Source organism: Xiphias gladius, chromosome 11 (assembly GCF_016859285.1).
Source record: "Xiphias gladius isolate SHS-SW01 ecotype Sanya breed wild chromosome 11, ASM1685928v1, whole genome shotgun sequence".
Lineage (NCBI taxonomy): Eukaryota > Metazoa > Chordata > Actinopteri > Istiophoriformes > Xiphiidae > Xiphias > Xiphias gladius.
The window spans coordinates 15,571,534-15,699,602 of record NC_053410.1 but is presented as its reverse complement, the minus strand read 5'-3'; the positions used below and the strand labels follow the sequence as shown (position 1 = coordinate 15,699,602).

The window sequence follows — 128,069 nt, the reverse complement described above, 5'->3', positions numbered from 1 at the left end:
TTGAATAAGACAAGGATCATTACTCGCTTTCATCTAATCCCACATGTGGCTGAAATTTTAGGGTGGATGTATCCAATCTGTGGGGGACACAGCTGTTCTTGTGTCTGTGGGAAGCACTTCTGATTTCCCTATAAATGCAGGAAAGACTCAATAAAATCGGGGATTTCATTCGTTTTGTTCCATTTCCTTTCACTTATTATGGCAAATCTTGCTTACAGGAGGGTCTAAAAGAAACACATGTGCATTCACAAACTCATGTTGGTGACATTTGGCATTCTTCGACCTGTCTGGTCAGCTCTCAGTAAGTCTCTTGAGAAACTGGCTCATTATGTAATATCTGTATTCCTAAGGCAAAAAGCTGCAGTTGACAAAGTCACTTTACCAGAACTAAACAAGGGTTACGTTGAAGACTAAAGGCACAAAGGGGATCAGTGTGACCTTGTTCAATGGCTTTTACATTGTTACATACAAAAACATTTTGTTTAATACACAAATAATAAATGCTCAGAACATGTTTGTTGCATTTACCAATGTTTATTTTGCATTTATTGTACAAAAAATTGTCCAGTGAGAACGAAGGAAGTCTGTTTCATGATGTCACATTCACAGTGTTCACTGTGTGTTCATTGTACTGAAAGGTATTTCTTATATTTTGTCAACCCTAATTCATATAAACGGGATGGACAAAATATTAGGAATACCTCTCAGTATAACAGTACAGTAAAGTTCAACAGCACCACAAATTACAGACTCCAAAATGACTGTTAAAATAAATCAACGCCTCTTTGAAATAAATTCAGTAAAAACTGAACATTATAATCATCATGAAGGGAGGATTTATTGCAGACCTGTTCTATTATACTGCATTAGTTTTATCTAGGTGTACCTAATAAACTGGTGATTGAGTGTATGTGTCCAGCAGTCCTGAATTTTTGGTCCAGTATTTTCTGATCTGACAAATAGGGTCTATTATTATTATTATTAATAATGTCATAACACAGCAGCGCAATATTGGACTATTAAAGATATAAAAAGCACGTTTTGTTTTGGGCACTGCCCTAGTCTTATCAATGGACCATGGCTTTTATTGAACAAATCAACCTGCAATGAGACTGACCGCATAGCATCTCTGAGAGGCTGCATGCATAAATTTAGTTATTTTGTTGAACATCATTAAGATATCAGGGATTTTTCTATGAAAAAATATTTTGATTTCATTTTTTTACTTTATGTTTTTCTTTGATCAAATTTACTTTTGATCAATTTTTTGTTTTACTTTGATCAAAGTAGTTCAGGTTGAAAAACTAATTGAAAAACTAATTTCTACAATTAGAATGATTAAAATATGGAATTCAGAACAGCACATATGTGATAAATTGCTCCAGCAAGGGATTATTACAGGATGTGGGTTTTCTATAAGCCGTGTGTTTTTATTGATTCAATTCAACTCTCAAAATCAAATGTTCACATGCTGCTTCAGAAGTGTTAATCAGACAACAACACCCCCGTAAGGCGGCAGTGTGAGGGCAGGCATGTTTAAACCTTACAGCAGTGGAGAAACCTTAGAGTTTGGAATATCCTCCATCCTCAGTGAATCTCCGCAATCAGCGCCAAAGCATTTCTCAGGTCAGTCCAGGTCGGCATGTCAGCTGAAAATAACAATCTGCTAAATGAACCTGTCCTCCTACTGGCTGTAGCGTACACACACATACACACACACAAACACACACACACACACTGACCTCACCGTTAAATGCCCGGACATGCAAATACACACAACACAGGTGGTTAAGTTTAAACCATAAAGTCTATGGTTTAAACTTAAACTTTTCTATTCTGCAGCTGTAGGTTTGAAGAAGCAGTTTAATGATTAGGAATACTGAAAAGAATAGTTTGACATTTTGGGAAATATGCGTATTGACTTTGCTGAAAGTAACAAGATCAATACCACTAGTGTCTGTACACTAAATATGTTGCCATAACCAGCAGCTGGTTAGCTTAGTTTCTCACAAAGACAGGAGACAGAGGAAAACTGTTTACAGACTTTACGCTAAGCCATGCTAGCTGGTAGCTTTATATTTGCCATCTGTAAGAGTGGTATCGATCCTCTCGTCTAAGTTCCTGCAAAAAAGCCAATACGCATATTTCAAAAAATGTCAAACTATTTAACTATGCTATTCCTTTAAGCCTGCAAGAGAATAAAATCATTCTAATAAGAGGCTGTCGGGCTACGCTTTGATTATGTTTATCTTCCCAGTGCGCTTAAATAGAGAAGACATTGATTAGACTGAGGAGATGAGAGAAATAGGTTTTTCAAACAGCCTGGCTGACAGAGTCACTGAACTGTGTCAATCACACATTTTTTAAAAGATAGATTATCAGTTCACTTGAATCTGTTTCTTCTTTGCAGGTCTGTTTTTCTTCTTTTTATCAGCAGTTAAATCGGTCCTCAGCAAGTCAACTTAATTTAATGACTGTCAGCAATATATAAAGGTCATATTTTTCTTTTCCTGTCCATTATTTTGAATCGTATGTGTATAACTAACATAAAGTCAGACACCCCCATTGTCAAAATAAATTGAGATTTGTTAAATAAGATTAGCGCAAAAGTAGGTAGCTGTCAAATGACTCATTTATTGACAAGAATTCACAGGAAGGTCTAGTCATGATATTTTCTCATACAGTGCGTGATATATAATGTGGATATGTAGAGACTCTGTTCCTTTACTGAGACTGAAACATCTCTGGTAATTCCACAGTACTTAATCTAAAAGGAGCCACGAAGAACAAGATATCTGCACCTTTGTTTAGCTGTGTCTTGAATCTGGGTGTGTGTGGATTAAGTAACGTGTGCACTAAGTCACAGGGAGTTTCTTTTCCTGCAGCGGTCTCCCTGTGAGTCACCTTTTGTGACACCCAATCCCTGCTCCGTGCGGGCGTCATGATCAGTTACGCAGGGTGTTCTTGGCTCCTGCCCGCAAGTCTGAGCAAGTGACATGTTGCTGTGTCGTCTGTTCAGCTAGATGCGGCACTGACAATTTTGATAAACATCTGCATGAGACAGATCATTGAGTAAACTGAAAATATAAAGGGGGGTGGAGCTGTCTCAAAGGCATTTAATAATCTTTTATCATGCCAACATAGCTTTGCATTCAAGGTTCTTTTGTGTTTGACTGTTTGAACAAATATTTTGGATAGTATTATTTTGCAAAATATCCCACAGAGACTGAGCACCAGACTGAGTAGCCACGGGATTATAATTTAAATTTCACAGCCTATTCATCATTACCCATACCTTTATCTTGCATCATTCAAATCAACTCCCTAGATGATGATACTGATGTTTAAAATCTGAGCGAAATAATAGCCCGTTCACATAAAAGGAGACATCAAAGGTGCCAGCTGCTGTAAATTACAGGTTTAACAGTAAAAGCTGGATCTCCGCTCAGGCACACATTTAAACACAAGAAGGAGAGCTGTTTAAACAGTTCATTACAGATGGCTGATAACACCTTGTTTGGTGGTTTGCATGTGGAGGATTGTGATCTGTACAACTAGGAAGTAATAAATGTGGGGAGGCCACAACAATTCAATATTATTGCTATATACTGTATGAGCATAGCTACACTTGTCAGTACCCAAAATAAATTTACAAAATAAATAGGTCGGAGCAAACAGAGATCAGATGAGCAGGTATGACTCTCACGGCGACTCTGTGTCATCACTAACGTGGAGAAATATTCTTTCAGGTGACCCAGATATCCCAGTTACTTGAAACATGTACTCTGTGTCCTCACCTCAGTTCACACCACCCCTAGGGAAGTGTGTGTTGTTGTTTGTTTTATTTTGTATACAATCACACCATGCCTTAAGTTCAAATGGCATTCTGTCTGAACACAGTTCAAGGGTTTACAATCTGAAATTTAGTAATTGCATTACCTATTTCCTCACTAATCCCAGTGGCACTCTCTTACTACAACTTATTTGGGTCATCACTAAATAATTCGACAAGCACTTTGTTTGAAGCATACTGGGGCTTCTACTCCCCCCAAATCCCAACTGTTTCCATTCAGGTGCCTTGGCCAGGACATGAACCCTCACTGGCTTCCCAAACGCTAACACTGACCATTGTGCTCTATAAAACGCACGACAAAGTTTGGTTGCCAGAGTTCCCTGATATCTTCCCCCAAAAGAAATGCACCCACAGACATGCTTTTATTCACCCATTGCCTGGTCTTGTTCAGTTAGCACATTAGCATAAGAGTAGGATTTAAAAAAAATAAAAAGACATTAGTCTTAAAATGTGTTGTGTAGCTCTGAAGTGCAGGGTACTGGGCATGGATAATGGATTTAGGAAACTTTGGGTGCCTAATGATGAAGGATGCTAAACATCCATCTATCATTATAAGGTACCAAACTAATAATAAGTAGCCTTGGTTTTAAATATACCCCATAAATACACTAACAGCTCCTCAAGCTAGAACTTGACAAAAAAGTAGACGCAAGCTTACATTACATTAGAGGATGTTTGCCTTCGAGTTTCAGTCATGGTCAAAAGATTTAACTGAGTAAAACAAGTAGCTTTTAGCTTTAAGTATTTAAGACTATCAATCAATGCCCTTTTTCAGCCTTGAGCTATAATCACTTTCCCTTTATTTTAAATGGAGGGGTGGAGGGAGGGAAAATATAAATGAACATTACACACATAATGGACAAGAACTGAAGAAGTGTAAAATAATACTTAAAAAATACTTTAATTTAGTTATACAGATGTATTCGTTCCAGATATGCAGTTCTGTTGATGAAAAGGAATAGTGCATGTTGAAGGGCCCATTAGTGGGAGGGGTAAGACCTAAAAAAAAAAAGGGCTGAGTAAGAACCAGCCTTTGAATTTATTATTGTTATTATTATTAATTATTATCGTTAACTACAGTTATTCAGTCCAATGCTCTTATGACCTTGAAAGCCTTATGACGATGATGATGAAGGTGCATAGTTTCAGAAACACTTAGCCATCAATTTGCAGCCAATTTGCAGCCAGCCAAGCCAAGTTTTACTACTTCCTATTAATTCCAAACTCAGAACTTGGCAAAAAGGCATCTGAATCGAAACTGAACATAAAAAGAAACTATTTGTAGAATCACTAGGAGAAACCACAGTCAGACATTTACAAAAAGGGGAAAACATTTTTTTAAATTACTGGATTGATCTCATCCTAAAAGTAATATCTCCTTTTACTAAGACTATAATGAGATGCAAATTACTGCCAAGCTTCTGCATTTGGACCACATACTGTGCATTTATTTAATATTTATGATTACATTTAAATTTATCATCCTGCTGAAGATGCATATTGCTTAGTAATATCTGACAGCCCGGCTCTTTTTCATCATCCACTTCAAATGTCACAATCCAAATCACTTTAAACATTTAAAAAAAAAAAAAAGATGTTGACCTTGACACATACCAAAGGCCTCATAAACAAATTCAGTTAATAACTTTACTGTACGGAAACGTGTTTTAAAAAATGATAATTAATATTAATTATTAAACCATCTTATGCATTACTGTCCCAAAATTATGAGTATGTATCATGTAATTATGAGAAATTATCTTATAATTATGATATCTAATTTATTTTCTTTGATGAAGGCATGGTGCTTTTGTATTTAAGTGACTATTAGTGTTAAATTAAATAGTAAGTAAGTGATGTGTTCACAGTAATATGCTAAAGATTCTCTGTATTTGGGTCCCCATGGATTTACATCAAAGAAGGTTACTGATTCATATAAACCTATTAGAGAAGAGGAGAACTATGAAAAGGCTGAATGTCAACATATGTAGGGCTCCATCATCTTTGAATGTTTATTAATGAAGACAGAGTCTCATTAGTCGACATGAATGACACCTTACAAATGGTTTTCCAGTGTCCTCTTTTGACTGTGCTGAAATGATCTGAGAGGTATTACTGCCAATTTAACTGAACAAATTACATACGAATACACAGACTACTGCAACAACATCTACCAACGAAGTGCATCATACAGTTCCGCTTTAGCTTCATGTAAAGCCTGTGAAATAGAGCCGAAGTGTGAAAGAGATCACATAATCGAGGTGGTTTACAAACAGTCCTGCCCTTAAAGGTGGCAACAGCAGTTTCTAATGCATGTGTATAGGACACCAAATGTCCTCATTTCGTCTTTGAGTGCTATTTATGCAGATTTGTTGTTTGACCTTTCATTGTTGTATCTTTGAACGTGGTGGTCAGTGACTAACGTAAAGTTGGAAGTGGGACCACAGAGCTGAAAAAATCAGAGTGAATTTACACCGAACTGTCTAATCATGTGACGTGACTTGTATCCGACACATAAAAAAGTGCAATGCACTGTATTTTAAATACTGCACGGGATAAAGGTCTGTGGGACATTTGTGTGGAATGACCAAATTTCACAATACCATAACATGTATGGTATACGCCTACTGCTCAAGGCTCACCACCTCCTCCTTATGAAGGTCCATGATACATCGAACATATTACAGTTCAGATTAAATTAATCATTCAAATTGATATCAAATGTCATATCTCTATGTGCATATAATAATGAAGAACAATACCATTTAATAATATGTTACCCACAGAGAGCTTTGTGTCCATATCTTTAGACTTGCATATAAAGTGCAACAAAAAGTAAAAGAAAAGAAAAGACAACTGTACCAATAGATTCTAGCACAAATTATAGATTATTTAATGCTCTGTTAAAAGTCAATTATAAAATCATTTGTTATCTTGAATGTCAAGTCCTTCTGATTTTGCATGCATGCATCACAATTAAAAATAAAATTAAAATGGTTTTTCAATCATTCTTTATCTCCCTTTCAGTTCCAAATGCAAAAACACATCACTGATCCATGGGGGAGAAGTTCCACTCACCACTTCATACTTATGCTACATTAAGTGACACTGTGAGACTTATGATGAGATGTGAATGCCTTGCTACCTGCTTTTCTAAGTTCTGCATTTATTTAGCACTGATTATGTCCAGACCTCTAATGCAAACTAATCTTCATGCCCGGGGACTGCAGATGTAAATTAGCTACAGAGCTACAGTAACTCCGGCCCAACAGTTGTGTTGTGCATGGTCGCCGTTAAATAAACTAATAAATGACTCTAAACTGAATGAAACTAAACTAAACTAAACTAAAGTAATTCAAGCCAATACACAAATCAAAGAAAATGATATAGGGTGTTTTTTCACAATTACAGCTAAATACAGTTACACTCTTAATATTTAAGCAGAACTTAGCTTAGGTTAATGTTTGGAGAATAATCAAGTAAGATCCTCAAAATTATAGTAAATTAAAAATGCTTTGATATTTATATGTTTGTGTTTAAAAGAGAATACTTATTTTTCATCATTTGTGGCTGTTATTTCGCTGGACCAAATGAAATAATATTCATGTTTTGGACAGTAACCCAGTAAAAGCCTGTGATTGGATGCTGGATTGGTGAAGGTCAGGGACAATGCACTAGTGTCCTCTGTCCTGCTGTCCGCACTGGCATCAGATCAGTCATAACCAAGGTTAAGGTTAAGGTTTCTTTATTGTGTCCCATGGGAGAAAAATGTCTTGGATTAAGGGAACTGCAGCTTCAAAGAGATATTACAAACATTACATTAAAAACACATTTAATATACATTAAATACGCCCACATTTGCGAAAAAAAAACCCTGACAGTAATACATCTCTTGCTTTACGCATATATAGGCACACACGCAATTAATGCAGTTATATTAGAACCCCCTGCTGCTCTGTCTGTCCTGCAGGGGTTGCCCATTGATAAGTTTAACTGGCAGGAGGTACGAATGAATGTTTATAGCAGTTTTGCTTACACCGAGGGACCCTGTACCTTCTCCAGAGTTAGAGAGCACATACTCAGACTTCAGTGCGCCACACTGTCTCCCATAAAGACGTTATGTAGGGTGTCGGGAAACGGAGAACAGTTATGTGTGGACAGTAAAGCTCAAGCAGCAGCCAACGAAAAAAAAAAAAAACATGGAACATCTAAAGGATTTTTGTGTCTTATACTGACACAAACAATTCGGAGTTGTCTAATATGCAATAATTGCATTAGTCAGTTGTGGTCAAACTTGTCTTTTTTATAATATATCTGACAAATTTTAAACAAGGAAAATAATCAGCTAATATTATAAATTTAGGAGCTGTTAAAATTTGAGCGTTAACCGACTATTCACTAAACCCATACCCCAAACAGTGACTGTCCAAAAATAGCCCAGCAAGTGTAACTTTATACAGCAGGACTGTCAAGATTCGGATTTCTAGGAGTCTGGTAGAATTTGTCCCCAAATAATCACAGAGCATTGGAATACACTGTATTCACCCTTTTCATACACTGACAAGACCAACTTAGACTATAAAATGAACAAAATATTTGCATGCTTTATAGATTTTAGCAAAGAACCTAATTCAGTCTGGCGTCTCAGGCTCTCTCCCAAGATTTTTTTTTTCACATCAACACAGGAGGTAAAGCATTCTTAAAAGGGGTAATGAGTGGGTGCAGTCTAAACATAATTGCAGTATACAATATATACTATGGCAATAGTGTGGGAGGAATTCAATCTACTGCCCTTGATCACCTGTGATGAAATCCAGTACAACAGCCATGCAGTACACCCTCTCCGTTTTTCTTCACTTGTGTCAGAGAGCAACTTCATGGTCAAGTTTTAGGCGACCTCATGTACATAAATACATAAAGTTCATGTGGTTGAATTCCACTGAAAGTCTACAGAACCATGATCTCCCCCTTTCTTTTTAAGTTCCTTTAAAATACAGGATAAGTTATTTGTGCCACACTGACCACAGCTCAGTTAGAAAACACTCAGAGTCACAAAACTACAACTGTGAAAAGCACTCTTTTTATAAGCCATGTAGTCAGCAGTTACCTGAGGTTGCATAGCATCTGAGCCATTTCACTAAAACTCCTGTTAAAATGGAATAAAAACCCTAAGAAATTGCTATTCACTTCACTTAAGTAATTTTAATTTTAATCAATAAAATAAATATTGATTAAAAAATATTCAGTGTATATATATTTAACATGTATGGGAGAACACTCGGCTGGAAAGACAGAAATAAGGCAGAAATTTTTTAATTGTCCAAAATATAACAAAATATGCTACCTTTATTTTTATTAGATTAAACGTGCCAGAATAGTTTCAGATAGAGGCAGAAAATTACCTGACAGAAATATTTCACTGCTCCGCAAAAGACCAAAGCATAGAAACATTCCTGTTGTATTTAGTGTGAGACTGTGGGAATCAAGAGGTCAGGTGTGTCAGTAGAAGGTTCTAATGGAGGAAGGAGAATCAGGTGTAAGTGGGAGGTGCTCAAGTAAGAAAAGGCAAGATTGAGGTGTAGTAGGCGTCTTTTTCATGCTCCTCTCGTAGGAGGAAAGAGGGAACGCTGTTTCAACACGGTTCCCAAATATATAGTTTTGGTAACTTAAAGTACAATTGAAAAGCTGAGGGAATAGTGAAACTGCCTTACTTAAGAAAGCAGCTGAGGCAGCCACACCGAAACACCTAAAAAACAGAAAACAGTTCAAATCTCGTCTTCTTTGTTCTGCTTTCATTTGGCAAGCATCAGAAGTTAGACAGTGTGGAATAGACAGCTGACTGACCAAATTCTTATTCTATGGTAACTAAAAAAATAACTAGAAAATGTGCTCAGTAGAGCACAGACCTCCGCCAAGGCCAGTGTCAAACAACATACACCAGACTTCAGAGGAAAAGAAAATTTAATTCATAGTAAACGATCCAAACCTGACCCAGAATTTAATGGGTTCTTCCCTGGCCCATGCCTGATCCCTCCACCAGTTTCAGTGTAAATTAATTTGGCTCAAACAGACAAACAAACAAACAGAAGAGGTAATCAGCATCAATACAGGTTGGAAACGGCAATGTTGAGCATTCGACTATATCATTATTATAAATGAGTGATCAGAGAAGAAATTAGAGGCGACCCCAGATTCTTCTCAACTTTACCGCGCCACAGCATCCCACCCCTTACTGTGCCCCCTAATGTCTTTATGTAATCGTTTTGCAAAAGCCCCGTATTCCCTGTACACACACTGAAACAAAATACATTTAATCATGCTGTAGTTGCTACAAGCCGATGTTGTATTGCAAGAGCGGATATTATAGGAAAACAAATGCAATTTGTTGTTAGTGAACATTTTACTGACATTTTGGGCATCAGCACTTTGCTTACTGTCAGATATGTTCATAAACAATGTTTGCTCATTATGCTGATATTAAAACATAATCTAGGAGTCATCCTGTTTCCTACAAAATATATTTGCTGTTTCAAGATAGTGTGATATAAATGTAATCTGTAGGGGTCAGATATTGCACCAAATTGCACCACTCATCAAGCCTGTACAGCTGTGGTCCAAAACCGCCAGGTTGGGTGAGTTGTGCAATTTGGTTTTGGTCTGTTTGACTGCTATGTAATACTCAATATCGAAGGTTCATAAGGATAATATGTGAAACACTGTGTCTATTCTTTGGTGATAAATGATGAATGTTCTTTGGAATTCTTCGTGAGGAGAAGAAAAGTAGCATAAGGCCATATTTGATGATGGACTGTGTAACATTTCTGCAAATATAAACATTTTTACACCTACACACAAACAGCCAAGAATCTCCTTTGAATTTCTGATCAGGTGGACAAGAGGGCATTTACATGCCTTCAGGCTCTGTTTAGTACTCACTGTCAAACACATGCTGCAAACACAATTTTAACATCCACAGACCAATTACTGACTTAATGTCTTAATGTCTTTTAGGAGTTTTTTTTTTCCTTCCAGTATTGCTGCTCCAACCAATCATAGCAGCCCATTTGTTTCAACACTCAGTTGGTGGTGAGTATCATCACATGACAAAGTGAAATGCAATGCATATTGCTAGTAACTTGCTATTGTTAGAATTCATGGTAATGTAAACCGTAAAAGTGTGAAGGTGGTGAAGATTTGGAGAACGTTTTGCTTTTGGTCCTTATGTTTGTCTAATATCCAACTGGAAGGTCACTGAATTAGTTAAGCTCACTGGTTTATCTGGTTTTGCATTGTTTAGGGTGTACTATGGCGGGAGTAAGAGGTTCAGTGACTTGTTTTTGAGCTTGGTGAGAGCTCTACCCTGTTATGGCTCAGTATTTACTGTCAGTGTACGGGCTAAATCATGATGGATAGGATAAAAGAGTAGCCACACAGACCACTTTGTTGCACTAAATTTCTTGTGACCAGTCTCTTATGTGCAGAAAAGAGAGAGTTTGGCATGAAATCACTGGCTTTAGACTTCAAGTTTAGGTTCAGGCTAAAAAGCGTTGGTTAGTTTAGCTGTTGGACTTTTCCAACAACTAAACTTCAGAGAAATTTCAGTACTTCAGTGATTCTACACTCTGCACCACCATACCGAGGCTAATGTTTCCATCTGCACTAAAGAGGCAAATAAACAGAAACTAATTATATCTGAAAATGACAATTTCTTCTACTTTGTGACATGATTCAGGAGTTCAAGCTGTTACTACAACTGATTTGCTTCTATGCAGGTCCTGAGGCCAGTGCAGCTTGTGCATGGTTTACTACAATGGCCTTGGAATATTTAAATGGGGTTTAACAGACAGAAAGCTGCATTAACTTGTTTATTTATTCATCTCAGACACTGATATCTTTCAGTCAGCCTTTCTGTTGCATCCCCCCACAGCTTCCTAAGATGTCTTGTGCCTCTTAATCTCTTGCTGTCACCTGGACTCACGGGGAGGTGGTGTCTGGAGTAGTGCCTTTTACTGCTTTTCTGCATTCACATCACTCAAAACGCGTGCTTGTCTCTTCATAGGAATGAATATATTTACACATAATTGATCTTGGCAATACATCCATGAAATTTGGTACAGATATTCATGAATCCTTATAGCGAACTTAACTAGCTGTAGCATGGTCCTTTATTTGCATTGTTTTGAAACTCATCTTTGAAGCTCTAACAGAAAATGGCAACCGCACAATATACATCTAAAGTACATTTTGATTTGGAATAAAATTCAGAATAATTGAGTCCCAAAGTCGACATGAGATGATCAGACATATACATGTATTATTGTATTTATCATAATGACTCCTTGGACTGTTTTAGTCATTTTAAAAATTCATATGAAAGCCATTTCATTGAAAGTAAACTTTACACGTAAAAACCCGTATTACAAACATTAATGAGTGTAAGCACAAGATTTTAAACCGTTTGTCCTCAGGTCCAGCAGGAAAATTTGAGCATGGCCGCTGTGCTTTTTGTTCTAAAACTATCAACATAAAAACATTGCTTTACCCAAATACAGAACAACAAATAAAAATAGAACAAGGTTTGACTTTCAAGCCTTGTGGGATGTAAAGTACTGCAGACACGAATACATAAGGACACACACATATTCTGAGTTTACCATAACTGTTCCATCAATTTTAGGGACAATTACAAAAACACCCCACACTAACAAGCCAGAATTTTGTTTAAAACAAAACAAAGAGCTATCATTTTTCCCCTGAGGTTTCTGGCTCGAGGCCATCCAAGAAGGGACCTTCTGCTGTTGTGTTTTTTGACTTGCTCCGTCAGATTTGTTTCTCTCACATTGAAGGAGTTTGTCAGCTGTGGCTACATCATTTACACTCCTGAGTGCAGTTGGCTGACACAGCTGGACGATCTCGAGTGTTGGAGGAAGCTAGAGACGTTGATGGGTTCACATGTGCATCCACCACTTCAAACCACCTGTTTTCAACTTCATCAGCTCCAGCCACAACAGGGAATGCTGCATCACTTTGGCCACAAGCAAACTCATTCCTCTCATTATGGTTTTCAAATCTGAGAGAGGCTTTCTCTTCACTTTTGTTGCTGTCACTGACTTTCTTTAATGCATCTTGAAGTGGTACTCATTTCCCTGTTGCAATGCAATTGCTGCCAGAACTCAGAAAACAATTCAGTTGCCAAGTCCAGTCACAAAAACTTTTTCTCACTCTCTGCCTCATTCTTATGTTCAGCTCCTCAATGACAATTTGGACACGTCGGCCCCATCTGACTCTGCAACCTGATGTCTATTATTTACTTTGGACGACAGATTCTCAAAGCAGGTAAAGCAAACATGTTTGATTGCTTTTTTTAGACCTTTTTGAATTATTTAGCATTAAGCTTTAAAAAAAAATACAAGATTCTCCCTCTCCTGTTTATCACCACATTGTTGTTACCACTTAGGTGTTGATGTTAATACTTACAAGTCAGTAATTGCAGTAAATATAACTTTCTTGTTATTTTTCAAGAGCAGTAACCATTTTATTTTAAGTATTTAATTTACGTCATTCGGGCTTGTCCAAAAAAAAAAAAAATGTGAACATGCCAGTCAGTGTGAACAGTTTTCCAGAGGAACTAGATGGATGAGTTCTTGTGTGCTTTGTTTTATATGCACAGTTTTCAGGTTACATGTTGAGAGCTGTCAACCCTTTGAAAACTGCTTATCATATAAAATTAAGTGTGAAATTATAAAGTCAAACAATAAAATTTTAACATTGTAGAATAACCCACAGGATAGTACAGATACGGATGCAGCCCAACTGGAACGAGAGAGAGGCAAAAAGTTTGTCAGAGTAAAAGGAGGGCTGCTAAAAAAGGGAGGGCAGCGTAAAACTCTGACGCTGAGAGCACTACAGCAGAGACATAATGGAAGATGTGCTTCAGAATAAATCAGCCTGTCCTGGTAAAGCATTTTAAATTTTTATAAGTCCCACACATGAAGAGCAGTTTTGTGTTTTACCTCATCTACTGCATTTCCAGGTCGGAAATGTAGCTGTACGTCTATAAAGATATGAGGGTTTCTTTTGGTGCAAGTAAAAGATATTTGTGTTCATGTCCAACAGATTTAAACTTTTTTGACTTTTCAGGAGCAAAGAAAATTTTCAGCATGTGCAACATTGTTCGACTTTGATTTTGTTAAACAGTCTTTAAAAAGTTTTCAGGAACCCTTTTCTCAGCCCACGTCATTCTTGAATGGAGGTGAGAATGTATGACTAACCAAAATGGTAGTCATATTGTTTTTATTCAACGCACGTTTTTACCCACAGTAAACTGTCTTTTATTTGTGTATGAAAAATAAACTTTGAATTATTGTATGTTATAGACACTACTTTTTTTGCGATAATAATGTCATCAGTTGCTAGTTTGATTTCTTTTAAAAAGTGAGAAACAGTTGCTAAATGTCAGCACGACCGTAGACTGTGGTTCCATGTAGTTTGATGCTAAATGTGACGCTCAGTATGCTCATGTGTTTCCAAGGGCACAGGGGTCCAAGACAGCATAAAGTGAAATGTAATTGGACCCAACTCGCTGCTATGGGTAACAACATCCCAATATTGATGTCTGAAAAGTCAGAATTTTGGCGAATGGCAGATTCTTCACCGTGATCCGGACGCTCACGTTGTTTTAAACAACAAAATTATATCTCTCTAAGCTGTTGGATTCAAGGTCAGGATATTTTCATACAGCTGCTTCACCAATCTTGATTTGATTAGGGGTACACATTTGCTGTTGAACAACTATATCACTGTGAAGTCCAGAGCGGGTGGTGGACGCTGTGAGTGCAACAATTACCTGCACCGTTTTAACTCCCGTTCAAGAGCCACTCTGAGGTTGAGTAGGTTTTTATTTGAGGATTTCTCATCAGGTGTAGGAACATCCTAGAGACAAAATAAAATGCTTTGCCTGTAGCACTCCTGCTCTGCAAATCATAATACTTCTTATATTCTCTTTCAAAGGTCCTACCAGACTCCCGCATAACCTTTTTTTTTTTACAGTTGTACTATTTATACATTTTATCAAGCAGACTTTCACACCATTAGTCTGTAATTTTCTTTAATGACATGGGAATTTACATATGGCAGCAGGTTATACAGTAAAACTCTGAGCACAGGGCAAAATAGGGAAGTCCTTTATTGCATATTACAATTTTTCCTCAAATCATTGAATAATATTAAAATAGTATTTTCTGTAGAGCAGTGATGAGTTGCATAATTTGCATACCTTTTATATTATACTACAGTTACCCTTATCATGTTGACTTTTTGTGAATTCAGCATATATAAGGCCATACAGTAAGTTTTTCTTTAATGATTCAAAATAGCTTTTACTTGGGATAAAAAATAGAGCAATATCACAGTTGAAGTATTTCTTGTTGCTATTGGATGTTTTCAATCAATTGACTGTTTGCTAATCCCCCCCCCCCCCCAACAACAACTGTCCAATTGAATTCAGATTTATGCCAAAGCAGCGCACATGATTCTGTACAAGGAGCAATACTCGACATACCTAAAGGAGCACAGCGTTGGTTGCTGTGTGGAGGCTGGGCCTGGATGCTATTACATCAGAGTTTAGGTTAACCTTAGCAACTCTGTCAGCTAATTATCGGAACTACGGAAATTGACGCTGCCAGTCAATCATTTTATCTGAGATAGCGTTACATTCATGTAAACATGCTGATTAAAAATATAAACAGTAGAACATAACGCTAGCGTTAACTTCCATTTTGCTTGTCCAAGTATGTAAGAAATAACCGTCTGCTCTTACAGTTTTCCTTATCATACTTAAAATACAAAGTTTAACTAGTTCAATGCTGCAGGACCAGAACAATGCCCTTTATTTACATGTCTTCCATGTGAATCATCAACTGATGATGACACTGACTTTTTGCCTGGAACAAGCAACTTTAAGCTGCCAATAAACTGTGTGAGACCTGCGTGTCAGACAGTCAAGTAGCTTCACACACCGTTTGGCAGGGGTTGCATCTGACAGTTTCTGTAACCAAAACAAATGTCCAACATTCACACCCACATCACAACTGTATCTGTCACTTTTCGTGAGGGGGCGGCAACACTATGAATGCAGGAGAGCCTGTCTGGAAATGTGTGTTGTTATCACCATATTTAATAGATATTCCACCCTCTTCAAGTTTGGCTGTAGGAAACAGATATAAGCACTTCGGCCTTCTGACGAGGTCGGACAATATGCCCTACAAACTATTTCCTTCTTAGCATAACCCGGGCCTTAGTCTCAGTCTTTCAGCACAATATCATGTATGTAGCCACCGAGCACATATTTAAGACCATTTTACAGGGTTCTCATTTTACAACATGTTAGCAGGAAATACAAAAAACTCATTCGGAGACAGTGTGTTCAGCCAACTAACAGCACTAACATTGGCTTGTTTAGCTAGCTGGAGCTGATCAAATGTGCTAGTGGCAGTTGTCACTTGAGATGGCAAAATTTATGGTCGCCAGCTAGAGAGACTCTTGTCTACCCCTTTCTTAAATTAAGGACCCACTGTTTACAAAAATGATAAAGAGTTTCGAGTTAACTGCCTCCACTTATCGTAGTAAACTACACGTGAGGGGGCTGGGAATTAGTAAACAGTCAATTGCATGCATTTCTACCATCCTTGTAAGGCACATTAAACCCTTGTTGTCAACTTCTGTATACAGCTGTACAAATGGTGATGCACTCATTCACTAATTTAAGTAAGGTGCAATTAACTTGTCATTCCTCCTTTAAGTATGCAATGGTCTTAAATACTGAATATGTTTTAGCAGATTATTGTTCACTGAAAACATTTTTTAAAAATTAGGATTAAGGGTTAATGCTTTTGTGTTAATGCTTTAAATATGGGTCTCAAAAGCTTCCATCCGCCCTTCCTTAGGACTGAAAGATGCCGAAGCATCTTTTGCAGGTTGACTGATCTGGTCTTCAGGCTCTGTAATCTGCAGGTCACATAATGAGAATGGACTTCTTCTTTCAGGCTTCCCCTCCTCTCTCATCGTCACGCCTTTTAAACTTGTGTAAAAATCTTTCCCTGCCTTTTCAGGACTCATATTTTCCACCTGAGATTGAAAAAGATACAAAGGTTTGCAAGTTAGTTTGCAAGTTAATGCTTTTATAATAGGAGCCAAAAGACAATGATCAACTGCAGCAGTTAGGATTGTGCAATTTCCAGTTTTTAGTAGATTCCAGCCCACAGTGAACTTTCTTGAAATGAGTTCTCTCTGAGGCTGATTGGCGTTTGCATTGGGATGAATATTCATTGTGTATTTGATTAGAATTGACAGTTATCTTTCTGTAATGGATGGTGATTCCAATCACCACATTTGTACTAAGACTAAAAATCTGAATTGAAGTTTGACAAGTTACATGACACTGAGGTGTGCTCTATTACATGTCTAACACATATGAAACATATGAAGGTGTTTTAACATTACATTGTCATTTAATATTCAGCAGCATTTATTATTACCATTTTCTCTTTGGTCAAAAACACGTTTTCTACTATTTCTCTGACTAAAATGGTTCTTTTTTTCACCATAGTTGAAAGAAAACGTGTTTGGGAGGCCTTTAAAGCTTATCAACATAATTATGATGCTAAAAACCTGAGGAGAAAATTGTTGGCATATAGCTCCATCAAAGTATTTTACACATGTGAAAATAGAAATTACAGATAACAAGACAAAGTAATTAACAAGTTGTTAGTTTGTGCTAACATGTTGAGCCCAGTGACCACAGAATACATAGCCACAGTGAAATTGCTGGCTTTGGCTATTGTTGTAACTCTGATTTATAAAAATAGCATGTAATTGAGACAATTTGGAGGCTGTAGGAAGATGTATTTTTTTCTCTTTTGGCCAGCTACTTCCCCCATGCTTCCACACTCATGTGCTATATGAGGCTAAACACGTCCTGGACTAAGTGATTTTCGTAATGAAAGAGCAGAGGTGAATTTGATATCTATTTTCTCATCTCTCAGTGAGACAGCTAAATATCAGAATATCGACTTAACGACACACGTGTGTAATTGTTTCCTCCCCTTTGTTCAAAACATAAAAGCTGCACGCTCAGGAAAGCAGAAGCAGCCATTTGTAGATTCATTCTCAGATTTGTAACACACTGCACACACCACCAATATCCAAATTTCTTCTTCTTAATTATTAATGAATTTGTGCTCACAATAAACCCATTCGTTCACAATTATACATAAATAGTTATTTCATGCTGGGCCCGTTACTCATTGCCACATATTTTAATTTTACTAAAAACTAGAAACCCGGTAGTGAAATAATATAGTTCATTTTTTTGCTGGGTCATTTCAAAGATTTTCACCTGCTGTGAATAAACACTTTTGGAGTCGAAAAAGAGGAGATTCATTTATGAACATTACAAGAATAAGAACATTCATCAGCCAGTCAGATACTGCATGTATACAAAAGATTGTAATAAAGGAAGATTTCTGAAGCGTTCACATCATCCTGAAAAGTAGAAATCCAACATAACCAAAGTCCAGTCAGAGAAAATTTAATGTGCCACTATGACTATATGTATACCCTAAATGTGTTCTCTAAGACAGCAAATAACTCTCTCCCTCTCTTTGAATTTATTTTATTTTTTTAAACTTTAAAACTGAATATCATACATTTAAAGATATTCTCATATGTTGAGATAAATATCGTAAATATTAGCTATTCCCCTGTTTTTTTCAGTGATTCAGTGGTGTTGTGATGATTGACAGATATTTGCATGGCTGAAAAAACAATTAATGAGATTAAGTGAAATCGAATCCCACGCCCCAATCCCTTTTCAAACTATGCATATGCATGTCTTCAAACTTCAAGTAGATGTTTGTTGGCACAGACCAGTAAATTCTGAATTCTAAATGATTCTGTAGCATCTGAGAAAACAACATCCTCAGCAGCAGGTAAATAAAAATTTCCATCACCTTGAACTTAATTAACATGAGCTGAAATTAATTGATGATTACCTGACTGCATAATGTCGACTGCAATGAATCAAAGATCTAAGGTTGAATAACATGGTAGGATAACCAAGGTACAGTTGACTGTGCCACAAGGAGCTTAACCTTGGCTCGACCCAGTGGCTTTCAGTGGCAATTTGATAGATATTTCATAATGATTTACACATATTTTCTGGCATGATTAAAGTAAATGTTCATTAGAATATTGATATGGAAAAAACGATCTCTGTGCAAACTCAGAAAATAACACAAATACAGCAAGCTGTCATTAATTATGTGTTTGTTGCATTGCACCATTTTCCTTTTGTGCAGTCGAAAACCAAAATCCTGGGTACTTTTTTTCTGCAGTTTAAATGTGTACATTTTACCACCTCTCCTTGCTTTTTGTAAAAAAAAAAGGTTTGGCTGATAAATTGCCACACACTCATCTACTCTCCTGATGGCTCTCCAAACCTGTTTCCCCTCATCATCGGGAAAAGTGGGGCTGTTACTGAGATTCACCGGAGCAGGATGAAAAGTACTTAACATGAAGAGTTAGTTTGTCTTGTTTTGTTTTAGTGCTATTTTTTCATTTAAGTGTTTAAAAATAATACTACACACCAAAATCCGTTATTATCAAAACTCCCAAAGCTAGGCGGAAAAGCTTCTGAAAGAAGTCTGTAGTTGAATCCATGTTGGTTACAATGGACTTTTATGACAAACAGCAGAGAAAAACAATGAAAAACTCTCTAACCACATTATCCATATGTACAAATACTCTGAGCGGGGCTGGGCAGAGGCAACTCTCTCTTTCTCTCCAGTTTAAGTTATTTGACATGAAGAGGTCTGAGTACACGCCTGAACCTCAGGAGCTTGTGAAGTAAAAAGAATCATCCTCCCAGGCGCGTTGACACGGCTGGCTGACAAGAGAGGCGGTGTGGTGAACATGGAACGCGAGGGGTAGAGACGGTAAAACGAATAGCTGCAGGCAAGTGTCCAACTTCTTTGGAATTGACTAACTTCTCATCAAAACTAGTAAAATGATGTTTGACGACACAGCTACACTGGAAAGGTGTAGGTCATGATATAGGAGGTATCCAATTTCTTTTAGTTGTAATGAAAGTGGGAGTCTGTTATTTAGCTTTAAGCTAAATATTCTATTGATTTTGTCCTAGTAGAGGTGACTTCAGTTAAATAGATGGATAGAGGCTGTCCACATTTTCCCAACACCACATTCAACATTTGATTGAGGACTTTATACCTAACAGATATCTGGAGTAATCTCAACAGAGAAACTGAAAAATATACTTGGTTTACGCAAAAGTGGATTGCCAAATCTAGAACTGATTATGGGTTCGGTTCAAACTTTGTTAAAAGTTTGTTTAACGTTCGAAGCCCTATGTGTTAAAACTCCTATGTGTAGGATTTGTAAATTTCAAAGAAGACAGCCATACTCAATTATACACAGTGACACTGAGATTTCCCCATTTTCCACAAACAAAAATGAATAATGCATGCCATTAGATTCATTTTGCAAAATATTATAATCACTTAAGCTTTGGTACACAGAGGCTTTGAAACTGTAATTGACCTCTATGTCATTATAGTTTATTAAATATGAATTAATAAAAGTGAGAGGGTTCATAGATAGATAAGAGATATTCGATCAAAGTTTACAGTACTAAATTATATGAATATTGTAATTAAATTGAAAATGATACGCAAACAATAGAATTACAGGGAAATAACTTCTCGTGGAAAATGTAAAGATCTAAAAATGTTAAGCAAGAGAATGTGCAGTTAGTCATTAAAAATGTTGTTATTGCATTAAAAATCTGGTAACGTGATTGACTGATAGGAGATTTCAATACTGTTTTTAACTCTTACTTTTGGATAAGAGATTTTACTCATAATAAGACAGATTCTAATGATTTGATTGCATGTTAGGTGCAAATAATGCACAAACTCTCATATGTGACAGGTACAAAGTATGAGCAGTTCAGGAACTGGATATGTGAAAGGAGTAGAGTGGTGTGATTTTGCAGAGAGTGTCAAGTGGCTGCTTTGAAAAGCAGTGAATCTGTCTCACAACAAAAAAATATAACCTATGATTTTTAGCCACCAACATGTGTGGCTATTTGGACCTCAGTATATTAGGAAAAAAAGTTTTTGACGTAGGTGGGATAGAAGAAATTTATTGTAGAATATAGCATTTATGGTTCAAACTTAGTTTGATCTCGCTCTGAAACCTAATATGGTTCCCTGTTCCCTTTGCAGTCTGCAATTTGAAGAGGCACTTGATGGTAAATTTTGAGTTTGAGTCAAACTTTCAACTTTTCATCATATAGGGCGTTCATATTGAAACATGAAGCTGGTAAAGTAACAAAAGGAATGACCAGGGCTTTAGGAAAAATAATCAGTGCCCAGCCTCAAAAATTTTATACTTTGTGCTGTGGCTACTAACTATATTTTATCTGTGATAAAACATTCTAAACTCAATGTTCACTTATTAGCTTTTACTAGATTTCAGCTTTCTTCAGTTAATTGGTGTCATCAGGTAAGCTAAGTTCAGTACTATGGTTGCATGATAGCAGGCGCTTGGTGTGTGGGTGTGTGTTTGTTTGTTTTTCTAAAAGAAGGCCACGGGATATGGTCAAAGGTTCCACAAAAAGCTAGTAAGTGAACCTTGAGTTTAGTATCTGACCACAGTGTGTTTTCCCAAGGTTCAGAATCAATCAAACCTTTTTTTCATTCTTTCTAGAACTTTTTGGAAACTTTTTTTGATTTGATTTTGATTTTGATTGATTTTGATTTGAGTGTGGTAAATATAAACGTGGTTATTCTGTGTTCTTCACTAATATCACCTCTCTTTCAAGAGAACCTTATGGGTTTGAAAACATAAACAGATACAGATTCCTTCGCTATAATATAAACTAATGCTACCAGCATACCTTTTTGTTGTCAGTTAAGTTCTGCCTGAAGGGATTTGGATGAAATTCTTCCCCATCCTCCACTGTCAGTCTTGGAATGGCCGTCATCGGACGAATAACCCCGGGCTTTGTCTGGACAGAGGGATTCATAGTTTGACAACAGAAGGAATTCATTCCCATCATTATCTTTCCAAGACACTTTACATTATCAGTGTTATAGAAGTTACAGCAGGTGTCTAAACTTGTTGACTGCGTACCTTTCTAGGATCCATCAGCTTTCTCTCCGTACTGGCAGATGGGTGCAAGCTGCATAAAGATGCCTGAATAAACAATGTGGAACAAAAACATTAACATGTTTATTAGTTTCTCTCACATTAGTGTCTCTAATACTGATAAAATTAAGCAAAGTATGAAATAACTGCACCTCATTGCTGGAAATGTTGCAAAACAACAATCAACGTAAATTTGTGCATGAATAGTGAGAGAAATATATAATATTTTGATGTACGTTTTATGATGCCAGCTATGCATAAAAAACTGCCATCTGTTCGGATGTACCCTCATTCAGCTAACTTATTCAGAGCGGCTTTCTACTGGTAGTTTTAAATTCTAAATAAGCTTTTTTTTATTTAAACATGACCAAAAACAAAACCTGACATTAACAAAAAATGTACAGCCTTAGTAAATGTAACTGTTAGCTAGCATTTTCTTGTAACAAACAGTGAAATAGCCTACATTCCCAGTATTGTTATGTGAAACCTTTAGGGGAACAAAATGTATCTGTAATTTCATGTAGTTCATGAAAGAAGACTGTTCATTAAAGGAATAGTTCAGGATTTTTTGGAAATACAATTATTCTCTTTCTTTTAATGAGATGAGAAGATTAATATCAATCTTATGTCTATGCGTTCAGTATCGAGCTGGAGTTGGGATGTGATTAGCCTAGCCAGCTTAAAGACTGGAAGCAGGGGGAAATTTGTGGTTTCAGGGAAGTTAAGCAGTGTAACTGTAACTATTTGACACACTCCATACACGCAGTCGGAGCGTCCATTGCTAGCTATCTAGCTTGCTAGCTAATGTACAGTTGATACTTTGGATGTCTGGGGCAAATAAGAAGAAATGATCCAGTATTCAAATACAAACAAATGACACAACGTGAAAATTAATTTCATTTTCTGTCTGAACACACATTTAGAAAGGAGATACAACATAATTAATGAGCTTTAGAGTTGCTGGTAGACAGAGCCAGGCTCGCTGTTTCCCCTATTTCCAGTCTTTATGCTAAGCTAAGCTAACCATATGAGAGAACTAGCAACCTTCTCAACTCATGCAAAAGCTAAAGCATACCTCCCCAAACTATTCCTTTAATGTTTTTGAAGTTGGTCAGAGAGGTTGATAAAAGAAAATGTTGTGAATTCTGTTTTTAGCAGGAACTCTACTCCATGGAGCAAATCTCTGATCATGCAGGCTGAAATAAATCTGTACAGCCTTTTACTGTGGTAAAATTCCTCATTGAAAATCTTTTTATTCGCAATTTTGATGGCCCAGAGTATTTCCCAAATGATAAAATGATAAATTTGGTAGTAAAATTGTCTAAAAAAAAAAAATCCGAAAAATAAAAAAAATTTTTGGAAATACAATTATTCTCTTTCTTTTAATGAGATGAGAAGATTAATATCAATCTTATGTCTATGCGTTCAGTATCGAGCTGGAGTTGGGATGTGATTAGCCTAGCCAGCTTAAAGACTGGAAGCAGGGGGAAATTTGTGGTTTCAGGGAAGTTAAGCAGTGTAACTATTTCTTGACACACTCCATACACGCAGTCGGAGCGTCCATTGCTAGCTATCTAGCTTGCTAGCTAATGTACAGTTGATACTTTGGATGTCTGGGGCAAATAAGAAGAAATGATCCAGTATTCAAATACAAACAAATGACACAACGTGAAAATTAATTTCATTTTCTGTCTGAACACACATTTAGAAAGGAGATACAACATAATTAATGAGCTTTAGAGTTGCTGGTAGACAGAGCCAGGCTCGCTGTTTCCCCTATTTCCAGTCTTTATGCTAAGCTAAGCTAACCATATGAGAGAACTAGCAACCTTCTCAACTCATGCAAAAGCTAAAGCATACCTCCCCAAACTATTCCTTTAATGTTTTTGAAGAGGGTCATAAAAAGGTTGATAAAAAAACGTTGTGAATTTTTTAGCAGGAAATCTACTCCATGGAGCAAATCTCTCTGATCATGCAGGCTGAAATAAATCTGTACAGCCTTTTACTGCGGTAAAATTCCTCATTGAAAATCTTTTTATTCGCAATTTTGATGGCCCAGAGTATTTCCAAAATGATAAAATGATAAATTTGGTAGTAAAATTGTCTAAAAGTTAAACTGAAAAAATAAAAAAATCCACCTGCTCTTACTCACATATTTGGTTTCACGTCCAAAGGATTTTGGAAATGGTGAGTTGTTCTGCTGAAAAAGGAAAAGAAAGAAATGCAGAAAGAAATGAAACTAAACAACAGAGTTACACCAGCCTCATCTTGTGGGACAATGGAGAAAATTTAATCTGAAAACAACTCATCACCTTTTCAAATATGTGATAGTCACTTGCAAAAATGACTGAAAATGACAGAAAGGTAGAAGATGAAAATAAATCCTTGGTGCGCAAAGCTAAAGGACTCATTGAATAGATCTGAATTTTGGACATATGAATGGAAAAGCAAATTTCTTTTTTTTTTTTCATGTGTATCCAGTGTTTTTTTTATTGGTGACTGAAATTCACACATTTTTATTCTCTACTCTTGATCTTGGATGAGCATTGAAATTCACATCATGCTGATGTCTCATGGATGACAGCCTGCACACTTACTCTTTTTCACACACACACACACACACACACACACACGCACACGCACAAACACACAAACACAGGATTGTTTTCACCGGAAACCATGAAAAGCTTTCTCCTTTGTTGAATTATGAACAGATGTCTTTTCATTTCTCGTACTAATGTTTATACAGTCTCAATTCACTTTTATCCCACTTCCAGTTTGTGTTTCAGTGAAACACAGTACAGAGTACTTGTTTCCGTGAAAGCTGAAAGTTGAAATCCATCATTTTCTGCTAATTTTTCTGCTGGTAGTTCAGACAACAAGGATGGCAGAGCATCCTGAGTCTCGCTTGTGACATTTTATCACATTTTTTTTGTGCATAAACAGCTGTCTGGTTTGTCTTTAGAATTTCAACAACCAAAGAGGTTCTTAGCAGAACTGGTTATAGGCTGGATTTATTGCTTTTCTTTTGATTTAGGAACATACTTATAAAATGTTCTACAAACTAAACGGAGGATCAACATCCTGTCTGGGTTTTTCTTCATGTCAGACTGCATTTTTTTGGCGATAAATTTTATTACATTTGCCATTACAGCTGAAACTACATTTACCACCTACCAACACGTCTATAGGTCATTAATTAACTTTTTATATCTTGTTTAATTGATTCAAAAAGCAAAGTGTAAAAATTAAAGGTTGTGGTTTTACAGGGGTTATGTGCTGGACTATTTCTTGGCCGGGCGCATTATCTTCCTTGAGTCACTTTGGTCTTTGTCTGATTAGTTAAGCGAATTGTTTCCTGCTCTAGTTACATACAGAGAGTGGCAGTGATCTTCTCATCTAAGACTAAGCAAATAAGTGTCTTTCCCAAAATGTCAAACTAGTTCTTTAAGGGGAAAAGCAAGAGCTCATGAGTTGGCCACACTTGTCGCATGCAGTTGAAGAAACACACTTTACCTGCACGCCAACGCTTGTAGTCGATGATCTGTAGGGCTGCAGCGGCCAATTAAATGATGCAAAAATAAAGCCATTAATTCACTTTTAATATAACAAATCAACATTTGTACATGTGTAATTGTATATGAATAATTGTATAATTGATTGAACTCACTGCTGGAATGGAAGTTGCCAATATTTCATCAATAGCTGCGTAAAGTTCCTCTGACTGTTGCCGGAGCTGAGCGGGTGAGCACATCTGGATAAAGCACAAAATAACTAATGTTACCGGTCTGTTGTGTGGTGTTTGCAGTAACCAGCAGTAACGTGTGGAGTAATACCTCAGCATGGGTGTCTTCAACACCTCTTTCCAGTGTTAAACCTCTCTCCAACGTGTCACAGGGACTCTCTTCTCTCTCTACCTGCGCATCGATTGCCTGTTAATACAAAGCAGAGTGAACACATTGAGCTCCCTGACAAGATTGCTGCTTTCTTTGAGTAATTATACATTAGTCTTAGAAATCACTGCAACATCTCCTCCAGACAGGGCTCCCTTCTCTGCAGCTCTAAATGAAGCAACACAGCAATGTGCCATGTTTCAATGTCTTTGAGCCTGATTTGACTTTTTAAAAGGTTAATGAGGTTTTAAAACTCACACTCTTTTCAGTTGTATAGCTTGTAAATGCTGATGAAATTAGTTTTCTCCCATTTTTAAATAAAAATGTAATTCTCTGTAAAGCCCTGTGAGTGGAGCCATACGATTTGTCTCTTTTAATGCAAAATTTATGGCTTACAAGTTTATTCCCATTTTCCATTCCTCACATAATGCTCCACATTGCAACATTGGCTACAGTACGTACATCAGACCAGCTCATTACGGCTTCATGTGGCTGGATATTTAGCAGTATAACAAGATGAATTAGTGGGATTAGAGTTAAATAAATGAACTCACCTGCTGATCCAAAAGAAGGGTGTTTGTGGGAATTGCAGCGAGCGATTTGTAGTTTAACTTAATCTTGTGTCTCTAGAGTTTATAAGCAGAAGAGGAGACAATGAATATTAATGAAAAATGCAAAAATCAGATTTCTGCATTTTACTAAAGATGGATTTTGTAGAATGTCTCGTGCAAATTCGTCATGTGCGTGTTTTACAATTCTTTAGGCATGCTTTTTCTCACACTGCTGCAGGCTACTAATCATGTAAAACAGTCAGCCACACTCGAGTCGTGTGTTCATCTGCTTTGACAGCGCTGGAAACCACATCGCCTTGCTGCTGCTCAGACGGCTCATTTGACTGACTGTGAATGTTGCCAAAAGGTTCAGTTACAACCAACTTTTCCACGCTGACAGGCAAGAAAACTAGACAACTGCGTCCAACATCAACTCATATTTCTTTACTTGTACTAAATAAATTGGATTCCTGATGGCTAATACTCCAAACTTTGTTTGGTGTTAGTTAACTTCAAGTTCTGGCCTAGAAACCACTACTTTTAAAAAAGCTGCTGCATCAAATTTACGATGACGGATTCCCTCTAGCTTCAACATACGACATTTTAGATATGTTAATCATTAGAATCCTGAAATATGTTTGAAATCTCTGAAAAGCAAAGATCTACTGTATAAAATCAATGAATGATATGGCAAAGACTAACAGAAATCTAAGAATGGAGGACAGCATTTGATATCCATCTATCCAGTGAGTGAGTTTTTAACCACATAGTGTAAATAATATCCTCCGTCTAAATAAGTCATGCATATGGCAAAAGGAGAAGCTACCTTTCTTTTTTTACCCTCCCTGTCACTGCATTCTGATATTCCACTCCCTGGCCTTGGGGGGGGCGTGGTTGAGCACAGGGAGAGAGAAGGGGACGGTGTGAGGTCTCTGATTGGTGGGGCAGGAGAGGGCGTAGGCGTTGGGGAGCTGGTGGGCGATGGCCATCCAGGAAAATTGATGGGTGTGTAGCGGGAAGGGGACAGGCAGTGGGCTTTGTGAAAACTCTGTGGCGGTGTGGCAGTTTTGGAAGCAGGGCATCTCCTGTCTGACTCAAACCTTCCTGTGGTGTTTTGCAACGGAGGTAGAGGTGATGCTGCGTCTGTGCGTGCAGTGAAAATTGTGACACCAAGTGAGCGTGACTGAGAAGGCTGAAGCTCCGGAGGGCAGGCAGGTGGAGATCTCAGTTTGTGAGAAAGCGAATGAAGCCTTGAGAGAGATGAATTTGGCGGGTGACTCCATATCTGGGGTGCAGAGGTCTCTTGCTCATTAATAAGTTCAGGGGAAAGGGAGATAAGTTTTTTATGGTTATCATCTGCATGGCCCTTGAGGGACATGTGAGTGTTGCTGGTTTTCAGCTCAGGGGACTTGGAAATGGAGGAGTGTGTGTGTTGCAGTTTTCTGGAAGTTGCACCGTCTAATACTTCTTCATGCTTTGCTGGAGAAACAGATTTGAAATTTGAGCAAAACAGAGGCAGTGGAGCTCGGGGTAGTATGTTGCTCTTCACTGGCGACTGTGAAATAACCTGCTCCCATCTAGGTGCACTGCTTGAGCGTATTTGCTCCGAGCATCTTTTCACTGGACTTTGAGGGCACGTTCTGCTGAGCTCATTTGACTGCACAGGCGGAGGAGCAGTGACGCATCTATTAGGCTCCCTGTGAACGTGGCTCTGGCTATCAATAGATGCTGATGAGGAGAACCGAGAGGAAAACTCCAGGGGAATGGAGGCCACACTAGAGGCTGCTGAGCAGGCATTACAGAAGGACAGGGTCACAGGGTTAACGGGCCAGCAGGGGGTGTAAGGCCTCTGCAGAGCAGAGGACAGAACAGGAAGACGGCCCTTTCTCAGGATGGCAGTAAGGAGGGAGAGTCGGGTGAGAGGAGGCCGGTGCCGGGGAGGAGGGGACTGTGGAAAGACAGAGGAGGACAAGCTCTCGCAGGATGAAAAACAGGTTTGAGGGATGTGAACCAGACTAGAGCCAGGAGCGAGAAAGTGCCTCTTGATCTGGATGACAGAGGGGGAGAACATGCCAGAGCGGACAGATGAGCAGGGGGAGACAGTGCGGCTGAAAGAGACAGGAGAGGTTACAGAGGAAAGCTGCACACTCTTGTCTTTGTCCGAGCCCACTGAGAGGATGGACTCTCTGGATGAAGCCAGGGTGGGGAAAAGGTCTGCAGAGTTTGTGGGGCTCGTTCTGTCTTCTGACACAGACGCTCTATTTGCAAAGCAACCTGAGCTAACCTCAGCACGTCCAGAGGTATCGTGACACCGCCACTGGGAAATGCCCCTGTGTTTATCAACAGCTGTTTCCATAGAGGCCGTCCCGGCGGCAACATGGTTGGGAGTATTTTCAGAATGAGCGCTGACTGAAGGAGAGGCTTTGGTGTGAGAGAGGCTCACGTGTTCCAGTGAAGGCATCGACTGAAAAAGAAAAAGTTTTCATTAAATGGCTACTTAGGTGTGGACTTTCACTTTAAATGGACTTTCACTTTAAATTCGTCAGCGTGACCAAAATAATTGACCGGCAAATTAAAATTTCTAACAAGGTTCTGTCAGCTGTGTCTGATTTGTAAAAAGAGGAAGAAAATAGTTTGATGAAGCCTCCACCTGACATTGTAAAGTAGAGCCTGTGAAACATATTGGATTATTTGCATATTGATTTATTCATAGAATAAGATTCATTCATCCCAGTTAAAACATCAGATTTGAAAAATAATAAATGTCCATCTTGAACAGCCATGTAATTTTTTCAATTAATCCCCTGACAGTGCTTTACATTTTAAATTAAACACCCTGCATAGATACCGGATATACAGTAGCCCACACACACACACACACACACACACACACACACACACACACACACACACACACATACACATATCTATATATATATACATGTATATATATATATATATATATATATTATATGTCAGTGACAAAGTTTTTTGTTATAGTATCTCAATGTCATATAGTATATGACATTGAGAGCGCTCTGATTGTACTTACTTGAAGTTCTGTCTCCGGTTGGATTATGTTTCCTGCTCCTCCCTCCACAGAGTCTCTGATAAAGACTCTCTCCGCTTTGAAAATCTTCCCGTCCGACATGGTCTCCCTGGTTGTCTTCTCATGGGACACAGCTACGTTCTGACATGAGAAAATGAAGCAAATGTTTAGGAGGATCTGAGCGAGTGAAACCTGAGAAAACCCGGTGGTGAACTTCAGCAAGCCTCTCTAAACTCAGGGGTGTGCTTGGTTTCACCAGACCACATGACCCACACATATAATTCACATGTACACGCACATGTCCTGCTAATATTGGTGTAGTACGTGCCTCTTGTGCAGAGCTGAACAAGTGAGGCAGGGTCTGTGTACACACACAATTTTGAGTCTTGTAAATAAGCAAGATGTTATCTCCAAAGAGTCTGTTTAGCAGTCATTCCAAACTGGCAGTAACAGTCTTTGCCACATTTTTCCATTTGTACTTTTTGTTTTATGTATTTATATCATTGATTATCACTGTTTGCCACAGTATCTTTTTTCATGCAAGAAGTTGCCAGTGTTTTCAAATCCTACATACAGGAGTCATATTTTGCTGGACGCAGCATGACATCCTACCTAATTTAAATTCAGACAATCAAAACTGCTTGGTTAAAGTTTAGGCAAGTTAGTGGTCGTGTCAAAATCAGACGATTTGTAAAACCAATCATCCACCTCGACGTCCTCCCTAAAAGGTTTCTATTCACTGCTTAGAGCCTATAACTGCTTCACACTCCTGCAATCTTTGCTTCTCAAACACAACAGTCATTCTTCGCATGACCACAAGAGGTTGCTTGTCAGGAAACCGTAGATTTAAGACTTGAAACCATTACCTTTATCGAGTTTTTCTGGTGACGGCAGTCTCGCTGGAGTATTCAGCTATGTTGTATTGTCCTTTCCAAATAGAGGCTATCCCGGCTGAGCAATACACTGAGCAGTAAATTTAATCATTGCTTCTCCTGGTCCTTTATCAATTAATTGAATCAAATGCGAGTAACAAACTTGAGCATTTTATGCATGAACTCAAGTTAAATGAATATTCTAGGATAATATGTGTGACATTTAACTGGAGCTAAAAAGGGTAACCGCTGATGACATAAGCTACCTCATTACTGGCATGAACTCCCACATTTATGATAATTACATATGAAACCATCTTATAATGACAGCCTTCATTTTTCTAAATCAATTAAATAATTATCTCAGTGATGCTCTTTTGCCTTACTGTAGATGAGCAGTAATCAGGCAAATGAAAGGCTGCCAGAATGACATCTTATTCCTGAGACGGAATTCAACATAAATGGCCACTTATGTCAATAATATCGTCAGGTACTATGCGTCACAAGCAGCTGTGTTTACATATATAAGCAAAAGCACAGAATAACAGCACAAAAGTCTGAGGACTGCACACACTGTAGGGTGATTGGCTGGAACCAGTGTCTTCCAAATCGGTTGCCATAAAAAAAAAAAATTTAAAAAACCTGCTTTACAATATTTAAAATGCAAGCTGTGACACCTCTTCCCCTGTCTTGCACGTTGTCCTGACCAACCTCAGCAGGCAATTGGTTGACGTGGGAGAGTCACCAGCTGATGTAGTTCTGGGCCCTCCAGACTTTAAAAGCTGACGCATGCCCTCACTTTCTCTCTTTTGCTTCTGCACATACAACACCTCAACAACACATATACCACTCATCCATGCTTTCATCTAGAATCTTGCTGATTTCCACACCCCAGTTTAACTGGGTTACCTTTAGTTGTAATAAATAGTTTGTTTTTGGTATAACTTTTACGTGGACTCCCTTCTCGTCACATTCCCTGACTTATTCTAGTTATATTTAAATATTGAACCAAGTGTGCAGAAATCCAGCAGAAATCAGAACAAAATGTATCAGAAAAGCTGTACTGGGTATTTCAGAGAGAAAATATCTGCTCACCTGCTGTTACCTCAACTACTGTCATGTGTTTGAAGACAATCTGTGGTGCACAATGGGCCAAATAGGAATAGAAAACCCTCTAATATGAAGCAAGATAGTTAGGTAGGGAAGCTATTGTATTGTGATGTAGGACCTCATATTTCAAATCCATGGTGGCCACTCAGAATACAAACTGATACTGATGACTTGACTTTACATTACTGATACTGCAAAGGGACAATTTCTTTCTTTTGAAAAGGACATTTTGAAGAGACAGACAGGCTGCTCCAAATCGAAGTGGTGGATTAATGAATTGTCAATTGTCTCACAAGTAACCCTTTACATTCTGCCCAATGGCATCCCAATAAAGGAAGCCCTCACCATAGGGAGTACTACTAATCTGTCCTGTGCAAATATAAAATGTTACTCACACAAAGCTGCAAACAGCTGTTAACAATATTTGGGATTACTGTCAAATAAATTCTTTGCTCCCCTGACAAACACTCAACAGAATCCTGGCTGACATTTGAGTGTGTGCGCAGAATAAGAAGCCGTTTGATAAAGCAAAAATTTGTTTTGCGTGTGTTTGTGATCTTTACAAATAGACTAAAACACTTTGCCTGACTCTGAAATCAGTTTACAGGTGAACATCAGGCTGTTCTGTTTGCGAGTTAACATGGTGACTGAACCCTTAGCAAAACTTGCACATAAATATGTACAATAATGTGATTTATTATGAAATGTGTATAAAAAATTCACTCTAGCTTCGTCAGCATACTTGCAGCTTTGGTAGACTGGATGTTTTTTTGTCCAATTGGGCTACGTTTTTTTAAATTCAGTAGTTAAAAATTGTTTTGGGTGGGTTGTGACCATAGAATGTACAGTATATGGTTTTGACAGTTCATACTTTTTGTACCATTTTTTTCCATTAACAACAAATGAGGCTATATTCTATATATAATCATGTAAAGCACTTTGCACTTTGTTTTGAATAGTGCTGTATTAATATGAGTGTTACATTAACATTATCTAAAATACTTTTGTACTTTCACTTTTCTACTTCTGTTATATTTTTTCATTACTTTAGCCATAGTTTTTGTTGCAAAACTGCATACTTCTACTTCTGGGAGTTGTTTAAATACAACTAATGTGTTGTTTGACATTTTGGCATATACACTTTTTTGCTTTCAAGCCAAGAGTTTGATAACAAGTCTGATACCACTCTCAAGTCTGTACGCTAACTATGTACCTAGAGCAGGTGATTAGCTTAGCTTACTGGAAGCAGGGAAAACAGCTAGCCTGGCTTTTGGTTTTTGTATACATTAAACAAACAAGATCCGACGTATTCATTAGTGAGCTTTAGAGGGGCTGGTAGATAGATTTCAATAGCTTTGGAGAGAGCCAGGCTAGCTTTTTCCCCCTGTTTCCAGTCTTTATGCTAAGCTAAGCTAACCATCTCATTGCTCTGGCTTCATGTTTAGGACAACGACTGAGCGTGATAAAATCCATCAACCAGCAACTCTAAAACTCGACGATTACGTTATATCTCATTTGTTTAATACATACAAAAAACTAATAGTTGTTTCCCCTTGCTTACAGACGTTATGCTAAGCTAAGGTGATCGGCTGCTGTCAGTAGCTGTAGCATTCAACTGCTACTGCTTCAAATTGTACATTCATACAGTCAAATATGCTTTTAGTAAAAGAAATATTAGTGACTAAAGAGCACAGGAAAAGTTTATGTTATAGGCCTCTTTATACTTATACTCAATACATTTCAGAAGGAAATATTGTTTATGTGTTTCACATATTATTACATAAAATATGATGCATTGATGTAGATGAAAATATCCAAAACTATATAAAGTACATAAATTTTGTCCAGTTCAACCGGCTGCAGTTAATGTATCAATAATTATAATTATATAATATTAATTATAATAATTATAATTAATTCCCAGCTACCGCTAAAGTAGTGATTCAGCCATATTTTGGAGTTAGGCCAATCAGACAATTCTGTGTAACTTATGTCCCTTAGGAGGAGAATGGGGTGAGAGGGTTAAAACAGCATGTCACAGAAGAGATTTTGGATTCTGCAGACTTTTCATATATATGATTTGTATGTGTACTCTGCTATTCAAAGAATAAAATTGTGATTCAGTATTACATTTCCTGTCCTCCTGTGTCTTAAATCCACACCACTTGATAATCTAAACCTCTGAAAGGAACCATTATGCATAATGAGTACTACTCCACTAATACTTTACTCTACTTTACTCAAGTACTCTTGTACTTGAGTGAAATTTTGAATGCAGGACTTCTATTAGTATTTTTAGACTTTGGTATTGCTGCTTTTACTTATGTAAAGGATCTGAGTACTACTTCTACAACTCCTAGTGATAAAGCAGCAAAACCAGATTTGGCTTTTGAAACCGATGGCACTTCTCTATGGGAAAAGAAAACCCTGCCCGAACAACAATATGAGAGAAAGATGTAGTAAGAGTTATAGACCGACAAATAACCCATGAAGTGGAAATGGAGTTCAAATTAATACATGGCAGAGAGAATTGAGCACAGAGCTATCTATAGTGAGAGTGGATCCAAACACACAAGACACACAATCCAATATTGTGCATGTATGAAAAGATAATACCCCTATGTATGCTAAATTGCAGGGTTGTTCAGAATGTTGCAGTTGTGTAGTCATATGGCTAGTTTATAACATGAAGGCTAGCCAGTCCTTTAGGTAATAGCAGTGGGGGGAGGTTGAGAAACTAATAGTGCCACCTCCCAGTTAGAGGACCCTTGAAGTCTCACGCAGGCAGCCAGCGAGCCGACTTCAGGCTACAGAAGCAGTCAAACCAGCCCAAGGCACCCAGAGCCGTGGTGCTGCTGTGATGTTGATGCTGGATGAACATCCAGTAGAGTAATGGAAATCTTGTGAGCTGGTTAACTGATTGAAGACATTTCAGGGTACCGAGATGTCTTAAGCAGAAGCATTTATTGAAAGTTGGAGAATAGAGATGAGCAATACAAGTTAACACTGTGTAATGCCACCCATTTCTGAAGGTTATCTTCCTTGCAGGGCATAAATAAACCAAAACAAAACCCATACAAAAAGTATGCAAATTAAACCACGTTCACCTAAGTCACGTTGTGTATTGCATGCAAAACTTTCCCAAGGGAAGACAATCTATCCTGGAGCAGAAGGGCCGCTGCGTTATGACAGTTCACTCCCTCGACTGGAGGCTCGGTCCATCATATCTTCACGACCTTCGCTGCTTAGGGCAACTGCTACCGGAGAGTGGGCCAGAATGACAGACGATAGTGTATCACTGACTTATAATGAATAACAAAATGCAAATCTTTACAGCTGGGGAACTTCTGATTCGATTCCTGAGGTAGTTCAGGAATATGTTTGACTCTGATATATATATATATCTTGAAACATGATGAATTGATATGTAGTGTGTGAGTCAGGCGCGTGGGATACATAATTGGATGGTGTCAGTCATCATCAATGACGTTAATTCCAGCGAAACCAGAAAAAGCCATATAGGAGGAAGTATATAAGAAGATATTTCTGATTTCATACTGACAGCTTCTCTCAGATTTGAATGTTTACAGATGCACATTCTGAAACTAAGAAATAATTACAGCTTGTGAATCTGTTTTTCTCATTTCTCCCTGAGGATGAGTCAGACTGAAGTCTGTTCCATCATCTGAGAAGGAAGTCGGATGTAATTGCTTAAAATGCTGCAGGCAAGAGTAAGATTGATTCTTTCCTGGTAGTTAAGGTGTGTCCCTTATTCTTCAGGCCACTGACATGATTAATCACTAGACACTAGAGTCACTTGAAAAGGCCTGAAAGTTGCAAAATTAGATTTGCTGGCTTGTGGACCTCTAACAGTTTGAGTTTTATTTTCTGTTCAAGAAAAGTTGCAATTCAGAGGTATCTCACATTCATTATGTTTTCAATAGTCCTTATTAAGAGTTTTCTGCACACTCACATGCTACTTTGTCAAGTTGTTTTCTCTCTACTGTCAGAGATGTTTGAATAAATGCTGTTCATTGTGAAATTTTAGAGAAGTATACGCTCATAAGTTTGATAAAAATGATAAATGTAATTTTGAGAATAACCGGAGGGTGTGAAACAGAAAGGCTGAGCTGTCGCATCAAATAAAAGAAGAAAGTGGTCGTATTCATATACCATAATCATTCTTAAACAGGCACAGTCTGGGTGTGTCTCAATGGCTAATCTCCAACATTTTGTAACACAAAGCTTTTGGCTCAAAAACTAGATTTACATCAATTTTTCGGGAGAAATTGGTGGGAGTTTTGATGTGTGGAGTCAGGCAGGCAGAGTGTGCTCCCTTTCAGTGCTGGTGAGTGAGTAATAATTCCCCAACAAATGAAGCGTGAGAAAGTTTGTGCAACCATTTCAAACAGAGAGTGATGTCAAGTAACACTACGAGCACACACAGAGATTACCAGACACCAATACAAAGAAGAGTCAGTTAGCCACTGTATATTAACAACATGTATATAGTCAGCACATGCATTTTGATAAACGCTTCATAGTAACAGCAGTAATCATGTTACAAAAAATGAAAACCAGTCGGCGACGATATCACTTTTCAATCTTCACGGTGTGTGCTGCTGCTGTACCTTATTTGGTTTTCCTGTAAGAGCTCCGGATCGCTCCTCCTCAGAAATAATGTTTTTAAAGGGTAATATGTGCACCACTGGCACAAATGTGAAAAAAGAAGGCTTAGGTGGCACTCCTATTGAAACCTGTAAAACAGAGAGAAGAGGAACAAATCGTCCATGTTACAAACCCATGGAAATAATTTCGCAATGATTTCCCCTTCAAGCACAAACACTTGTTACAATGAGAGTGTTTTGAGATTACTTACAGTAAATGGTGAGTCAAGCATAATGGGACTTCTCTGTTAATAAAAACCTAGGTAAAGGGATCATGTCACGCGCTCCATAAATTCCCTGTTTCAGTCACTCAACATGACTTCTCCTTACATCTGAATACCACTGAATTTGAGATTTGGAATATCGCATTTCTTTCCGCTACACAGGGTCGTGTGACTATACCCCTACACTAACGATCCATCATCACACACACGCACAGATTAGGCAGTTTAGCACCCTGCAACTCAAAGCCTTGATATACCCGGACTCAATGAGGAGTAATGAGCTGCAAATAAATCAGCTCATGTTCCCATCTCCATCAGGCACCTCACATGTGTTTTCACAAGGTATGTAACTGAAATTGTATAAATAAGACATAGATGCTCCTTTGTTTCAAAAACGAAGGCTGTGATGACTAAAACCTGGGCAGTTTTGGCTTAACAGACTTAACAACCTGTAACTTAACATGTAGCCATTTTCACAGGTTCTGCTTTTGTTTCCACTACCATCTCTCTAATCTGGGAGCAAGTTCATGGTACTAAATTTCAGCAACTGCTTAGGAGGTGACACTAAATACAATCATAATCATCATAATAAAGGACCTCATCAACCAGGCAAACCTAAACTTTTTAAAAACAAAGAGCAATGAACCCACCAGTCCCAGCAGGGCCATGGATTCAGCAAAGGTATTCCTGGAGCCCATGGTAGAAGTCACCAAAACCTCCTCCACTGGTAAGCAACTTTGCATTTCTTGCCACAGTTTAGACTGTTTGCGCATAAAAATGCGATAGACAGATAAAATGTGACGGATACTCTTGGCAAGAAAGCAAATATGCATGTTTCCCAAAATGTAAAACTATTTGCTTTAAGCATCCCTGTACGTATAATTGTAGATTGTACACTGGTTTTTGCGGGAAATCCCACTGTTGCATCTGGTTACCACAATGTATCTAGAACCATGGCTTCCACCTTTATAGAGTGGCATCTTGATTTATGGCTGGTTTTGTTGTTTTTGCATCAATTTTCCCAAGTGATCACAAACTTTACAGTGCAAGCTCCACTGGCATGTGACGTACACGAAAGGCATTGCTAGTAGTTTTTATGTTTTACAAACATCCTTCTGGTTAACCGCAAAAGGACTTACACCAAACGTCTCCACTTTAGTGTTAGCATCATAAAACAGCCCCTGGGACAAGCAGGTCCAAACTCTGACACCTCTGTGCTGTTTGCAGAGGTGACCTAGTGCATCCAGCTCTCAGCTGTTTCTGAGCTTGTATAACTCAGTGAGGACATCACAGCATTCATACCATCAGCGATAATGTGTCGTTTCTCGCCAGGGCCACCCATGCTGAAAATGTATGAAGAGGCGGAGCTTTTAATTCTGTTGGGTAAAAGCTTCGCCTCCATATAGGAAAGACAGCAACATCTCTCTGTGATTATGATCTTGAAGGAATGAAAGCTCTAAAAATTCACACTCAACATCAATATCTCTCTGATTACAATGCTTACATTAAACTGTTAAAAGATTGTATCTCAGAATACTCTGGAGTAGTGTGTTGAGCCACACTATACAGTATATTCTCCATAAAAGCAATGCATGCAATGCAAGGGCTTCAATTTGTTAAGCTGGCATCACAGTTTGGGTTCAGTGGCATTTTCTTTTAGTCTGGATGTGTGGGAACATTTCCCATTTATTCCCACTGCAGCATTCAAAGCACACACTCATCAAAAGTACTTTTGCTGCTCACTGATCACACTTGTTGTCAGGTCATCTGCAAACTGCAAAATGGAGGGTAAGGGCACTGAAATTTCAGTGAGGGTTATATTAGCAGATACTTGAGACTCCCTTATAAATGGATCACACAATCTCTGTTCATTGATGTAGACACTCACCAAGAATTAGCATATTAGGTTGTGTTTCACCTTTCATCTACAGTTTAACTACAGACATAAATTCAAACCTGCCTGCCCAGTTCTTATAATATTAGGTGGCTGGTTAAATATGGGAAGAAGATGAAAAGACGCTCCAAAACAAAATGATTACGAATATTTTACAAACCCAAGTATTCTCATAACTTCATCTTAAACTGTAGAACTGTATTCATAATTTTAATGATGTATTTTGGCTCTTGCTGAACCGATTTCAAAGAAAATTTCTTTTTTTTATCATTACTTACTTGCAACTTATGTGCATCATGTAAAATAATCACATACTGGTTTACAAGAATGACTTGACTGCGCTTGAAGAAAACTTCTGTTTCAAAAATGTGCCAAATTAAACTGGTATCTACTCAAGTTTATCTGAGGAAAAAAATATATTTTATACAGTTTTCTATGTAGTGGTCTGTGTGGCCTCTTGGTTGGATGTACAGGAATTAATATGCAATTTGTTTCTCATTAAATACCCTTTTCAAAGAAACTAACACCAGAATGTTCATTTCCACTAACATCTTTTTGTCTGATGGTATGTCTATTGTTCTCTCTTCTCTGAAATGGTCTATACGTGATTTCAAACACCATATACAAGCAGGCCAGCCATTCGCACTACATTACACCTTTAAATATGGGAGGAAGATTATGTCTGCTGGTAGCTTAAAAGTATGGCTATTCAACAAGTGGAGCATCACTGCTACTATATTTTGCTTTGTTTTATTATTTTGTCTGGGACTGGGTAGTTACATCAACTCACATATAAAGGTAAAGCCACTGAGTTAATGAACGGTTTTGAACTGATGTTGCATGTATTAAATGTTAGGGAGGCACATTTGGTGCATGTGGTTTTGACATATTTAAGCTACATGTTCAGATATAGTGGATGTAGCAGCTACAGAACTGGCAGAAAATAAATTATAAATGTGTGATAAAATGTAAAATGATGTTGAGGTCTTGTCAGCTGGACTGGAGAACTAAAGACACCTATTCTAGAGAGGCACTGCCTCGCAGGTCAACATCAAAGAGCAGAGAAATAGCTCTGAGGCAGTCTCTTTATTTTAAATTCTATAGACCAAGGTTTTTTGTGCTTCTTATCCTTTGCAGAATAAAAGCTGTGTTTCATTTGACTACATGTATACAATAGTGTATAGGACATGCATTTCAGATCAGTTCAGAGGGTAATCAACATGAGGACAGAGTCCATAGAGAAAGTAGAGGAAGTTCACTGATAGCAAAGAAAGGCCTCTGACAACAACATGCCCAAGTGTTCAAGAACCAACAAATACAAACTAGAAAAAACACAGAATAAGAATCACAAACAAGACAAAACATCTGGATAATCACATTCAAATTAACCACTAGGGAAAAGGTGCAGTATTATCTGCTTTCAAAACAAACCCTTCTATTTACCTCGGATGTCAAATATAGTGGTCTTATCCCTGATAGAGTTGTCGCCAGTAAAATAACTGCAGCTCCAGATGTTACCTTTCTACATGATCATAATATCTTTCTTTTTTTTTCTTTTTTTTGACAAAAAGATCACATTTAATTAAAGCAAATATGTCTTTTTGAGTTCGATACATTCATCAGGGTTTTTTCGGACTTATTTCTGTGGCTTTTCTGGTCATTATATATTCCAAAGAAGGTCAAGTCAAACAAGTAGATATGCAATAGCCTTATGCAGCTAAATGTAGCTTCTTACACAAAGGTGGAACGTAACAAAGTACATTTTCATTTAGTCAGAATTTAATAATGGACTTTTTTTCTCCACTACATTTACTTCATTACTACAGTTGCTGGTTAATGTTTATAATGAGTTTATAAAATAAGAGAGATATAGGTTGTATAAATACAGAATAGTTAATAGTTAAAATTTGCACCATATTTAACAGCTACAATAATACATGGCTGCTTGATATGTTATTGCATCTTCAGCAATGCATAATAGATTATTAATGTATTCATTTTAACAATCAACACTGACATGAGCCTTTCTGCCTGCATGACGAGTAGTTTTACTATTAATACTTCTAAGTACATTTTATGTATTTTTATGTAGTAGTAGAGAAGTAGTAGAGATAGTAAAGAATGTGAGTACTTCTTCCACCACTCTCCTTAAACCCATGCCACCCATGTTTTTTGTGACATGACACCTACTTACTGAGCTGTGAGAAGGTTCACAATTACTTTAAAGGGCCAAGATATCCCGCTTAAAGACACCAGTGTATCTATAATCAGCTGTAAATAAAGAAACAGAACGAATGCCTTGGCTAAAAATAATCACGTGCCATTTTATAAACTTGTTTATGTATTTATGCTCTTATTTAACCTCCTTGTTTGCATGTCCTCTGTAGTCATAGCAGAGTAAGTTTACACTGGGAAAGGTTAAAGAAGAGCATTTCCTTCTTGCCCATTGGAGCCCTCTTGAATGTTTAATTGCATAGAGTGGTGCCGAGGTCATGCCGTCCTCATAGATCACATTTCCAACGACCACTGGTTCACTGTGCTACATGTCGCCTCACCGTGTGCGTGCTCACTCACTTATTTCTTGTGGCATGTCAGGCCTGTCCCAAACACCGAATACAAGCAGCACTAAGTCATTTCCTGAAGCAGACCACCCTCTGTGGGGGTCTTTAAGGGGACACTCGTAAACAGTGAGCAACCAGAGAGACAAATATGTTTTAAAGAAACATACTACTGAATGAATGCAAGGGACCTAATTTCTTGTGATATAGGTTGTCATAAGCCCTTTATTATGCAACTGCAGTTCCTTTTTTGTGTTTATTAATTCCGTAAAGTAGCTATAAAAAACTGTACAGTATAATTTCCAAAAAAGTTTTATAGTAATTCATACATTCTCTTATCTGTGGTTGATGTTGATGATCCTCAGTTCAGTGCCGTATTGAGCACATAAGATATTCTACTGCTGAATAAGAGCACAATTACTGCTGTAAAGCTGTGCTCCTCAGATGTTAAACACTATTACTGAATTGTTCATGTTGTGCCACAGTAAAAGCATAAAGAGTTGGGCGTTTCACTAAGTAAAGAGTTTAATTACAGACAAACACACAGCCTCTCCCTTCACAGTAGATAGGGCAGGCAAATATAGCCCACTGTCAGCTGCTACTGAGCACACTAATTTATCACTCCAGATTATAAACAAACGTTATGATTACAAGTCTCATATACAAGGACAAAAACAACAAAAAATGTCCATATTTCAATCAATGCCTGTAATTTTCAATAGCAGTAAGATTTACTTTCTTATTTAACATCTATGAGTAATATATGTTGAATGGGTCATGGAGGCATGTAAAGGACTTTACACTGCAGCTGTAAGAAATTTTTTTAAAAAATGTAAAAGAAATGAACATATATTTTTCAATTTTCGTAATTGATGACATTAATAAGATGCATTTATATCAATTCTTATAACTTGTAGTTTTTCTTCTGTGCATTTAAATTAATCCAAAAGCAGTTTTGGTAACCATTATTCATCCTAGTTTGAAAGGGAATAACAGGATAAGTATCAAGTTGCTGCATGTACTGTGTCTATGTGTTTATGTGTGTAAGCCTGGAAGGTGGCGGCAGGTTGTAAAGGGCACAATGGGGGGGTTAATAGTGTTGATGGATTAAAACCAATTTCTTCAACTGGTTTCATTTTCCAGCAGGATTTAGCTTTGAGGTAAAAACAGAATTTAAAGTCAGAACCTTTGTAACTACAAAGGTCAGTGGAAAATAAAATAAAGGCAGGTCTTACAACAAATACCCAGAATTAGGGTTTTTCATCTGGTACATGTTTTCAAAAGAAAAATATCTATTTCCAAACCGTCTTACCTTCCCCAGACTCTTGTTCAAACTGTCCATTTCTGCTTCAAATGCCTCTCCGTCCAGAAGTGTTGCATGTGTCCAGGCTTCGGAAAAGTTCTCTCCAGACTTCAAATGTTGATCAAGGCAGATATGGAAAAGCAAGATGCCCACTTTTTAGCCAGTCTCGTGAAGTTCAAAGTGTATTACTGTTGGTGTGTGTATCGCCCTGCAGATTTCCTTTTATAGACACATAATAGCCACAAATAGCTTGCAGACAGCAGTCAGCCTGCTGGGCACCAGTAACAATGTTCACGCTGGGAGCTGCAAGCGACAGAGCTCTGTGTCCCTGGGAAACAATGTAGCCTTAATTGTTACATTTTAGTAATTTTTCCTGAAATAATCTGTCATTTCTTTAATTTCCAAGAATTACTTAAAATGTGTATTACAGCATGAGTCTTTCATATACAGACTGAGACCACTTTCCCATCTCATACTTTTGGACCCCACTGTATATACAGCCACAATATTACAAACATCATGCAAAAAACATGACCAATTTTTTTGGCTGACTAAGCTCAGATCAAAAAAAGAAAGATGTAGATGATTGTATTGATTGGACAGTGAAAAAACTTGCTGAGAAAATAAGGAAAATAATTGCAATGGAGAATAAACAACTAAGAGTTTGTGTCTCACTTTCTCCACCAGAGACATGACAACTACCTTATTATGATATTCATTTTATACACTTGTGAATGTTTTTTTTTTTTTCACATTGTGTGGTGAAGCTGACAGAGAATAATAAAAAACTGAATAACGGCATCTCTGTCTGATGTGAGAAAGCAAAGTGCAATGTAGGAAAGTGCTCTGTGTGATGGCAGAATTGAAAAATCAGATTCTAAAAGATTTTAAATTTCATCCACCATAGATGATGTATTTTTCAATACAGAACACCTTTGAAATTTGATATAAATTATTTAAGATGTTTTTTAGCCTACAGATAATCGAAACCCTGCCAGCTAGCAGATTGATGTTAGGAATACATCTCAGCATGTTTCCAGTAATGAGTTATCAGCCAGCTTGAAACAAATTCATTTACTTGCTTGTTTGCCGCTACATCCGCTTCTCTGCTCCCCTATCAGTGAGTGAAAGCGGGACTGGATGATAATCTTTTAAGCACACTACATTCTTCATTCCTGTCACAGCTGTTCTTGTCTATCTCCACCCGCCTGTCTCCCTCCCCCCGTCAGTCTGTGGTAGCCGCACACAGACACAATCACAATAAGACAAAGCATTCACCAACAAAGCCACCTGTTCCCCTTTATTTTACCTGGCATTTGTATTCATTCTGACAGGCTCTGGGTAAAAAGCACCTGACAGGTGCCCAAAACGTTGGGCATCAAATCTCAATCAGTTTTGAGAGTAACAAGTCTTAAATTATAGCTTTGAAGCATTAAATGCTTGTCATATAATCCTGTTTCCTGAGAAACACGTCCCACAGAGAAATAAAACTGATTAAATATGAGTTTGTGAAAAGTGACTTTAAAGTGCTACAAACTACCCTCTCCACATCCCTAGACAGATTGAGTATAACTGCAGAAAAGCAGACTGAGCATGTGAATCTACTACAGCATAGAACTGAATGATTTTTGTCAGTTAACTCAATGATATAGACTTTTTTTTTTCATGACTGTTATCTTTTAGCTTTTTTTCAGTGTTTGTGCAAAGTATATTCTGGTTAAGTAGAGAAAATCGATTTTATGAAAGTGACTGAGACTGAGAAGTAACGTGGCTGATCCAACAAACACGTTTAGACTCTTCTCATAATATATGCCATTGCTGGAACATTTAGATGTGTGACTGTGGCAAGGGACAGTTATGGGATAATGGTAAATGATATAGCACAGTGCACTGTGTAGCAGTAACAGTCATAAAGTCAGCAAACTGACATAGCAAAATTTATCTAAAGTTTGCTAGCGGTAGCCACAATAAGCTACTGGTCACACAAGACGGAGTAAGCTAATGATAATGCCCCTAGTGTGTTGAAAGGACAGATGTTTTTGATTCAGACAGAGGCAGATAAAAGGATGCCTCTCATTTTAGTCGAAAGCAATCAATTTTGCTTGCTGAAATGATAACTCTCCCTCCCTGGCAGATTTTCATCAACGGTAGCTAGGTAGCTAATTAAGATAACGTTTGATCAACGTGTCAATTGAAAACGCTGTCTCTAGTATGTTTTCAGTTTTAGCATTATAAGAGAGAAAGCTTTTAAGATGAGGACTAACTGAATAACTTCATTTATACAACATTTTTAAAATGTATTGTTCTCAACATGTAAAGTTTAAGAAAGCTTGTGCTTTCATTTAGAAAAATTAAACTCATGTTTCCAAAAAGTAAATGATGGTAGGATCAATTTAAATTTACACTAACAAAATGATTAAATGTGCATTGGAATATTTATCAAATTTACAGATCAAATATATAAATTGAAATATAACATCATAATAATTTGCTTGTAGACCATACAGTGTTAATAAGATTACCTCATGTTTTTTCAAACTTTAGAGAAATTTTATAAATTTATTTCCCTGGTGCCCCCAAGGACGCAAAAATACCACGAAAGGGTCCTCTAAGGTGCCCCCACTGTCTTAGTTATCAGGATTAAGTGCCCTATAGAATGCCTCTAACAAAGCGCCCTCATGGGTGCTGTTCCAGTGGAAGGAAACGTTATAGGTGCCCTGTAAAGCACCCTCACAAGAAAGGAAACACGAGTGCCCTTCAAATGGAGAAGATGTAATGCAATGCCCTATGAGTAGCTATTGTCATTGGGTGAGCTGGAGGTTCTGTATGGGTGCCCTTCTAGTGAGAAAAGGGAAAAAGTATTATTTAGGGTGCCTCTAAATCAAACATATTGAAGTGCAGAATTGGATGTCCCTTCAGTGACAAAAAGAAAAAGATAACATGATTAAGTGCCCTCTAATTCGCCCCTATGTGTGAGAAAATATGATGCCATGATGACTACCCTTCCAGTGAACAAAAAACATGTTGAGGTGCCCTTCCAGTGAAGAACATTATGGTAGAAATTAATTTATCCTTGATGTAGGCTGGCCGGTAGGAAGATAAATCCCCCTAAAAAACATTTTGTAGTTGTTGTATTATTCTATTCTGTTGATTTTGTTACAGTACTAATCATTAGTTTGCTTCTCGGTTCCCTGACAAGGTATGCTCAAAACAGCTAATTCTAAAATTTTAATAGTTCCACATTTTTTCCTACAGATGTGTTTAGGCAGCTCACCAAAATACAATATTGGGAAACATTTATTTTTACTTAAAATTATTTTCACTTGCCATTGTTAACTAAGTCAGGTGCAAGTTATGCAGGAAGCCCCCATCAGTTTCAAATAAGGCGGCCAGACAGCCTGAATTGTACACAGGATGACTTTAAAAGGTTTTTGAAGGATTCTGTTTCTGTAAAGGACTTCAGCCACACTAACCTGATAAAAATTTTATGTTCTGTTGGTAGACAATCATCCATTTATATCTCATTTAGCATAAAGTATAAGAATAAATGTATAAAAATTGAGATATATAATTTTACTAGAATGAGCACAACCAGCAGAGGTGACATTTAACACTAAAGCTAACTACAGTTTACTGCTAACCTAGTAAACATGTTTACACCAAATTTCTCAGTATAAAGGAGATTATGTTGAACCTTACATTAGTTGGTTGTAATTTAAGTAGAAGCATAGTATTTGCTGGAACAAATGAGAGTGAAAATGAGACCCTACTTCACCCTATCAGATGTACTAATGGATAACATTAGCCTAATGCTAGCTGGCACTTTTTAGCAGCCAATAAACCACATTACAATTCTTAATTTAGCTAACCATTTACAAAATTGGACAAACTGTAAAGACAGCAAGATAATGGCACTGGTTCATTTTTAAAATAAAAATAAAAACTGGTCTAAAATTTGCTAGTACCATTGTAGCGCTAACATTAGCTATATACCAATTCTGGTCTGCCTTTGTGTTGTTTTGTTTTGTTTTACTAAGTAAACTAGTCTATTGTTTGCTATCCTAATCAATGAACCAATTTTCTAAGAAAAATAATGCAGCTATGAGTTGACGTAGCATTTTCCTTAGTTAAAAGATTAAAACTTACCCGCTTCTCCACACGCTAGTGAGAGTAGATGAGAACTTGGAAGTTGGAACAGTTGAATATAGGATTTTTTTTCTGAGGGAGGGCTTGACTCTTCCCCCTCTTTGCTGTTTCCCTCCAAAAGCAACTTTTAGACGTTTCTTCATGACATATACATTATTTAAGTTTTCTTTGTCATCTAAAGATGAATGCATCACAGGGAAGAGGTTCTTTATGTAAAATAAATGTTTCCCACAACCCCCTAGAATGATTGTTTCCAGCCCTCATTTAATTTAAAATATTTTGGCGGGGGAGTTGACAGTAGGCGCATTGAGAGGATAATAATTAAACGTTAGTATTTCAATGTGGAAAATGTTACTGCTGTAACAGTGCTGATGTAAAGTATATTTTTCGACCTCAACCATATAGCAGGATTTCTGACCATCATCACCGTCAAGACTTTTATGACTGACAAATTATTTGCAAGACTAATCACTACATTAATCAACAAATTGAATCTGTAAATATTAGCAATAAATGTGGAATTAAAAATATTTGTGCATATGCATGTATTTTACATGGATATATTATTTGCCACATAAACACGCAGTCCGGTTGTATAACCACTGTTCCTAGAGTCACAGTTTTATCACTGAGTCATCCAAATCCATGCTCTTCCTCCTCAGGTCCTCCCACTGACTTTACATGAAAACCTCTTGAGACAGACGAAGGCTCATATTTCACAATACGAGCCCAACCTGTCAATTATTGACTCCGAATTTAATCTCAAACACTGGATGTGCTTTTCAACCAGTTGTGTCCCCAGAAGTTTATCAGTCAGAAGGCAGCCATCACCACACAGCACCACTCATAAAGCAAGTACTGATGTTTTCATGTGGTCAGGGGCACAACACTGGCGTAATATGGCGCAATCCAATACATCACCACCACAAACAACCTCAGAATATCTGTCAAATGCCCCTCTGACACACTGTCCACAAAAATTGATCAAAGTATGTGGTTTTTGGAAAAGCTTTTTTACTGAATTGCAGTATACTGCACAGGAGTGCATATTATCATGTTCATCCTCTGCACATAGCCAGCATAGACATCCAAATGGATCTGTCTGTCCTGCCACTCAAAAAACGAAAAGCCTCTTGGAACAATATATTTGCAATTTATTGTGAAAGTGAACTCTGAACAATTAACTTGTTACTGTGAGAATATAAAAAATGTGAAATAATGCAAGGCAGGTATTGACACATATAGTTTGTACATTCGAGGCTTTGGATGCAAGATTATAAATTCCACCAGTTTTTTCCTTTCAAAAACATTTAGTGTATAATAAGAGTGTAGGATCTCACGAGTCTGAATTCAGCTCATACAGCGAGTGCTTGTAGATGTGAAGAAGAGTTCCGTCGTGTCTCAGGACTCTGCAGGACAGACCGTGCACTGTTCAGCTATTTGGCATTTCATCTCAGTACAGATTATAAAAAGTTTTAGGGCTTCACATTGTGATGGGCGGAGACACTACTATAACCAGCGCATCCGTAACCTACAGCAGAGTGATGTGAATTAGAGGTAGGCTGCAGCAGTGATTGTTTAATTGACTGTGTTCAACATTATGTCATGTATTTCATTTGGACATCAGAGAACAGTCTTTTCATGCTTTACTGTTCCATGCAGTTGCACAGGCAAAACTCTGTTGATCTTAGTAATAAAAAAGTCATAAAGTTCCCCATTTTTGTAAATGACTTTAATGACCAAATACTATTAGCAGCAGTTGAATCTGACAGACAAAAGCTTTGCGATGACAGTAAAAAAACACATTCATGCAGTTTGTTTTATACTACTCCTCCACAGTTACATCACTGAAATGCTTCAGTACCTTAAAAACAAATGTCTGGGTATTAACAAACTGCGTGCTTCACATGTATCCCCACGCTGTGGTCAGGGTTGGTAGAAAGCACAGTCAAAACAGTCAGGGTGTACACGTCTGTCAGGAATGTCAAAGTCATGTGGCAGCCCTCTGCTGGGGCTTTGTGTCAGGAGCTCAACATCTTCATCTGAGGTAGAGGGATGAGTGAGGATGATCCGCGGGATCTGTCAGATGATTGCGAGAGAAGGAAACGGGATAGGGAGGAAAATGAGCAAGTCACCAGTTGATATGATGTGTAGATGCTGAAACCTCAGAAAAATCATGACATATAATACTCAACAGTTTGTTTTTGCAGGATTGTTCTTAATTTGGAAATGGCCAAAATGAGGTGATTTCAGTGTAAGATAATATAATGGGCTTGTGTCCTAATGAGGGATGAGAAATCTGCTTACCGCCATTGTGTGCTTGCCAACTTGAAGTGAATCATTTTTCGTTAATGCCTCTGCCTCCAGATCAGATAAGGTCCTATTCAGGTCACTCTCCAAATCGGACTGAAATAAGAAGACACGAAGGGAGACAAAGAAAAAACGTGTATAAGAATGAGTGAAAGTGTGTGTTTTTTTGTTTTTTTTTGAAGGCGTAATAACAGATGTCTTGAGGCACATTGTAAATGGTAAAATTTAAAAAGTGAATTGTGTTTGTGCTGTGATTTGAGTAAACCACCCACAATGCAGTTGCCGTTGCAGACAATCGTGTCAATATTCTTGGTCAAACATTCTTCTGCACTCTCCATCTTGGGCTGGTGGCTTCTCTGGCCTCCGCCATCCTGGCTGCACAGCTTTCGTCCAGTCACGCCCTGTGGATCCTGAGGCTCATCTAGGTCACACACCTCTCGAGGGAGCACCCTCTCTCTTAGTACTTTCATCTTGATGCAGCTCCCGGCATTCCTGAGGGCGCTGACTGCCTCGTGGTGGGTCGCCCCCTGCATGTTGAGGCCGTTGACCTGGATGGACCGTGGTCACATTATACTTTTAGGGGCCAGTGAAAGTAGGAGCACAAGTCAGAGCTGGGGAATTCAGTCACGCCAGAGAGTCTCTCTCTTTCACACACACACACACACACACACACACACACACACACACACACAAACACACACACACACACACACACACACACAGCATAGGGTGTCTAAAAATAGAATGTCTATCTATTCCCACCACAGGCACTGATAAGGATTTCTACTAAATTTTAACCTACCAATGTGTGAATCTAAAGATTAATTTTGAATTTGTCAGCCTTATGTTGGCTTTATCACTGCAGAGAAGTCCCAGCTGTGTTTTCTCTGCTGGTCTTATGATGCCCCCCATTGGTCACAAAAGGAACACCAGTAGGATGTAGTTGGGCTTTATAATGATATTCCTATAGCCAATATCAAGTCCATGTGTGTGTGATCACCATTCAGTCAGTGAAACAGTCAGTGAATAAGAAATTTATGAAAAGAAATGACAAACATGAAGATGATTCCCCTCCTACCTCCAGCAATCTATCTCCAACATGGATCCCTGCCTTTTCTGATGGCCCACCTTTTGTTACTCGGGAAATAAAAATGCCCTGAAAGGAAATAAATATATCAGCCCAAATAAAAATGGTGACAAAAACACAGCGAAAGGAGTTTAAGAAAATCGAGGTAACCAAAGACCCTCAAGCCTGCTTGTCATTATCCTGTTTCAGACGGCCAATTGAGCAAATGTGTTGCAAGAGATTGAGAACTGGTGGCTCCTCCACACCAGCACTTACTTCATCATGGTCTTTGTAAGGCAGAGAGCCCTTCCCACCAGCAATGCTGATTCCCAGACTACCCCTCTGGCCAGACACTTTGATCTGTAACTAAGAGGAAATTGTCTCATTACAAATAAAAGCTAGAATTTATATGCAGTTGAGGCCTGAGTGGAGCAAATCACTTGAGGGTAAACAAACAAAAATTAAATGAGCAATAATTTGCCACAATAAGTATGCTTTCCTGCAGTGCCTAGTGCCTAGGAAAATTTAATTTGACATTTAAGAAAGTCACAGCGGGCAGTTACTCTTAATGGCACTTGGGAGATGATTGATTCCTGAGGAGGGGTCTTCTCTGTCACCAAAGAAGATTTCAGATGCCCCGTGATGGAGGAGATCTTTATGTCGTGTACGGGGTCTCTATGGAGACCAGACCCAGCATTGAGAGGTCCAGGATGCTGAAATTCCCTACACTCTCGGGTTTCACCTCTCTGAAGGCAAAACTGACGTGGTAAGGCATCGCTCTCTGACAGTTGGCCGGCCTGGTGACAAGAAATGAGTGGAAGCTGTTACTGTCTGCCTGCGAGATACATCAGTGGAGCCTAATATTTTGCTTTGAAATTCACACGTAATACAGTAGCAAAATTGAGAGATTGCAGAAGGATGAGACATTCAGTGGAAACGAGCACCAGGACCACACTTGATGAATATCTGCAGTGGAGGTGCTAGTAAAATTGTGTCTCCATATCAAGAGAAATCAAGATAAACATGAACTGGCTAAATTGAAAAACCTGACCTCCTCAGGTAGCTCAATTTCCTCTGCGTCCTTTTCTGTGCTGGAGCAGCGACCACACACGCTGTTGCTGGCCGGGAACAGTTGAAGTCCCCCCTGCAGACACTCTTTGTTTGCCCCCCAGCTGAAGCCTGGGATGGCCCAGTTTTGGCTACTGGTCCTGAGGGACGGGTTAGTATGAGGATTTCTACACTCCTGGAGATAGTCAAGAGGACACCACCTGTTGCTGAAGATTTGTCAAAGTAACATCTCGAAGGAAAGGACTAGAGAAAGTGATGGATTAGTGGTGAATAAATCTTATGAAACCATCCCCTCATCTTGAATGCAAATGTAAACAGGTCAGTGGCAAGACAGGATATTAAGACAGCATGTTTTCTCTAAGTTGATCCTGGGAGGAATCTCACGCTTGCCAGTAGAGCAGCTGTAAATCTGTGTAGTTAAGACACACTAATAAAATCCTGCCTGGCTATTCATTATGCATGCTTATTTTGTGCACCAGGGGTCATTACTGCACTGCATAATTATAGTCCTTTCTCTTTGGTATAATTGTTTGAAGACCTAAAAAGCAGCCAAGATAAAAGCTGGATCTCCAAAGCTACCAAATTTGTTTGTGTATCTTTCTCTGCCTTTTGCAAAATTTTGTCTTCAAGTGCATCTTGAACGGGAAGCAAAGAGAGTCAAAGATGATGACACATCTGAAGTGCATTGTAGTCTCACTGAAGACGCTTCCACTTGAAAACAGTGGAAAGCCACGTGAAGCACCACGCCTTCAATAGTGCAAACAGGTCAGTACCTGAAATTGAACAGTGAAGGCTCTATCATAAAAATACCAAGGCTTTACTCATGTTACTTGTAAAACATTCTTTTTAAATATCTGGTACTCTCCAGTGAATTATCAGGTTGTTTTTTTTGTTTGTTTGTTTTTTTTACATAAGAAATTATTCATTTATTCCAACACCAAAGACTATATACTCATCTTCAAATGGCTAATCGAAGATGTGCAGTGAGATTTCAAATAAAGGTGCTCTTGCCATGAACATTAGCATTATTAATACAAACTGTGATAATGCATCATTATACTGTGTTCCCTGGATTTGTAGCTCTAGTTTCACCACGTTTGGGATGTGATAAGCACAAAAAATATACACAGACATATACTGAAAACATGCTGGCTGTAGTACAACATGCAGCACGTGCAGGGTAGACAAGTCAAATACGGCACATGCTGGCAGAGAATTGCAGAAATACCATGCACTGCTGGACAGACGAAAAAGCAATGAAGGGGTCAGGAAATGGAATATCTGGTTTGTCAATATATTATTTTTAGATTTTTTTATTATATGGATGATAAGAAAGACCAAACCAAATGTATCTTGTTTTTAACATTTTAAAGTTAAGTAAGTTAAACTCAACTCAGATGACATTAAGCCAGAAAGTCCTTGATATTCTCTCTAAACTTAACAGGCTGACTAGTAAAATTAAAGGAATAACAAACATGTTGTTTAGTGTTGCACTCATTTTATTGATCAGTGGTTAAAGAGTCATCCAAATCTCGAGGCCCAGTGCCTATTTGAGATCTGTTTTGTGCAGTTTGATCAGAAAATAATTAAAAACATGAAACCAACACTTGAACCAATTTCTCTGGTCCAATTATTTGCATTCAGTTTAAAAACAAAATAATACAACTTATCATGTACCATATAAAAGAATAAGATCCGTGAAACGCTGAGAAGTGCATTAAAGTGGAACTTCTAACAACTGCATTTTTAAAGGACTCCATCCTTGTGGTACGAACCTTATTCTCAACAACCCTCCAACGATTATTCTGTACACCTCTTTGTTAAAGGGAAGGAAAACTTTAAAATAAAATACAGCTGTTTTTGGCATCTATTGGAAAACATTGCAAAGCAGTGAAGCACAGCACATATAAATAAGATAGCATTGTTATTTCTGCATAATTACATTGCAGATAAGTAATTAAAGTTTGATGTGCAGTACTTGAATCCAAACTTAAATTAATTAATCAAATCTATTTATTATCCAAAAAATAGGTCTAGATATTTTACAGATGAACAAAAAGAGGATTCAAAGCCATCCACTCATCGAATGACAATTATATGGATCGAATAAGACATTAGTAACTTTTTTGTTCGTTGCTTTGATTAAAAGAAAGAAAAAAAGTACCAAGTTTGAAAAAGAGAAGAAAAAGCTTAAAAATCTGCAACTGATTAAGAAAATTTACTATACATTTTTATTTACATCTGAGCTGCCAAAAAGTATAAAAGTATCAATATTCACAAGAGACTATACAATAATCCTTAATCAGTAGGTCCAAAAACTCCTGCTTTTATGTTTGCCCAAAATGTAAAAAGAAGTATTCACCCAGTGTTTTAAAAATAGATATAGAACAAATATATAACACATTTAAGAGGTTTGACCATATTATCAAGACTTACTGTATAATAGTGCAACAACCTAACATATATTTTTAAAAAGAGGCATTTAAAAAAGTAATAAATCTTTAAAATATCTTTTAAAAGGAGCATTTCTGTGCAGATTACTGCTGTGGACGTTAATTAAAAAGAGGAAGGCACAGCGGCCCTGGTAGACTGAGTCAAACACGTTTTACACAGGACTGGAGATGGAGTAAGGTTACAGGCGTCCCAGGGTTTAATCAGAGGAGGGGTAGGCCACACCAGGGTTTGTAGGTAAAAGAAAAAAGGGATGGGGGGCTGCGGGGGTTGTGCAGGACAACATGGCGAGACATGGGAGGTAAAAAACATTTCTGAGGTAAAGGTCAGACAGACGTGGTCACTCTGTCTGCAGCGTTATTGACCTCATTTTTGTTGGAGTCCAGGCCTTTGGCAGCATTCAGGTCATTACGGAGGTTCTCGACTGCTTTCTTCATCGTTTTCAGCTCACCGGGGTGAGGCGTGGCCCGCCGAAGTAGGGTTCCCTGAGTGAATGGAAAGATTGTAATTAGTGGTGCATTTGCTGCAGTGAAAACAGTAATTGTTTACATCTGTTCCAAGTGGTGGGACAAGAACATATGAGTTACAGGACCAGGCTGGCAAAAGGTTATGTGTCAGCTGAACGTCAAGTACAAATATCAAGCATTCGTCTTGCAACTAGCAAAATGTAACAGAGAATTGTTGAAAAAGGCAAATAAACTTGTTAGCAACAAGTTGACCAAATTTTGCAACCTTACCCTGCTGAACATCAGCATGTTAGTACTGTCATTGTGAGCAAGTTAGCATGCTGGTGTTAGCATTTAGCTCCAAGCAGCTATTTATTCTTGTTTCTCTAATATGGACATCAAAGAATAAGGAACACACAGTGTCACCCAGTGCAACCATGATGCTAGTAGTAGATGCGAGTAATGATAAAAGAGCTCTAAGGCACAGAGGAAGAAGAGATCAGTCCCTTGGATACAATTCACTGTTGGTTTTAGTCTTTTCATAGGATTTGTTGACAATAAGAAAAATCCCCAGCCTTATCCTGCTCTCACCTTGTCATCATCCTCCTCATCGTCCTCATCCAGGAAGTGAATGGCACTGATCCTGTTCATGGCTTTGTTGTCCCACGTGTCGTCTGCCATGTCATTTACCAGGCTCTCCAGGGCTCCAAAGCGGGCAAGTTTATCAGAGCCTGGGGAAGTTTTTAAAAGAGACAACACAAGTTCTGTTATTGAAATTCCTGCACCCATAAGAATGTTCAGAATGAATTACCGAGTGCAAGCTGAAGTGAATGTTTTAGCAGATTAAAATCAATATGGTTATGATTGCTTCTCTGCAATCTGCCAACACTCAAGAAATGAAAGCTGTCACATAACCCAGTGCTTATGAGAGAGTCTGAAACTGTCAGATCACTGTTTCAAATCCCAGCTTAGGCACAGGCTTACAGCAACACAATCTTCCCTGCCCCCAACTTCAGCTTCAGCCTCACTCGTCTGACATCCAGTCTTAAATCTGCAGCTCTCCCACGAAAGAGAGACCGCACGTCACAAAAGTGAATGAATAAATCCGCCATTTCATTTTGAGGGAGAAACAAACACGCTTTCAAGTGCAAAATACAGTGACACGAAGGAGCAATCATTTTGCAGTGAATCAAGAATATTCCACAGATTTACGTGCAAGTCTGTGGATGACAGCAAAGAAAAAAAAATACAATAAACTGTTGTATCAGGCAGGGGTAGAGCCAGCCCTCAGCCACATCTCTATATCCAGTGGGCGAGCTTTTAATGGCAGCAGGCCAGCCGCTGCTAAGCCTCTTTAGCTGTCCAATCCACGGCATTTCTGAAAAACATAACCAAGGAGGGCCTCAAGGGACAGGAGAGGGCCTGATCTGTTATAGGCACTGTGATCCCTTACAGGACGTCATTATCGACAGATACTACAGGGAAGGATCAGAGGGCACAGAACAAACTGTGCTTCCCCAAGCAGATCATGTGATAATGTCACCCAAAACTGCAGGGCACTAAATGAGTGGAGACGATGCAAGAGCTGATGAGAAATATATTATGTATATATTATGTCACAGTGCTGGCACCAAGTCGTTTCACTCTAGAAGAAGCCTGACATTTTGGGCGCATGGAGAGACTGATCTTGCATATATACACATACAAATAGTGCACATGCAAAGAAACAGTGGTCATGAACACATATAGTGTCATTTCAGTCAACCATGTGAAAAATGTCTACTGCTCCTGATAACGCAGTTGATTCATGATTTGGTTATTCAAAACTTCAGAGGATTATCTCACGCTTTCACTTGAAAAAAAAAAACATTACCTTTATTGTCTGATTCAAATGGCTGTTGAGGCAACAGCACGCAGGTGAGCACCTTTTCGCCTGAGTCGGGATCCTCGTCGGTCTGAAAGGTGAGGAGGGGCTGCGACTGGTTTTCTGACAACCACAAGGCTTTCAGTCGAAGTGTGGTCAGTGACATTGGTAAGTGGGTGAGCCTGAAAGCAAACAGGAAATAAATCGCTAACTGGCTCATATCATATAGGATATAAAGAAGCCGCAAGATACCTGCTGGTTCTTGTTTTCAACTCTGTGTCTGGGGAAATACTCCCCAGACACAGAGGTGAACATGTTTGTGTGCGTGACTCAAGCAGCAGACACTTCTGCAGCTTTCTCTGTAGACAAAGCTTGGACCAAAACAGGCAAAGGCATAGAATCAGAGCCAAAACAACCAAGTGACAGTGGGTGAGTAATATGTTGTCAAAATATCAGGATAATCTTAGGGGATCAGAAAGTAGAAAGTAAATATTTAATCAAGTATTTGTCAAGTATGACAAAAATAATTAGAAATCATGTTTCATGTTTTAAATTATTTGAGCAGAGGGTGTTATTTCCTGATAATTTGGTAACTACTCTCTCCACCTTTTTGCACATACCTGTTTCCAGAGACATCGAACACATGCAGCTCGGTGGCTTGCGACAGCTCTGACGGTATCCTCGTCAGTCTGTTTTCTCGTACACAGAAGACATTCAGGCCGCTACAGCCCCCGATCTAGGGGACAGAAGAGACATCATGGTCAGGCTGCATTTCAGTCACAGTAACAGGGATCCCGTGAAGCATGAAAACATAGTATAGACACACATACTTAAAGTTTTCAATGGGGCTTTTTCCTTTCCTACTCTGGATATGGGGTATAATGTAATATGTAGTATAAATACATGTGTGTATAAATCTGTTTTAACAGTGCCAGGACAAAAGAAATCAGAGTAAGTCTGGTGTCAGTATTCGGGCACTTTGTCCCTGATTTTCTGATCTCGATGGCAGATTAGTTAAATGTCAATGGGATGTGGCAGAGGGACCTAAAATTAGGAACAATTAGGCCTAGTAGCCAGACAAAGCAGACACTTGATGGGCCAGCTGAACTGCAGTTGAAATCTATTAATCTGCTCAGACACAGACCTGCAGGAGCAGGATACCAGTACTGGTTCAGAGATTCATCCTTTTAAAAAGGAGCAGGGTAAGCTCATCATTTACACCAATAAATATGGTAAGTGCTTTATGTGTCCACAGGAGAGAAGAGAGTCAACAGTAAATGAAGCATAAGGAACAAACAAAAGGTTTTCAATCACCAGTTTTTGAACAATTCAAATACATGATTCCATGTAAGCACGTACAAAATTCAAGCAGGGAAAGAGTAAGTGCAAAAAAATCAACTATCAGTAGAATCCATTAAACTGGGCCAATGGTCAAGTAGCTTTAAAAAGCACAAATCAATACTTGGGTCATGGTTACACTGTGATTATTAGAGATGTCATGCAATGCTGGTTTGAGAAAACAGTGACACCATCGATTCATTATCTAGGCCAAGTGTGTTGAACTGTTATTTTTCTCGGAACACTGCGGTCTTTGCATCATTAAGACACAGGGCCATTGTACGCCGTCCAAAGAAGCCTTTCAAATGAAGCTTTCAACCAGGCGTGCCTTCACTTAAACAGACAAGAGGTCAGAAAAGAATGTCACACACAAACACAAGGGAGACACTCAGACAGAGCTGAGCAAACCAAGAGGACTGAGCGGTAAAAGTGAAATGAGAACGCAAAACAAGAAAGAGCATTGTTGATGCGCAACGTGAATGAACTTAAGATGGTTTAACAATTTGAGCCAATGAAAATCTTAAACTCACTCAAAACAGTGGCATTAAAGAATTATATTAGAATAATGGCAGTCTAACTCTAACAGCATCACATCAGTTTATTCAAAACAGATAAGAGAAAAATTCACGTGTGCAGTAATTTGAAGGTCAGAAATGCAGTTCCTGTCTAACCCGCACCGCGTGCTGACAGGCAAAGTAACAGCAGCCGCAGTTTAGACCTGAAGATGAAGAAACATGTAGATGTTTGCCATCTACAGACAAAGACAGTAATAATTTCTGCAAATTTTGACACTTGCACCACCTGAGGGCAACGCGTGTAACAGCTCCTGTTTTTATGTGGATTTGTGTTTTTTAGGCTTAACATTTAATATATTTTAAACCTGCAAAATGTAAGAGGTTTGTTAACTGGAGCATATTTTCAGTTGATCACTGGAAAGATAACGGAGTTCACGTCTCTGAGTGTCATCATGTCTCATCTCTCTTTCTGGTTTCTTTGGTGAGGAAAAGACTGGCGCCAGTCTGGGTTGACTAATTTCTGTGTTCAGTGCTGAATATTTCAACTGTAAAATTGAGTGTTATAACATTGTACGTATCTGCTGGACATATCCATAAGTAGTAGAGTTATCTCTGGATTATAAAACCCAGAGTTTTGGCACATACAACTTTTAATTTTCGGTTTTGGCCCTCAGTTGTCTCTTAGCACACTTTAACTTTTAACTGAAATGATGTTGGTTGATATATGAAAAGCTTACCTCCTTGGGCAACGACATTAGCTGGTTTCTGTCACAGTTGAAGTTGGAAAGTCGCTTCAATTTCCCAATACTCCTAGGCAAACTCTGTAACAATAAATAAATCGAAACAACAATTAGAAAGAACATCAGTTGCTTGCGCAGTTTTTAAATACATTGGAAGCTTAAAAACCACACTGGCAAAAGTATTTCTTTATTTCATTTATCTCTTTACATTATCTTTAGTGTTTAGAGAAACTTGTTATACAGTTTGTTCCACTGGTAAATTTATCAATAAAATAGGGACAACATTTGTGACAGAAAAACAGACAGACTGGTCAGAGCGGCCATGTATGCGTTACCTGAATGTGGCTTTCAATCTCTGTCTCCCTCTGTGTTATCACTGTGTATCAGTGAGTGAGTGCATCCATAATAACCCATAATATCCTGAGCAATTTCACCTGAAATGGGAACTAAGTCCTCTCTCTGCCTCCAGCAAACACTCAAAAAATGCTGACCCACAGCAAAGTGATAAAATGGTTGTGTTTCTTTTAAACGATAAGACCTATTCATTCCTAGATATGAAAACATGGGTGATTTTGGTGCGTAAGTTCTTATTACTTGTTTGCTAAATTCAACAATAGGCCAGTCCCCAAACAACTCATTGCATTCCTTTCACACTCCAGATTTTACATGTCAGTGTTTAATAGAATCGTTAGTAATTATTTTATGTCAAGTTTAAACATGTACACTTCAACAGTCATCCAGTTGGTTAGCTTGGGCTAGTCAAGGCCAAAATCTGCAAAACAGGTGTGAAGGTACTGATCCCACAGTGTTTTTCATTGCATTTTAAAGGCTAAATGTTAATACATTTGCAAACAAACCTGCAGGTGGTTCTCTGTGAGCACAAGTTCAGTAAGACTTTCACAGTTGCCAATGCTCTCTGGAAGATACGTTAGTTTATTCTGATCAGCTTTCAATATAGAAAGTTTCCGTAGTTTTCCTGCAGAGAAAGAAAAAAAAAAAATTGGCATTAGAAACCTTGTTTACATATTAATTAGCAGACTGATGACGCAGTTACTGTGACATTGTGGAAAATGTATCTTGCTGTCTCTTAAAAATTATTTTTATTTTTAATGCGTGGTTTTCAATAGGCTGACTCTTTTGTCCAAAGTCACTTACAATAAGTACATTCAAACCACATACAGTAGGAGCAAGAGCTCCAAAATTGCACGTGAATCTCGTCTTAACAAATGACTAAAAGCAGTGCTACTGTACAAGTGCTTAGAGATTGGGTGCTTGTCGCATTAAATGCAGACGTCAAAGCATATTGGCTCGCCATGTTCTGTGGGTTTATTATATGAACATGCCAACAAGCCATTTTAAGTGAAACTTTAACGGGGAAAGCAAAATTTTCCCATATGTGAGAATAACCCGATGGGGAGAAATAACCTATTAGATAAGAGAAAGTCAAAACATACCAAAGACAAGCTGGCGGGACAGCATAATCATGCTACTGAAGAGCTAGGAGAATTCACATGCTTACCAATGCTTGCGGGTAGAGCATCAATGAGGTTCTGAGACACCAGCAGGTCAGTTAGTGACAGCAGGCCTCCTAACTCCTCAGGAAGGTGCCCCAGTTTGTTTTCTGACACATCCAGACACAACAGGCTTTTCATACTGCCCATCTCCTGAGGTTCAGAGCAGAGACTTGTGGTAAGCAAACATGGAAGTTACAATAATATGACAGCAAATACAATCCAGAAAAGCAAAGCAGGTTCAGGCCTCTCTGATAATGTTATCACGCCTTTAAACGGAAATATTTAAAGGAATCACTGCACCACATTTGTAGTCAGACACCGTTTTTCGGTTTTGACCTCGTATTTAACATTACTCGAAGTTAAGATTTGTCCTGTCGTGGGAGGGATTTTTTTTATGTCAGAGATGTTCTTGTTTAAATTGTATTTTCTGATTGTATTTAAACACTTATTCAGGCTTGTTTTTCAAAGCCCTATATGCCCCAATGCACGCCGCGATACAAATGACTATGTGAAACAATGGTGGTATAATTAAGAGAGAGACAATAGCAGAATCTCAAATACAAGAAGTAAATTTGCATGCATAGCTTACTGCAGGTATTTCAGCCAGTTGGTTTCCATCCAGCCACAAGTCCTTTAAGCTGACAAGACAGCCTATTGACTCCGGCTATATGGGAGAAGGAAATGTAGGGATTGAAAGAGGGAGAGCCAAGAGAACAGAAGAAACAGAGACAACAAAAGACAACAAAGCAGAAGAATACAATATTAGTGACTTGATTCGGACAATGTGCTTATTTTTTCTTTAATTCAAATTCAGGATGTGCAAACAAAGCAAGATGCAGACCTCTGGAAGTGTAAGCACTAAAAATAAATTGAAATGAAAATAAGGATCCACAACTCCATCATATACTTCTATCGATATTTATTTTCATTTTAGGCTACACTGCTGTCTTCAAGAGGGTATTACACATTTATTTGTCAAAAGTCAATTCAAAGATCTATTACATTTATTAGATGTAACAGAGCTGTGTCAACAGTAGGGAAAAAAGGTATAATTTTGGAAATGTACCAAATATTAATTGTCACAACTGAGGGCAGAAAAATTTCAGACAAAATCCAGCAATGTAAATAACTGAGTTCAATGTACATGCAACTGAGGAATAAATGATAAATAAAATAAAACACATAAAAAGCCATTCCTTTGCAGTCTGACTTTGCTTGATCTGCCAGTAAATCATTCACAGTTGGAGTTAGACCACTTACATAAGATTACAATTTAAAAACCAGAGCTCAACAAAGATGGTCATCCTCCAAACTGCGTGATAAGAGGTGAAAGCTGTTCTCGGGGGACACTAATCTACTTGGACATGACAAGAACAAGGAAATGGGAAAAGTTTCGTTCTGCTCATTTTATGAGTGGGCATTTGGCATTCTTCTGAGTAAACAAGTTCTCCAGCATTCAGGAAAAAAAAAAGAAAAGAGGAAAAAAAAAAAAAACCCTACCAGGCTGTATAGTTCATTATTTCCTAGGTCGAGTTCTTCAAGTCTATGAAGCAGAGATAGTGACCTGTGGATGACAGATGCAATGGAAGTTAAAATGAAAATAAAGTCAAAATAAAAATGCAGAGGCTTGCAACATGTTCTGTAACTTATTAACCTCTGTTAAAGTTATAGAACATATATATTATATATATCCACACATACAGTGCAGTTGGTTGAATACTTACTCTGGTAGGAATGTCAGCAGATTTTCTCTGAGCTCCAGTGATACCAAATTGGAGAGGCTGTAATGACAGGCAAAAAGAAAGATTATTATACGTTTCTGAAAATGCCATGAAAACATGAACTGTAGTTTCTATACAACTTCCACTCATATCTCCACAACACAGATAAATAGTACACATGATGCTTTTGAATGTTTCTACAACAAAAAAGAGTTTTAATGAGAGCTTAAAAAAAAAAAAGGCCATTAAACATCTCCTTGCAATCAGATATCTGAGAACAGGAAGTACTTTGGAGGTGTGTCAGTCTTATCAAGGCCCTAAAATTGCATCAGCATAAACAACTTCTGCATTTTTTAAATGAAGAGAAAAATGTCTAAATGGCTATCATAGACCAAAGTACAGGGTTATGTTCTTGCAGTGCTGCCTATGCACAGTGCTGGACATGTTACCAATTAATGGACAGCCAGCTAGTAGAGTACAATGTCCATCTTGTTGATCAGAACCCAGACTAAATAATTCAGCCTTAGTGCAGGATTACAGATGGTTGAGGGAGTTCACATCTTTCCTTTTTTTTTTCTTTTTTTTTTTTTGATCTATCAATCTAAAAACCAAACCAAACATTACAAGCCAATTAGCCAAGCTCTATCACTGTCAAAACATAGACCTGGTAATGGATCATTTCTCAAGCCTTTTCAGTGGCACTGCAGTTTCCATACCTAGTGGGTGAGTTTAAACTGGTTCTTAATTTAGTCTATACAAAGTCTCTCTTGAAGGAAAGGCTGACCCTCAACTTTGACGACATGCAATTCAACTGCTACTTTTCGTTAATCTTGCTTTCTGGGAGTGTTTTTCATTCACCACAGCAGATCACCGGGCCAGAGACTAAAAGACAGACAAAATCTTTCAGCATGCTCTGTCTGAAATCTGGTCTTAGTGATCAGCTAAATGATGTAAACATTCAACTAACTGCATCAAGTGTCCCACGGTGTTTTTTTTTCCTTTCTGTCAGAAAACACTCCCATCTCGGGAGATAAACGATGTAATTTAACCCCCAGAACATTTATCTTATCCATGTCTAAAAACCCACAGCTTCTTGTTCCAACTGTGTTATGGTTTTCATTACCTTCTTCCCTTGACAGAGAGCAGGCCTTAAGTCACTGCGTTATGTAAGATAGATATAGGGGATATGTGGGGCACATGCTGTACCATGAGGAAATGGGTGTGAGGAGATCTCTTGAACTTTAGGTGACTTTGTTGGTAGGAAAACTGTATATGTCATATAAAATAATATAAATTAGTCACATACCCAGCATGAACAATATGAGAAATAGCTTTTATAGCCAACTAGGTAGTCTACAAAATTGCAGATTTCTGAAAGGAAGCGCCATCTTTCTAAAATAAATCTTTTTGGGCGGGCATAGAAATCAAATCAGAGGTATTATCAATGAAATTTCCAAAGCAACATTCAAGTCAAAGCAACCAAAAATTTAGATCCTACCCGCCTTTGGTTTTACTGTTTTTATATTTGGGTTTTGAAGCTTGTTTATAGTCTTTAAACAATAAGTTTTAACATGTTGCAGATTATTTTACAACAAGGAAATATGTGGAACCTGAGCAAAGTTCAACACACAGCTGCAACTGTTTAAGGTCAGTTTTGCAGGACCATCATCAGTATACAGACTATTGATGATCCATTATAGTATGGGTCTTGGTCAAAAAAAAGAATCTCTCTGGTGTGTTGTGTCTTGCATGAAATCTAATTCAGGTCTATCATTAGGCCAAATACTATATGTGTATGACATCAGTGTAAGATTAAACCTCAAAATCCCATCTATAGGTAGCACAGTATTATTTCAAAAACTATAGTCCTAGCCTGTGAAAACTAAAAGAAGCAAAAAATGCATGGTGGGTTGGTGTCCTCCACCATCCATAAATTATCTCTGAGAGGTTGAGAAATAATTTATGGCACCACGGCAAGTCGAAACAAACCTCTGTTTAGTTTAGTGCCAACTTTTTCAGCTATTAATAATGGTTAAAATATGCCATTCACACCACCACCAATAACGATTTAAAAAGGTACCTCCGGACAACATCAGTGAGAGTTTCACTGTTTTAATCAATGTCAGAAAAAGTGCCTTTAGACAACATCTCTATTGACATCTGTTTATCAAATTCTGTTTAAAAAAAATAAATCCATTAATGAGGTCTTATGTTTAAAAAAGAAAAAAAAGTGTCTGATGAAGAGGTCATTTGTAGCAAGGGCCGATGGCAGCTCCCGAGCAGGCCCATCAAATACCAGAATATCATCAACATTTCTAATCACATTTGCGCATCTAGAGTAACTTCATCCCTTTAAATCTATCCCTGTAAGGGTTTAAGTTCAGTTTCCCTTGAATTCCAAACCTCCACTAAGAACATCCCTTGTGGCAATTTGACCTAAAAGCACATAGTTCTGTTATTAAATCCAATTATAACTGAACTCAACAATAGGGGAGACCTCATAGGAATAAGAATGCTGGCAGACATGAGCTTTCACTAGTCCGGATTATATGCCATCTCACAACAAGCCTTGTGCCTTTTATGAACAAAGACAATCAGGCCAATGAGCGGACATGGACTGAGGTGTGTGTGAAGAGTAATGTGGTTGGTATGTTTAACCCTAATGCATTGAGATGGAGGAGATTTCAGAAGAAATTATTACTATCGGGGGAAAGGGAGATAATAGAAATCCAAACACTTTGACTTGCTATGTGAGTTTCTCTTGAGAATATTTATCATTATGAATTTATTGCATAACTTTTTGTGACTTTCACCACAACGGGCATACTAACGATCTGGAAACATCACAGATTTTTAAATTCCTTTAGCAAGGAAGGAACACTGTCATACCATATGTTAATTGGCTGTGTAGAAGGACTTCTCACTTCATCATGCTCACTGACTTAAAAAAAACAAACTCACCAATTTGCCTCTAGATAAGCAGCCACTCACACAAAGAAGGGCCACTCTAAAGAAATGTTTAGAGCTCAATGCATTTTACAGGGAAGAAGGTTGCCGTTTTTACACACTAGACTGTTTGATGTCTGTTAACAGATACCAGAGGGTGGTATTAAAACAATTGAAATAGGCTCAGTATTTCTGAGTAACACAGTTAGTAGTCATTTCAGAGTAAGATAAACATTTTTATTTTTGCTTCTACTATGAAACCGTGTGGAAATGTTTTACTGGCGAAGGTGAGATCGTATCATTATGCCAAAGCAAATATGATGAAACAGTGCATAAACTTACTTTCCAATGTTATCTGGAAGAACTTGCAACGAAATATCATTGATGGAGAGGCATGTTAGATTCCGCAGCTCTGGAAAGCTTTCAGGTAACCTGAAAAAAAAAAAAAAAAAACATTTGAGACGCCAGCAGAAGATTTAAAGAGAATCATTTAATTCAAATGTTTTAAATCTGTCAACTAATACTTTTGACATTAACATTCCAGAAGAATATTGGTTACTAGAATAAAAGAGGACTGGGTTCAGATGACCATGTTGCTATGTGTCTGCTGAGAACGTAAGCAATGTTAAGCAAGGGTTTACCAGCACTTTAGGCAAAGCAACAGAAGTCTCTGCACTCTGATGGGACTACTTAGATGGTAGTTGTGGTCGCACCTTGATCCATATTGAAGCAACCTTGCATCCATTGAGCTCTTGTTTTCTCATTTTGGTTGGAGCCATACGTTTACATGTAATTGTCTATGAGCATCCTATATAAATGTGGGCGAGACAAAAAAAAAAAAGACTACTTCTGCTCAATATCTCTCTCCAGAAACATTATTGGAATGAATGTAAGCCAGAGATCAAGAAAGCTATCAACAAGACTTAATAACTGACTAGACATCACCTGCAGCCTGCTGATGGCATTTGGACCCAGGCACTCAAGATTAAGCATGGAGCTCCATGTAAACTAAAACTTGCTAATATAAACAAAACGTGCACGACTTCAAATTTCAAACTGGAACCTGCCATCAATCCTAAAATGACAGGTCCTTTAATCAAACAACTAATACAGACAACTAAATCATAGTTATTCATTTTTTAAGATGCTGTCAGTGTTTGTTTTTAAACAAAAGTCAAAAATCATGTCTATATTTAAAATTTTGATCAGTTGAAAAACCCAGAAAATGCTTATTTTTAATCTAAATTTCAAAAGTGACTATACCTGTTATTGATATAGTTGAAAAACACAGATTGGGCCTTTAATATTCCCACGGATTTATGACTGACAACAAAATGGCATCACGTTCCTGCTAACCCACAGTTCTTACTGGACTTTTACTATGAAACTGCTGAAACAGGACAGACCAAAGAGTGGAAAATTAGGTTACTATTGTGGAAAAAGAGTTTTGTGTGTGTGCAAGCACATGTGCACTTTAAAAGCATCGAACACCAATGCCTTTGTAATACTATTCATTGTTGCCTCCTAAACTATGGACTGAAACGCAATGTGTTTTATTCCCCTGCTGGGGTGCAAATTAGACTTAGTCTCACCCACACAATAAAGGGCAAACTATGCACAATCTGCAATCTGTCATGGAGAGTGTATGAATGTTCGCATTGGCAGGAATAACAGCAGGGGATCTTGAACACACACACACACACACACACACACAATGCAGACATTGGAAATATGAATTCCTCTCCACAACAAAGATACATTTTCTATTTATTCTCAGAGATGTACTCCCTGCTTTTGTCAGCCCAACATTTCTTTAATGTGGATAAATAAGCCTGTTTATTTTGGAGATCAATACGCATCAAGTGTAAAAATCAATAAATGTGAAATGTATGGTTTTAACAATGTCACAAACCTTGACAGATGAATATTTTAGAAAATACCACTATTACAGTATTAAATATGACTGATAATTTGTTTTTCTTTCTGAAAAGTACAACATAATCTCTGCAACTACCTTGTTAATGGATTTCCACTGAAATCTGCCACTTGGAGGGCTTTGCAGTATGAAATGCTCTCTGGAATTTCCATAATATCTGAATAAGAGAAAAGACACATGTTACAACACTTCGTAATCCCTCTACTTAGGTCTTGAAACATGTTCTAACGTTCAAAGAGAAATATACAACACAATCAGCAGTAGTTACATATAATACATGTTAAAAAAATACATTAAAGGCAGTTGCTTTAAGTCCAAGTGATAAACAATAAAAACCCCAACACTAATGGTGCAGACCTGAATGCAAAGATGGAATTTTGTGGTAAATATAATGAGGATGTACCTGTTTTAGTATTAGTATTATTAATAGTTATGTTGCCCAGGTCGTACTCTTAAATGCGATGCAGTCAGTTTTGACCGAAAAAGATCAAATGTACAATTGTTCAAAACTTTTCCACTTAATCACGACCCAACATAAACAGGACTTTCATTCTTTTAATTTGAATTTTGGTGCCAGCCACAGCTGTGAACATGATGCTGCTCTGTTGCAGAAGAAACCAGTGTATCTAAAGGAATATGTGCAGGTCTATACAACCAACTTGGGAGAGTCAGGTTAATGCAAACCATGCTTTTTTTATTCCTGTTTGTTGCATAAGCTTCAATAATGAAGAGAAAATCCTACAGTGTAATTCCTTTGTTGAATTTAGTGCTGTCTTGCTCCACTGCAAAAGCATATTCTCGCAGATAACAAGAAAATACACAGAAACGCAGTTGAAAGTAAATGTGCTATGTAACAATTGCCTGCTGCTTCTGTGTATCACTGTTTTCCCTTCTTACCATTTCGAGAGACATCCAGTTCTACCAGCTGCATGAAGTTGGCTATTTCTGGTGGAAGTCTCTGGATCTCATTGTCACTCAGGCCAAGTTTTCTTAATTTCACCAGCTGGAAAAATGGCTGAGAAAAGGTGAAAAGAAATGTATATTTAGTAAAAATCCAGTACAGTAAATCAGGAAATCATTCAGACGCATTGAATTCTATTTAACATATTTATTCAATTTATATTTAACTGAAGGGGATTTTGTGTTTGGTGGCACAAAGTGTTTAAATTCTAATCATATCTTTAACAATGGATGATTTTTTTTTTCTTGGAGCAGCATGCACCTTGTTGGCCTTTTCAGAAATAATAATGCCTGCGTGCATTTTACTTTTTATGTTTAAAGACCGTTCACAGTCCCATAAGCTTTTTCAATTTATCTGGCTGATTAGACGTCTGCTCCGGTGGAAGTCGGGTGGGGCTATGCTGGGAATTACATGAGGTTACCACAAGGTAAGAAAGAAAGATAAAGGTGTAAGTTGTCTCCTGCTCTAACAAGAGTAACCCAACTAACTGGAGGGTGACTGTTTAGGGTCTTCAGTGGTTATCAATTAGTTATTTCTCTCATATACTCTCAATAGAAACATTCAGCACCCCTCTGTGTGTAATGTATATGGGCAACAAGCAGGCATGAAAGTCCGTAGATGACTAGAGGACTTGACTGGAACCGAAAGCAAGAAAAAGACAGAGGTTCAAGGCATTCTTCTAGTCAAAAACATTTAGCATTAAAACATGATGAAGGCTGGTCTGCAGCCACAACATGCTGTCTGTTATTACTGTTCCATCAGCTAACTACTTGACAATATTATTCCTTTATTCCAAAAATTAAAGAGGCCTGCCTCGGACATGACCCTCTTTTACCTCTGGCTTTATAACTCTTTGGGATTCATAATGAAAAACCCATTCAGTAGTTACAAATCTGTGATATTGAAGCAATACAGTCTGACATAATCCACATTTACATTAATGCAATGTCTGAGAAAAAGGAACGATTTTGTCCCTGTCCTTTCAATACTTTGCACCATTTGTGCCACCTAAATTATAGCAAACATTTCCAGTGGCCTATTGAATTAGCAGACAAAACACCTCCTGTTTCAGTGAGAAGCCATTTTCGAAGAATTAAAGTTAACAGGACAAACGTCCTCACTGTGAAATATTTAGATTTTTATATAACAGGCTGTACTGAGGATGTCTGACAACAGGTTTTACTTTTTGTCTCCCAGTTAATAGTCTGTGTCGAAGCTCTCCCACAGACCCTTCTCCTCTCTACTGTGCTTTTCCGACGCTATCAGATTGGATGCCAGGCCTCAGAGTCAACTCGTAAAATTGTTTGGCTACAGGTCGCTACTTAGAAGTACAAAGATCCATTTTGTTGTCAGTTTCTGTGAAAGAAAGATTCAGTTGGGACACTTATCACAAGCACACACTTGACGCCCAAAACAAGAGTGGGCAGAGCTTTGCATGTGGAGTGGTGAAAACAGGTAGCCAACCGTGCTGCTTTCAGTTCCACAAACGTTTGGGCATGAACAGAACAGAAAAACTTGCCCCTCTGTCCTTTATATTGTGTCCGCTGCTGCCTGTTACAACGCAGGCCAGCTGGCCTGGGACTACTATTTGGTGTCAATCAATCAATCCATCAGTCAATCACTGAAGTTGACTGTTATATATGCTCTTGGTCTTTTTGTCCAGTATGCTGCAAACAAGTGAATTATGTTGCAGGTTTCCACTTTTCTATACTTCTATAATTTTGATATATCTTTGTGCTGTAAAAACATGCCACCACTGAAATCCATTGGAACCAACATGAATTCAAGCTGCGACAGTTTTTTTATAACAACCTGTGTGATAATCCAAAGGTTTTAGATGGCGTATGGCTTCCAAAACTGGAAGAAAAGAGGAAACTAGACCAGTGTTGGTCTTTGGTTCCCCTTTATATTACCTTGCTTTCCTGAAGCTGGATGCTCAGGTGAATGTAATACGTTCTGTTTTGTCTGAATTTCAACAAGGCTGTGATGAATTGAAAACTTTACTAACCTGAAAATATGTTAAGCCGTAATAAAGGTTCATTATCATCAGTGCGACTGGTACACAGACAACCCATGCAGGTAGTTATTGTAAAATTAGCCTCACCTTTTTAGTGCTTTACCAGCCTTTATGGTCTATGTTTAATTCTTAATGGTTGCGCCACTTGTGATAATATTTAATGCTACCGCCCTCAAACTACATAACCAAGGGTATACAGTAACTGTTCTGTTTCTGGATGTTTAATTATGAGTAAGGATGAAAATGAAAAAAGCTACGAAAGCTAGAATCATAGACAGCACATAATGAAACAATGGCATTATTTGACTGCCAGCACACCTGTACATCTGATCTTAGCTACTGTCAGCTAGGTGTAAAGGCAATCTGTAAAATGTGTTTACATTTTTTAAAACTCATGACCAGGCTGCAAATTATCCGTGGACCATATCCTGATACAGATCGCATTTTAATAATGTGTGCACAATAAATAAGGCCCGAGAGTCCAAAAGTCAAACTCAACCCTATTACAAAGTGCAAATAATTCCAAAGTCTTAAGAAAGTTCAGTTTCAAATCCATCATTCCATCAAGCAAACAAACCTGTCCTCTTCTGAGAAATGACTGTCTGAGCTTTTGCATCTTAACCACCTTAATGTCACTTTCACATTTCACTTACTTATTAAAAAAAAAAAAAAAAAATAGTGTGAATGCAGTCTCTGTCTGCTAAGTCAGTCTCCCAATCACAAGTCCGCAGCTCAAAGATCTTTCTCTGTCTTGATGATATCATCAGGGGAGTCTTGGCTAGTGCAGACTTGTTCATTTCCAGAAAAACTAACCTGAGGTGTGACAGATCAGGAAGATATTGCCAGTTCAGTTTTCAGGTTGATTATACCGACATGTTTTCCACTTTCAGACTTCCTACTTGAGCTTTGCCTCTCCTTTATATCAAAGTCGGAAGCAAACACAGCCACTTTGAAACCTTCAGTATCGAGGACTCAAGAGAAAACAAAGGCAGTTTCATTTAAACACTTTTATCTGGTTTTCTAATTCTCTTGATAACAATAAAGACAATCAGAGAAGTAACAAAGAGCAATATATAATTGATTCTTCTGTTGCAAATTTGTGACAAAGTTTGTGATTCTCACATTAACATACTAACTGAAAACTTGTTCTTCCTGTTAGTGTCATTCAGCATCACGCCTCCAACAGTCACCTATGTGTGATACGCAAAAACCAAAACAGGCTGAGTCAAGAATACGTTCATCATTTCCTCAAAAGGCAAGTCAGTGTTTGAATCGTCATTTTCACCCTCAGCGCTGATGGGGGTTTTGGGAAGTGAGTGCATGGATTACTGCACTGCAAATTTGTCACCAAAAGCCCTTAACGTATTCATGTAATACAAGATGCAAGTTTGTAGTGTAACAAATATTCTTACACAACCTTACCGAAAGGTTATGAAATCAGCATTAACAGGCTGGATTCATTTTGAATAGATGTGTACAATTTAGAGATTGCTGTTTATCTGGACTAAGTTTCTGTGTTTCTTCAAATTTTCATTAAAAAAAAAAAGGAAAACAAACATAATCAACTAAACCTCATGTCGAATACATTTGCCAGGCCACAATCCTACAGCCATATATGCTTAAGTAAAAGACATGAGTGTTGAATATTTATTTGAGTCTGATTCAAGTTTCGCTGCAAGGTTAGGTTACACATGGTATAGTATATCACAGCATAGGCTAGAGTTAAAACTGTCTCAACCACAAGCACATGTCAGAAAGAACTGCACTTTATTACAGCGCTTTCTTTGCAAGAGCATCTTCTCGTCGAATCACATCCGAATCTCTAAGTCACTTCAACCGCCAGCTTCCTGCTCTGGGATTCATAGCACGGCTATCTTTATTCACTTCAAACATGTCTAGAACCCTGCAGCTTCCTGTCTCAAACAGAATATTATGCTTCTTGCTGCCAACACTGTGTTTGGCAGTTCTGAAAGGCCTAAATGGTGGTGAGAACAGCAGGCCCCCGAACAGCTACTGGTGCCTGAACTTGGCTGAGACTGACAATTATTTTAATTATTGTCTCCTATGCAGATTATTTTCGTATTTAATCATTTGTTCTAAAAAAGTCAGAAAACTGTAAGGAAAAAAAAAAAAAAAATGCCCAATACAATTTCCCCAAACCACAAGTTGACATATTTTAACTGATTGTTTTGTTTCACCGAACGGTCCAAAAAAATGAAATGTCAACTGACCGATCAATTAATTGGCAATTCCTTTCAACTCTGGTCTGAATGCCATTTCTGAGTTGCGTGTTGAACATCAACAAAAAAAATCAACTTGAGTTTTATCCAGTCATTTTATTGCTTGTCAGCCCGGAAAATATAATAATTTTAAGGCTGCAAGTTACGATAGTCTTTATTATCAATGAATCTTCTCAGTTAATTATTCGGTCTTAAAAAATGTCCGAAAATAATTCCTGTTTTCATTTCCCACAACCTGAGGTGTATTACGCAATCTGAATTTAGATTGTTTATCCAAAATAAATTCAGTTCATTATCACACTGTATATGACAAGGAAAAGCACCACGTCCTCATGCTGAGGATGCCGCAACCAGAGAATGTTTGTTCTTTACTGGAGAAATGACTGAAGTGATTAACTGATTTTAAACTTGTTGCTGATTATTTTTTTTCCAGATTGACCAATTTATCTTTTAAGTGCTGTAGTTCTAAGTAATTCTGTTATGCAGAAGTATATGCATTGCAGATGTACAAGTTGTTATCAGTAAAACAGCTTAACACAGATAAAATTTAAAAAAACGGTCATTTAAAGGTCTCTGACACCAACACCGACTGGTGTCAGAGACCTGACACCTCTCAACACCTCTCTGCCTCACAGTTTGACTGGAGCTGGAGACGCTGGAAACTGCATTCATTTTTAAACTGGATGAACAGGCAAACATATTTCAACATCCAGCTAGTTCTGAAATTCCCACTCTTCCTTGCCGGTTAGTTTTCTTAGTTTGACTGCTGTCTAGCAAGCTAATGACTGCTATTTACAAACCAGTCTGATGGAATGTATTGTGAGGACCAGGGGAATTTTAAATAAACAGGGAGACACATGTTACTGTTTGCTAATTCAGTCCACTGCCACAGGACAAATAGTATATAAAACAAACCAAAGAGAAATAATGCCTAGCCATTAAACACACTCATATTAAACAAACCTGCACTTCACGTCGCCACGACTTGGTCAGCAGATTTTTCTTCGTAAAAATATTGAAACTATCTCCTCAAGTTCAACTTGCCTCATCTTGTTGCTGTAAAAACACACCTTTGCTATTTCATCTTTCCATTAAGGCTGCCCTGTGCATGTTTTTATCTGCCTGCGAGGTTGAAATGATTGACTTGAAATATGTTACTGTGTCTGGGCCTTGTTGCATCACTGTCAATACAATGATAAAGTTAAGTGGTCAGCGTTTATTGAGTTAGCCACCTCCGAGGCAAACGCGATGAGGCCACACGCTGAGCACCGAAGTGGACTGATACAAAGGTTTATCCAGTTGGACGTTTCTTGGGTTCACTCAGCAAGCATTGGTGACATTAGTTACATACTTGTCAGCAGGCAAATAATCCACCCCTCTAACCTCTAAACATACTTAGAATAGTTCTGAACTGAGTATAGAGATTGCTAAATTGTCAAGACAGTTGTGTGTGTGTGTGTGTGTGTGTCTTGTCACAATCAGAGCACACCTGCTAATCACATCCTTGTAGGCAGAGTTGAGGGAAAGATGGTTAACTCTGCCAGCGCCCAGTTGGTCAGGTGTGTCAGTGTCTGCTCTGCGGGCTGTGTTATGGTTTTATTGCTCTGTACTTTTCAATTTAGGTTGACGATTCACTAGAAAACACTAGCACGTACAACTGCACGAGAGAGGTGACAACAAAACACATAATGCTGTTTTTGGTTTCAGTCAGAATACCTGTTCCTATGCTTTTTCTTCAACGGACAAAGTAAGCGGTGTGAAATAGCACTAGGAGGTTGCTAAGATTATCTGTGTTTCATCAAATTTCTATGTGCCTGCCAATTCCAGAAGTATTCTTTCTGCTGTCTTTTCTTTCCCGTATAGACTTCTGTAAACTGCAGACCACGTCACTGCATGTTCTATTTAGATGAAAATCAAGAAAGAAATAAAGGCACAACATAGTCCTTCATTCCTATCAGCTTGACATCTTACCCACCATAACTTCAGTTATATGAGATCAGGACAATTTCTCAAGTGCACTACGCCTTATTCCACACTCTGCCCACACTTGTCAGGAACAGCTGTAAATCCAACATATTACAAAATGTTCTCCCTGCTTTTGAAGGTTACAGTGAGAATACGTAACACAGTTTTCTCAGGCTCAAAATAAACTCTCCAGAGCGGAGCCGAGAGCACCTTCTACAGTAAAACCGGTTTGGCTGCAAAAGTTAAAGGGGAATATGCTACAAAACCACGGAGTCAGTGTTCCTTTCCCTCGCTGTAGCAGCTCTAGCCTACACGAATGTCAGAGGGACACCACAGGCCAGACTCTGAGATCTTCAGCTTCAAGCCCGGACGTAGAGGCGCACTAAATGAACCGTTCTCTCTCACACGCGGGAAAATAACATGCAATCCGTTGACTAGTATCCCACCCTAATCCAGGGCGCAAGGGTCACAAGTAAGAAAGCCGGGCTTGCGTATCCCCACATCACCACGCTGCGTTGTTTCTATTAAACAGAAATGGAGCCGCCGTGACAGAGTGCTTCGATCAGTCGCCGATTCACAATGGGTCTGTGTCTGTAAAGGGTTGCAGTCATCCAGGTTGTGGAATATCTAATGGGAGTCAACAGGCCAGTTTTACTTGGCAGTCTTGAATTTTCAATACTGTCCAGTTGTGACTGACTTGAAGGATGACTCCATGTTCCTATGAAAATGGGTCTACTTTGGATAGACGGCACTGAATTGATTATTTAATTAAATACATAATCACGTAAATTGAAAAAGCGTTGGAGTCATTAATCAAGCAAATATTCCAAAAAGTGGGGATTTTGCTACTTTTCTCAGCATTCATTGATTAATCGTTGGGTTGGGTTTTGGACTGTTGGTCGGACAAAGCGGGCTACTTGAAGGCATCACTTTGGGCACTGGGAAATTATGATGAGTCTAAATGACGTAGGGAATTACCAACCCGATATGCCAGATAGGTATCTGTGCCAGTATTGGCCATATTAAGCGGATTGGGCATCAGCCAGAATACGATTGAGCCACAATAAACACACTTTTTTTGGTAATACCCTTATAAAAGTTTCACAGTTTCTATCAGTAAGTTGCCTTGAATAAAAATTAGTTCCACACGAGTTCCACATCACGAGGTATACCGATTTTAAATTTGGGGGGGGGGTGCTGATTGGTGCATCTCTAAAAATGACTGTGAAAAAAAAATGATCGACCAATTTACAATACATATTTGTTAGGATGATCTGTGGAATATGTAGTATTTTGCTGACTGACCCTTGGCGATCATTTCCACCTTACCAATAATATTTCACCTCTACCACGGGAGAAACATTACCCTAGAGCACCATTATTCATACCCCTTTAACAATATTATGACACTGAGTCATAAATATTGTGACTACGGTACGGTTAAACTCTACTCCTGCTGAAGAATTTGGTATGTCATGCTCCCTGCATTGAGTCATGGCTTTCCGAGTGAAGAGAAAGAAAAAATAGAAGAAAAAAAAAGCTAATGGGTATTTCTGACCTCAGCATGGGATCACCTGCCCCAACAGGTTTGACACAAAACACACACAATGTCGGGGCTTTGCTGAGACATCTGGGACTCGAATAAAGGCGTTTTACGATCAAAACCCAGACTCCCGACACATGCATTTGGTTAACCTGCCGCGGGAGGTGTAGTTCGGGGGAAATTTCCACCTCCACCGTGTGCCGGCCTCGCTGATCTTGCGTAATTACTGTCCCCAGGTTCCGCCAGACTCTCACGGGATGCCTGATCAGCTCAGCGAGCAGCTCCGTGTCAGAGGAACTTTAACCGGAGGGACACATTGCATGTGACCACAAAAAAAAAATCAAGCCACGGCGCCCTGCCTCCGCCGCTTTCCACTTACCTTGGGCAAGTCCCGGAGTTGGTTGGCATCCAGCAGCAGCTCCTCCAAACTCCGTCCGTAGCGATAAATCTCATCGGGCACATACAGCAGCGAGCAGTGGCGTTTATCGATCATCTCAACATGACGGTTGCACCGCCACAGGGGTATACAGTGAAACATCACGGGGGAGGTGGGAACCAAATCCCGTACCCGTGCGATAAACAAACAGCGGGGAGGAGAGGAGGAGGAAGGGAGGGAGGGGAGGGGGGGGATGCAACAGATTGCTTACGGTGGGACAGTCCTGGACTAAAATCCCCCGTCAAACGCGAGCGAGGCGAAACTCACAGGCGAGGAAACAGCGAACCTCCGGCTGTAAACAGCGTCTCCGAGCTAACGTCCGTCACGTCGCGACGAACATGGGAAATACGCTCCGTCGTGGTCTCACTTTGGTTACTTTGTAGGCACCTGTTTTCTCTCTCTCTCTCTCTCTCTCCACTTGGTTCCTCGTCTCACGTCGACCCCCCCCGCCGCCGCTTTTAGAAGCCCTCTTTTTCAGCGTCAAAAACACAGGCTACATCTCGGTGTAGAGGCGGGTCGCGTTTTCGTTTTGTCCTTTTTTTTCTTTTCTTTTCTTTTTTTTTCTCTCGTCTCGTCCCGGAGTTAATTTCCTCTCTCGTCCAGTTTCTGACCCGGAACATTCACTCCCTCATTCCAATCCTACGTCACCGTTCCAGGCTGCTCCTCCCTCCGGTCCCTCCTCTGGATAGACCCGTCCCGCACGGGGCTGCCATGGCGGGGGCATGGGGACCGACACATGCCCGGGAGGGCCCCCCACCCCACCCCACCCCCCCTGGAGGCTGGGGGGCGGACACCCAGAACAAAAACGCCGGACTGAAAGTGCATTCAAAATTACACGAGATAAGGCTGGAGTGACATATACGTTAGAATCTTCATTTAAAACACGATCGAGCAGCGCGTTTGAAAAGCTATGAGAGTGGCATAGGTGGAAGAAGTATGCTGTGCTTTACTATGCCACTTTTATTTATTTATGTAATGTTCATTTGTATAGGGACCAATATATAGCACTCAGCCGATGCCACATATTTATAGCCTAAGCTAATTTGCAATGACTGGCCTTTAAAATACATACAATAAAATAACAAGAAAATACTTTTTTTTTTAAAAAGCACAAAACTCAACAAAAAAATACATAAAAAACGGCACAAAACACAAAACCCAACAAGAATATACTTACAGAACAGCCTAAGACACAAACAGTGCACAAAACAGAATCACTTTACAAACAATGATACAATAAAATCACCATAAAACAACAAGCAAACAGATCATTTGTGACTGATCCCTCTATAAAACTGATCCAGTCATGATCCCATTTGAACTCTGTGGGTAAAGAGTTCCACATGTTGATCCCCTGAGCAGAAAAAAATCATCTGTCCAGATGAGGGTTTACAAAAGGGAACCTTACAATTCCTACTTTGGAAAAAAAAAACAAAAAATTTAATTCATAGGAGATAAAACACATCCTTGCTTGGGGTTTTTGTCACTACAACCCAACTAGTTCTGGTATGACCAGCGGCTTATTGGTCTGTGTAATTCATCTGGGAGAGTTCATCTTTTACCTCGGATAATGTGTGTTAATGTGTTTCCTTTGGGTGCTTTTCTTTGTACCCCATTAACACTCACATGATTGTAAATGCAATAAGATACATCTTATGCTTCTTTATACCACCCCACTTCGTTTTACGTGGAAATAATGTATGTTTTATCTGACAATTATAATTACTTACATTGTAGAATGGGATTTTACAACCAAAACATGATCACATTATAAAATACAATGGCTTGTTATAGATCCAACAATCCTGCAGTGCCCTGAAGTTATATTAGCTCCACGTCAACTACCTGCAAGATAAAAATGCTGCTTACAGAGTAAAGTATCAGCATTAATAATCAGACAAGATAACAATGGCAGGGGCCATTCTGCTGTATAAGGAGTACTTTTACTTTTCATACTTTAAATACATTTTTACTGATTACTTCAGTAAGATTTTGAATATAACACTTTTGAGTATTTCTACATTGTGGTATTGCTACTTTTACATAAGTTAAACATTCAATATTTCTTGCAAAAGTGGAGACTAGAGTCTTCTTTATTGTGGACCTGTTCGGTGATTAGATATAATCAGTCCGTTGAAACATTACAAAAAAGCAGGTTATCAATTGCAATTTTGTCTTTATTGTCCGTTTTGTGACGTAAATTTGATTTACATTGCTCGTAGTAACCGGCCCTCCTTCCCCCCTCTCTATGCATTTTGTACAGTGTTGCTATGCTGGAATATTACATGTCCCCTGGTTTGTTGTGTGGTAATATGATTAAACTCAATAATGTCGGAATATGCACCCTGCAATAACGAATATCAGCTGAAAAGAAATGGCTTTAATGCTAGATTTTACTCATGGACCCTTTTCAAGACATTACTTCAAGGTCAGGTGCTAAAGCAGGACCCATATTAAATCCTATACCATGATAGTTATAATAGCATTTTACTAATGCTTTGTATATTCCTGAACATAGTTGCAACTAAACGTATGCAGAATACCACAAACCAGCTGCTACACAGTGAACCCACGCTTTGTAGGGCTCCTGGGTAATTGTCTGCACTTTGCCCAGTTGATAATCCATCTTTGCAAACCAGCCTCACCGTCATTTTTCTGCCATGCCTTCTTTAGCTTTACTTTATGGTCAAAAGCCGGAATGTATCCAGTAACCGATCAGTAAATGAATGCGTGTAAAGCCTGTTGAAAATGTCACATCACATCCTGCACGATTTATAATTCAGCTTTCAGGATACTAAATATGAAAGAAGCTACCTCCATTTCAATTTCTAAATGAAAAAAAACATCACAATCATTTCAACCTTTAAGATACTTGTTTGGATTTTTTTTTTTCCCACTTCGCTCCCTTCAAGGTCAGAGGTTCAAGGTCAGCTCCAGCCCTCCGGTGTAGGGTCCCCTTGTGGTTGGACAGTATCATTAACCATCGGGTCATTTTGCCACCACCCTCCAAGATTAGTAGGGCCTCAGCCCTGATATAAAAGAGGAGTTTAAGCAATTGATAAAATTGGAGTTTTTTTCTAATTCCCCCCATCAGTTTTTTTATAGAGTGATAAGTATGGCTCCTTGGTGCCCTGTATAAACAGATTCATGAAGAGAGACTTGCTCACTCGCAACCTTCAGATCCTTTTCTTGCCTTCTGTTAAATCACAAGGAATAAGCCTCCAAAAAAAGCCAACATTTCAATACTTACAAGTCATGAAACAAGTTCCGTAAATCTATAACAGCAGCTCACCTCAAACCAATAAGTTACACATGAAGATGAATCAATGATGCAGTCTTAGCCGGCTGCCACAGGTGGCGCTGAAGGCTGCAGCAGCCTCAGAGCCTTCCCTGTAGTATCTCAAACAGTTGCTCAAACATATCCACAAAAATAAAAATAGACAGGAAGGGTCGTTGAGAAGTGGCAGACAGCAGATGCCTTCCCCCCCGTGAAGCACAACAATATCGTGGGGATTTTCGTGAACGGACAAAGAACTGCTTTCTTTTCATTATTTGGATCAATTCGTTGACATTTTTTCAGAATTGTTTTGGTGGATGACGATAAAAATTTGGACCTGAACACACAACAAAACAGGATGAAAACAGTTAAAAACATAACTAGATCTCATTACAATATACTGTGAGCTATGCACACAACGCAGTGACTATATTATCGGTTGTAACGCTTAGGGTTGCTCTTTGGTTCACTTTTAGTTTGATGTAGTGCTAGAAGAGGGAATAGGAAAGTTTTAAAAAAATGTATTATTCATGCCAAAACACTGGCGTTTATTGAGATCTGAAATTTCATGTACAGCAAAGAGGTCCCTACAAACTCTTGGTTGTACATGAAATTTCAGATGAAATTTGTACATATATATATACACACGCACACAGAAAATAACATTTGTCTTTACATCCTCTAGAGGGAGCCACACCCCATTAAATAACCCATCACTGACCCCATTTTGATCAAACAGATTGAAAGACAAAGTATCAATATCAAGTGAATTTGCTGACTTCATTGTCCATTTAATAGTGAAGACAATTCACAGTTATAGAGAAAAAAACATGGCAATCGCCTGTATATTAAGACAAACAACACAGAATAATCAAAGGTGAACTCAGGCCTTGTATTGTCCAATGTTAATCAATAATAGAGTGCACTTTTCCCTCATCCTCACACTGTAAATAGGAAGATCGATAGCAAGAGCATTTATCTGCGTCCCAGCTGTTTCTTAAATGCCTTTAAAGACTTTGCCATCATTGGAGCAACTCCTGTAAGAACAAAAAATAAATAAAACATTAAATATATCAGTGAACACAAATCAGGTAAATGAAATGTAAATCAGGATCAGACAAAATCAATATGTATAGCCTTCATTCTGACCTTTGAAGAAAATGACTGGAGAAAAAAAGAAACAAAAACTGGCAAATATCTGAAAAGGCGAATTGGAAAAGTTTGGAAAGTTGTCACAAACATCGCATCTACAATACTCTCTTGTCGGCTCACTTGTTTTTTTGCGGGGGTCTTGTGTATTGCTTCCCCCTGAACTGGAGCTGCTGGACCTGCTGGGCTCATTACAACTGGGCCTCAATCTGTTGTCCTGAACCTTGACACTGGAAATTTAGGAAATAATAAGCACAGTGCATAATTTGTTCAGCAGAATTATTCCTAAAAAAAAAAAAAAAAAATCATCGCACATAAAATTACAAAATGAGTATCCATCGACCTCATAATGTCAGCGTTACACCAGGGCTAGTGAGCATTAAATCCCATGTTGCAGCAGTTGACAACAAAGGACCCCGGGCCCTCTCTAATCAGAATAAAACCAGTTTATCCAGCACATTGCTCCAATTCCTGCGTTAGGCTAAGCTCACCCAAAAAGCATTTCACCCACTGCTATCACCCGAGTCTCCAACAGGTTATGACCCAGCTAAGCTGCTGTTGTTGAGTGATCACTTTGTAGTTACGGGGTTTTATGTTGAAGAGGAGCACAGCAAGCATAAGGCTTACCAGGTGTCAGTGCTTTGCCAAAGATAAACAGATGCACAGCAATGCCCCAGTGTGGCCCTTATAATCTTTGGTGTGTTTAGGAACTTTATAATTAGTAAAAAAATTAAAAAAGAAAACTGAACTTAGCTGAATTTAATATACATGAGCAAATACATGTTTTAAAAAAATCCTGAGCCAATCACAAAACCTATGCGGATATTCTTCTATATTTAGGAAGCTGAAACCCACCTGCACCTGAGCTGATGAGGCTGCTGAACAGCAGTTCCATGAATTTCCTGCTGAATTCGAACATCTCTCGGTGGCTTGGCAACAGTGTGAATAAATGCCATCTTCACCTGCCGACCTAAAAAATAAAAAGAGTCAGAGTGTACAGAATGCAGTAAGGACTGACCAAAATGTTTTTCTACAGTATAGGAAATAAACCCTTTTTCATGTTTATGATTTTATTTCACAAAGGATGTCATTTGGATTTCTTTGAGAGTAATCAGCACAACAAGACTGTTCTACTAAAGATTTGTCTTTCACAGTTTTAGTTTCAGCAACAGCACACACCTTTGGGTTTCTTAGAATGTGCCGAAACAATGCTTTTTGTCAATCTTTGGAGTTTCCTTTCCCTCTCCTCAGACAGCCTGATGTACATCTCTTTCCATGATTCATACTCCTGAAGTCTGGAATCTTTGAAGTCTCTCTGACAGTGTTTCCCCCATAAGTGGTCTGTCACTCCAACGTAGATCTGTGGAAACAAACGGTTACAGGGCTGACAACAAATAAACACTTGTACGCACAAACAAAATTCTTTTCTAACCGCAACTTTTACAATAACTTCTCTAATCTCTCCCCCCAAGGTCTACGAAGTTTTTTACTGACCTAGAAATGTAATTTCAGAAAAAACTGACACACTCAGTGGCCACCGTAGGTAAACTTACTCATTAACACCATTAACAGCCGGCTTCTTCAAATCTGGCACGTCTTAGCATATAAAGAAGGACAAGGGGGTCAGGAGGCTAAGAAATTGTCTAGCCAAACGTTGTCCTACACAAGCTAAGCCTTCAAACGCAACTTTGAATGTGACAGGATTACCAGTGCCAGATGTGACCATTCAAGCATCTCAGAAAAAGTTACGCTTCCCTAGATTTTCACAGTTTACAAAACAAACAGCATGCAGTTATGGCTTCTCTGCAGACATAAAGCCCACACACCTTGACCGGCCAGATTAGCTGACAAGAAGGCCACAAGTCAGCAGTGAACAGCCCAGAACAACAGTGATAAGCAGAAGGACACCAGTGATTGTAAACTTGTTGAACTTTGCTTGGATGAAATACAGCAACACCATGATTAATCTACAACAATTTGGGGAATTGATCAGTTGTTTAGGTCCACCATGGGCTTTCGGATGTTGTCACAGGCACAGGCATTGGTTTTCTGATATTTTACTGAAGAAGCAGAAAATGAGCTACACTGAGCACATGATGATGTAATTTGTTTGGTGAGAGGTGGGATCATTTCAAATGTGAAAAAGTTATAACCAGTCCTGTTCTCTAATTTGTCTAAGCCGTAGAAACGGCTGTATATTTAACAGATTTTTCCAAATTTATGTTAAGAAAATACTCTTGAATAATGACCGTGTGCTGATTTGGCTGCAGCATACAAAAAAGGACTGATATACACAGCAAATATTAAGATTATCTGGTAGTATACCACAGTATTACTGGCCAAATACATGTTCTTTCAGAGGACATGACACTTTTCTGTAGTGCCAAAATATCAACTCAGCAGAACCAGTGAATCTTTTCACCCCAGGTCTCTCTATGATTTGAATCCTCGTTGTTTTGCTGCTCATTGTTTTAAAATGCTGCCAGGAAAATTGCAGTGACTTCTGTTTACTCTGATTGCTTGCACAGCCTCCGCCCCTCAGGGGGTCAGAACCGGTGTTTCAGCAGGTGTACCTAATAAAGTGGCCACAAAGCGTATGTCTGCACTAAATTGATTCATATTTCACATCCTTACTGGGTTGCATTCTTCAATGCGTAGCAGCTGCTCTGGTGTACACCTCTCCAACACTGGCTCGAGGATTTCAAACGGGACTCCACCAGTTTCGTGAAGCACTGAGAAGAGATTCCCTCACCTAAATATAAATCCGACAAACTGACGGACATCAGAGCCGTGCAAAAAGACGTTCTCCGGTCACTCTACTCACAGTTAATATTGTTCTGGAGTGTTCGGATACACTGTTGGTACAAGCTCATCATGGTTGGGAGGAAGACGGTCTTGGCGCCAGAGTACACTTGCATCTTCCTGTTAAGTCGCTGACCGGTGAAGATGGCAGACTCCTCGGAGACGTCGCAGAAATCAGACTCCTTCTCAACTTTAAGAGAAAAGACGGAGTCTCAAGAACAAAACGAATGTGAAAATACAGTTGTATTTGCTATAGATACAATACCTTTCCTATCAAAGTACTGAAAACTGGATGGCTTTTGACATTCAGGCAGAACAGCAGGTAAAGGAAAGCTCATCAGGTCCATCACAGACTCCTGAAACTTCTAAAATATGAGGGATGATTAGTCAATATTAATCAGTCATGGCCTGCACTCTAAAAGCAGAACCTTTGCTATCATTGTCAAATATACCTCTTTTGCAGGGCTAAAATTTAAAGACATCACAGGTGACTTGAAAGGTTTCGTGCCGGGATCTTTTGTTGCTCCCTCTTTTACTACAGTCTTGATTTTTTTGGGAGGTTTCTTCACTCCACATCGTTCTTTTCTCTTGAAAACACTCACATCATAGTTCAAGTACGATTCAAAAGACTTGGAGGGCTCCTCTTGGTCACTGTCACTTTCCTTGTCTCTGGGTTTCATTTTGGCCTTTTTGCTTTTGTCTTTTGAATGTCCCTTATTGTCAGACTCTTGTTTGTGTTTAAGACCAACTTGCCTCTCTCTACTTGTTTTTTCCCTCTCTCTCCTTTGGGCCTCTGAGTTCCTTGATATTCCTGAAGATCCGTCATCTCTGACACTGGCCTGTTTTAATGTTTTTGAGTACTTGTCACTGGACTCAGATGAAAAAGATTCTTTGCCTTCCTTCGATGATTCTTTGGATGGCTTTGATTTCTTATTTGATTCTTTTTCTAACCCAAATCTTCCACCATCAAAGTTGCATTTCAGTTTTTCCCTGGAATCAGACCTGAATCTCGGATGAGTGTCCTCTGAGTTTTTGTTCCCAAGCAAAGTATCACTGTCTCCTGATTTTCTGTCACTATGATCATTTTTCTTCTTCTTGGAAACAAATGAATCGTCTATTTTATCCTCTTCATATTTATTTTCCAAGAGGTCTCTCTGAAAGATATTCTGGTTTTCTTGGTGACTTTTTTCTTTAATTTCATTCTTTTTTCCTTTCTGTTCTTCACACCGTTGTTTCTCTGAATCGGCTTTCCTGTTCCCCGACTTGAAGAGGGCCTCATCTGAAGAGTCCTGACTCTTGCTATGAGAGCAGTTATTGTTTGAATCCTCTGCTGTCAAACTTACAGTATTTGGACAGTTTTGGTCGTCCAGTTTGTCTTTGACAGACATAGTCTCTGACACGTCCCCATCTTCCGTGTGGCTGCATCAGGGGAAAAATTCCAGATTGAATTTAAGATGTCAAACACAAAATTTAAGCACAATCAATCAACATATTTATAAATAGAACTAAAAAATTAAACACACTTCACCTTGAGAACTCCTTAGGGACCAGTTTTTTCCAACCTCTAACTAGCGACTTGGCAAATTCTCCAGCCTGTTCGTGTCTGCGCAAGGAGTTAACCGTTTTGCCGATTCCAGTTTCCTACATGTAGACGCTAGTTAGTGCAATCAATGAAAATTTTATGTATTCCAAATGGGTATGAAACTTTATCAACACAAAGTCCATTCTTTGAGACTCACTGCAAGAACGTCTAGTGTGATATCCAGATCCTTGAGTTTCTGCAAGATTTTTAGAACCTAGAAAGAGAGTAACCGACACATGAATCCCTCTGGTTAAGTTTCAAATGCTATTACTAGCATTTACATTTGGGGGCAAACATCTAGTGTGCTTGGACGTCGTTTTCACACACATTTAGGACAAAAAGCTGCTAAAATGTGAGCCAAATTGAAGACAACCTGACTTGCCAAATATGGCAGTCCTGGTTTTGGATCAGCACAGTTGCTGATTGTGCATTCAGAGAAGAAGCTATCTATGGGAACCTCACACACCCACCTAGGCGGCTCCTTTTACTGCGAACTATAAATGGACAATGCTACTGCTGGTAAATAAAATCCAACTGTGACTGAATGGGGTGTTTTCCGGGTTGGTGAATTTGCAATTCTAATCTAATTTGGATTTAATCCGACAGGCCGGAATATTTGGCCCATTCACATGTACACACCTACAAAGCAAAACGGACTTAAACAAGCCTTCATGGATGATGGACGGCGGCCATAAGCTGAACAACTGGAGGAGCTGCCAATTTTAGCAGCAAGGCGCCTCCCATTTAAACAGCCCGACCCCCCCACGGGAAAGAGCTTCAGAGGCTACGTGGCTGTGGCAGCGCACATGTCACTGACTGAAACGGCGCTGAATGAAAGAATCAATGAATAAAAGACGGTGGAATTGGCGCAGGCAATAAAAACAGAGTATGGAGGAATTGTTTTGTAAGAACTTGAGGAGGAAGGAGAAAAATAATAATAATTAAAAAAAAAAATAAAAAATTCCAAAACAGCATTCGTGTTTTTTGAAGCAATGATTAGTTATATCATTTTCTATGGACCAGACAAATCAGAAGATGAGAAATGAGAGTATGCTGCAAACAGCCCCCCGTAGCTCTGATCCGTTCACTCATTTGAAAACATATAGTGTATCTACCGTAGCAGACTCTGCTGTGCCTGTGAGCTGGAGTTTGAACCGCATGACTTTCCTCACCACATCAGAGCTGCTGGCCATCACGCTGATTCACGTGCAGCCGTCTACACACACCGGGCAGCGCGCGCGCCCATTGATGACACTGTTATAATGGGCGGAACCGATGACAGAATTGATGTCGGGCGTGTGGGTTAGAAACTCTGTAGCCGTTCACGATTAAACATGTGCATATGAGTATGTGACAAACATTTATCAACATATTGTTGATATAAGGAACCAAAATTAAATGTTAATGAAAATAAACTACCTGTCTGAGAATTGCCCCCTGGCCCCCTGAATGGACACATGGGGCTAATAAAAGAGAGGTTTCTCATCCTTCAAATCAGAAATAACAATCAGTATTTGAAAACAGTTACGGGTGGCATTATGATTTTCTCCTGATGTGACATGAAAAGGCCTTAAAAAATCCCGCTCTCCTTTTAGGAGTTGAGATTCAAGGCCTATAAGATTGTGACACATGTATTTCAGAAATGTGTACACCTTTCGGCCTTCACTGACCAACAGAGCAATAGAGAGCAATAATCTAATATGAGCTGAACCTAGATGGTGGGGACACTGACGCTTCCTCAAACAAACAGATTCACATTCAAATTCACCTTTATTCTATGTCTCCTTAGACCTTTGTACATCCTCGGCAAAGAAAGCTGCGGGATAACATTACTAAATGTGCTGGTAATGAAGAGGCGCTTGTAAGTTGCTGCTGATTTCTATTCAAATTGTAGATCAAGTCCAACAATAAATCAAGGTCATTTTATTTGAGGAGTTTTACCAGCAGGAGTGTTGTAAGAGTTAATTATCAAAAAATCGTATTTCTACCTGGATAATAAAACAAGATGTCTGGGATGTCTTGGGATGTCTTCATATGACATCCCATCGAGGATATAGGTCGAGCTCCCACAGTATGTTGACATCAACTGATTGGAGACTATTGTGGGACACAATGTGTTGGGGGTGTATGTTCCCTGCCCTCTGCCACATGCATTGCACAATACTTGATTGGCACTCGCTCCCCTAGAGGAGGAGTTAACTGTATGTCTCTTTCAGCAGGGGTGACTTCTGGTCTCTCTGTCCTGCTCCAGTAACTGGAGGCACAAGATCCTTCTTCACCAGCCTCAACTTCATTTCTCAGGTAAGTGGAGCTTTTCCATGTTGGCAATTTTAGCAATGAAGAGGCAATGTGTTGCAGTTAATGCTTCAGCTTTTGTCAGTCATTTTAGAATTGTAAATGTGCTCTTTTCTCACTCACTTGGGCATCAAAAGGTGAATAAATTGTCTGAAGCTGTTGACCTTTTTGTAAAAATTAGCTAATACACATGGCCATGGTGATAGTAAACTTGAGGGTTGCTAGGGTTATGGGTAAATAATGTGAGGAGTGGCTTTTTGTGGAACTTTTTTGGCTTGTAGATGGCATTAATTGCATACTTATCGAGGTCAAGCCTAAAACAATTCAATAAAATTAAGACGTGGGACAAAAAATGAATATTTGCTCTAATCTGAATTTAAACAGTCAGAAGACATGAGGCCTGCTGCTCATGTCTCAAAGTCTATAAAAGGAACGTCATGGGAGAGCCGTCCAGCGTTGCTATTCCTGGACATACTGCTGATAAATTGTGACAGATGCAAAGAGGGGCATGTTGACGCACTCACTCACTCACTCCAGCATCACCTGGTGGCACACATGTTTTTGTAGGTTTCGGTGTCTGGCAGCATCTAAATAAATTCCAATAACTGCAAAATGTGAGAAAACTTTTCTCCTTAGATCCAACAACTTAAACGCACGGATTTGATATTATTGTTTAGTTTTGGGCAAATAAAACAATACATATACATGATGAAGGATATTAGGAACTCAAATTAGGATAAAAACAAAGTTCAAGATATGAAATAGTTAAAAACAGTTCAGCAATATAGGCTATTTCAATGTAGTTCAGTCTTGTGAATGTGGCATACCCTCAACTCCAAGAGAAATAATTTTCTCAAGAAAATAATTTTTTCTTTTCCAATAATTCATATCTTTCAAAATTTATCTCTAGCACACAACTTTATCTGGCTGACTGATATGATGCATTTTTGATGTCTGTGCATCATCCTTAAACTGCAATGCTTATGATTTGGCGCTATATAAATAAGAATTGAATGAATGCGCTTTCCCAACAAAATCTGACATGTTGTATTTATATTTTCAGAAGGTCTGGGCTGCATTCTGCTGCTACCGCCATGGCACCCAAAAAGAACAAGGCGACCAAAAAGAGTAAAGGAGACATAAATGAAATGACCATAATGGTTGAGGACAGCCCCATCAACAAGATCAATGGGTTAAACACTCTGTTAGAAGGAGGAAACGGCTTCAGCTGCATTTCAACTGAAGTTACCGATTCTGTGTATGCTCCAAATCTCCTGGAGGGTTTGAGCAACATGAGACACGAGAGCTTCCTCTGTGATCTAACAGTCGCCACCAAGTCAAAGTCATTTGACGTCCACAAGGTTGTCATGGCTTCTTGCAGCGAGTACATTCGAAACATCTTGAAGAAGGATTCAACCCTCCAAAAGATCGACCTAAACGAGCTCTCACCAGTCGGCCTTGCCACTGCAATTACATATGCATATTCTGGAAAGCTGACCCTGTCGCTGTACAGCATCGGCAGCACTATTGCCGCAGCCATGCTGCTGCAGATCGGCACCTTAGTGAAGATGTGTAGTGATTTCCTCATGCAGGAGCTCAGCGTGGAGAACTGCATGTATGTGGCCAATATCGCTGATGCCTACGAGCTCAAAGAAACCAAGGAGGCAGCTCAAAGGTTCATGCGGGAGAACTTCATCGAGTTTTCTGAGATGGAGCAGTTCTTGAAGCTCACCTATGAGCAGATCAGTGATTTCCTCACCGATGATTCCCTGCAGCTCCCCTCCGAGGTCACAGCCTTCCAGATCGCCATGAAATGGTTGGACTTCGACGAGAAGAGGCTCAAGTATGCGGCAGATCTCCTAACTCACATCCGCTTCGGCACTGTCTCTGCCCAAGACCTGGTGAATCATGTCCAGAGTGTGCCTAGGATGATGCAAGACCCTGAGTGCCACCGTCTCCTTGTTGACGCCATGAATTACCATCTGCTGCCATACCAACAGAACATCCTCCAGTCACGCAGAACAAAGGTACGCGGTGGCCTCAAGGTGATACTCACAGTTGGTGGACGTCCTGCCTTGACAGAGAAATCTCTCAGCAAAGATGTTCTCTTCAGAGATGCGGATAACGTGTGGAATAAGTTGACAGAAATGCCAGCAAAGAGCTTTAATCAGTGTGTGGCAGTCTTGGATGGCTTCCTGTATGTGGCAGGTGGTGAGGACCAGAATGATGCAAGGAACCAGGCTAAACATGCTGTCAGCAACTTCTGCAGGTAAGAATTTATTGATCTAAAGTCAGCATTTGTCATATTAGTTTGTGCAGAATTAGAAAATGAATTCAAATCCCCTGTGACATTCTTTAGATATGACCCCCGCTTCAACACTTGGATTCACTTGAGCAACATGATGCAGAGGCGCACCCACTTCAGCCTCAACACCTTCAACGGCCTCTTGTTTGCCGTCGGAGGGCGAAACACCGATGGTGTTCAGGCCTCCGTGGAGTGTTATGTGCCTTCCTCCAACCAATGGCAGATGAAAGCTCCTATGGAGGTGCCCCGCTGCTGTCACGCCAGCTCCGTCATCGATGGCAAGATCCTTGTATCTGGAGGTTACATCAACAACGCCTATTCCAGGGCCGTGTGCTCGTATGACCCCTCTACTGACACCTGGCAGGATAAGAGCAGCCTCAGCACACCTCGAGGCTGGCACTGCGCTGCCACCGTGGGAGACCGAGCCTACGTCATCGGTGGCAGTCAGCTGGGAGGTCGTGGGGAGAGGGTGGACGTGCTCGCCGTCGAATCTTACAACCCTCACAATGGGCAGTGGAGCTACTGCACGCCTCTTCACACAGGAGTGAGCACGGCTGGTATTTCCATTTTGAACAACAAGGTCTATCTCCTTGGAGGCTGGAATGAGGGCGAGAAGAAGTACAAGAAATGCATTCAGGTTTATAACCCTGACCTCAATGAATGGACTGAGGATGATGAATTGCCGGAAGCTACCGTCGGCATTTCATGCTGTGTCGTCACCATACCCACACGGAAAACACGAGAGTCCAGAGCCAGTTCAGTTTCATCTGCACCAGTCAGTATATAAGGGTTTAAATGATAAGAATGATGTAGTTTACATGTCTGAATGTCTCCAGCTTGTCTGTTGCATAAAGCTTGGTTCTCAACTCTACCAAGAGTCCCTTTTTTGGGGCTAAGATGATAAGTTTAAATGGTCATCAACTTTCTTTAGATGAACAAAAATTAGTATAAACAAAAAAAAAAAAAAATAAATAAATTTGGGAACACATTCTTATAAAATTAGTTTTTAAAAAAAAATGAATAAACTCCAAGCATCTGAAGCAAATTTAAGCCAGTGCTGGCAATGAGAATTCAGAAACTTTAAATTTTATTTTCAGTATTTATAGTTTAATAATTAGTATATTTTGCATCATTAAGGTCAGATAATGTTTATTACAGAGACAAACCGTGCATAGCGATATATGTCAATTTTATAATTCTTAGACAGAAATTTCATTTTGGGGCCAATTCAGTTGGGATAATTTCATTAGCCCTTTTCTATAGCAAATACAATGTTATATGAAAGGTATAAAAACACAAAATCAGTGTTGACATTAATCTCTAACATAACTGCCTTTTTTTACCCAGTACCATGGAAATAATAATACTGGATTTAGGACAGTCCCGTTCATGGTGACTACAGCTACTGTGATTCTCAGATACTTGAACAGAATAATGAATGTCAGAAAGCTGGAGCTGGAATAAGTGTTGGCATCACCTACCAGGAGTAGGTGCTTGTGATTAGTGTTTCGACACGGCACACAGTAAGACTGCAGTTTCTCTACATGCGTCTAATGTACTGTATTCAGCAGTCTTTTGTCATATGTTGTGTGATCATCACAAACACCACTGGTGCGAGGAAACAGATTCTGTTGGGAAAACGTTGGAATGATAAGGGTTGATTGGGCTTGGATGTGACAGTAATAAACTATTTTGTAAAAAAAAAAAAAAGAAAAATGACTTGTGAATGACATCAGCCTGAGCTTTCCTGGAAGTCCGTACTCATGAATTCCCTGACTGCTCATGTCTTTTCATTTTTTGTTTGTTTTTAATTTAAATTTTAAATTAAAGAGATGAAGTGTAAGTTACTTTGAGCTGTGGTCATTTATTATTTATCTACATCCATTTTTTTTTAAAGAGATGTATTTATGTGACACGCTTACAAAACAAAAATCAGGTAATTCTTGTTTTTGACCGCCATAACTCAATAAATCCACATTTGCATAGGATTACTTTGCTCTTTTCAATTTCAATTCCCGTCTATTTGCCCTTTTTGGTGCTTTCGTTTACCCTTTTGGGAAACTATTGAAAAGGCCAAGGTACAGTTAATATTGGTATATTGCTAATGGGATTGAAAACAGAACTATAAGGATTTACATTTGCTTGGCATTCACTGCAGTGTTGTAGACGAGGAGGAACAAGGGGTGAGGCCATTTAGAGGACTACATTTCTGTTTCCCATTTGAATCATGAGGTATGCAATTTTGACTTCCTATCTTCAATCCTACATTGGTGTTGTCAGAGGGTATAAATATTGTATGTCCAGCCAAGACACTCGTGCATTTGTGTATTTTTTTACTTTACTTTTACACACATTTAAATATTTACATAAATACAAGGAGATAGCAGATTAGTCATTGTACACCAACACCAAATAATATAATAATAAGTCTGCCTCTAATTTGTTGTTAAACATAATGAATGTTAAATCACCAAGATTTCAGCTCTCTGAGGAGGGCTACAGCCTGCTCATTACTGTTAACATAATTTGAATACATAAGGGGTATCATATTATGCACAATACATCATATTCGGTGTACTGTTGTCTCTGTTGTACAAGTAATGAGTCCCAAAAGGAGATGCATCTCCACCGGTTTCATGTGCTCTCTCACACATTACTGGCCAGGCTTTAGGTTCATATTACAGAAACAAAGGAAGCGTTTGCCGACAACAGCAAGCAGCATGTGTACTGCTGATATATTGAAGAATCATCATGACCTTCCTTGTTTAACTGGTTAGACCAGCAAAAAAAAAAAAAAAAAAAAAGTAATATTCAGCTAGAAGTGACAGAGGTTATACTATGACAACTGAGGAAGTTATTAGTCATGTTTATGTTTGATATGTTTGATACGCTGCTGCATTATTATTCAGCAAATTTATATTTTGTTGAGCTTATTTTTTTAGCCAAACATATATCAACAGCGCTGGTTATTTGACATGAGAGATTTCTCTATTTGTGTTTTTGTCCTTGCTTTTCTCACAGATCTGGAGTGGGTGGGGCCCCGCCGGAAAAAGGTGTAGCCACATACTCTTGTGCACCAATCAGAGCCGAGCAATATATTAATCAAAATATGATTACAGTTACGAGGTTGTTTGCTTATGTAGCCAACACTGCCAATCAGACCTGTGCTTTTTGCTCTGCTGCAATCGCTCAGTGTATGATTGAAATGACACAGTATATTCCTACATCGACAATCTCCTCATCGCTGTGTTTTGAAACAGCAATACATTTGTGTATAGATAAAATTTACAGCCCATCGTCATTTTGGACAAGCTGCTCCTGGCTTGTTACTAGAGCAGCTCTGTGAAATGATTAGAGCTGGTGAACTCAAATTAAGTGGCTTTTATACTACAAATGAAAACATTTCAAGAGCTTCCCCGGTCAGGTTTGCCATGTCACTATTGTCTATGACTCCTAAAAACTTCCCCATCCACAATGATGAATGTTACCATGGAAAAACATGAATCAAATACTGTAGTACCAGGACACCTTCTGTTTATATAAAGGGAGGATGGTGAACTTGCCAATTTGGGACAGATTACCTACAGAATGGATTTGATTAATCAGCCTAATGGAAACCAGAAAAAAAACAAGAAAATGTCAGAGTGTTGAGGCTGAAACGAGATTATTAATTGAGGCAGTTCATTGACTTATAGCCTGTTTTTCTGCCCATGCATTTACAGTAGAGACACCCTTTAAGAAAAGTCAAGGGCTGTGTCATTATTACAATCACCTTTTTTCTTAGCATGATTTTGCATTCAAGTGCTACTGATAAAGCGGTGCATGCCACACACCAATTGTAAACATGAAATGATAAGATAAGGTGAGCAAATGGTGTGGTGTTAATCAGCCTACAGAAAAAAAAAGAAAAAGCAGCACGACTAATTTGTGCTGCCACAGCTTTACGCTGACTGATTTTTGTGAACAAAATTTTTTTTATTTTAGTTGTTAGTTAGGGGATTTCTAATAAACCAAGATGACAAAAACAAAACAAACAATACATTTTAAAATATTCATTTTAAATACATTTTTTAAACATTGTGTCCTAAATTAATTAAATGTCTTATGTTGTATTAACTGCTGTGTATTGTCAAACTAAGTTGGTATTTACAGAATTTAGCTTTTTGGATCTAGAAGGGTAGTGAGTATTTTATTCACAAATATTTATCATATTCCATGGAGAATTTTACACTGACACATTTACCTCACTTTTCTCCAGTCTTGAGCAGTGTCCAAGGATACCACATGTTTAACTCCAAGTGCTGAAACAATTAGTCAATGAATAGATTGATGAAAAAAAAAAAGACGGAAAATGGGGGGAGAAATTTGATAATTGAGAAATAGTTCAAGGAATTTATCATGGCAAAAATGTCAGTGCAGTACAATGATCTCAGTAAACTGGCCATATTTGGTGTTTGAGGAAAATAGGAGAAAATATCGCTGCCCTATGTTTATAGCAGATTTTTTGGACCGCTACAGTGAAGTCAGCCCTGTAAAATTAATGTCCCTGACTGAGTGACTGACTGACTGAGTGACTGACTGAGTGACTGAGTGCGTGAGCGACAAAGTTACACCACTGGTCAGCCGAATGCTGCCTGACTGAGCGCTGAGTTTCCCTATTGGTCGTTGCTCTTTAAAATTAAACTGGTGCAAACAGTTTCTATTACGTCATCCTGAGGCGTTCACAGGCAGTTTTACCAACTTAACGCATTTGTTCCTAGATTTACCGACTTTTCACATCCTTTAAGCGACTTTTCCTCACAAAAAGACCTACCGACAAATCTAGAGACTTTTTCGACAAACCTTAGCTACTTTTCGTAGAAGAGAGTCGCCAGTATTGCCCTGCCAATGTGAGGTCGGGCTTTCCCTCCTCAGATACACCTCTCTATGCGTCCCATTCAGTTGACCACAGGGCAACTGACAGACGTGAATGAGCTTCAAACTTTCTCTCTGAGTGATGATTTTACAAGTAAATATGGCCGAACACACAGCACAGCCATTGAATTTGGCTTTTGTGTATATATAAAAATCAGGATTTTGGCAGTGCAGAACAGCAGCTTGGAAATGGCTTGAAGTTGACTGATGGTTAACCTGCAGTCTTAATGTGTCGCGTTTCAGTCATTACGTGATACTTGTTCAGTTATCTGACGACAGAAACATAAAAACGTGTAAATGAGAACAGCCTTATTTGGAATTCGGCTCAATTAAAATAGCAATATGTGAGCACAGAAAGTAGGACAGAAGCAAAGCGATGAAGGGCGGTCTAGCCATAAACTATGTTTGGACCCTGGTCACGTGTTCACTTTCCTCACATTTTTCTGCCTTGCTCTCGGTAAAGCGCTGACAGCACCCACGGCACGTGAACGCAGCATCGCCGCCCGCTCCGATTGACAGCTCGGTGGGGGGGGGCGAGTGGCGAAGAATGCTGAGTCACGGTGACGCCACCGCGCTCTCCGCTCCGCCTAGCGACATCACGTGTGCGGAGCCAGGAGGGCGTTCATATGTTGAACTCAGCCCTGCGCCGTGAAGCAGATTGGTTTGGCAACAACGACCTACCCACCAGCTCACCTAGCTGCCAGTCCATCGCAGAGCTGCTTAATTGACAGCCTCATTCCGCCGTCACTAACGGAGACGAGGCTCGCTCGAAGTCATTAACTCGTTTTTTTTTTTTTTTTTTTTTGTTTTGGTTTGGGGTTTTTTTGCGACGTTATTAGCCCACGGGTGTGCGTTACCGAGCTAACCAATCATTAGCAAGTGATGAGCAGGGGCCTGCATCTTGTGGATGCCCAGCTGAGGTTACCGACAGGGCACAACGCTTAACAGCAACACAGAGACTCCGAATTCAGCCCGTGAACTCTCTGACTGCACCCTGAGGATCCATACCCCGCCGTTTGTTTGGACCGAGTCTTCATGCTAGCTCCGTGCAAGGTGGACAGACTAGCTAGCTAGCTAACGCTCGGCGTGCAGGTTCAGTGTAAGCAGCCAGCAAAAGACACCAGCCCCCACTTTACACTTCAAAGCCTGTCTGTGCGATGGGTTTACTGTCACAGGGCTCTCCGATGAACTGGGAAGAAACCAAGAAGTATGCTGACCACATCAGAAAGCACGGCATCATTCAGTTCCTCAACATCTACAACAAGGTGAAGGATCGTCAGAAAGATGTGTTGAAATGGGGCGATGAGGTAAGAAAATGTTTCGTTTCTCTTTCCCTCTCTGTCTCTCTCTCTGTCTTTGAACCAACACGTGGAAAATGTGCCGCTGATGCTGTTAATGTCGGTGATCTTGTTAGTCATGAGGGTTGTGCATGATTGACTTGGATTACACTATATTGTCAGACTGAATTCTTAATACTAAGTCTAAAGATTTTTACAAGAATAAGGCTGAGAACCAGACGTGTGTTTTTTGGAGAATAATCAAACATAGTCACTAATGGTTATCTAACAGATTCTTATAAATATTCATATCGTGTGTTACCAATCATTAATTTTCCTAATAACTGTGCTAAAACTCCTAATTCAGCAAGATAACAACTGTTGTTGAGCAAACATTAACATAAAACCTGCCATAAAATATCTTAGGATATGTGGGCTCAGCTATTGCCTGTTATGACTTTTTTTTTTTTAATTTCTTTATTTCAGAGCTTTATACCACTTTGCATTTCTAGTTTTTTGCCCGCCAACAGTCCACAAAACTTCAGTGTGCTACAGCTTGAACAAAGTGTTTTGATTTCGAACAATGTGGAATGCTGTTGTTATAGATTAATCCCTCTTTCAGACAGGGGATTACAGGGTAGCAGAGTCAAAGTCAAGGAAACATGACTGACGAATTGGAATTGATGTGATGGCGTCCCAGTCTGATCTTGAAAACGTCAGCTTTGTGCTGTAGTCTAGCACCGACTGAAAACCTGATTTAGAAGTTATGACCGTACATTGGGTTTGAATAAAGCAGTGGCCGTAATGCAGTGTAATGCGACTGTGGTTTGACAGTGTGTACTGTTTGTTTTAAATGATCTGATTTTAGGTTGAGTACATGTTGGTGGAACTGGATGAGAAGGATGAGAAGGTTCGACTTTCCCTGAATGGTGAGGATGTTTTGGAAACCCTCCAAGACCAGGGCGAAAAGATAAACCCCAAGTAAGTCAGCTATCCACCAGCAGATGTCTGAACATTCAGCTGAATATATTACAAATATTAAAAGTTGCAGATGTTTATATACTGTGTCGTTTTAAAGGAGGAACATCACAATTTACTTAAATAATTTTGTTTTTATTTGCCTTATGGCTACAACTTTGTTTCCTAGTCGATTCCTTCCTCCCTCCATAAAAGGTTTTTGAAGACATAAATGGTACAAGTCATGGATTTCAGTCTTGAAGCCACTCAGCTGGACCACAGAAATAGTAACACTTAAATTCATAATCTCAATGGCATTTAAGTAAATGCCACACCTCATATACCAACCTTAGCAACAATGCGTTGTTAGTTTAATGATTTGTTTGTTATCAGCAGATATATCAATTGGCTGACAGTGATTTAGATTAATGCCGGTTGAATCAAACATAAGCCTAACATAAAAAGTACATCATAAAAGTAGAGGCAAGACTAGACTCTGTTTACATAACAGTTAAATCAACATACCACTTCTGTAGGTTTGTTTGGTTTTTTTTTTTTTTGGTTTTTTTCTTTTCCCCCCAGTATCAATAAAGCCACAACACAACCACATGGGTATTTTATTTTGGCTGATAAGGCCTCATCTCCGAAGTTCACTGAACCTGTCTGATCAACGTCTCCCTGACACAAAAATGTAAACATGAATAGTGAAAGCTGAGGACAAACACAGTTGCTGAAATTTATCATAAGATTTCCCCACACAGGGTTTTTGTTGTTGTTATGTCTTGTTGTGAGTGGCTAACTCCAATTACGACACCTACACAAAGACAAATCACCGTGGCATTTGTTAGCGTAGCTCACCCAACTTTAATCTGAACAGACCTTATCAACTAGAAAAACCTTGAACAGCTGTATCAGTACGCAAGGTCCTTAATGGACAAATCTACTACAAAATGGAATATATTTGCTATTGTGTGAGGCAGTGGTTTCACCTATTCGATCCCAAGGTAAATCGTAGGAGTCGCATGGTCAGAAGGAATGAGAAAGAAAAAATACTTTTGTTACACAAAAATAAATTAATTATTTCTGGTTTTTCTCTAATACTTGTTTTCTTTGTGAAATACTTGATGCTTTTGCCTCTGCAGGGATCTTAAAGGAAAAAAAAACCTCATATGAAACAGTCTGTGAAGGAATAAATCAGTCCATGGTTGAGCTGACCACTCAGAACCTGTGATGAGGGATCACAAGTAAACGTTACTTCATTTTTTTTGAGGAGTCACAAGTCAAAAATATTGGGAGCCCCTGGTGTAGAGTACAGCAGAGGTAGGCAGCATTGCCCTCCGTTGAAACACACTGAATTTGCCTGTAAGCCTCTATACCACTGACTGTCTATTTGACTTTCAAAGTCTCCAATGATTCATCAGTCATATTACATGTGACGTTTGACGAATCCTGTGAGAATTTACTCCCATGCACAAAGCACAGTATACAAACAAGTATGTTCCCTTTAACCACAATGCTGGGGCATTTAAAAACAGCATTTACTTAATTTAATCATCCTGTAGACATTTTTTCCAAATCTCACAAGTCAGAGTTCTATTAATAGAACCATGAATATCGCTCCTTGCGTCATTGAGCCCTTCCTAGCAAAGGTAGTACATTAATGTATTATAAATTTTGTTTTCTTTTTTGCCTTAGTTAAGTCTATTTTCAGAAATGTAAAAGCATATTTATCATATATACTAATATGGTCTTACCCATACATGTAAATACATATGAAGACCCTCTATTCATTACTTTGTCAGTGCAGCAGTAGGCCCAACTAAAGCTCTGAGTCTTCTAGAGGACATCGCTACCAGTTACACCTGGATTCTTCACTTTCATAGAGACAGATCCTCTCGGGCTCCATCAGGTCAGAAGGAACAGCTCAGTAAACAATTTCCAGGTTTTCCAGGGCCTGTTTTCAAAGCGCTGAAACTGGACAGCCCCGAACAATCTGTTGGTTCCTGCCACTGAGAAGTCTCTCCGCATCGTGACACTGCCACTGGCCTCACTGTGGGGATGTTAGCATTGATGTGATGGGTGGTGTGATTGGTTTTAAGTTCAAAAGGGTACATTTTTGAGAGGCTTTGTCCTCATTCTCAAAGTCAATCATTAAGTGCTGTTATACGAACTGGTCATTGGTTTAAACTAACTAACTAGTGGGCACTATCACTATGAAACTCCATTTCATAGTGATAGTGCCCACTGTGCCCCTGTGGAGTTTCCGCTTATGCCTCAGCATAATTTAATGTGTCCATGGAGTCACTTCAAGTTGGTGGCCTGAATTTGCCTTGACGTCTAGTGAACTGCAGGGATTTTATATAGGCAGGTGTGCACATTTTGAAATGATCAAGAATCAAAGGTATTCATATGAGCTCCGTTTGAAGGGTGTAAAGTAAGGCTGCAACTAACAATTATTTTATTATTGATTAATCTGCTGATTATTCTCTCCATTAATCGACTAGCAGTGTCTGTGTGTCTCTTATAGCGCGATTGTTGAGATTGTCAAAAATTGTTTTGTCTTAATTTAGAAGTTGAACCTTTTTACAAAAGTGCTGTAGATAAGTTATTCAAATCTCCAGAGTGTAAAGCTGATGTAAAAATATTTTTGCCCGAGGACAGCTGTGAGTGATAAGGATCAGAGCTCCTCCTAAATAGAACATTCCTAAAGTGTGGTAACATTTCTCTAAAAAAGAGGAACTCTCCGCAGGCAGTGTTAATGTGTTTGTATAAGCTCATGAGTGTTGTTCTTGCTCGCTGCCCATGACGTCGGCCTAAATCTGTGGAGCCAACTTGACCCAGAGGAAATACCAGTGTCAGTGGGAATAGTAGAGCCAATGCATTCCTCATTACTGCCCCTCTGTCGCACACACCACAGAGCACGCTCTGAAGCACAAATACGTTGAGTTCGCTTTCCTTGCCAAGATTATGGCTGACATACAAGAAAGGGAGAGTGGTCAGTTTATTTAATCAGAAAGGTCATCGTGATATGGAGACCGGGGCTTTTTCTTAATGGCCGCCTCTCTTGCTGACCTGTAAAACCTACGGAACACTTTTTGTATTTCCGCAGTCACCCCACGCTCTGGAGACCAGAGTATGGCAGCTACATGATTGAAGGAACTCCAGGGCAGCCGTATGGCGGGACGATGTCAGAGTTCAACACCGTGGAGGGCAACATGGGGAAGAGACGACGAGAGGCGTCATCTGTCCTGAACCAGAATGAAACTCTCTGCACCATCACCTCATTTCCAAGGTGCTTTGGTTTACATTGAGGAAGTGTTTGAATCCTCTTCAATAATTGTACTTCAAAAAATAATTAACAGAATAATCGTTAATAAAAAATAATCATTATTTGCAGCCCTATAATTGTTCTGTATGTGCTGGGCCTTTGTTTAGGTTAGGTTGCCCAGGTTTCACCAAACCAGAGCACTGGCCGACTCCTGTTGAGAAGGGAGTGTCAAAGTCACTATTTTTCCCAGATGAAGCCATCAACAGACACCCAAGATTCAGGTATGCTTCATGGTTGTAGCTTCAAGGCAGTGTGCACGTGTGATTGCCTCGCTGATACGGTTTTGAATTAAAAACTTTACCATTATATACCATTTATTTTTAAGAAGCAAATAATTAAGGACCCTATAATACAATAGTTTCTACTTTGTTGTTGTGAAAGAGAGTTTTCTTTTTGGTTTATTTTTACTGTAGGTGCCAGTACATTTTCACCATACCATGCATGTATGTCCCTTTCATTATTTATACGTGTTTTTTTTTGTACATTTGTATTTTAATTGGATTTTCTTTTTCAGAACTCTTACCAGAAACATACGTCACAGAAGAGGAGAGAAAGTCGTAATTAATGTGCCCAGTAAGTTTGAGTGAAAGGAAAGACACAAATTGTATTAGGAACTAGTTATTGTAATTTTTCTTGTAATACAGATTTATTTCATTTTTATCAAACAATGCCTTCTTTTTTTTTTTTTTTTTTATCTCAATAAAAATTTGAAATTTACTTAAAGATGTGATATGTTGTTCTTTTAAATATTTTTGGCCAATCAGTATTCTTAATCGATTGTAGTAGATGTAGGCAGACTTCAGTATATACAGTAATGTACTGACCGCTGCAGTGGTAAATGCAGTTAAAGGTTTTGATGTATTTCATATGACCTTTGGACTGAATGGAATAAATAAGACATGAATTCCTTTTCATGTCTCAGTCTTCAAGGACGAGGGCACTCCATCTCCATTTGTGGAGGAGTTTCCTGAGGACGACGGTGAAGCAGCGAGGGCGGCTCTGCCCGATCATATCTACATGGACGCCATGGGCTTTGGCATGGGAAACTGCTGTCTGCAGGTACTGAATGAACTGACGAACCAGTGTGGCATCCCAGAGGCTTTGTTGCCTTCAACAGTCCTTATGTTTTTAATGATGAAGATGAGGTGATGTAACCTGGACTGTTTAGATTTTTATGTGACTACAACTTTACAATCCCAATAAGTGATTTATAAATGCACTTCAGCCTCTTTTTTTTATTGTGTTGTTGCAGGTGACATTCCAGGCTTGCAGTATTGATGAAGCAAGGTACCTCTATGACCAACTAGCAACTTTCTGCCCCATTGTGGTGAGTAGATAAATAATGTGCTTCCTGTCATATATTATGATTATTTACTTGACCCCTTTTTCACCAGGACAAGACAAGTTTTTTATGCATAAAAAGGATAACGTAAAAACAGACTGACTCTACCTTTTTTTTTTTTTTCTTTATTTTTTTTTTACGTATAATTTCATTAAACACTACTGACAATGAATCATTTTTTTTGCTCTTTAAAGATGGCGCTGAGTGCAGCCTCACCCCTCTACAGAGGCTATGTGTCAGATATTGATTGTCGCTGGGGAGTTATTTCTGCCTCGGTGGATGACAGGACACAGGAGGAACGCGGGCTGAAGGTGAGGAGGCGGAGCTGGAAAACCAGACTCTTAGTGTGCAAAACCCGTTTTAGTCAGAAGAACAGAAGTCATTTTTGTGAATGTGTTTTGTTTAGTTCTACCTCCCATGTTATTTCTCTCTGCCTCTTAAAGTCACAGACTGAATGAGTCGGCTTTTTCAGCACTCGTCTCCAACAACACTAAACGTCGGTAGTGAAATCTGAATCTCTGGATTTCCTGTAACAGATAACTAGATGATGTTGAATAACTGTTTAATTTAAAATATATATTGACACTTTGTATGCATGTGGTGATGCTGTTATTTATAGTGTCTCAATCTTACATTTGAGTTATTTATTTTGTCCAATTTAGTAATGTAATGCTACTGTCTCATTTAAATTACTTATGTTTGTTATTGTGTTTAGTAAAGCCCCTTTTACACTGGACAAAAAACCCACTAACACCCAATAGCATCTGGCTTTTGCCATCAGTGGGAAAGGGTCCAATCGGCATTCATATCCGGGTCGAATGACTCTGTAGTAGTCATGGGTATTTATCGACTCCAGCTCTAATCGGCAGGGAAGGAAACATGACACCTGGGCGGACACGCTAATATTTGCCCTGTTTCTGACGAGATGCTATGATGCACGTCGAAGTTATGGACGTTGACAAGTAAATAGGCAGGAACATTTATTGTTTTTTACAGTCTATGGGAACAACGCGCAACAGCAGTTTTGGTCTTCATATGCAACAACGCATGCGTCAGGTTTGAAGAGACTGAAGTAAAAGATATAGAAAAGGAACCGCTGTATCATAGTCACTGGCCGCCATGGGGCTTTCTCCTGTTTACTAACCTTGTTTTTCCGGCGCATTAGTAACATTTAACGTGACACACCAGAAAAAAAAAACAGAAAGACAAACTCATCTACTACTACCTGTGTTTTTAAAAAAAAAAAAAAAACTGCACATAGGCACAAAGTTTGGTGTAAAAAAGGGTACAAGATGAATATCAACAGTCTAATTTTTACTTGGTTCACCCTAAAACATTCCTCAGGCAAAAGGCTACAGCACCACCTGGTAACAAAATCTTTGTGCCTGAGGTTTGTATTTTTGAGTATAATGTCTGAAAAACGACTTTTTCTCTTGCAGCCTTTGAAAAACAACAAATACAGGATCTTCAAGTCAAGATATGATTCCATTGACAGCTACCTGTCTAGCTGTGGTGAGAAGTACAATGACATTGATTTGACGATAGACAAGGAGATCTACGAGCAGCTGCTCAGTGCAGGTACATCATCTGGGAAAATGGAGAAACTGAAGGTCTAAAAAAAACAAACGAATATATTATCCATGCTTTAATTAATAGGGATGTGTGAAATAATTGAAAAATATTCAACTTGACAGTCAAAATCCATGAAGCTTGTACAGTAACGAAATTAATAATCAGCTTTCTGTTTATAGGAATTGACAAGCTGCTGGCCCAACACATTGCACACCTTTTCATTAGAGATCCACTCTCTGTCTTCGAGGAGAAAATACACTTGGATGATGAAAACGAGTCTGATCACTTTGAGGTGACTTTTCCGGTCTCCCTTAAGCTACTTCTTAGAAGAAAGCCAACCGTACAGGGTTGACTTCAGCGTATCTGACTATTCATTTACACTCGTCACATGGTGTCTTGCAGAACCTCCAGTCAACCAACTGGCAGACGATGAGGTTCAAACCTCCACCTCCAAACTCTGACATCGGCTGGAGAGTTGAGTTCCGCCCCATGGAGGTAATTACCAACTGCACCATCACCTGCTTACACTTACAGTTCTAATCTTGGTTTATATTAGATGACAAGGTCTATCAAATACAGGAAAAAAAACTGATTATGAGCTTGTTTTAATTTTTGCTTTTGTTTTTCAGGTGCAGCTGACTGACTTTGAAAACGCTGCATACGTGGTCTTTGTCGTCCTGCTCACCAGAGTGATCTTGTCTTACAAACTGGACTTCCTAATCCCTTTGTCAAAGGTGAAAAGAGCCACACAGTTGTACTGATTTTATGAAGATAAATTTAACCGAAGTAGGACATTTGGGCCCTTATTATGTACTTGAGTCATTATGTACACAGTGCTCTGATACAGAAAACACTTGTCTTTCATTAGGTTGATGAAAACATGAAGGTCGCACAGAAGAGAAATGCAGTCCAGGAGGGCATGTTTTATTTCCGAAAGGACATCTTCAAAGGTGGGTACAACAAAAAGTGCAACTTAAGGTCCATGCCCATGGTGAGTGTCTCAGATAGGAGTAGCTGATACATTTTTTTTTTGTCCACCGATAGGATGCAACCAGGTCCTTGATGGTACCCCTTCTGCTCAGAACGGCTTGGAGACTGATGGTGCTAATGAGGAGTACACGCTGATGAGCGTTGATACAATCATCAGTGGAAAGGTGATTATTGCCTCGTACTTGATGACTTTAGACTTTTTAGCCATTCTAGCAATGTGGCTCATTGGATGGAAGTGTCAATCAGTCGGTCAGTCCAACACCGGTCGAGACTGAAACATCTCAACAACCACTGGAATGGATCACCTTGAAATTACATAAAGACATTCATGGCGTAATTCCAAGATAGAAGGAACTTCTTACAGTAACGATATTTTTCCACTTGGTGAAAAGAATTACAGAAATGTCAACACACTGTTGGCAACAGGGCTGCAAAGTCCCCATTGCAGTTCCTTCCAATATTAACACTGGTACAGTCAGTTCTGCTAAACATAATATGTAGTATGTACTGCAGCAGCTAATATAAGCTATTTAAATGATGTGCCTATAATGCTAGCAGTGTTTGTAACCATCTTTGAATAAGCTTGAACACTCCCAAGTCAGAATAGTGGGATGTTGTCGTGTTGACATGCCCGTTCTGTTGACATTGCATGAATGCCTTGTGAGTATTCCGTTCAAATCCCAGCTGCGCCTTAATACAGCCTCATAGAGCTGCTAGCGTGGCTGTATACTCTTCATCTTGTTTTTTAGCCATCTAATGATTACTTCTATTTTCTTTCTTTTTATATCACCAGGAGGGAGTTTTTCAAGGGCTTATCCCAATCCTTAACTGCTATCTGGAAAACATGGAAGTTGATGTGGACACCAGGTGCACCATTTTGAATTATCTGAAGCTCATCAAGAAACGTGCCTCAGGTAAAATATGCATAAAAAAGGACAAAACGTAATGTCCTCATGAGTCATAAGCAGGTTTTGTCTTCATGCAACTTCACGTCTGAGCATAACTCGTAATTTTGCTGATCTTAAACAGGTGAACTGATGACCATGGCCAAGTGGATGAGGGAATTTGTCGCAAAGCACCCGCAGTATAAGCAGGACAGCGTCATAACCGACAAGATCAACTATGACCTGTTCCAAAAGTGTGACAGGATTGCAAAAGGCGAAGAGCAATGCCCGGAGCTCATTGGAAACCCAGTTAACAAGTTCAAGTGAAAAACACTGTAGAAATGCATCGTGATTATGAAAACACGCATGTAAAGAGAGACGAAAGGTGTGACTCCGAACGAAAGTGGTCCAAGTATAAGAGAATGCAAACGGCGCGTGTTGTAAGAAACACACCTGCATCAAATGTATGTATATATACTGTTTCAGATTTTTATGATTACAAAATTATTTTAATAGGGTTAAGACTTGCAAAAGGTTGTGTAATAGAAATCAGATGTGTATTTATTTTTCTCTGGAAATTAAGCCTATTTGTGTGAGAATGTAAATGTAGCAAAGAGTTGTACAGTAGTCTGCTTTTAATCTTGTGTTCTGTAAATATTGTACGTCTGCGCTTTACAACATTAACATCTTTTTTTTTTTTTTTTTTTTTTTTTGCTGGATATGAGTTTTCTTCGCATTATTAGATTTCTTTCTTTTTTTGCATTTGAAGAGAAATGTTTGCTTTGCTCTGCTGACATTGTAGTGGGACCTTGAAGGTATGTTGCATCTAAGTGGAAATGGTGAACCATTGTTTGCAATGTGATGCTGCTTCAGAATAAATCTGTACAAAAGTAAGTTAGTCAGTGCTCTTCCTACTATTTCAATGGTTTTGGAAAATGTTTTATTCAAAGGAGCCATAGAAACTGGATGTAATTGTCTCATATACTGTCTGAGCCACCACAAAGACATCATCGTCGAGCTAGATCTTGATGAGAGCTCTTAAAAAAAAAAAAAAAAGTCTTGAAATCCTTCCAACTAGCCACATTAGCAGCATTTTGATTGACATGCCTGCAGGAATGCCTGCAGTCAGCACATTTATGTCATGTGAATGTAGGAAAGCATGCAGAGCAGGCAGAAAGTCAGGACACAGCATTGTGACTGTGACAGTTTCACACAACTTGAAAGTAAACCACATTTTTTGTTATTGGATAAAGTCCAGATGAGCAACAAAGATGTTGAGATATTTAGGTGCCCTTGAGAGACTTCTCCTTACCTCCTCCAGGCGGACTGACATTGCTTTCCCTGGAGCAATGGTACAAAGAACACCCACTGTTGCTCTTGGAGGGGAAAAAAGTTTTTTCAAAGTAGAAAAAAAAAAACAGTTCTTCATCGCTCGGAAGAGTGTGGTGCAGAAAATATAATTCCATGCATTCCAAGCCTTTTTAATAAATATAGGCTAATTCTCTACTTTAATTTTTGTCCTTAATACTTTTATTGTCCTACAGCCAATACCTGAACATTTTCATCCACAAGATGGTGGTATTGAACCACAGCTTTACGTAATACTGAGCTGCACTGACAAATGGGAGCATTGCCTCAGTTTGACCTCTTGGACTAAATAATGATTATGGCTGGTACAAGCCTACCCTGTGGAGAGAAATGAGACACAGTTTGATGCTGCAAGAAAAAAAAATTAAAGCACAAATGAAGCTCTGGGACTCACTGGTTTTATTAATGCAGGGGACATGAGAATAAAAATGCGTTATGTGTTTAAATAGCTGGTCTACACAGAACTGATAAATGTTTAAATATTCTGAGCAAAAATTAACGTCCCAACAGGAATATCGGGAGAGAGATAATGATACGAGAACAGCAGAATTACCATTCCCTGTAAAGTTCACAAATGAGCCCTTTAGAGATAAGACCCTGTTTAAACTGAAAAACCCAGGTACAGGTAGGGGTTGTCACGCAGTAAACACCTGCAATAAATCCTCCAAACAACACATGTCAGTGATGTCACTCAGGCCCCCTACTGCACCGTTAGCAATAGACAGTGAGAGACGGCAGTAGAGTACAGTTTAAATGACGCTTGATCGCTAGGCCCTGCAGTGGGTATCAGGCCGCTGCCGTCATAAATCCGATAACAGGTGACCCCATTTTCTAGCCCTGACCTAACACACCTTTAAACTGCCTTTAACTCCCACTCTCACCCAAAAAAAATGATGGCACATGACCTGGCTTTGTATCTACATTGTATCTGCCCAGGTTAAACCTTAGTGGCTGGCCCGTCTGTTGTTACTAGCATGTAAAGAGCATGCCAGGCTAACTTGCTTGCTTCACAGCTACGACTCCCTGGCAGTCAACAAAGCATACACTTCTGTCTATAACACCATTAGCCAACAACATGTCGATCCAACAGGTTGCCAGGCTGTCTAGCATGCGGTCATCTAGCCATCAGCAGCATCCACCAAACAAACCGGCCAAACCTCTTCCGCTGCCTCAGCCTAGTAAGCAACACACCATGCACTCCTGCCTGTAGCATCACGAGTTGCCATTACAAGTTTTGATTTTAAATGTTTATTTGATAGTAATAAATATACTGTCCATTTTATCACTATTTACCAGGCTACAAGTTGATGTGGTTGATATGCCAACCTGGAAGGAAATATACGTTTCTTTTCTAGAACCAGTCCAGTATCAGTGTGTACCGAGGGACGTCCTGTCAGAGATGGGTCCTCTAAATGTTATTATTGAAGTAATCATTCTCAAAATGACTGCTAGCATGGTTATTGGTAGGGATGAAATTACCCGAGATTGTAATGACATGAACAAAAACTTTTATCTGTATTTCAACAGAGATGATGTTGGTGCATTTTGAATGTCGTTTCAGTTGGAAACGTTTCGTGGCCATCGGTGGTACTGCGTGGCTTTTGTCTGTGTCGGGCATCTCCACTTACCTAAAACTTTTCTCAGAGCTGAGACTTGAGACTTGGACTGGGGTTGAACTTAGGGTCATAATAGTTAGTACTAATATTAACTACTTTTAGTCACATGCTGGTAACAATGCATTCATAATTTCCAGAGGCCTGTCATTATCATTGTTAATCAAGTTCTCTCAGGCAGACTACTTAGCTTCTACTTAGAGCTGCACAAATCAATATTTCTATATTGATAATGGACCACTATGTTATATATTTTGCTAGTGGTGATACAGTATCACCTGAATCCGCAGTTCCCTTCAGCTCTATGCAGAGTTTTATCATCTTTCAGCTCATTGTTTTGGTTTTAGAGCCGACAACTTTAAGTCAGTTCATCACGGCACTGATTAGCATCATTGTCATCCACAGATGGTCTCAGAGAAAAAGCTCAGATTAATCCACTCTGCGCAGCACATGACAGACAAAATTAACAAGAAGCTGGTGATCGCAGGGGAGCATTTAGCTGCTGAGGAGTCTTATGTTTTCCTCAGAAGTTGATGGAAACCAAAACAAAGTTAAAACAAAAGTGAATATTGGACTAACAGTACATTCGTTAGGGGGCAGAAACAAAACTCCAAATGAATCTTAGTTGCCCTGTGTCTACTCGAATGAAAACACATTGCCTGTGACCCCTGGATTTAGAAAATCAATAAACAAAACAAACACAGAACTGTTTTTAAGAAGAAAATGACCTTACATTAATGTAGAAAATACCAATCGATCCAATAGTTGTTGAGCTATTTCAATCTGAACCAAAGTGGTTCGGACCATCATTGCCATCCATTGAGCCCTGCTGCGAGCACGGCTAAAAAGACGTACCCCTGAAAGATAAATGTTCAGATGCTGTGACCACAAAGACTTGAATCTTGACTTGAGACTTGGTCCAGCTCTGTCCTTACCTAACAACAACAATCTCTAATCTTAACCTAAACATTACCACTATCAACACTTTATCTTAACCATCTCAAGACCTAGTATTTCAGACCATCCTAATCTTATGTCTACACCCGGCCTCCTGGTTTAGCAGGCTGATCATGGAGCTTTTAGCCATCTGTTTGCACTCTGCTTACACCCACAATTTCATTTAGCCTTATATTTACGTCACAGTACAAGACGATATACGAATATTACAAATCAAACAATCTGCTTCTTTGTTTATCTTGAAGTGTAACCATAGCTCTTGTCCTGTAGTACTAAGGACGCTCTTGGTTGTTTGTTTGGAAGGGATGTGCTTACAGCTTTTGATAATATCTGGCTCCTATTCCTACAGAGGCTGAATGCACTTATTGTAAGTCACTTTGGACAAAAGCGTCTGCAAAATGTCTGTAATTTAATGTAAAATTTCCAATAGATGCTGCTACAGGGCGGGATGGACAGTATTTAGCATCTGACAATTTTTGTAACCCTCCAAAACATAAAACCCCACGATTATACAGACTTTACACTGTGACTGGTCTGGTGTGCTGAGATATTAAAGTATGTGCAACAACATGAATGTTTTCGAGAAGAGACTGTGAATGGTGCGTTGTTATCCCCATTTGTACCAATTGTTGTAATGAGACTACAAAGACACTTTTTTTAAGCCCCTGGGTTGCTGCTGTTGTTACTCTTTAAACTGATAAATGATACTAATATTATTAATTAGAGTTGCATTTGCTCCACAGTGAGATAAACACCTAAACCTGACATCATAAGGTGCTTGATACCCTCAGGAAGAAAATAAAGGGCCCTAAATATAATTTTTGGCCCTAGGCCCGCAGAGACTGGGGGGTGGCCCTGGGTGCCCTGGTAACATTGCACAATTCTGAGTGAGTTTTTGCAATGATTTGCTTGTTTAGTCTGGATAAATGTTGAAAAATATGGAAAAATGCCCATTTCTATTTACCAGAGTCCCAGATGATGCCCTTAAATGTTCTGGACCGACCAATGACCCAAAAACCAAATGCTTTCAATTTACAAGGATATAAAACATGAGAAAAGGAAATCCTAACATTTGAGAAGGTGGAACCTAAAACTGCATTGTCACTTGATAAATAAGGATTTATCAAATATAAAAACAGCAGGTGTCGATTGATTTTCTGTAGATTTAATCAGTTGAGTATCGACTAATCCAGGCAGTAGTTTTGAGTTCATGCCAACAACGTGTAAAGAACATACGGTCAATAGTTTATACGATATATGGGTGTGAAAGCGTATAAATGATTAACCAAGTACTGCAACTGTAAAAGAAGAGGAGAAAGTCACAAAATACCTGTGAAACTACATTTACTCAAATTCAGGTTAGGCTACGCTGGGGTAGGCTACTTGTACTTCACTTGAGTATTTTTCATTCAGGTGACGTGACAGCTTTAGTTACTAGTTAAATTGCAGATTTTAATTTTATATACAAAGCACATGACAATCTTATAAAATATGATGCACTGTATTATTAAATACAGTTATGATGCATTACAGCTTGAACTACCTGACTGTTTCTAAATTGTTGAATGAGCTCCATCTTCACAGTAAAATGCTACTTACACACTAAGGAATCAGTAATAATAATCTAAGATAGTACGTATATGATAGTATAACTGACATTTTTCTTCATAATGGTTACCCTTACTTTTGGTACTTTTAATTTTGCTGATAATACTCACATACTCTTATTTAAGATAGATTTTCAGTATTAGACTATTACTTTGCTTGTATTTTCACGGTGTGGTATTGCTACTTTTACTTAAGAAAAAAGTCTGAATACTTTCTCCACCTCTCTCAAATAGATCATAATGTTTCTTTGCACATAATGTTTCTATGTTCTCTAAAACTTGGGAAAATGTAAAAAAACAAACAAACAAAAAAAAACCCCACAAAAAGCACTCATGCAGTCTTCACATGCTTCGGGTTAATAATTTACAGGGACTGTAGCCAATTTCACTGTAATTAAAGGAGGGCAGAGATAGACTTGATTTCATCTTTTTGACTCTTTGCTTGTGTGTGTGTGTGTGTGTGTGTGTGTGTGTCGTTGCAACACACCGGGTCACCTCCTGGCTGTAACCCCGCTGCAGGGCAACGGGCCAGTCTGCCTGTTCCTCCCACTATTTTTCCACTGAGCGACAAGGCTGCACATTGTGCTCAGACCGGGCCAGTCAGCCAAGGTTACACAGCGGCTCGCTCTCTCTCTCTCTTCCCCCACCCCCCCCACCCCCCCCACCCCCCCCGCCTCTAAAGGTAGACAGTCCGCGGCACACAGCTGCATCTCCTCATCGCAACATTTCGCTCTCTGCCCGCCGCCACCGGACGCCGAGGGGTCTTTATGGTAAGGCTTTCTGCGCTATTATTTCGGGGGGAATGGAAGAACGTTGCGGCGCGCATGGCGCCTACCGGAGAGGCGATGCGTTGGGGTGATGCTGAAGCGGCTGACCTCCATAGTTACTGTAGCCTGGATGCGATCGACAGAGTGCCCATTTTTTATCCCTCTCTTGTTCTTTTATGAATTCCCTCTCTGGAAGTTTCAGTTATGAGATGAGAGGGTGATGTAATGAGATAGCCTCCGCCATCAGCTCAGCGCTCGCATCCCTCGACTTGGACTGGGAAGCGGACGGCTGTTTTTCTGCCGTACGGTGGGCTACAGTGCGTAAAGTGCAGTGTAGATTACACGTGTGACCCCGATGGAAAATTACCATTATACAATATTGTGGTCCAAATAAGCGGCGGGACGGAGTGTTACTCCAGCATTCAAGTACATTTGTCAGGCGTTCGCTGTGCTGCATGATCATCATAGTAACATTAAATAGTCCTCTAGAGACACAGCCAGCCTAATGCTGCAGAGTGTTTATATGTCGTTATTATACTCCACTGGGACAAAGTTATTAGAATTCCCCCTGGTGAAAACTTTTGTATGTTTGGTCACAGCACTGGCTGTGATTTTGCAATTTTGCACGTCTGAATGATGACATGCACAAAATAATGTTTTTAGGAAACTTCCGGAGATCCATTACAAATCTGAAATCCTAGAAATTAAAATAATATTATTTTGTTATTTTCCATATCTTGCTATTGATCTCTGTAGTATACTTACCTGTATATTACTTACCTGTAGCTACATATCTGTGTGTATATATAGATCCACTGCATAGTTATTCTTAGTATTGACCTATGCAATTGCAATGACACACCTTGCTATACCAACAGAAGATAATGTACAGCATATACTGGACTTGCACTAAGCATGTACAGAATATTATCATTATGTATATTCAGAGTTAGAGATGGAGATCAGTTTTTGGTTTTAGTTTGTCTTCTAGCAAAGATTTCTTTTATGTTTGTTTTGTGCTACTTATCTATCTATCTATCTATCTATCTATCTATCTATCTATACACTTAACAGAGGTGGACGATGTGACTAAAACCTCGTTCATGGTATATGTATTTTTATATTTGCAATATCGATATATGATATATTGAAGTATATGGAAATGCGATAAAGAAAATTATGATAAAATAATATTTATCCGTTTAGGTATGAAAATGTTATCCATACGAGTATGCATACTGTATCTGGTTATGAACAGATACAGTATGCATACATACATGCAACAAATAAAGGTACATTATCACGCTAATGCAAAAATCATAAAAAATCCATTATGACGATGACACAATCCAGCTCAGTGATTTGCAACACTGCCCACAATGGCCTAATACACCCAGGGATTTTAAAAGGACACATGAAGAAGTATAAATAGTATTGCAAAATCTCTTGCAACAGACACATTCATTATTGTTGCATAGCTGCATCCTTATATTGCCCAACACTAACTCTCAAAGCAAATTAGCCTGTTTGAATAAATAATTATCAACTGCAGGGATGAAACCACGGTGTATTTCTGACCAAAGTCACAATGATGCATTAGTGTTTCGGGAAGATCCAGCTCTTCCTTTGATGGTTGAGGCATATTTTGCAAGGCTCCAGCTTGTACCTAAGAAAGACTCATTGACGGGCTGCTAACATGGATTCCTGTTGTGGCTCATCATGCTGTGATTAAGGCCTTGCAGATTATCATGTTTTGGTGCCGCCTAATACATCTCTGATAATCAGAGCACGCACATTACTGTAGTGGGGTTGATCAGAATAAGCCATATTTAGTTCCAGCAGATAAGTGATTATGGACAAATGCAACTATCAGTAATATGCGATTTGTTGCCTGGGCAGCAATTCATCCCAACATGCAGGGTTTGAAAAAGCATAACTTTTGATTTCTATTTATCCGCACAGAAACTCCTTGGCAAACTAGTATACACATTGCACAATGTTTATGAGGACATTTTTGAGAAATGACTCTCATTACACAGTACACATTTGTTCCTTGTAAGCTATTGTAAAACTCCGATGATAAATAATAGAACAATTATTTAAATGAGTTTAAGTGAATACTTCTACTTTTTTACGGATTTTTAAAAATGTATTGAATGTATGTCAACAAAGTCACTGACATGCCCCCTCAGTTCTATTAGTCCTATTTCAATATCTTGTGACTGTATATAAGAGCCGCATGCAGACTGAATTGAGTTGCTTCAGCTAAATTTGATAGATCTACTCACATCTCTGTCTGTACAGTCCAAGGTTAATCTGTTAAACCGTAAAGCAGGGTTTTACTTTGACCTCAGACATACACAAGAATGACTTGAACCAAAAGATTGTAACCCGATTACATATTATCTGAATTTTTTTTTCAGGAATGTGTGTCTTTGTTTGCCAATGTACAGACGTTCACATGGCCCTCCATTACACAAAATATAAGAGCCACAATGTCTCACATCTGAAGGAGGCACACATGCACAGAGCAGACTAGAGTCCATATTTTGTCTTGTGTTATGTTTCCAGCTGTAGATGCAGGTGGAAAGACTGTCCAGTGGTGCAACAGTCTGTGACGTAACAGGATGGAAATGAATGTATAGCTCGGAAGCACGTCAATGGAAATAGAGAACGCAGACATGCTGCGACTTCCAAAGCTGTGAGGAGGCACTTTGTGCAAAGCCTTAGGTGATACTTCAGGGTCTTGCAAACGATATAAAGGCCTGCAGGACTGTGTTAATACCTCTGGGGAAGAAAGAGTTTGTGTCTGAGAGTTATCAGGTTTGCAGCGAGACAGGCAGCCGCAGGGATTTGTACAGCTTTTGCTCGGCAGAGTAAATAATCTCGTCGCAACTTTATATGTACGTTAAAAACCAGAATGTTTATTTTGTCTGTAGAGGTTCACCTGATATTGTTACAGAGTTGTAAGGTTTTGTTTGAGAAAACTCCATCAGCGCTGCAACACAATATGACTTTAAATATTTTTGAAAATGTCCTCTATTGTAAAAACGTGCCTGTGCAACTCAAGATGTTTGTTTAGGCTTAGATTTTAGTGAGAATATTCCCTGCAGGTTGATGATTCATCAGTAGGGAGTAGGCAAACAGGTTTGAGAACGGAACCTGGTTATAACAACTTAAAACGCATTTGCCGAAAGAAAAATTGTCCAACTGTGAACATCAAGATATTCATACTGTCATGTAAGTGGTCTTCTGTTTTATATCACTGGGCTGATCTGACTGTCAGAAGCAGAGCAGTGAAATCAAATATTATATTGTAAATTACATATTCTGTTTATGGAAAAATACAGAGAAAACAATCACTCCTCAACTTTTCCCTGACAGGCAGCTGTTTATATCAGGATGGACACACCAACCATGTGTTTGAAACACTCACAAAAGATTGCGCGATCATCAGATGCAAACAATAATGCACCACCACCACAATCTGACAGCTTTGGCAAGAGAAAATGCACAAAGTAAATGTAGCAGCACTGCCAGGTCCAGACAAGATTCTGCGATTATTATTGTTGGAGCACATTAGGGCTAATAAATCTACACAATTTGGCATCCCCATTGCCTTCAACAGTCTAAAAGCCAGAGAGTCACTCTACAGCAGTCTTAACTGTACAGTGATGTGGTTATCTTCGGTGCACACCTGCCTGCTGGCTGTTTGTTTTGTGTTCCAGAGGGAGAAGTGGCCACATTTGATCTGCTTTCTGAAACTACAGGGATGTGAAGGATCAGTTATTGGGACATGGGGTATATTAGAGAGAGAGAGAGGATGGATAGGCTGGAGCACAAACAGACATGAAAACAAGGCAAAAGACACAGTTATCGAGTACAGATTTGTAAAGACAGTAACACTAGACCAATACCAGACTAATGACTGCCTAACATCCGCGGTAAGAAAGAGAGATAGGATTTCAGCTGCTGTCTTGTGTGGTTATGATGGGCATGTATTGAAATTGACAACCTTGAGTTACGTCCTGTTATTAAAACACCACTTAGACTTCAATATTATTTCCAAATGACTGTCGTTATGATCACTATTCAAGCCCTCTTTTTAGGCAGATTAATCAAGCTTATCATACTTCAAACTGCATTCATAAATATTTTTTTATACAAACAACTGGTCAAATGACTATGTGTTATGTAGAATATGTCAGTCAAAGTGGCAAATCACACGCAATTCTCGCTTGACTCAGCATTCCCCTGAGCTCTATGGAGCATTTTAATTTCTTTCAACTCATTGTTTTGATATGACAGGATTGGATGTAAAACCATTATTTAATGGATGTTGTGTTGGCTCTCATTATGCATGCTGTTTTTAGGTGACAAATGGATACCTTCAATCATAAACTGAACACTTACATAGAGTCATGGATGGGTCCCAGAGGTAAGTCAAGTTTATATTGTAATCTTGGTTGCTGATGTCAAATGCATTGCTCTTGTTTGATTTCCAGTTGTTACAAAGACTGTAATAACTGCAAAAACCCAGCAGAGTACTACAGTTGAAATAAAAGTGAGGGTAAACATTATCTGCAACTGTTGACCTAGGTCGTTTATTAAACGCTGTACACATTGCTTGGACTTTTACAAGAATTCTGCTATGGTTTTTCACCTTCTTACTTCTAACCTTTTGAGGTATCGAGCAAACATTGCTCAGTGCGCACTACTACTACGGCAGTCACCTCTCAAGTTCATCTGCTGTTACCTGTGAGACAACCTTACCGGCCTCCCCATGATCTAGCAGTAAAAATTGGCCTCTTTATCTCCATATTTCAGATCAGCGGGTGAGGGGGTGGCTACTGCTGGACAACTACCCACCAACCTTTGCACTCACAGTCATGTACCTTCTGATCGTATGGATGGGGCCCAAGTACATGAAACACAGGCAGCCGTACTCCTGCAGAGGCTTCCTGGTGCTCTACAATCTGGGCCTCACGCTCTTGTCCTTCTACATGTTCTATGAGGTAAACAGACTGCTCGACACTGAGCGATGTGTCGAAATAGGCCAAAGCGATCACTGCGACGTCACACTGCAGTCAGATTATAAAAAAAAAAAAAAAGAAGAAGAAGAGGAAATTGACCTGAACCAGAGCTGCATACTCACTAAAACTCTAGTGTGTGAATGGGACCAGATATGTTTAATTAAAGTACAGAATAATTTGAGATTTTGACAAGGCTTATTAACCGTCTTGCCAGAGTTAGATGAGAAGATTGGTACCACTCTGGTGTGTACACTAAATATAAGTTTCACTTTAGATCTTGTTGCCTTCCAGTCTAGCTGTGTCCCCGTTTCCAGTCTCCATGCTAAGAAAAGCTATGCAACTGCTGGCTGTAGCCTTATATTTAACGTACAGATAGCAAGAAAGAAAACAAGCATGTTTCAGAAAATGTCAAGCTCGTCCTTATACATTGTTACATAAGATTACCCTAGCATAAAGAAACAAAACACCAAGACATAAGACCACAACTTGATTTAGTTGTTTTCTTTATAATTCAGTTTAAGTACAGAATAAAAACAAACAAGTTGTTAGTTTAATAATTAGTTAGTTGATTTTGTTACCTACGGACAAAACCAGGCTAGCTCCACTTCCAGTCTTATTGCTAAGCTAACTGGCTGCTGGCTGTAGCTACATATTTACAAGACATATAACTATAACAGTGGCATCAATCTTCTCATCTAACTAGTAGTATACCTAATAGTATTTCCCAAAATTGTCAAACTATTTCTCTAACACTTGACTCTGAGTAGACGGGGGCCTGTTGCTGCTGGCGTCTCTCACTGAAAGCTACCATGACAGACAATGCTATCAGGGAGTGAGAGGGACACAGCTGGACGCTGACAGGCTCATTGTTTCAGCCATCAAATCCCTCATATACCCTCACAGACAACAGCACAGCCACCTATTGTTTGCTGGAAAACTGCTTTTTTATAAACAGCTGACTAAATAACTGAAATTGATAGATCCTCTGGGTTAAACAAACGTCGAATTGCATTATTACTTGGCAAGGTGGCAGAGTCTGAGCTGCAATTGCTGTTTAAGTTGTGGCAGTAGTGCCCAGCCTTCACTTATCATAGAGATAGTATCTGTTGTTCAGTGTACCTGTGAACACCAGGATGTTAGGACCAGACATTATGTTTTAGTGCCCGTGTACGTCTGAAGAGGCTGTCCTCTCCTCCACATCCAGCTGGCAGAACAAGCGTCTTGTCTCTCTGTCTGCATTGCATAAGGCCCCAGTAGACTGTTGTCTGCGTGATTCATTAAACCCTGTACTCTGTCCATGGCCTGGCCATGGAGTGAGCTTTTGACAGTCCAAAATCAATACCACCTGATGTGACTCAAAGTACAGGGCAGTTTTGTTCTGGTCAACTTTCCAGGGTACAGTATAATGATTGTGACTAAAACTGATTCTAATTAACACTACTGTAGGTCTGAGGAAATAATCAAGGAGGTATATCAGGTTAGTTGGAGGATGATGTCTGTGCACATATGATACAATATTTAATGTTCAAAAAGGTCGTTCTGTTGCTGATTTTTAACTGATGCCAGTTTCCGGGCTATTGTTAGCCAGTAAACCTTTTACAGCAGCAGAAAACGACGGTGGGTCTATATTGCTTTGGTTAATCGGCATTAAACCATGCCATATATGTGCATTTGAATATTTATTTTTTAAAGGGGCACGTCACCTATTATACACATAGAGATTAGTTTACTTATCACACAGAGTACCTTTCAGCCTGTGAACACCGTCGTATGATATCTTTTGTGTCTCTTGTGAAGTCTAAGAAAAAAACCCTGATGACTTGAACTTGGAGAATTCAAATTTAAAATAGAAAGTCTGTGTTACATCTCTAACTAAAGATGCTGATATCCTTGCTTTTAATTTGTCCAACATACACTTCTGGGTGGCATGGTCTGTGTGTAATTTTTGTATCTTGTGCTCTGTGGTGTCCTTTAGTTTTGGCATTGTATGCATGTTGGAATTGTGAAGGGACTTCAAATGGTAAAATTTATGTTAATATTACACACGGTCCCTATAAAAAATTGTATAAATAACCAAGTTGCCTTACAGGATGCGGGAGATGCGTCGTTTTGGAGCTGGATCCATACTACAGACTAAAAGTCAGGATATCTTGGCCTTTGCTGTATAAAATTTAACCAGTACCACTTAACTATGCAAAATTATAGGGAACATATATAGTCACAGGTGCACAGGTGTGCAGTCTTAGATAGTTACTATTGACTATTCCATTTAGAAATTCCTGTATGTCCAATTTCATTAGTCTACCTGTGTGTAAAAATGCTTTAAAATCATCAGATTAATTACTTACAACACACTCTGAGATAATATCATGTTCTAAAAATCACCCAAAGACCTTTAAACATCATGTCATTCTTTATGTTGTAATGGCAGGGTGAACGCAGGGTGTTTTTAAGTTTAACTATATTTATAACCACCGTCAGCAGCTAAAGATCCTTCACCACAATCTGACCACAAACAGATATGTGACCATATCTGGTTATCCGACTTGCTATCTGTCTCGGAATTTGGTAGTGCATATGTTTATTACCTATAGGGAAGGGAAAGTCACATTTTACGGCACCGTATCTTTCGGGTTTCACTCTTACATTGTATTTGTGCAGTGCAGTGTCTGTGTGTGTTGCATATATATTTAAGGTAAAATCCAAATCCAAAATCATCATTCATCTTAATGGCTTTTTCCTCAGCTTGTTACTGCTGTTTGGCATGGTGGCTACAACTTCTACTGCCAGGACACGCACAGTGCACAGGAAATGGATAATAAGGTGAGTCAGTCAGACGTACACTGCAAAACCATTTTATGTTTATTGCTCGGGATGGTTTTCCCTATAATCACGTCTGACATAATTTCATTAAAGTATATGATTTCCCATTCCGTCTACTGAAAGTACAAACAGGACAGTAAGGGTATAAATACCATTTATTACAGGACAGCTAGAATATATATATATATAGATATATTTATATAATGTTAGGCAAAATGTGAGGTTTTTTTTACATACAGATCCACTGCTCTGATTTGTATGGGCGAGTACCTGCAAATCCCATCAGATAAACTGCAGAGACGGAGTCAATTTAATCCGACTCTTGTCATCATGATAACTGTCCCTGCTGAGCTCTGCAGTGGAGGTGAAAACAAGGCAGACAGTGAAATGTGCGCAGCTTTGCAGTTCTGCAGTGCTTAAATAAAAAGTTTTGTCACTGCTACAGATAGTTAAATTGCTTTATGACTCATCCTGAACTTTCAAGGGCCTTCGGGACAGATATCTATTTATCACCTTGCATTAATAAATAGTGTCTTTGGGAATTTGGAAGAGCTTTTGCACTGTATTTTTATGATTGGCTGTCTAATATTTTATCTCTATACTGTATATCGGTCTTTTCAGAATATACAGGAAGTTTTTCTTTTGTTTTTCTCCCATCTTTAACCATTTTTGTTTTGCTGTGTCTCCTCTCAGATCATAAACGTCCTGTGGTGGTACTACTTCTCCAAGCTCATCGAGTTCATGGACACGTTTTTCTTCATACTACGAAAGAATAATCATCAGATCACATTTCTTCACATCTACCACCACGCTACCATGCTGAACATCTGGTGGTTCGTTATGAACTGGATACCCTGTGGCCATTGTGAGTGTTTTACCACAACTTTGCCCTCCAGTGACCCAAATCATTCCAGTTACCATCTTTACTGTTTGGGCTCACAGCGAGCTAAATAATTCAAGTGCTCTAATGTTAAACCCATTAGCCCTGAAAAGCGCCTGTTTTCTCCACAAAGCCTTAAAGGACACAAAGTGACACTTATTGACCTGAACACTGCCGCACTGTGTAACATACTTTTTTGTGCCTTACCATTGAAGAAAGCAGCACAGCACTCTGCAAGTTATAAGGTCTTAAACTGAAAATCACTTCAGATACGCTGTTAACTGTTGACTTTATAAACATGTTTCATTATTTATCAGTTCACTATATTATTTCTGAATTGCTTTACTGTTAATGGCTTCTATTGATTTTACATGAAAATTATAGTATTGGTTTGAAAACGAGCAAACTAATAAAAAGTTTGTTATTCCCTGTATGATCATTGCTCTCCTGAATGCCTGTCACTTGACATTCGCTGTTACTGCTCTCTGTAGATGAATAACTTCTCAGGTCTCTCTTTTGTGTCTGCTCAGCATACTTCGGTGCGTCCCTGAACAGCTTCGTCCACGTTGTGATGTATTCTTACTACGGCCTCTCAGCCATCCCAGCCATGCGGCCGTACCTTTGGTGGAAGAGATACATCACACAGTTACAGCTGGTGGGTTCATCCTGTAGTTTCTTCCCAGCGGTGGAGGAAGTACTCAGATCCTTCACTTAAGTAAAAGTAGCAGTGCCACAGTATTAAAAATACTCCATTACTAGTAAAAGTCTAGATTCAAAAGCTTATTTAAGTAAAATTACAAAAGTATGGTCAGCAAAATGTACTGAAAATATCTAAAATAAAAGTACTCATTATACAGAAAAGTGGCCAATTTGATGGTCATGTATTATACATACATACACTAATTATTACAGTTGTATTAATGTCTAAGTTGCCTTTTACTAATGTAGTTGGTCGAGGAGGAGCAAAGTTTAACTATTATTAATCTGCAAAACAACCAATCTCATGAAGATATTTCTGAATATAATTACGTTCTCAAAATCTTATTTTCTTAAAAGAAGTTGCTCTTAAAAGGAGAATCTGTAGCTTGAAATGAGAATGAGTGAGGCAGGTCACTGAGATGTTCACTTTTATTAAAGAAAATAAGAATGTTAGGACTCAATTAAATACTGAAATGACTTGATAAGAAGGAGATTTTGTGAAGCGAACACTGTATTTTATAAGCAAATTGTATGTTTTGTACTGTAACTGTAAAGTAACTAGTTACTGTAGTTGTCAAATAAATGTAAGTAAAACGTACAATATTTGCCTTTTAAATGTAGGGGAGTAGCATGAAATGGAAAGTCAAGTACAAATACATCAAAATTGTACTTAAGTACAGTACTTGAGTAAATATATTTAATCACTTTCCACCACTGTTTCTTCCTTTGTTTCTGTCAGCCTCCTTAGCTCATGTGTGTAAAAAAGCTGTATGAAAATGTATTTTCAGTCTTCATCCTTTGGATTATATGTGATTATAGTTATATTCACTTTACATTGTGGAGCTGATGTTGCTATTTAGATCTTGGACTTATTTTCTGCAGCACCCTCTTTAGCTTTTACACACTGCAGACATTTTTACCATCCGTTTAAGATATTTTAGGCCCTAGATCAATATAACCTTTGTATAGGCTCTCTGTGTCACCTTCTCACTCTGGTATGTGTCTGCATCTGTGTGTCGTGTTTCCTCAACAGATCCAGTTCTTTTTAACCATGTCCCAGACTATGTGTGCAGTCATATGGCCTTGTGGCTTCCCCATGGGTTGGCTGTACTTCCAAATAAGTTACATGGTCACGCTCATTATCCTTTTCTCAAACTTCTACATTCAGGTCAGTTGTTTTTCCATTTAAAGTGGTAATGAATGGCTTTAAATGATAAGTCTGGTGATATTTTGTCAGTGTATCTAAAGCCTGATGTATCTTATTGCTCTGTGCAAGCTCCATTGTTGACCAACAATGGAGTGTTCATGTTCATTAGCATGAACATGAGCACTGTAGTTTATTTTGAGTCGATCCCACAGGCACTGTCCTGCAGCCATAAATACTTGTACTCACTGAAACACCAAGTGTGTATTCACCCATGGTTGAAAATAGACCCCAAAAACTGCAACATGTCCTCCTGTTTGAGTAACATTTGCATTAAACTACAGTACCTAGATGTTTCAGAAAATTACTAAGCAAGTTAAACTATATATTTGTGATCTATTTTGAAAAGATGTGTATATTGCATTATTTGTTTTTAGTATTTTCAGGAAAATATGTCGACTAAAACCCAATGCTATCCTTCATGTTATGAATAAAGCTGTATATTTGTCTTTTTATATAGATAAAAACAAAATTTGGTGAACTATTTCTGTTGGTGCTAGCAGGCCTTTTGGGTTTAACATCTGCGTATGTTACATTTTGCTTACAGCCCATCTGATACTGGAGTTTGAGGCCGATACTGATATTGATATTAGAGAGTTTAAAAACTCTGATAATGACAAATTGGCAAAAAATATATATATTTTTTTGTCTTTCATTAATTACATTTAATGGTGAAGTAACCTTACTCAATTTTCCATTCTAACATTATGTGTAATAACATGTTCTCCTTGCCTCTCTTTCACTCACACAAGACGTACAAGAAGCACAGTGGCTCTCTAAAGAAGGAGCACCAGAATGGCTCTCCTGTATCAACAAATGGACATGCAAATGGGACGCCATCTATGGAGCATACTGCACATAAGAAACTGAGGGTGGATTGACATTTGAGAAACCGTCACTCAATGCTCACTGTAGCGTGTTAGCTAATGCTGCTAGGAGGTATATGTATCTTCTTATCTAGAATAGTCTAGCATTCACTTGAGATGAAATAAGCCATAGCCACATATATCCAGAGACTTTCCATGTTTTTGCACACACTGCTACTCATGGTATTGAATAATGAAATTAATCTAGTTAAAGGAGAAGAGTATTGTAGTATGGTTGACGCTGCACAATATTTCCTCCCCCGCCCTCTAGAGGAAATTCATTCCAAAGCGAAAATCTCTTTCTTGCTGCCAGCAAACAAATACATGATTTGGCTCATTCAAGGATGCTTTACACGCAAAGGTCCAAAGATGAAAGCTCCAGTGGGTGTGTTGGCAGCTGAGGGTTTCATTACAGTCAGTTGCGTCAACCCAAGGGACAATTAAGACAACACAGTGCTTACTATGGTCCTTAATGTGCAACTAGAGCATGCATCTTGTGTCTTGCTTTATCTAACTCCTGCCTTTGCTCTTACGTAACCCTAAATTTTGCCCTGTGTGATACTGTAATGCATTCTTATTGGCAGGTAGAAACAGTAGAAGTTGCAGCACAGGGTCTCCAATTTGGAATATTTAGCCATCCAACCAAAGCATAACCAAAGCATTCATATTTGTTCATATTTAAACCAGTTTAAGACACAAAGTTACAGGGCTGTTGTTGTGTTTTATGAGCACAATTTAAAGTCCTGACATCTGTTTTTCTCCTTTCACACTGTGTTGTATCTACTGCAGCAGTAAATGCTGTCAGAACTTGAATTCACTGATTTGAATTAATTGAGGCAATGGCCATGGTGTCTGCAGTGCAACTGCTTTTTGGTAACTATTTAGGTATCGAATTTATTGAGACAGTATAATCGTACTGTATAGTTCAGCACTAAATACTCACATACATGATATCCAGGAAATAGTTTTTAATATATAGTTGAGAATGAAAGTTCACTATTGACCATGGGAACAGCAGTTAGAAAAACAATCTCACCACAAGGTCCGTTTAGTAGATGCTCTGGAGCTTTTGCTTGTCACATTATCTTTGTCAACACATGGATTGTGCACAGGTTTTCATGAGAATTCGTTAACATGCTCAGAAAAATGGAAATGTAAACCCCATCTTCTGAGGAAGATCATGTGATACAATCATAAGCTCGAGAACAGCTACTAAATGGACCTCGTAGTGGAATTGTTTTGTCGAGTATTCTTATAGTTATTTTTTATTTTGAGTCTATACATAAATAGGGTGCCTTCTGGACCAGTTGATTGGTTTCTAATGCAGCATTTCGCATCTTTTCAATATGCTATCACCAGACTCATGTTGGTCCATTTCAGGTCCATGTGTCAAACTTCCTTCTCAAATCCTGTGCCTGACTCTGTATTTTTCTTTTTTTCAAATCACCAAATGTCCTAAATTATCATTCCTAACAACTGGCACATACTAAAGGCATCAGTGATGTTTATCTGAGGTTAAAGGAATAGTTGGGAAATGCTTGTTGCTGAGAGTTAGCTGAGAAGATCAATGCCACTCTCGTGTCTGTATGATATGAAGCTGGAGCCAGCATCTGGTTAGCTTAGCTAAGCATAAAGACCGGAATCGGCAGAAAACAGGTAGCCTAGCTCTGTCCAAAGGTAACCGACCAACCGAAACCTGTAAAGCTAAATTTAAATCTTGTTACCTTTGGACAGAGCCGGGCTAGCCTTTTCCCCCGTTTCCAGTCTTTCTGCTAGGCTTAGCTAAGCAGATGCTGGCTGTAGCCTCACTTGGCGTGCCGACTTGAGAGTGGTATCTTCTCAACTATGGCTCGGCAAGAAAGCACACAAGTATATTTACCAAAATGTCAAACTATTCCTTAAATATTCTCCACAAAAAAAAGAACTGTTTAAAAAAATCATTAACAAGATTTTTTGTGAAGTAAAAACAACATTTTTTGTGTGGAAAGAAGGTAGTAGCGATGCAACTATTTATTCCTTTTTGTTCCTTATGTTAATGTTATTTTCCTCTTACCATTGTCAAGGGCCTGTTGTACACAGTAAATGCTGGTAAAGAAAGCAAAGGAACAAAGATGTTTGAATCCTGAACTGTAAATCTGACATTGTCGCTGTAGAGCACTGCTGAGTCGCTCTACCATGCTGATTCAGTGTAATGAGGTACTGTATGGCCTTAACAACTGAATGAGCATGACATGTTGCTCAAATGTATAGGTGACCTAGATTCATGTTCACTGCATCAGAAATTAGTGTTAAAATCTGAATAATACATACAAAGGCCACAGTTTCTCTACATGATGAATCCAGTCCACAGATATCTGCCGATTACACAAAACCGTTTTAACAAGCATTAACCATATCTACTGAAATTTTAGTATATTTCATGTTTTTTTCATTTCTAGCTACACTCTTATCACTGTTATAGTACCGCTGTTGTGCAAGGTGATAGGTGAAGGTAACAGGGTTTAGATATTTATATATTTAAAGGCAGGATTAGCATGAAATTACTCCCCAACTGATAAAGGCCAAGGAAGCATACAGGTGTGAGATATTACATACATTTTATAAACTGTTAAAATCAATAGATACATTTTCTGAGATCTGGGGTAAAGCTGGGTTAACTGGGTTGTGACTCGTGCTTTACTCAAACACATTAAAAACAAACTGAGATTGTAATCCTGCTGGCTTTCCTTCCTTGAAAATGATGTAAATGCTACAAATGATATTGCTTGAAGTTTAAAAAAAAAATGTTGGTAGGGCAACAGAGTTGATTATCCACTGAGCCTTATACAAATTTAGAATTTTAATTCTATCAATTTAATGGTTCGTGACAATATTTACCAGCCATGCTTTGAGTTTCATGCTATGTTAGCAAGCCAACACGCTAAACGAAAATGCAGAACATGCTAAAAATGATACCTGCTAAACATCAGCATGTTAGCATTGTCATGCTTAGCATTTCGCTGAAACCATTGCATGGCTGTAGACTTGTTATTGAATTTTAATGAATATGATGTGAGGCAGATTTTTTTTTAATAATAACAACTGGCTCTAATAAATGAAATATACTATAATGTCAATTGTGCTCTATCAAAGTAATATAGAATAATTTAGGGAAGCTTTTCGAATGAAAGTGTCAACAAATGTTTCACAAAATGTTGTTAAAGATTTGAGAGCTATGCAGAAATGCACCCAAAAAAGACTTTTACTGTAGGTAAACATAATTCAAATATTATTATCAAGTCAAACAAGAATAAAATTATAAACCTTCACCACATTTGCAAAAAATCTATATAATTTCACTTTACTATGTGTATTGCCACTCTACTGCAACATATTTGCATTTAGTAAAATTACGATATGTGAATGTTAACATAGGTTTGGGGGGGAAAGCATTCCTAAAGCCCATTCCTACTTTGGTTATTTTCTCAGGTGATGAAATGTCTTAATAAATATTAAGTGTTTATATAGAAAAGTAAGGTTTTTCATTTTTTTCATTTCCAAATGTTGTAAACAAATCAGATGTAATACAGGTTAGAGGAGGACAGATGCTCTCCAAATTTAATAATTTGGGATTTTCAAGAGTGTAATATTGAATAAAAAAAATAGTAATACAGTTTCCCCCGAAAAAATACTTTGAGCCTTCTTTCTATGTCACTACTTCAATATTTAAAAAAACAAATTATTCATTTGTATTCATTTGTTGTTTTTTTTGCTCCCAATCCTTGTGAAACCCATCTTTTGCAATACTGCTGTAGTGCTCATAGGTCTTAACACCTGGTTACTGTAGCTACTAGTCAGTGTCATCATCCACTGATGGTGAAAATGTTTTTGCTGACAGATTAAATTCATAGATTGGCAGGTATAATACTGGCTTAATGTTTTACTGTAACACCAGTGGTTCAAACAAACGTGCTGAAAAGCTTTGAATCATTATACTTCTTTATAGAAATGACAGCAGCTTTGTAGTTCCACCTAAAATGAAACATAAATTGGCAAAATAAAATATAAAAAACTAATGTTTTCTGTCTCCTTTGTGTTTTTTACTTTATTTTTTTCTTGGTCCATTGGTAAGTGCTCCCTCTCGGGGGATGGAGGTTGATGTTAGGATGTTGTGAGCAAACACGTTTGACTTCAGAGAGAAGATGTGAAGGGGAAGGGGACAAAACCGAATTTTTTCACCTACACGTGAACCTTTTCTAAATAAAACAGAGTTTTTCTATTTTCTCAGTCCTGGTACCAGCTCCCAACTCTTTAGAAGTTTGTAATGATAAGGCCAAGACCTGAGGAATTCATGGCATTCCGGGTAATAATAGACCAATGTTGACTGTAAACTAAGGAAACCTGATGTGGATCAGGTTCATTTAGCCTGATATAGTAAGGCCACATGGCTGGTGAACTGTTGCCGAGCTTACTGAGTGACAGAAACAAGATACTGCCCTTCCAAGGAAGCAACAAGAAACAGATTTTCCTGAGGCCACTCCTCTCCTGACACCTGCTTTGACTACGGGAGTTCAGTGATTTCTCTCTCTCCAGTCAAAATGTTAATCCAGCGATCTATGTTGAGACGGCATCCCACCTTTACCCTGCTTAGTCTTTTCCACTTAAGTGGTATCACTCTGGCCTCCTCCTCATCAGCGCTCTGTGCAGACTTGATGCACTGGATTTACTGTGTGTCACACACAGCCCACATTTGGAGGACAGAGCAACTGTTTGTGAGCTTTGGTGGCGTGTCTGCTGGCCAGCCACTATGCAAACAATGCCTTACTCACTGATTTTACAGAGGCCATGGCCTGAGGGAGACGGGGCGGGCGGGGTGACTGTGTCGAGGTTTCTCCCTGAAAACAGCACCACAGCAGCATTTGTAATTTTTTATTAATCTAAGTGATGTGTCAGACTTGTCATCTCTCTTTAGCATGACGACAGGCGGTCTAACTGTCTCTCTCACATCCCGCACACAACCGCTTAGAGACTGTAGCAGCAACTATTGCATTTGTCAGGCTTCAACTATAAAGCAAGGACGAAACTGCTAATAGGGAAAACTGTGTGTGGAATGGAACAGCTCACAGTTCAGTTAAAGGAGTAGTTTTTGCAATTTTGGGAAGCACACTTATTAGCTTTTCTTGACAGACTGCTCATGAGGAAGTGAATAAGCTATTTACTGCTCTTGGGTGTGATTTTCAGCAAGCTTTATTATAGAACCTCACTTCATTTCATTACTATCCTCCCACAGATTGCACCGTAATATTATTCAGTGTAAACTCAAAAAATAAACTATGGCTTCATCACAGTGCTGCTGTTGCTAGAAAGCATCATGACCCCTCGTGATAAAGAAAACCTTAACCTGATTTGAACGAATGTGCGTCATCATCTCGAGTGATTTTATTCATACCATAAGCAATCATGCTAACAGCAGATCTCCATGCATCTGATGAATCATGAATTACGGTATTTTAAAATGACTGCAGCACTCAGAGTGGATGACGATTTTCTTCTAAGCTCCCCTATTTAAATGTACAGGACATTAGTGAATTAATTGCATTTCATTAAATTTATTTTGGGGTGTTTTAGCTCTGTGACAGATGATAATTCAAAAGCATTAGGGAAACTAAGAACATGAGTATGACAGCAGCAAAACAGAGGAATCGTGTGAAAATCCACTCAAACTTTATCTCAGATTAGAGGCTATAAACAAGAGCATCTAAAATTATAATTGTTCTTTATCATTTTTCCCTCTAAGCTCTTTATTTTTATTGTCTGGTCTTGCCCCACGTTTGGTTCCTTATCTACAACCAAAAGCAGCAACAGCTGTTTAGAAACAACTTACTTGAGGATTTACTTACCATTTTAATTTAGGATTTGCAACAGACTATAGTTTCTTTAGAATATTTTTGAAAGATAAACTAAAGTCACCAGGCAACAAATCATTTTAGCCTAATCCAATACAACTTTCATTTATTATTTTTTTCTCTGCAAATCCTGTTTGATCTGTCCGTGCTTGGTTCCGAGAAAATGTAATACGTGGATTATACCCCTGTGTCCTCAGCAAGACAAACAATGTACAATTCTGAAATCACATCTGCAATGTCTTTTCACTGAGGTTGAGTAATAGGATGTCTA

At 38.8% G+C, this 128,069-nt stretch overlaps 6 protein-coding genes across 13 annotated transcripts; 3 read left to right on the top strand and 3 right to left on the bottom strand.

Annotated features, from left to right (window-relative positions):
• Positions 1-14,954: 14,954 nt before the first annotated feature.
• LOC120796070 (muscular LMNA-interacting protein) lies at positions 14,955-42,429 on the bottom strand. 5 transcript variants are annotated; one of them, XM_040138411.1, is made up of 12 exons: positions 42,209-42,429; positions 36,185-36,310; positions 29,575-29,712; positions 28,807-28,986; positions 26,526-26,597; positions 25,915-26,010; positions 25,749-25,832; positions 25,595-25,630; positions 24,231-24,278; positions 22,064-22,126; positions 21,828-21,938; positions 14,955-16,978 (listed from the first exon to the last, which is right to left on the bottom strand). In XM_040138411.1, the coding sequence occupies exons 1-12, from the start codon at positions 42,236-42,238 to the stop codon at positions 16,757-16,759; spliced, it is 1,206 nt and encodes a 401-aa protein (XP_039994345.1). In that variant the 5' UTR covers positions 42,239-42,429; the 3' UTR covers positions 14,955-16,756. The 5 variants fall into 5 exon arrangements, with proteins under 5 accessions (XP_039994345.1, XP_039994347.1, XP_039994349.1 ...); XM_040138413.1 differs by having other exon boundaries at positions 28,966-28,986; XM_040138415.1 differs by lacking the exon at positions 42,209-42,429 and adding an exon at positions 40,913-40,952.
• A 10,568-nt stretch (positions 42,430-52,997) lies between these two features.
• lrrc1 (leucine rich repeat containing 1) lies at positions 52,998-76,034 on the bottom strand. Its single transcript, XM_040138398.1, has 14 exons — positions 75,366-76,034; positions 67,158-67,275; positions 66,339-66,417; positions 64,667-64,756; positions 61,382-61,438; positions 61,158-61,221; positions 60,247-60,321; positions 59,663-59,807; positions 59,001-59,119; positions 58,141-58,224; positions 56,171-56,286; positions 55,560-55,732; positions 54,278-54,417; positions 52,998-53,725 (listed from the first exon to the last, which is right to left on the bottom strand). The coding sequence occupies exons 1-14, from the start codon at positions 75,522-75,524 to the stop codon at positions 53,567-53,569; spliced, it is 1,578 nt and encodes a 525-aa protein (XP_039994332.1). The 5' UTR covers positions 75,525-76,034; the 3' UTR covers positions 52,998-53,566.
• Positions 76,035-79,460: 3,426 nt separating this feature from the next.
• eloal (elongin A, like) lies at positions 79,461-85,490 on the bottom strand. Of its 2 annotated transcripts, none has more exons than XM_040138383.1 (11): positions 85,348-85,490; positions 84,390-84,446; positions 84,179-84,291; positions 83,103-84,069; positions 82,916-83,015; positions 82,673-82,840; positions 82,483-82,580; positions 81,028-81,208; positions 80,704-80,818; positions 79,972-80,078; positions 79,461-79,736 (listed from the first exon to the last, which is right to left on the bottom strand). In XM_040138383.1, exons 1-11 carry the CDS (start codon positions 85,423-85,425, stop codon positions 79,675-79,677), a joined length of 2,046 nt encoding a protein of 681 aa, XP_039994317.1. In that variant the 5' UTR covers positions 85,426-85,490; the 3' UTR covers positions 79,461-79,674. The 2 variants fall into 2 exon arrangements, with proteins under 2 accessions (XP_039994317.1, XP_039994318.1); XM_040138384.1 differs by having other exon boundaries at positions 85,405-85,488.
• A 961-nt stretch (positions 85,491-86,451) lies between these two features.
• Positions 86,452-90,679, top strand: klhl31 (kelch-like family member 31). The gene is made up of 3 exons (XM_040138388.1): positions 86,452-86,533; positions 87,591-88,796; positions 88,887-90,679. Exons 2-3 carry the CDS (start codon positions 87,622-87,624, stop codon positions 89,617-89,619), a joined length of 1,908 nt encoding a protein of 635 aa, XP_039994322.1. The 5' UTR covers positions 86,452-86,533; positions 87,591-87,621; the 3' UTR covers positions 89,620-90,679.
• A 3,710-nt stretch (positions 90,680-94,389) lies between these two features.
• On the top strand, positions 94,390-104,975 carry gclc (glutamate-cysteine ligase, catalytic subunit). The gene is made up of 16 exons (XM_040138390.1): positions 94,390-95,053; positions 95,892-96,004; positions 99,090-99,272; positions 99,416-99,529; positions 99,823-99,881; positions 100,231-100,367; positions 100,561-100,635; positions 100,845-100,961; positions 102,090-102,228; positions 102,402-102,514; positions 102,625-102,717; positions 102,852-102,956; positions 103,091-103,172; positions 103,267-103,376; positions 104,006-104,126; positions 104,242-104,975. The coding sequence occupies exons 1-16, from the start codon at positions 94,904-94,906 to the stop codon at positions 104,421-104,423; spliced, it is 1,893 nt and encodes a 630-aa protein (XP_039994324.1). The 5' UTR covers positions 94,390-94,903; the 3' UTR covers positions 104,424-104,975.
• Positions 104,976-110,320: 5,345 nt separating this feature from the next.
• On the top strand, positions 110,321-125,938 carry elovl5 (ELOVL fatty acid elongase 5). Of its 3 annotated transcripts, none has more exons than XM_040138434.1 (8): positions 110,321-110,411; positions 114,782-114,846; positions 115,236-115,423; positions 118,187-118,264; positions 118,958-119,129; positions 119,675-119,799; positions 120,877-121,011; positions 121,800-125,938. In XM_040138434.1, the coding sequence occupies exons 2-8, from the start codon at positions 114,789-114,791 to the stop codon at positions 121,926-121,928; spliced, it is 885 nt and encodes a 294-aa protein (XP_039994368.1). In that variant the 5' UTR covers positions 110,321-110,411; positions 114,782-114,788; the 3' UTR covers positions 121,929-125,938. The 3 variants fall into 3 exon arrangements, with proteins under 3 accessions (XP_039994368.1, XP_039994367.1, XP_039994369.1); XM_040138433.1 differs by having other exon boundaries at positions 110,330-110,411; positions 112,980-114,846; XM_040138435.1 differs by lacking the exon at positions 110,321-110,411 and adding an exon at positions 111,454-113,138.
• The last annotated feature ends 2,131 nt before the right edge of the window (positions 125,939-128,069 follow it).

Bases quoted from the DNA above. Each gene is read 5' to 3' on its own strand.
- elovl5 (XM_040138434.1), top strand. From the start codon at position 114,789: ATGGATACCTTCAATCATAAACTGAACACTTACATAGAGTCATGGATG. The intron at 118,265-118,957 runs GTGAGTCAGTCA...GTCTCCTCTCAG, and splicing joins CACAGGAAATGGATAATAAG to ATCATAAACGTCCTGTGGTG. The intron at 121,012-121,799 runs GTCAGTTGTTTT...CACTCACACAAG, and splicing joins TCTCAAACTTCTACATTCAG to ACGTACAAGAAGCACAGTGG.
- klhl31 (XM_040138388.1), top strand. From the start codon at position 87,622: ATGGCACCCAAAAAGAACAAGGCGACCAAAAAGAGTAAAGGAGACATA. The intron at 88,797-88,886 runs GTAAGAATTTAT...GACATTCTTTAG, and splicing joins GCTGTCAGCAACTTCTGCAG to ATATGACCCCCGCTTCAACA.
- eloal (XM_040138383.1), bottom strand. From the start codon at position 85,425: ATGGCCAGCAGCTCTGATGTGGTGAGGAAAGTCATGCGGTTCAAACTC. The intron at 82,581-82,672 runs GTGAGTAGAGTG...ATCTCTTCTCAG, and splicing joins ACTCCAGAACAATATTAACT to TGCTTCACGAAACTGGTGGA. The intron at 80,819-81,027 runs GTGTGTGCTGTT...TTTATTTTTTAG, and splicing joins ACATTCTAAGAAACCCAAAG to GTCGGCAGGTGAAGATGGCA.
- gclc (XM_040138390.1), top strand. From the start codon at position 94,904: ATGGGTTTACTGTCACAGGGCTCTCCGATGAACTGGGAAGAAACCAAG. The intron at 99,273-99,415 runs GTGCTTTGGTTT...GCCTTTGTTTAG, and splicing joins ACCATCACCTCATTTCCAAG to GTTAGGTTGCCCAGGTTTCA. The intron at 102,957-103,090 runs GTGAAAAGAGCC...GTCTTTCATTAG, and splicing joins TCCTAATCCCTTTGTCAAAG to GTTGATGAAAACATGAAGGT.
- LOC120796070 (XM_040138411.1), bottom strand. From the start codon at position 42,238: ATGGACAGTTTGAACAAGAGTCTGGGGAAG. The intron at 36,311-42,208 runs GTAAGACGGTTT...TCTGTTTTACAG, and splicing joins TGAACAAGAGTCTGGGGAAG to GTTTCAATAGGAGTGCCACC. The intron at 29,713-36,184 runs GTACAGCAGCAG...TTCTCATGTCAG, and splicing joins TTACAGGAAAACCAAATAAG to AACGTAGCTGTGTCCCATGA.
- lrrc1 (XM_040138398.1), bottom strand. From the start codon at position 75,524: ATGTTTCACTGTATACCCCTGTGGCGGTGCAACCGTCATGTTGAGATG. The intron at 56,287-58,140 runs GTAAGCTTTTCA...TCTGTCCCCTAG, and splicing joins TAATGTCGTTGCCCAAGGAG to ATCGGGGGCTGTAGCGGCCT. The intron at 54,418-55,559 runs GTAATGTTTTTT...AAACTTCCCCAG, and splicing joins ATTTGAATCAGACAATAAAG to GCTCTGATAAACTTGCCCGC.